The sequence below is a fragment of the Eulemur rufifrons genome, chromosome 14 (genome assembly GCF_041146395.1).
Source record: "Eulemur rufifrons isolate Redbay chromosome 14, OSU_ERuf_1, whole genome shotgun sequence".
NCBI classification, from domain to species: domain Eukaryota; kingdom Metazoa; phylum Chordata; class Mammalia; order Primates; family Lemuridae; genus Eulemur; species Eulemur rufifrons.
This window is the reverse complement of record NC_090996.1, coordinates 1,610,556-1,743,139: the sequence shown is the minus strand read 5'-3', so window position 1 is coordinate 1,743,139 and position 132,584 is coordinate 1,610,556. Positions and strand designations below refer to the sequence as shown.

General features: G+C 48.8%; 9 protein-coding genes and 1 pseudogene across 10 annotated transcripts; 3 read left to right on the top strand and 7 right to left on the bottom strand.

The window, feature by feature from the left end:
• Positions 1 to 2,582: 2,582 nt before the first annotated feature.
• On the bottom strand, positions 2,583 to 3,318 carry LOC138394542 (protein FAM133B pseudogene; annotated as a pseudogene).
• A 9,942-nt stretch (positions 3,319 to 13,260) lies between these two features.
• Positions 13,261 to 13,824, bottom strand: AHSP (alpha hemoglobin stabilizing protein). The gene is made up of 2 exons (XM_069486669.1): positions 13,750 to 13,824; positions 13,261 to 13,494 (listed from the first exon to the last, which is right to left on the bottom strand). The coding sequence occupies exons 1-2, from the start codon at positions 13,822 to 13,824 to the stop codon at positions 13,261 to 13,263; spliced, it is 309 nt and encodes a 102-aa protein (XP_069342770.1).
• A 10,914-nt stretch (positions 13,825 to 24,738) lies between these two features.
• Positions 24,739 to 38,905, top strand: RUSF1 (RUS family member 1). Its single transcript, XM_069486106.1, has 13 exons — positions 24,739 to 25,075; positions 25,290 to 25,404; positions 30,930 to 30,975; positions 32,137 to 32,169; positions 32,255 to 32,360; positions 34,510 to 34,611; positions 36,332 to 36,402; positions 36,481 to 36,665; positions 36,751 to 36,808; positions 37,246 to 37,316; positions 37,972 to 38,115; positions 38,205 to 38,282; positions 38,797 to 38,905. The coding sequence occupies exons 1-13, from the start codon at positions 24,776 to 24,778 to the stop codon at positions 38,892 to 38,894; spliced, it is 1,407 nt and encodes a 468-aa protein (XP_069342207.1). The 5' UTR covers positions 24,739 to 24,775; the 3' UTR covers positions 38,895 to 38,905.
• A 60-nt stretch (positions 38,906 to 38,965) lies between these two features.
• Positions 38,966 to 45,921, bottom strand: SLC5A2 (solute carrier family 5 member 2). Its single transcript, XM_069486105.1, has 14 exons — positions 45,782 to 45,921; positions 44,789 to 44,860; positions 44,611 to 44,715; positions 43,588 to 43,752; positions 43,182 to 43,287; positions 42,533 to 42,613; positions 42,151 to 42,380; positions 41,699 to 41,834; positions 41,372 to 41,479; positions 41,078 to 41,228; positions 40,773 to 40,941; positions 40,480 to 40,695; positions 39,537 to 39,663; positions 38,966 to 39,451 (listed from the first exon to the last, which is right to left on the bottom strand). The coding sequence occupies exons 1-14, from the start codon at positions 45,905 to 45,907 to the stop codon at positions 39,225 to 39,227; spliced, it is 2,019 nt and encodes a 672-aa protein (XP_069342206.1). The 5' UTR covers positions 45,908 to 45,921; the 3' UTR covers positions 38,966 to 39,224.
• A 4,383-nt stretch (positions 45,922 to 50,304) lies between these two features.
• TGFB1I1 (transforming growth factor beta 1 induced transcript 1) lies at positions 50,305 to 55,960 on the bottom strand. Of its 2 annotated transcripts, none has more exons than XM_069485825.1 (11): positions 55,888 to 55,903; positions 54,535 to 54,650; positions 54,357 to 54,409; positions 54,112 to 54,254; positions 53,855 to 53,942; positions 53,631 to 53,736; positions 53,325 to 53,519; positions 52,285 to 52,458; positions 51,917 to 51,998; positions 51,486 to 51,634; positions 50,305 to 50,986 (listed from the first exon to the last, which is right to left on the bottom strand). In XM_069485825.1, exons 2-11 carry the CDS (start codon positions 54,610 to 54,612, stop codon positions 50,720 to 50,722), a joined length of 1,335 nt encoding a protein of 444 aa, XP_069341926.1. In that variant the 5' UTR covers positions 54,613 to 54,650; positions 55,888 to 55,903; the 3' UTR covers positions 50,305 to 50,719. The 2 variants fall into 2 exon arrangements, with proteins under 2 accessions (XP_069341926.1, XP_069341925.1); XM_069485824.1 differs by lacking the exon at positions 55,888 to 55,903 and adding an exon at positions 55,911 to 55,960 and having other exon boundaries at positions 50,308 to 50,986.
• A 1,744-nt stretch (positions 55,961 to 57,704) lies between these two features.
• On the bottom strand, positions 57,705 to 64,929 carry ARMC5 (armadillo repeat containing 5). Its single transcript, XM_069486102.1, has 6 exons — positions 63,722 to 64,929; positions 62,244 to 62,351; positions 61,352 to 62,138; positions 59,888 to 60,372; positions 59,082 to 59,214; positions 57,705 to 58,979 (listed from the first exon to the last, which is right to left on the bottom strand). Exons 1-6 carry the CDS (start codon positions 64,191 to 64,193, stop codon positions 58,169 to 58,171), a joined length of 2,796 nt encoding a protein of 931 aa, XP_069342203.1. The 5' UTR covers positions 64,194 to 64,929; the 3' UTR covers positions 57,705 to 58,168.
• On the top strand, positions 64,929 to 68,184 carry LOC138394288 (zinc finger protein 436-like). Its single transcript, XM_069486103.1, is given in 2 exon segments — positions 64,929 to 65,337; positions 65,340 to 68,184. Coding segments are annotated over 2 exon segments (1,380 nt in total). The 3' UTR covers positions 66,311 to 68,184.
• Positions 68,185 to 97,067: 28,883 nt separating this feature from the next.
• On the bottom strand, positions 97,068 to 97,426 carry LOC138394575 (large ribosomal subunit protein eL43-like). Its single transcript, XM_069486668.1, has one exon. The coding sequence runs from the start codon at positions 97,374 to 97,376 to the stop codon at positions 97,068 to 97,070; it is 309 nt and encodes a 102-aa protein (XP_069342769.1). The 5' UTR covers positions 97,377 to 97,426.
• Positions 97,427 to 101,176: 3,750 nt separating this feature from the next.
• COX6A2 (cytochrome c oxidase subunit 6A2) lies at positions 101,177 to 101,757 on the top strand. Its single transcript, XM_069486623.1, has 3 exons — positions 101,177 to 101,249; positions 101,434 to 101,570; positions 101,674 to 101,757. The coding sequence occupies exons 1-3, from the start codon at positions 101,177 to 101,179 to the stop codon at positions 101,755 to 101,757; spliced, it is 294 nt and encodes a 97-aa protein (XP_069342724.1).
• A 1,071-nt stretch (positions 101,758 to 102,828) lies between these two features.
• On the bottom strand, positions 102,829 to 130,467 carry LOC138394804 (integrin alpha-D-like). The gene is made up of 31 exons (XM_069487241.1): positions 130,434 to 130,467; positions 128,461 to 128,555; positions 126,653 to 126,758; positions 123,888 to 123,991; positions 123,682 to 123,752; positions 123,445 to 123,559; positions 120,467 to 120,597; positions 119,466 to 119,611; positions 116,854 to 117,007; positions 116,606 to 116,756; positions 116,330 to 116,403; positions 115,054 to 115,183; positions 114,815 to 114,957; positions 114,489 to 114,629; positions 114,188 to 114,397; positions 113,358 to 113,488; positions 113,077 to 113,234; positions 111,984 to 112,138; positions 111,592 to 111,723; positions 110,694 to 110,767; positions 110,340 to 110,481; positions 108,360 to 108,476; positions 108,167 to 108,246; positions 107,976 to 108,059; positions 104,937 to 105,015; positions 104,668 to 104,775; positions 104,483 to 104,560; positions 104,170 to 104,283; positions 103,921 to 104,022; positions 103,553 to 103,663; positions 102,829 to 103,080 (listed from the first exon to the last, which is right to left on the bottom strand). Exons 2-31 carry the CDS (start codon positions 128,552 to 128,554, stop codon positions 102,967 to 102,969), a joined length of 3,549 nt encoding a protein of 1,182 aa, XP_069343342.1. The 5' UTR covers position 128,555; positions 130,434 to 130,467; the 3' UTR covers positions 102,829 to 102,966.
• Between the last annotated feature and the right edge of the window lie 2,117 nt (positions 130,468 to 132,584).

Genomic DNA, 132,584 nt, shown 5'->3' with positions numbered 1-132,584 from the left:
GAGTGGCTGATTTTCACCATGACTCATTGTATTGAAATGATAACTTTGAGGGTCTTTATTTCTGTTTACTCCAACTGCATCTGATTAGTACACAGAGCTCTTCTCATGTTTCTAAAAGAGTTCCAACAATTTTTCTGTTGAAATTTATCACTGCATCCATTTCAAATGCAGCATTTTTTTCAAGATACTAGAATGTTGTAACTTAGTCTCAAAATATTTTTTAAAATATTATCCCTTATAAAGTTTTTACTTCATGAAAAAGTTTTATATGAAAAACATGCAGAAAGGGAGGTAAATCAACAATGATTTTTATATTGTTGTTAAGTCATCTTACAGATTTCATAATTTGGGGGAAGAAAGATTCTACTACAAGATCTTTTAATGGAAATGGTACAAGGACCAGGAACTCTCTTTTGTTCTCTTATGTGTCCATTCCTAGACCTAGAACAATGCCAGACACATGGTGGCAATTATTAGTTGAATAACTGGACACAATGATAGTACATCAGCTATACTATATCCATGAACAGTTTAATTTAGATCATTGACTTTTACAAGATAATGTAATTTATTACTGCTTTTTTACATGCTTATGAGTTACACTGCTGAGGGGCTTTTATCTTCTCATTCTTTCATCTTAATCTAATGTTATTAAAATTGAAATCACCAATGTTATCCCATATATAAAAAATAATAACATTTACCCTGTAAAAATTATCACTCTGCTGCATTTGAGAATGAATGGACTTTCTAAGTAATAATGGGAGATCCATAGGTATATTTTTAGAGAAGCATTCATGCTAAAAAGAACTATGTTTTATTTTTTCTTTTTTTCCCAAAGGTATAAAACATGATATTATATAATAATATAAGGCATATTTTGGCTATTTCCATAATTTTTTCTTAATATTAGTGTTTGTTTCACATATCTTTTAACCTTATGAATAAAATTGTTATTTTTCTCTTTCAGCTCAAATGTTATGTGAAATAGAGGTTCCAGATTTATGTAGCACAGGAATTTTTAATAAGTCAGAGTTACCAACTGTTGTCATTTATTTTCTCAATTACTGACTTCTTTTGTGTTTAGTTGCTTTTTACAGTGATATTTTTGTTTCCATTCTCAATTCATTTTGTGTATATTTTCTTTTTGGTTACTATGAGGATTATATATGACATCCTAAAGTTACAACAATCTAATTTGAATTGATTTCAACTTAACTTCAATCACATACCAAAATTCTACTGCTATACAGTTACACTCCTTTTATGTTATTGATGTAACAAATTATATCTTTATTCATTGTGTACCAACCAATAGATTTATAACTACATTTAAGGCATTTGGGTTTTATTTTTATTTATTTGTTTATTTTTTTGTTTAAAACATTATATTTACTAAGATTCTGGCAACAGCCTTATATAACAAGACACAGCATACCAGGCCTGCCACTCAACTTGTTTATGGTAAGTCTCAGCTTCAATAGGAAGCTGTTTAAAAAAAAAAAAAATCAAAACCCTGCCTTTTACATGCTAAATATCTTGGCAAGTATGCTGTTAAACATAGCAATGAACTTAAAACAGTAAAGTAAGGAGTTAACAAAAGCTAAACATTGCAGCCTAAACAAAATTCTTACAAAAAAAAAAATAAACTATCACCGGTTACATAAAATTTTCCTGACTGGTTAAAACTTAACAGTATAAAACATGCATTTTAGAATCTTTAGCTATCAAGTTCAAAAAGTACCAGTGTCTATTTGAAACAATTCCTCTCCAAAGCCAAAGTATAATCAAAATGAATTCAAATGACATAACACATTCTAATGCTGAAAAATATTCAGTATTATTAAAGTGGAGGTAAATCCCAGAGCTTCTGGGGCTTTCTCATGCTGCAAAGGGCTGTTTCTCTGATTCACTCAAAGCAGCATACAACAGACTCCAAGGATGTCACTAAGCCCAGTAAAGGGCAAGACTGCTGGTACCCAACTCTGACCTTCCCATAAAACATGGCTACTGTGTCCACAAACATAAGACGTGTGAGGATCAAAGGCATGCTATTCTGCTAGCTAAAGAGATAGGAAACCACCCCCACCCTCCAAAGCTCTTTCCCCAGGTAAATAAAAAGTATATAAGGGGAAAAAATTAAAATACACTTATCTACAGAGTAAGGATTTTGAAATATCAATGTAATCCCTACTTTAAAAATTTTAGCTAGAGTTATCTGGTCATTTCTGATTACATCTTAAAGATGTACCCAGATTCAATTTCTGTTGATTTCTCATTAGACATTTCTAGTCAAAAATATTAATTTTATTCCCAAATATCTTAACCACTAGTACAACTGCAGTATATTATCTCCCAGAGTTATCAAGCACTAGAAGAGAAAAAAATAGATCTTCAAGCAACAGGCAATAATTATGGCCCTTTCACACAGCAGAATCTGAGTGGCTACTGAATAGCCCAGGAATAATTCTAAAAACAAGAAAACTCATGAATTTTAGTAAATATGTTGTAATTTTCACAGTTGAAATTTCCTTGGACATTGCACTTTCTTTTATAAGGGAATCCTGATTTTTTTCTTAATGTTATGGCGAATCAGGACTTGAACTAGCAGCCTTCTTTTTCTTCTTCTTACTGTTTCTTATGTTTCTTTTTCTTTTTTGTTTTTTCTGTTGCTTTTTCTTGTTCTTCACTGCTTTTCTTCTTTTTTGCTCGTATCTCCTCAATATAATCTGATTCTGATAAGGACTCACGATAAAGGTTTATCTTCAGGATACGTCTTTCTTTTTTTGCTGAGTCCTTTAATGTCCTTTTCTTTCTCAGTTGCATCCTTTGACTTCTTTTTCTTTTTTAAACTATCCTTCTGTCTGATTCAGTTTCTGACATGGAGCTTTCAGAAGATTTATGTGAACAGTTCTTCTTTTTCTTTCTCCATTTCCCTTGTTTCTTATCCTCATCTTCAGAATCTCCAGAACTGCTGGAAGAATCAGAGCTTGATGAAGAAGATGAATACCGACCAGGTTTCTTCTTTTCTTTTTTCTTTCTCTGTCTTTTTTTGGATGAGCTCTCACTTCCACTTAACAATTTCTCTCTGTGTTTTTCTAGTTCTTTCTTCCAGTTCTCATTCATTTTTTCTTCAAATTCAGCCAAAGCCTTGGAACCTTTCTTTTTCTTCTCTAGTTGCTCTTTCACTTCTTCCCAGATAGGCCTTGGTCGATTCAGATAATCCTGCATCGTTGGCCCTGAATACTGGATTGGACCCCTTGATCTGGCCATTGCTATTGGGTTCATACAGGCCACCCGATTGTCCCGCTTCCCCATGGTGCCCCACCAAGCAAACAGACGCTGAGACCAGGCTGGAGAGGCGGCCGAAGCAGGCCTGCCGCAGGTCCGTCTCTGCATTTGGTTTTTAAATCCCATAGAAAATAAAAAGTGAATTTACAAAATAAAAATATAATGATACTGTTTTTATATTTGTCCTTGTATTCACCTTTACCAGAGAGCTTTATATCTTTATATAGCTTGTTTACTTACACAGTTAACTGTCCAGAATTCATTTATTTCAGCCTGAAGGACTTCCTTTAACATGTCTTGTACGGGAGGTTTAGAGATAATGAATTTGCTCAGCTTTTTAAGACATCTGGAAATGTCTTAATTTCTCCATCATTTTTGAAGGACAATTTTGCCAGCTATATATTTCTCGATTAACAGGTTTTTCCTCAGGGCTTTAAATATATGAATATCATCTTCTACCTTCTGGCCTCTGAGGTTTCTGCTGAAAAGTCAACTGACAATGTTATTCAAATGCCTTGTCTTTGATGAGCTGCTCTTCTCTTGCTCTTCTGCGTTTAAGGCTCTCACTTAGACTTTTGCCAGTTTGACCGAAATGTGTCTCAGTGTGGGTCTTTTTTTGTTTATTCTACTAAGAACTTGTTGAGTTTCCTGGACCTGAAAATTTCAAATGTCTTTGAGTTCAGTGATTCTTTCTTCTGTCTGCTCAAATCTGCTGCCAACCTTTGTAGTAGTCAGAGTTCTCCAGAAAAACAGAACTAATAGGATATATAATGTATTATATGTGTATAAAAATATTATATCTATATATTATATGTGTAAAAATATATTCTATCCATCTATCTATCTCACGTGCCCATGTGCTCATGAGGAATGAGAAGTCCCACAATCTGCCATCTGCAAGCTGGGGATCCAGGAATGGCAGTGATATAGTTCAGCCCAAGACTGAAGGGAGCTGATGACGTAATTCGCAGTACAAGTGCAGGAGGAGACTCATGTCCTAGCTCAAGCAGTCAGGCAGAGAGAGTAGATTTTCCCTTCTTCTGCCTTTTTGTTCTATTCAGGCCCTTAACAGATTGGAGATGCCCTCTCTCATTGGGTAGAGCAGTCTGCTTTATTCAGTCTACCAATTCTAATGCCAATCTCATCTAAAAACACCCTAAAAAACACACCCAGAAAGAATGTTTGCTAATTTTCTAACATCCCATGATTCAGTCATGTTGACACATAAAGTTAACCTTCACAAATACACACCTTGTCAACTTGGTACTCATATACATATCCTTAAGCCATATTTCATCTCTAAATAAAGATAATAACAAGATTGTAATTCCAGTGAACATGATACAACCATCTTCCACACAACCAAAAATACACTGACTCCTTTCCTTGAGGAAGACTCCAATTTTCCCTTGGTAGTCATGATCAATCACCCCAACCAACACAGGCACTCCCTTCTTTGATTGTTGGTTTAGAAGCATGAGGAGCCCAATGTGGCCAGGTGGTAATATTAACTTCCCGTTCAATGAGATCATTGTTGTCTCTTCTGGTGGAAATATTCCTTCCTCTGGAACTAAGACCTTTAGGCCAGCAGAACAAAAGTTTGTGAGAAACAGAAGTAAACATTTTGCTAGTGGGTTACTAGGGGCAATAGTAGGTGGTGCCACAGCCATTTCCATCCTTGATTCCTGGACCCATAAATCTTGGCTATGGGAGAAGCTGAACCATCCATTGGATGCTGATTTACAGCACTTAAAGCTTTCTAGAGAATTCTTCCCTAGACCTGCAAAATTTTGCCATTTATATGGCCCTGTAACCGAGTCTTCAAAAGGTCATTTCACCCCTCCATCAAGCTGGCTGCTTCAGGATGGTAGAGAATATTTCAGGCCCAGTAAATTCCATGAGCATGGGCCCAGTGCCACAATTCTTTTGCTGTAATGTAAGTTCCTTGGTCAGAGCAAATGCTGGATGGAGTAGCATGATGATGGATAAAGCATTCTGTAAGTCAATGCATGATAATTTTGGCAGAAGCATTGAGTGCAGGGAAGACAAATCCATATCCAGAATAAGTGTCTATTCCAGTGAGAACAAAATGCTGCCCCTTCCATGATGGAAGCAATCCAGTGTCATCAATCTGCCACCAGGTAGCTGAATTATCACCCCCAGGGATCTAAAGGTGCCATATCTGGAATTTGGTGTTGGTCTGGATTGCTGGCAGATTGGGCACTCAGCAATGGTCATAGCCATGCTTGCCTTGGGGAGTGGAAGTCCATGTTGCTGAGCCTATGCATAACTTCCATTGCTGCCACCATGGCCATCTCATTCATAATCCCCTTGGGCAATAACAGGGGTGTCTGGGGAAAGAGACTTTCTGGTATTCACAGAATAAATTATCCTGTCCATTAGATTATTCAAATTCTCCTCTGTTGAAGTCATGCTTTGTTGAGCATTTGCATGAGACACAAATATTTTTAAGTTATTTGTCCAGTTATAGAGGTTTATTCTTACACCTATTCCTCAAGTTTTCCTGTCACCAATTTTCCAATCTCATGTCCTTTCCAAGACCCTGACCATCCAGCCAAACCTTTGGCCACAGCCCATGAATAATTATGTAATTGCACTTCTGGCCAGTTCTTTTTCCAAGCAAAGTGCACAACTAGGAACCTGCCCAGAGTTGTGCCCAGAGTTGAGAGGGTTTTTTCATTACTGTCCTTCAGGAATGTCCCAGAAAACCCAATTTATTATGGGCAAATCAAGTCACATAGCATTGGTGGTCCATGGGTAAGCATTCAGTCTCTACTAAGGCCCAGTAGCAGGCCAAGAGCTGTTCCTAAAAGGGGATAGTTATCTGTGGAGAATAACAGGGCATTGCTTTAAAATCCTAAAGGCCTGCCCCGAGATTCACCTATAGTGTCCTACCAAGGGTTCCAACAAGCATCCCTATCTATCACTGACACTTCAAGCACCATTGGATTTTCTGGATCCAATGGCTCAAATGGCAGAGAAGTTTTCACAGTATTTCAAAATTGTTACACAGTCTTCTCCCACTCTGGACCTCAGTCAAATCTAACAGATGTTCAGGCCATTATGTAAACGAGCTGGAGTAACACTCCCAAATGAGGACCATGTTGCCTCCAAAATCAAAAGAGGCCCAGAAGGTGTTGTTCCTCTTTTTTGGTTGTAGAAGGAGCCAGATGCAAATACTTATCCTCCCCCTCAGAGGGGATATTGACATGCTTTATACCACTGGACTGCTAGGAATTTCAGTGAGAAAGAAAACCCTTGAACTTTTGTTAAATTTATTTGCTACCCTCTGATGCACAAATTTCTTAACAGTAAGTCTATAGTCATTGCTACTTCTTGCTCACAAGGTCCAGTCAGCATAATGTCATAAATATAATGGACCAGTGTGATATTTTGTGTGAAAAAAGTCAATCAAGATTCCTGCAAATGAAATTATGGCATACGGCTGTAGAGTTGATACACCCTTAAAGTAGGACAATGAAGGTGTATTGCTGGCTTTGTGAGCTGAAAACAGACTGCTTCTGTTGGATGTCATTGACAGGAATGAGGAAAAAGATATTTGCCAGATCAGTAGGTGTATGTCAGGTACCAGAGGATGTGTCAATTTGTTCAAGTAATAAAACAACATCTGGTACAGCAGCTGCAATTGAAGTCATCACCTGGTTAAGCTTACAACGATTCAATGTCATTTTCTAAGATCCATTTGTCATCCGCACAGGGCAGGAAGACAAGTTGAATGGGGATGTGGTGGGAATCCTCACCCTTACATTTTTCAAGTTGTTCATGGTGGTGCTAGTCCGTGCAATTTTTCCAGGAATGCGGTATTGCTTTTAATTTACTATTTTCCTAGGTGGGGGTGGTTCTCATGGCTTTCATTTGGCCTTTACTAGCATAATAGCTCTCGCTCCACAAATCAGGGAATGAATGTAGGGATTCTGACAGCTGATATGTATATATATCCAATTATGCAGTCCAGAACTGGAAAATAATCACAGGATGGGTTTCGGGAATGCACTGGATCCATTGTCAGATAAATATGAGCTGAAACTCCATTTATCACCCAACTTCCATGAGCCCCTACTCTCACTGTTGGGCTACAATGATGTTTTAGGTTTCATGGAATTACAATATGTTTATGTAGTCCCTAAAATGTCTGATCATTTTCTTTTCTCCAATGCACAATTACCCTGGTAAAATGCTGTAAGTCTCTTTAGAGAAGACTGGGAGAAAATTTAAAGTATAAATTTTTGTAATGTATCAGTGTATTTCTGACCCTTCCTCAAGGGTCCCAGCCTCCCCTTCATTCATGGGGTTCTAAGTCTATAAACTGGCTCCTGTCTGGGAATTGATTGAGTGTCCATGACTCTGTTTTTATGATTCAGGTTAGAATTTTGTTCACTTTACCTAGAATGGTTTTGCTTATATAGATCAAGTTTGAGTCTAGTAGGCTTTCTATCTCTTTCACTTCTAGGAACACTATGGTCAACTAGCCAACTCCTTAGGCCTGTGTGAGATTATTCTCCACTACTGCTTCGACTCTGCTGTCCATCATGCTAACCCCACCCACTCTGCCTGTGCTGACTGAGTACCACCACCTGGCCCCTGCCATCCCAGGATCTAATTGCTCTCTTTGCATTTAGGTTTTCCAATTCAGTGACTTCAGTTCCCACTGTGAGGTCTGGCCAACAGAGAATAGCAGTCACAGAGCTCTTCACAGATGCTATGGGCTTGCCTCACAAATTCATCTTTTACAGCATGGGTCAAACATATGTCTTCTCACCACTTCCGGTGTGGATGTGTTGGTCTTAAATGACAAATCCATCCTGACATTCCAATCTCCCTAAGCCTTTGAATTTCTTTTTCTTCATTAAATTAAGGCAAGTCTGGCATGTAAAATTTGCTTTCTATGGGCCACGTTTTGGTCCCTGTTCTGCCAACAAACCAAACTGTGAGCCCTCTCTAACTCCCTGAGTGAGTTTCTGCTGAGCAGACTCATATCAATACATTCAGTTTGATTCAACTTTATGTTTCTTTCACCATTATCACAGACCCTTAGTATCCATTCCCACACATGCTTCTTGGATTTTTCTGTGTAAATTAAAATACTCAAGTTATTCTTTTGGAGTATAATGCACTTGCTTAGGTCACACTTTGTACCTTACCGTTAAGGGTCTGCTGGAACTTGAATCTAGTTATAGCTCTAGAAGCAAAGAGGGGTGATCCTGGGGACAATCAGCAATGTCTTTTATTACAACTGTGTCAGGAGAGGCCACTACAGTTTCCTCAGGCAATGCAAGGTTAAACCCCTTAAACGAGAAGGAGAGAGGCTAATCCACTGTGGTAAGGATGATGCTGCCACTGTGGCTGGTGAATCCACTTCCACTGGGGTTAGGGAGGGCACCTCTTCTGGGGGTGCAGAGGCTCTCCTGCTGGGGGTGGGTCTGCCATTTCCACTGGCAAAGAAGTTCATCAGGATTTAAGGGCTCAATTACACAGAAATCATCAGGGCCTTTCCATATGTTCCCATTCACCTGCAGAATCATGTTGTTTCCCAGTGAATGCCCTCACCTTAACAGTAGACACCCTGTGAGGCTGGGAGTCCAACTTGTATTGGAATACAGCCAGTCGCACAATGAGTTTACGAATTTGATTTTCAGCAATCTCAGCCCAGTTTTTACAGAAGGTAAGAGTCTCTTTCAGGGAACATATAGAAGCTCTGTAGGGTCCCTCCGTTTCCCCCACTTTTTTGTGTGTCCTCACCAAAAATCAGAGTGCCTTGACTGCTCTGTGACCTAGCCAACTGCAAGTTTTCCCCAGCAGGCTTGAACCCAAACTGGAGCCTTGAACATTCCCAGGCACTGACAAAGGTGCCTAGGTTGTTTCCTAAGGCACTGAAAGAAACTAGTCTCATCCTTGAGCCAAATTTCTTAAACTTTCATATAAACTCCATACCTTGACTGCCTTGCTGCAGACATACCTAGGAAGAACATCACTTTTTTCTCACTGTCTGTCATGAGGATGGCTGCAGCACTCTCTAAGTTTCCCTAGTAAATGCTTCAGACTGATCACCCTGGACTTTGGTGCTTCTGTCTTTGGAATTTCAACCAGCCCCATCTCAGGATGGTTTGGGGCATTCCCTTATGGGAATTCCCCTGCTGTCACCTTTGGGGAGACTCTAGCCATGGATTTGATGGGAGGAAACAATTAGTGTAACTGGTAGGATCCCAAAGAAATGAGCTAGGGAAGAGAAGAGCTTACTGGGACATCCCAGGCTGGCTGCCAGGATCTATGTGGGGTTCTGTGACCCACTTGTTTGATGTTTGTGGACTGCCCCGGGAGTACTAAGATGCTCCAAAAGCTCCAGAAGACTTGGCTAGCCTTACAGAAGATTTAAGGAAGCCGATGCTTAGTGAAGGGGATAGACTGACCTCTGTTGTGGGCAGTCTGCCTGGCAACAGAGTCTCAGCTGGCAGCCAAAGCAAGGTGTGCAAATTAGAGGAAGAATTACAACTGGAAAGAGACATGCACTCCACCACTACTCTGTTAGTTACCCACATGATGGGGAAAATGGAAGAGGGGGACTCTGCCAAGAGGCACCCAGGGAGCTCACAACCTCGGTCCTGGCACCTGGAAAGCTTTGGGTGGTGATGGCTGCATCTCTGAGTCCCACCTGCTGGCAGTAGGGAAATAGAAGAAAAAAAAAAAAAAAAGGAAAAGAGCACCCTGCACCCCACGTTGGTCACAAACTTGGTGGTGGCTCTGAGTGGCCGCTGGCAGAAGCAGTAGCTCAGTCAGCCCATGCCAGATTGTGTGTGAGGTAATGCATATGTTAATTAGCCTGATTTAGCCATACCACAATACATACATATTTCAAAACATCCTGTTATACATGAAAAATATATAAAAGTTTTTGGCAGTTATGAAAAATAACTTAATTTTTAAAAAGGAATAATGGTCAATGTCTGGGTCAGTGTGAGGCACAGTTTCAAGATCAGGATGAAGATGAGAATTAAAATCAATGTCAGAAAGAGCTTCGTAGTCAGAGTCAGGGTGATGGTCAGGGTCAGGGTCAGGTTGAGGGTCAGAATATGGATCATAGTGAGATATGGAAGAGTGTGAGAGTCAGAGTGAGTGTCAAGTAAAGCTCAGGGTAAAAAGGAGGGTCAGAACCAAGGTAAGGGTCACAGCCAGGATCAGAATCATGTAGATTGTCTTTGGAAGGGTCAATGTGAAGGTCACATTTAGGTTCACAGGCAGCGTGAGGGACACCCACGTAAATGAGTGAGCATCAAGTTCCAGTCAGGGTGAGTATCAGGGTCAGAGAAATGGTCACTTCAGGGTCAAGGTGAAGGTAAGTGTCAGAATTGGGTGAAAGTGAGGGTCAGGGCAGTATCAGAGTAAAGGGTGAGAGTATACACTTCAGGGTCAAGAATCATGGTTATGATCAGTGTCTAGATCAATTTGAGGATCAAGGTCAGGGTCACGGTGAGGGTCAGGATCAATGTCATGGTTATGGTAGGTAGGGTCATTGAGGGTCAATCTCAGAGTAAGGATCAGGGTAAGATTCAGGTTGAGGATCAAGGTCAGAGTCAGAGTGAAAGAGTCAAGTAAAGTTTAGGGTCCAGTTTAGCATGAGGATCAGTGTAAGGCTGAGAATGAGAGACAATGTCAGTATGAAAGTCAGGGACATTGTGAGGATAAGATGGTCAGAGGTAAGATGAGGTTAAAGGTGAGGCTCAAGTTCAGGATCAGTCCCAGGGTCAGGGTGAGGATCCTGATGGTTCATAACACCTTCTCTGAAAAATAAACTATTCCAAATTTTACTTCTTGTAGATTTCCAACCAGACACTTGGGTGAAAGGAATGTAAGAACAGGAAGTTCGGTTAGGTTTTTCTGTCCTAAAAATATTTTTTTACAACTATTTGATTTCACAAGCTTATGGAATGGTTGGAATGGAGTTTAGATGTTGAACATCCCATGCACGGTAAGAATATTTTCTACTGCGTACCTGATAATTGATCATCTTCCTTTGTCGGAGCACATGAGGAATGATTACCTAAACAGCTCCAAAAGCTGGATAGTTTTAAATTTATGGAAAGTTCGTCTTCATTAGTTGAGCCAAAATGGCTTCTGACCATTCTTTTCAGCTAAGCTACACAACCCAACAGAATAACTCAAATACAATAAGCTCTCCATACTTTTGGGTTCCACCCATATCTTTGGGTCTGTGGACTCCACCATCCACAGATGGAAAACATCTGGTGGAAGAAATGGATGGTTGCTTCTGTACTAAACATGTACAGACTTTTTTTCTTGTCATTGTGTTTATTCCCTAAACAATACAGTATGACAACTATTTACATAGCATTTACACTGTATTAGGTATTACAGGTAATCTAGAGATCATTTAAAGTGTACTGAAGGATGTGTGCAAGTTATATGTAAACACTACACCATTTTATACAAGGGACTTGAACATCCGTGGGTTTGGGTATCCGTAGGAGGGAAGACTGTACTTTTTCATATAGTCCCTCAGTCACTCTCCTCCGCTCATGCACAGGTCTTTTTGTAAAGGTGAGGCTGTTCACTGTCCCACCTGAGCGGGCCCTGGGTCCCCACTAACAGACGGAGATTTCCTGAGGACTGCAGTGGGAAGGCCCGGGCCTCTGCCTGGGCCACCGACCACAGCTCAGAGGCGCTCGCTGCCTGCTTCCCTGGGAGGCCGCCACTCTCAGGCTGGGCCGGAGGCCTCTTCACACCCCAAGGTTGGAAGGATGACTGGGGACACCGACCTGGTTCCCTTTTCACCTTGGTCCAAACTGCAGAGACCCAAAAAACAACAGTCGGAGGTGAAGGTTCACAGATCCAAGGGGAAAGCCTGCTGGAGGCTGGAACGAGGGAACAACCTCTCTCCCCGCAAACTTTTCCCGCTGAAGAAAGAACGCAGAAGGCCGCCGGGAGACCGCCCGCTACCTTCCCGGGCGCGCGCGCGCCCTGCCCCGCGTCTGATTGGTGCGCTCCGCCTCCTGGCCCCGCCCCCGTCCCGCGGCCCCGCCTCCAGCGCGCCGACTCTCTTCCCGGAGGCTGTTTGTGAAGTCAGCCCCGCGGCCTGGCACCCTTCTGAAAAGGGTCCTGAGCCTGGCCCGGCCCTGGTTCCACCCAGAGCCCTGAAATAAAGAGGCTTAGAGTCTGGAGGTCTAACAGAGAGGAAGTCTAGTCCCGGGAAGTGACAGGAGAAGTTTGGGGCAGCGGGGAAGCCAGTGTCTCTGCTTCCCAATCCTGTGCTCTGGGGCCTTTGGTGGAGCCGAAGATAAGGGGTTCCCCCAACCTGAAATATAAGGGACGTGCTAAATGGTTCCCAAGATCCTCTCCAACTCTAAATTACTGAGATGCTCGGGGAGGTCCTCTGTGGTAGTCTTAGAGTCAGAATCAGAAGATCCTAGCTAAAACGTTGGAGCTGGGGCTAAGGGCAGGGGATTGAAAAATCCAGGCAGTGGACCTGGCTCAGGGTGAACAAGACGGGAAGACTTCCAACAGTTTTCTCCTAGACAAGCATGTCACAGGACAATTTCTGCAGGGCTTCTATCCCTCTTTCTTTTTTCTACCACCCCCTTGCCCCAGCACTTTCTCTTTAGTCCCTGCCTGCCTGGCCCCTTGTTCAGCCTATATTAGTACTGCCTGACAGTTACTTAGAGCTGCTAACCTCTGCTGTAAGGAATTAAGTCTCCAAGATCATACCTGAGAAGGAGGGCTGAAGTAAAATGGACCAACTGCCTCTACAACTCAGGACAGACAATGGAAGAAGAGCCAGCAAGTCCAGCAAAACCAGTATTAGTCTTTATTGAGATGCCAAGGCAGAGTAACACCGAAGGAGCACAGCCTGGGGACATGAAGAACACGGAGCCAGAACCTAAGAGTCTTTCAGAGATGAAAAACTGGGTCTCTGGGCTAGAAGGAAGGCAGTGGGTGATTTAGGTGCTCATGGGACTTCAGGAAGGCCCTATATTTGGCCAGGAAAGTGTTGGCCAGAGTGTTCAGCTCTTGCTGAAGTTGCTGCAGAGCCCTGTCTTGCTCTTCCTGCTCCCCTGTCACCTGCCGCCTGTAATAGTTGATGTAGAAGTTCATCCAGTCGTCCACCACTGTCACCATGGCTTCTTCAGAGACAGGAGGATCGTTAAAGACCTGGGGGATCAGGACGGGATGAGTTGGCAAGGGAGAATGTGGTCAGCAACATGATTCCGGAATACCCAGAATAGTCCCACAAACCCTCACATCCTCTTTCGTCTGATTTGTGTTCCCTGTTTCTAATGGTTTCCGTCAACTCCACCATTACCTCCCAGCTCCAAATTATCCTTTCTTCTCTGCCCTCATCCCCCACAACCTCCCCACACTCCCAGTCTCCAGGCCTATCCTTTGAAACAGAATGCCTGGACTTACCTGTTGTTTCAGCAGAACATTAAATTCCTTCATTCCCGTGGAAATGAGATTCTTATTGGTCTGAAGAAAGGCCATCTGCCTGGTTAGAGAAAGAGACAGAACTTAAGTATCCATTTCACTCAACCCTGGGTATTTCCCCCAATCCTCTCATTCCCCTTAAAAATCCCTCATGCCTTGCAAGGCTGCCTCCTTTCCAAAACCTTTCAAATTTTTCTCTGCTCTGAGGTCACATTTCCCCCAATTGGGCTCACCTGCAGGTCCAGCAATGCTGCGTATGTCTCACCCACACACTTAAGGCTGCGGATGTCCCTCTGTGCCAAGCTAGATGTAGGCAAGGAGTCAAGTATCAGCCTAAGAGGGAAACACCCTGTGTCTAGGTCCTGAGGGAGACTGATAGGTCAACCTGGGGAGGAGAAGGAGGGAGGGGCTTCCCTGAAGTTAGAAAGATAGCAAGGCCAAGAAAAACAGATAATTGAGGAAACCCAGAAAACACAAGAGCCAACCCAGGGATATAATTGCCCTTTGCCCCCACATCCCAGTATCCAGGCTCCAAATGCTAAGGAAACTCACATTTACTGAGTCCCTGTTACATAACAGGCACTTTTGTGTAATCACAATAATGTGATGGTAATTATTCTCCCAGTTCATAGAGGATATATAGATAGCAGCTTACATTATATTTATTCATTTGTGCCAGGCACTGTTTCAAGCATGTATTAAATATTTATCCTTATAAAAATTATTTTTTAGACACATTTTGCAGATGAACCATCTGTAAGAGGTGAGGACTGAACTGTACCAGGCTGTGCTCCACAAGAATGGAGGCACATCTGTCTTGTTCGCTACCATATCATAAGGTACTCAATAAAGCAGAAATACTCTTTTTCTTCTTTTTAAATACTTTTGCTGGTGCTTTTCATTTGCAGTAGATGTTTTTCAGATTTCAAACTTACTACATGCTAATTGAAATAATTTAAAAAATGTACAAAAAAGTTGATCATTTTTGCCCCCTCCCAGAAGTAATCAGCATTAAAGACACATATATTTCCTGTCACATTTTTTCCATTCAAAACTCAGCATTCATAGTCATAGGCACCTACCTATACATCCATAGAGGTTTGTTAATTTGCTTTATTGGTTATAGCATTTTCTTTATTAATATACAGCAAAATTGATTTCCTTTTGGTGTACAATTTATTAATTTTAACACATTTATAGATTTATGTAACTACGACCATGTGAACTAAAATAAAATCTTAAGGCTCCCTGCTCCACCGGTTGACTGAATGGACCCCCTGCTGGCCAAGGAGATACCCTAAAACTGAATTGCTGGCCATGAGGAGGTAGGTCAGACATGCCTCATTATGCCCCTCTCCCTTCTTGTAAATATCCTTTATAACTCATTAACAGGTCTGAGGCTGTACAAGACAAACCTGCAAGTCCTCAATTTACACAACAGATACATGGCCGGGAGCTTGTCTCTGATTAACAGACTTCCGTATCTTAACTTAAAAAATTCCAAGCCTTTAGAAAAAACTTCATTTCTTAAACCAATTACACGTTAGAGAATCTTTAAACCTACCTATAACCTGTAAGCCTCCGCTTTGAGATGTCCCAACTTTTCAGGCCAAACCAATGTATGCCTTCCATGTGCTGATTTATGACTTTACCTGTCTCCCTAAAACGGGTAAAACCAAACTGCAACCCAGCCACAGTGAGTCCACTTGCTCAAGGTTTCTTGGGTGTGGCTCCAGGCCATAGGTCCTCAAATTTGGCTCTTTAAATATTTTTAAATATTTAAACCTCTTTATTTTACGGAGTTTGGCTTCTTTTCTGTTGACAACCACAATCAGAATACAGAACATTTCCATCACCCCCAAAAACTCCTTCATGCTACCCTTTTGCAGCTACGTCCACCCACACCCCTAAATTCTGGCAACCACTAATCTGTTCTTCTTCACTACAGTTCAGTCTTTTTGAGGATGTCACATAAATGGAATCATATAGTATATAACCTTTGAGACTGACTTCTTTCAGTCAGCATAATGTGCTTGAGATTCATCCAAGTTGTTGCAAATATCAATAAGTTGTTCCTTTTTCATTGCCGAGTGTGTATTGCATGAATGCACCACAGTTTGTTTATTCATTCAGCCACTGTAGGACATCTGGATTGTTTGTAGTTTGGGGCAAATATATATAGAGCTACTAAAAATATTTGTGTACAAGTTTCTATGTGAACATGTTTTCATTTATATAGGGTAGAAAACATTTGTTACCATGAGAGGAAATCATTGCGCTATAACCTGACAAAGGATGTATGTACAGAATTTATAACAAACTCTTACAGTTCAACAATAAAACAACCCAATTTCTTAAATTGCCAAAAGACTAGAACAGATACTTCACAAAGAAGATATACAAATAACCAATAAGATGTTCAACATCACTAGTCATCATAGAAATGCAAATTAAAACCACAATATGATACCACTACATGCCCATTACAAGGACTAAAATTAAAAAGACTGGTTAAGTGTTGGTAAGGATGTGGAACAACCAGCATTCTCATATGCTGCTGGTGGGAGTATAAAGTGGTACAACCACTTTGAAAAACAGTTTGTCAGTTTCTTATAAAATTCAATATATACTTACTATATGACCCAGTAATTTCACTCCTAGGTACTTTACCCATAAAAAAACAAATGTGCATGTCTACAAAAATACTTACATGCAAATGCAAATGTTCACAGTAACTTTATTTTTAATAGCAAAACTTGAAACTGTTACCAAAAGCTCGGCTTTTGTCCTTTTTTTTTTTTTTGAGACAAAATTTTGCTCCGTTGCCCGGGCTAGAGTGAGTGCCGTGGCGTCAGCCTAGCTCACAGCAACCTCAGACTCCTGGACTTAAGGGATCCTACTGCCTCAGCTTCCTGAGTAGCTGGGACTACAGGCATGCACCACCATGCCCGGCTATTTTTTTCTATATATATATTTTTTTAGTTGGCCAGATAATTTCTTTCTATTTTTAGTAAAGACGGGGGTCTTGCTCTTGCTCAGGCTGGTCTCGAACTCCTGACCTTGAGCGATCCACCCGCCTCGGTCTCCCAGAGTGCAAGGATTACAGGCATGAGCCACTGCGCCCGGCCTGTTCTTGTCCTTGAGGCCACATCAGAAGAATGAGAACAAGTGATTTGAGGAGAAGAAAGAGAAGTTTATTGATTTGCCAGCAAATGAGAAGGATGGAGACTTCTGTCTATAATGCCATTGTCCTAACATATAATAAGCAGAAATACAGAGCTTTTAAAGGGAGGCCATTCAGCTTCAGGCAATTGCTGTTCATCTACAGTTGATGCCCCTGATCCTTTCATCTCCAGAACCTGCTGGGAACTCTGCCACCTGGACTTCCACCAAGACGGTTCTGCTGAGCCATCCCCTGCTGTGCAAAGAACAGAAGACACTCCCATGCCCCACCCAACCGCTGGCCTGAGGCAGGGATGCAGGCTCCAGTTTCTGAAAAGAGTGGGGGAAGCTTCAAAGAGAAAGAAAACATTTTTGATGGTTGTTGTTTTTTTTTTTCAGTACATTCCGTCTGTTATATACTCCCCATTCTCTATTTTACAATTCCATATGTATGGGAGGAGAGGTGACTACTCTGTTACAAAACAATCCAAATGTCCAAAAACCAGTGAATGGATATACAAATGGTAATACATTCATACCTTGGAATGCTACTAGCAATAAAAAGAAACAGAGTAATGGTGCTCCTGATATGGATGGATCTCAGAAACAGTATGCCGAGCAAAAGAAGCCAGACCTAAAGACTAAATACAGTATAATTCCATTTCTGTGAAATTCTAGACTAGATAAAACTAATCTATAGTGAGAGAAAGCAGATGAGTGGTTGCCTGGGATCAGAATACAAGTGTGCCAATTAAAATTCAAAGGTGTCCAAAAGAACTTTTTTGAATACTGCACATATATATCTTGATCATACTACATATTTTCACTATTAGAAAGAATGTAAATTGGTAAAGCTTTTTAGAAGGATAATTTAACAGTATTTCTGCAAATTAAGATACATGTGCCCTTCAAAACAATGGTTCTTCTCGGGTCTCTATTTTAAAGAAATATTCCTATTCTATGCACAGAAAAGCCTGTACAAGGAATTTACCATACCAGTTTGTAATAATGAAAAGGTAGAAACAACATAAAGTTCCTTCAATATGGAGAATCTTTAATGAAACTATAGTATGACATGCAGCTATTAAAATAAATGAGGTGTACACATATGTGCTGGTATGAAGGATATCTATGACAATGTTAAACAAACTGCAGATAGAGCAGGCTACCCCAGCCCGGGAGTATGGGAGTGGGAATTAAGTGAAAAACTGTATATTTGTGTGTGTGTGTGTGTGTGTGTGCGTGTGACCATAGACTATGTTTACTTCTGGGGATGGAGTGATATTGGTTGGAAAAAAGAAAGTGGGATAATTGTTAAGGGAGAATTTGATCTTATCTGTCTATACTGTTTGAATTACTTTACAGCAAGAATGTATCCCTCTATTATTATAAAAGTACAAAATTCTTAAAAGGAGTACAAAGCAAAAAAGAAAGAAGAAGGTATAGTTCTAAAATCATCAACCTCAAATTTGAATCCTGCCTCAGTGCCTAGAAGATTAATAGCAGCTTGCTAAATATATGTTGAATGAATAAATGAATGATGATTTTGCCTCAAGCTCTGGGACCTTGGTCACTATACATACATAAGCTTCATTTTTCTTGTCTGTAAAGGAAGAAGATGATAGGTGGCTCCCACCTATAATCACAGCTACACCAGAGGCTGAGGCAGGAGGATCACTTGAGGCCACGAGTTCGAGGCTGCAGTGAGCTATGTTCAGGCCGCTGCACTCCAGCCTGGGTGACAGAGTGAGACCGTGTCTCTGAAAAAAAAAAAAAAGAAAGGAAGGAAGAAAAAGAAAAAAAGAAATGATACCAAGGTACTTTTTATTAAATTAGATAATAAAAATGTTTTAAAAGAAAACACAGTAGTGGAGGAATGTGAAACCTGCCTATATGCAGGGCTGACTGTAGGACTTGAGTATGTGGGATTTTTGTATATGCTGGGATCCTGTAACCAATCCCCAGAGTATAACAAGGGACGACTGCACTGTCATGCCTGGATTTAGGCGCAGGCTACCAGGAGGCCTCATGAGGTAGAGGAAGGGGAACTATCACTCATCTCTTTGCCAAGCGACTGATCTGCACATTCAAGTGAGGTGAAGTGTATGCTGGGTCCTTGCCCTCAGGCACTTACAATCCACTTGGGAAGACAAGACATAGGTATTTAATAAAAGTAAACACAAACTGGCTCCAGGCAGTTTTATTTATGCTAAAGGCCAAATAAATACTATAATGAGCAAGGGCTGTCATAGTCTCTGAGTGGGGAGAGGTCCAGGTGGGCAATGGTGATCAGTAAAGCTGCAAAGGGTCCATAAATAATGTCTATTCCAGTTTTCCCGGGACAGCTCCTCTTCAGAGCTGTATTCCAACATAATTATTAATAGCACCTTCCTTAATGACACTCTCAAAAGTCCTGGTTTGGACAATATATGGTGACACTAATCATGAGGACCATCTGCCTCACATGGAGCAAAGGGCCTCCCATTTGAACACTTGACATTATCTCCAAATAATGACCAACACTGAAATAGTACGTACCATGTGCCAAACACACTTTAAGAGCTTTGTGCATAGGACTCATTTAGTCCTCATCCCAACCCTATGTGGCAGGTACTAGTATTATTTCCATTTTGCAGATGAAGAAACTGAAGGACAGATAAGTAACTTGCCCAAGACTTCACAGCCACAACCCTAGACAGACCTGCATTCAAAGTAAGGCCCTCTGCAGGGATCATTCTTAGAAGTTTGCCACAGAGTTCAATACACTCATGGAAGCGAACATTTCAAATATAACATGATGTTTGTAACCTTCCATTTTTCACTCTACCAAGATAGTCAAAAATTTTTTTGAAATGAAGATAACTTGTTGATAATGCTATCAATTAAATGGAAAATATGAATTAAAAATTAAATTTCTTCAACTTTGTCTTTAAAGTACTACTCCAAGTGAGATACACCAGTATATTCAAGGCTAACATCATGGCTTAATGTAATTAAGTAATTTATTATCACTTTTAACTGTATGAATTACTATAAACATGACCAAAATAAAGTTGGTATTTGCACTGCAGTGATTTTGTAATTCTACATTGCTTACCAATACATAAAAGGTTTTTTAAAATTTTTATTTTGTAATAACTGCCACAAATATGCTCTGATTCAGAACCGTCAATTTGTGGATGGTATTCCCTCTACTCTCCCTTGGTTTGCTCCAAATATCACACTGTCCTATATCCAAGTGCCAGTTGAGGGTCTTCTCAAGTTGTCCAACTGAATGTGTCCCTTACCATCATTTGTTCTGGTCTCCTGTATCGGCCTGGTTCACTCGAAGTAGGCTTTTTCTTTTTCTTTATTATTCACAGTTTAGTCAATCATACCTAGTACATTCTTTTTTGAATACATATAGACATCATTTTTAATGCCCTTTTCTTCTTTTCCTTTCTAACTTCTACCTGGTTATGTTTAGGACACTGTTATGTTCACTAGTTTCCTATGTTATCTGTTTCAAAGGGTTTTTTATAAGACCTGACACTGTAATCATGAGTTTATGGAAAAAGCATTATGACTTTTAAGCTGAAATAAAAATACACAGATGACTAATTTAATCCTCATCCCAACTCTATATGGTAGGTACTAGTATTATTTCTATTATTTCCATTTTGCAGATGAAGAAACTGAAGGACACAGAAATAAGCATAATAACTTGCCCAAGATCTCACAGATTTAAAGAACTCTTGTAACACAACCCTTTTATAACTAACAGTAAATTTTCCCATTGAACATAAATAATATTAGTTTAAGTTTAAATATTAGCCTTAAGGATAAGAAAAGTTTGGCCTACAATGTCCTGCAGTTTGGCTCCTACCTAACTCCATATCATTACCTTTTCCCATGCACCCTCTTGCTAGACTACTGCCACACTGACCTTTGTTTAATGTTAGGTACTATGCTCCCACCCCTCTCAGGACCTTTGTACATGCTGTTCCTTCTTTCCAGAAAACTCTTTTGCCCATCTTGATCAAGTTAACTCTTACTTGAAATCTCAGCTAAATAAACACTTCCTCAAAAAAAGTTTCCCTTGATCCCACTAATTAGCTAAATTCTCCTTCTTAAAAGCCCTCAGATTATCCAGAGAGGAAAGTCAGATGAGTCAAAAGTCTTAAAAATAATTAAAAAAAAAAAAAACCTTCATTTTAAATATCAGATACCTTTCTCCAGCAATTGAAACAGTTTCAACTTTGCATTTATTTGTATGATTATTTGATTAATATCCTTCTTTAACTGTAGGATATAAATTCCAGAAGACCAAGATCCATGACTATTTTCGCTCATTATCCCAGTGAGTACATAATAGATATCAACACATGTATGTTAAGGAAAGACACTAGAAAACCACTGGCAAAAAAAAGAGACCAAACACTGAGTCAATGGTTTTTAAAAAAAATCATTATGGCTTTTCAGCTGAAAACAAAATACGAAACCATAATTGGTAGCGTTCTTTAGACTTGACAGTTTTCAAAAGAAAAAAAACAGTTCAATTCCTGTGGTAGGGGTAGATGTGATGATAATTTATATCATAGGGCTACCTGAAAATAAATTAGATGCAAACAAAACTTATAATGTAAATAGAGAAAACATAAGTTATATCCTTTTGTTACTTTTAGCATTTATTTATATATAAGATTTATAGTTTTAATTGTGTATTATTGGCCAGGCGCGGTGGCTCACGCCTGTAATCCTAGCACTCTGGGAGGCCGAGGCGGGAGGACTGCTTGAGCTCAGGAGTTTGAGACCAGCCTGAGCAAGAGTGAGACCCTGTCTCTACTAAAAATAGAAAGAAATTATATGGACAGCTAAAAATATATATATAGAAAAAATTAGCCGGGCATGGTGGCACATGCCTATGGCTACTTGGGAGGCTGAGGCAGGAGGATTGCTTGAGCCCAGGAGTTTGAGGTTGCTGTGAGCCAGGCTGACGCCACGGCACTCTAGCCTGGGCAACAGAGCGAGACTCTGTCTCAAAAAAAAAAAAAAAAATTGTGTATTATTTACTACTGTTCCTAGGGACCAAGCTGGGTATGAGTTTTAATTATGAAAGGAAAAAGAACCTCAGTTAGTTATTCTGAATTTTATTTTTTTTTATTTATTTATTTTTTTTTGGTTTATTGTACATGCTTTATTAAAATGGTACTTGTATTTACAGTATCTGCAGAAAGAGTCCCTTCCAAGGCGCTCTCACACACATTCAGACACACCCATACAGGCATCCATACTACGGCCCCATGCACCGCACCAGTGACATGTGAGGGTCAGACACCTAAAATTAGGCAGCTGTTGGGGGATAAGTGTTGTTGATTTTTCAATTTTTTTGGAAAGAGAAAAGCATGGGAGAATGCATTTGGCCATTACAATGCTAATTAAGTTTGTGTACATTAACATATATGGCAGTTAACACTGAATATTCCTTTTACATTCTATATACACAGAATGACATCAAGGTTTTGCAGTCAATAGAATATGCCAACTTCAGTCTCAATGCTGCTTTTAGTGACTTCTGAATTCATATAGGGGCTTTCCCTAAAAATAATTCAAGTCTATGTAAGTGAAATAAGGCACAATTAATATCGATTTGATCTAGGGGAAGGCAAGGGAAGGGAAAAGAAGAGATAAAAACTGGTTTCAAGTGATCTTATTATTGGGGAATTAGCTTTGACTTAAACCCACTTGAAATTCCTTCTTCTAATTTCTAAAGATTTCTTAGAAATAAAGGGTTTTTTTTCTTTTCCCTGACAAAGCCAAAAAGAAAAGTTTGGGAATTCACATTTTAATGTTTCAGTAGCCTAAACTACTCAAATTGATGTGCAAACCCCACCTCCCCTGCCCAGGTCTCCTCTCTCCTCAATGCTAAAATAAAAACACAGCATGGGAAATAGGAGTCCCTTGTTGTTTTCTGAGATTTGTACACTTGAGTAGCAAATACGTATCTGGTTGTCTTTGATATATTGAAAGAAAGAAAGACAGAGAGACAGAGACGAGAGAGAGAGAGAGAGAGAGAGAGAGACACGGAGCAAGGGAGCAAAAGGAAAGAAAAAAGAAAAAGAAGTAACCTTGTGATTTTCTTGCTCTTTAAAAACTCCCTATCTCCTTCTTTTCAGGATGATGAAGCCCCACCAGACATTACAAACAACTGCAACAAATGAGTTTGGCAGCATAAATAATGTCTAGTATTTAAATCTTCATAGTGAGACTCATTTATCTTGTACACAATCTGTTGAATGTTTTTCGCAGCAGGTGACTCATATTCTGAATTTTAATCCTAGCTTTCAAACTAGTAAAAATAAGCTTCCCAATCCCTTCATCCCACTGGAAGCTTTGTCTTTACCTGAATTCCCCTCTTCTGTGACAACCTAGTATCTATCTTCTGCCTGAACCCTGATTAACTCCTGTCCTCCCCAAAAGTACACTGTGATTAACTCTACAGAATTCTAATTGCTTCTTTACTAGGCATATTGACACACTCAATATGTAAAACAACATCAAGCACTCAGTTTGATGTTGTTTTACAAAGGTTCTTAAAGTGTTTTCAAATACATGTTTCGGTCACTCTTAAAAAGTACTTAGTCTTCAAATTTTCTGTTTTATTTTTTTGTCCTCTATTCAAACCAGTACCTGAATATAGAAAACATTACAAGAATGTTAAGTGACTATGCCATCTGTATTTTGAAACTCAAAATTTAAAAAAAAAAAAAAAAAAAAAAAAGAAGGGATTAAGTTTGTCTCAGCCTCAGAGTCATTCTGCATACGTGTCAGGTGAGGTGAGGTAGGGTAGAAGGGCCTTACAGGCTGAAGTCCATGAAGAAGGTGACGGTTTGGGAGAATCAGAAGTCTCAAGTAAGGAGTTGTCAGTTGGAGTCAAACGGTGGGGTTCCAAGAATAACAGGCTAAGAAACCTTCTGATAAAAATAAAAGTGCTTTTGGCAAATTTCTACTTTAGAGTGAATACATTGCACTAGATGGGAAAGAGAAAGGGAACGAGAAAAAGGTGACTTGGAAGGCAGAGAAACATTCTCTTTACACTCTCCACCCAATTTCATGGACCTTCTCCCCCCAAAAACACACACCAACTTCCTATTTTTCTTGTTTTCTGACATTATTGCAATCCCTTGACTTTACCATCCCTCAGATTCTTTAGAATCCTTTCAGAAGTAGTATTCCTCCAATCTCGGAGAAGGCTGAAAGAATTCTAGTCGTTGCCAGGGACGCTCAGAAGAAAAAAAAACCCAAAAAACAAAAAACTGAGGAGCTTAACAGGGCCTCATCTGGTCCAATTTCTTCTCATCATGCATTCATTCATTCATTCATAATTATCTTTTGTGTACCTACTATGTTAGGTAGTACTGGGTTTAAAATAAGGAGTAAAAATATAGTCCCTGGCCTCACAGCAAAAGAGGCAACTGACTTGCCCAAAGACACAGCTAAAAATTCTGTGGCCAAACGGGGTGTTGAACGTAACTGTTTCCCTAGGGTCGCCCTCTTTCCTTCTCCCCATTGCCGGTCACAACGAATTCACTTGCCTCGGGGACTTGGCGGGCCAAAGGGCCCCCACTGCGTTTGCCGCCTAACTACAAAATGCTACAAAGAAAAAGGGCCAGACTAGTGCCGGGGAGGCCGAGAACGGGCCCGGGAGGCCTGAGGGCTGGATCCTGTGAGTTCCGAACACAACAAAGGAGGACGCGTAGACCGGGTGCCCTTTCACAAAGGAAGATTGCCCCTCTGCGGCCACCGTAGCCGAGCCGGACGCGTAGCCTAGCCACGTTTCGTCAGGTTTCTGACGGAGGGATTTGGCATGGCTGAAGGCGCGAGTCGGGAAGCCCCGCTCTGCTCGGAGCAGTTCGGCTCCGGGGCCGCACGGGGCTGCCGCGCGGCCGCCGACGGAACCCTGCAGTGGGAGGCCCGGGGGCGGCGCTGGTGGGGGTTTTCGGGGGCCTTCCCGGTGAGACCCGGAGGACGAGATGAGGGCGGCGTGGGGGCTTCAGGGACCTCGTCACCACCTCTCTCCGGTCTCCAGGCAGTGTTCCTGCCGCAGGGCTTCCCTGATAGCGTCAGCCCAGACTATCTGCCCTACCAGCTATGGGATTCCGTGCAGGTCAGCCGGGCCGTCTGGGATAGGAGGTGGCGTATGTCTGGGGGGACGGGAACACTGCAGGCTACGTTTCTCACCCATTTATAGACGGAAGACTGAGGCCCAGAGCGGGGCTCCGACATGTCCCGGATCAAACACCAAGAAGGAGAGCCGATAATAGAACGTAGACATCCATGCTCCTGTGCCCACTCCTTACCCCACTTCTTTTCTTCTCCAGGCCTTTGCTTCCAGCCTCTCGGGCTCCCTGGCCACACAAGCAGTCTTGCTGGGCATAGGGGTGGGGAACGCAAAAGCCTCTGTTTCAGCTGCCACGGCCACCTGGCTTGTGAAAGGTGAGCTAGACCCCTGGAGCCACATCTGTTGCTGCTCTCAGCCCTGCCCCCTCTGGGCTCTAATCTGTGTTTATTTAAGGACTCCTGCCTGATTAGGTAGAATACAAGCAAGTCTCCCCAGTGCCTAGAGCAGTGTTTTGTATCCCAGTCTTATCGCCCGCAACAGAAATGCCCTCATCCCCACACACCATTCCCCATGCAAACTTCAGGGTCCCTAAATCATCTGGATCCCAAATCCATAAGTTAACCATCCCCTCCCCCTTTATCTTTTATCCCTAGTCTGTGGAAGATAGCATGAGAATGCAATTTATTGAATAAAACTGCCAGCTGCCCAGGGTGGGGGAAATTGCTTAGTTCCAGGAAAAAAAAAAAAAATACGTATTTGGTCCTGAGTAGGAAAGAGGAGATTCTAGAAAGCATGAAAGGTATTCTGTATCCTCTGGGATACTAGATGATGCCATATATAATACACTGACCATCTGCTGAGTGTGTACAGCTTTTTGAAAAATCATTAAGAAAAAAATGTATGATTTGTTACCATGCCACCTAGAGAGTGACACAGAGAAGAAAAGGGAAACGGCTACGTGTTCCACATCAAGAGGGCCCATGGCTCTTGCCACTGTGCTTTGTCTTTCACTACTGTTCCCAGTGGATTTTTAACTCAGACCCAAGGAGAGGTTCATTCCACTCCCAGTATCACTTGGCCACATCTCTAGTGAGTGTTCCTGGATCTTTTGGAGAATGACAAGCCTACTGCTCACATCTTTAGCCTTTACCATTAAGACAGCAAACTGGGCAGATAGGACTCAACTCTGGGAAGTAGCTTTGTCTGACAGTGCATGTTAGTGGAGAGATGGTGATCTGTGGCTTGTCCTGGTTGCCTCTTCTTTTAGTAATAATAATGGTTCACGCAAACTACTTATTACATGGCAGTCTTTATATGTATTGACTCAGTCTTTACCATATCTCTGAGATAGGTATTGCCATTATCCCCATTTTATAGATGAGGAAACTGAGGCATAGTAACTTCCCCAAGGGCACATATCCAGTAGGTGGTAGGGTGTAGATTGGAACCCAGGTGGTTTAGCTCCAGAGTCCATTTTCATACCACTCCACTGTGCTTAGTTTGGATCTTTAGCATTGCTCTCCTGTTGGCTGAGTTTTGGGAATGCATTTGGAACTTGGGTCCTTAGTTGATGGTTTTGTGCCATATGGCCAACAGGTTGCCTGTACAGGTTGAGTATCCTTTATCTGAAATGGTTGGGACCAGAAGTGTTTCAAATTTTGGATTTTTTGGATTTTGGAATATTTGCATATACAATGAGATTTCTTGGGGATGGGACTCAAGTCTAAACCGAGAATTCATTTATGTTTTATATGTACCTTATACACATAGCCTGAAGGTAATTTTATACAATGTTTTTAATAATTTTGTGCATGAAACAAAGTTTGTGTACATTGAACCATCAGTATATAAAGTTTGTGCACATGGAACATTGTGTCACTGTCTCAGCCACCCACGTGGACAGTCTGGTTGTTTGACATCACCATTCCTGACTCTGAACTTACGTTACTGATAATCGTATTCTTACATTTATCCACACATAAGTGTTCAACATTATAAAATGTGACACACCATTAATACGGTGAAAAAATAATGTGTTCAGAGTAAGTAATTAAGCCACACAGTAGCATCACCTGAATACCAGTATTGGCTGTTAAACAACAGCAACAAGAAATGACAGGCTTTCAGTCACCACCTACAGTGTTTTGATTAGAAGATTGTCGCACACTGTCTTTTATTTTTTTAGGTGAGAAAAAACATCAGAAGCAGCTGAGGGACCACAAAGTGGGTCTTCTAGGGATGAGGAGACATTGTGCTGGGTGGCAGAATCATCTGCCTCATCATCAGTGGTTTTTACCCTAGAAGTCTCTCTTGGATTCTATCAGCTGACATGATTTCTTGTTCTCTTATGAATGCACATTGCTGTTGTCCTTTAATATGCCCATCACACATTTTCACCATGTCATATATGGGCACTTTTTCTGCAGTGTTAACGATGTCATCTTCATTGTCACTGTTATCGCAATCACTTTTATTCAGAACCATTTTGGATATTTTGGAACCATCAGCTATTTCCACTTGTGGCATAGTGTCAGCAATCAAAAAGTTTCAAATTTTGCTGCATTTGGAATTTTGGATTTTCAGATTAGGGATGATGAACCTATGTATGTCTTCAGCTCAGGCAGGTTAAGAAAAATTAAAACCATTTTAAGATATGAAAAAAAATCCACTTATTTTAGAGCCTATTATTGGGATTAAAAGAAGACCTCTTTATTAGAAAGGATGTTACAAGCTCATATTTATCAAATGGGAAATTTGTATGCAGAGCTTCATACAAGAAACTCCCTTGGAATTTTTTGATGTGATCATTTTCAGATATAAATGTCTTAATGGAATGTGTTGTCATAACAATAATAATACTACTGGCAACTAATTTGGTAAGCCAGACATTTTGCTCAGTTACATGTAAAATGTATCTTGATCTCTGCAGCAGCCATATTAGTTAGCTGCCATTATTCATTTTTCTCCTGGAGAAACTGAGGCACAGAGAGGTTAAGCAACTTGTTCAAGGTCACTTGGGGCCAGGATTTAGACCCAGACAGACTTATTCCTGTGTCCCACTCTTAACTACCACATTCTTTTGCCAGTTAGGATTTTAAAGTGGAGCCAAGTACAGTTTGTAGACAGCTGATTCCTTACCTAGGACTCAGAAGTTTCTAGATCTTACAGCTCAGCTAATGGTAAGTGAGGTAGGTAGTAAGCAGGTAGGAATTAAGATTCCTATTCTAGGCCAGGCGTGGTGGCTCACGCCTATAATCCTAGCACTATGGGAGGCCAAGGTGGGAGGATCGCTTGAGGTCAGCAGTTCAAGACCAACCTGAGCAGGAGTGAGACCCTGGTCTCTACCTAAAAATAGAAAAAATTAGCTGGGAGTAATGGCATTTGCCTGTGATCCCAGCTACTCGGGAGGCTGAGGCAGTAGGATTGCTTGAGCCCACGAGTTTGAGGTTGCTGTGAGCTAGGCTGACGCCACAGCACTCTAGTCTAGGTGACAGAATGAGACTCTGTCTCAAAAAAAAAAAAAAAACAAAAACAAAAGATTCCTATTCTACTGGACAATGTTGACTTTCAGATGATAGAAAGGGTATGTGTCATTAATGCATCCTAGTGCTAACCTTCAGATTCTAACGAGGGCCCTGCAGACTGCCTCAGATGATCTGTGAAAAGGTAGACTCCCTTTCTGTCAAGTGGCCCAAAGGAGGTACACCTGGTTGGATATGAGTATGCAGTCAAAGGGACGAAAAATAGAGTCTGGCCCAGCGGGCTTCTCAACCAGTAAAAGTAATCTTGCCATGTTCAGAGTCATTAAGTTGATCTAATAGAAGGATATTAAATGGAACAATGAAAATTTTATTTAGAATATAATGTACTTTATCCAGATGTGGTGGCACTTGTCTGTAGTTCCAGCTACTCAAGAGGCTGAGACAGGAGGATTGCTTGAGCCCAGGACTTTGAGTCCAGCCTGAGCAACATAACAAGACCCCATCTCCAAAAAGAGAGAGAGAGAAAAGAAAGAAAGAAACGTGAAGGGATCTAAAGAGGTTTAAAAAAAAAAAAGATAATGTGCTTAAAGGGAAGAGGTTAAGGTGAGTGATAGGAGGGAGGGGCCCTGTAAAGCTACCCTAGCGGGTATTACTTCCAGGGCCAGAGAGGGGACAGAAATGGAGAAGCAAACAGACCAGGTGGGAGTATGTTGTACACATACTTCCTTTGAATGACACTGCTCAGCTCCAGCTGGTTTTGGCAGTGAGAGAAGGTGGGCCCAGTGTTGCCATGTCTTCAGGTTCTTACAGAAAAGCTATAAATCCAAATTTTCTTGTAAAATGTCCCCATTTTGTTCACCTCTCTTCTCTGAGCTTCAGTGAAAGGGAATGATCCCTTCCAAGCTCAGGATTGTTGTGAAGATTGAAAGGCATAGGTATTTCAGGCATCCACCAGAGGGCTTAGCAGACTCCCTGCAGTGTAGGCTTGGGGAAGCATGTCTATGAGAAGACCTCAGTGCCCAAGAATAGAGGCTCTGGAAAGGAGTGTGTGCATCTGTATTCAGCGGAGAATGGGGAAGGTTGGCCTGTGTCACTACTTTTATATATTGTGGGAAGCTCCCAACCCGTCTTCCCACAACCTAGTTTCCCTTCTTACATCCACCACTTCAGGGTCGATGCCCTCAAGTTAAAACAAGTTGGAGTCCTCTGCCCACAGCGTATGTCCTTTCCAGTATCTGCTGTGTGAGTCCCTCCCGGTTGTCTGGTTCTAAAACATTCCTTCTTTGTGGTCCCCCTGCTGAGCTTAATGGGTGCTACTCATTATGAGAGATGGTCTAAATTAGCAAAGCTTTTCTGTGAAAGGCAAGATGATATTTTATGCTTTGCTGATCTCACAGTCTTAGTTTCAGCAACTCAATTTTGCCCATTGTATCTCATAAATAGCCATAGACAATCTGGAAACAAATGGGCATAATGTGTTCCAATAAAACTTTATTTATAAAACCAGGGAGTGGAAGCCTGGAGACTACAGTTTACCAATTGCTGGTTTAAATCTGTTTTTTGTACTGATTGCTCTCTTAGGCTGGATTTTGAGCCTGGAACCATGACTCTGGTTCACTGCAATATCCCCCGTGCCTCATGAAGTTCCTGGCACAGAGTAGGTAGCCAATAAGCATTTGTTGTGCAGATGAAGGTCCAGCTGGTTCTGGAGACTTCTCTTACTCTGCCCAGCTTGAGGGGACCTCTCCCTCTGCCCTGCACCCCCAGCTCTCTGTCACCAACCAGAGTTTAAATCCTTTACTTATTTATTTGTACTATAATGACCACCTGTGATCCCACTGCCCAGCCTAAGAGCTAGAACATCAGCAATAACCTTTGAATTTCTACTTAAGATTCCCTGCTTTTTTGAATATTTTTGCCAAGTAGATATATATTCCTAAATACTATGTTATTTAGTTTTAGTTGTTTTAGAGCTTTATGAAAAGTAAATATATTGTATGTGGTCTTCATAAGTTACTTCTTAATGCAAGATTATAATACTAGTATTCATCTATGTTGATGTGGGAAGTTGTGATTCTTTGAATTTTCACTGTTGTCTAATATGCCTCTTAGTGAATATACTAGAATTTATGTAGTCTGTCAGTGAACATTTGCATTAGTCCCAGTTTTTTGCTGTTATGAACAATGCTACAAAGAACACGTCTTGTTCATGTTTCTCAGAGTACATACTGAGGAACTGCTAAGTCTAGGCACTCTGACCCCATCATAAAACGGGGTCTATCCAGAACTTACCATACAGGACTGAGCTTCCAAGGACAGTGATCCAGGGTGAATCGGCAAATTCAGTGCCAGGATCTGCCCGGCCCTGCAGCTCCCAGGCTTCTTGTTTCTTACTGGTACCTTCTTCTCTTCCCTAGATTCAACCGGCATGCTGGGCCGCATCGTCTTTGCCTGGTGGAAGGGGTGAGTTTGTCTTCCTAGTTAGCAGACTTCTGGCAACTCTCCCGAGTGACAATAGTGAAGATAGCGGTAGTATTAACCATTAACTGTGCTCGTGAGGGTTCAATGAGATACTCTGTGCAAAGTGCTTAGCATGTTGCATGCTACATAAGTGCTCAGTAAACACTAGCAACCATTAACAGCTCTAACTGTGCCACCTGAGCACTCTGTATATTGTCTTTAGTCCTTATAACAACTTTGTAGGATAGGACTGAGTGGGTACATTTGACAGACGTGAAACATACCTAGAAAAGGGAAGTTACTTGCCCAAGCCATACAGCTTGTAACGAGTAAGATGGGCTTTGAACATGAAGCCTGTATTCTTTGCATGGTGTCAGGCTGGTTCGTTGGGCAGAACCCTAGACCAGGCCCATGTGTTCAGGAGCTCCCCATGTGTGTCTGATACGCCACCCAGGAATGTTCTCTTTCCCTCCAGGAGATTTCAAATTAAGGCTCAGGCCTAATGTTGCAAACTCTGAGCTCTGCTGGAGGCTGCAATATCTCCTGCCACTAGGATCTTAGAGAAGTGGTGCCCAGGGGTTTGTATATAGGCCAGGGAGTCACTACCTGACACAGATGGGCAGATGAGGTAGTCACTCAATGTTGTGTAACAGACGTATCCTAGGCCTACGTGTTAGAGCCTCGCCCTTTCTCCTGGCCTGTCCTCCTACTCTCCATGTGCTCCAAGGGAACCATATCCCCTGTCTGGGCTACTTATCTGTAACATGAGAGGTTACACTTAATTTAGTGTTTACCAGTCCAAAATGTATGGACTTCTTGCCAGGTGCCCCCAGTGAAGCAAGAAAAAGAGGGGAGAGGCAGAGAAACCCAGGAATAGTCTCTCCCAAAGGATGGCCAGAGATTGGCCAGCTATAAGACAGTCAGATTTTTTCCCTGGTAAGTCATGGTTAATAAGGGAGAAACACTAGGTGATCACTGAAGGTCCTTCCAGCTAATGGTGGCATTTCAAGTAGCAGTGGCAGGCTATGGGGACAGATGTCTGCATGGGAGGTATGGGTTTTCCTGAGCCCTTCAGACCTTACCACGGCCTAAGACTCCCCACACTGCCCATAGGACATGTTTTCTCCCTAAATCCAAACTGCAACAACCTGTCCTCCCCTACAGGAGCAAACTGGACTGCAACGCCAAGCAGTGGAGGTAAGGCGGGGCTGGGACGGGTAGGAGAGTCTTCTATTATGAAGGTCGCTTAGGTCTGACCTCTAACCTCTGATCCCACCCCCAGGCTTTTTGCTGACATCCTCAATGATGTAGCCATGTTCCTCGAGATTATGGCTCCCATATACCCAGTCTGTTTCACCATGACCGTGTGCACCAGCAACCTGGCCAAGGTACCCACCTCTGGGGCGCCCCTATGCCTGAGCCCTGGTTGTGTTGTGTGTGGGCTCAGTGCTTGGGCTTGGGCTCTGTGCTTCTAGGAGAGTAAGCAAGTTCAGATGTTTCTACTCGGACACAACCATGTTTTCTGATCTTCCTCCAGCCAGACAGCCTCTCATGCTTCAGTCAGTCTAAGGCAGTCTAGAGCCACAGGACTGGTGAGGGAACTCTAAGCGAACAAGTAGAAGGAGTGGTTTAATATCAAGATTTTGGGACCAGCTTCCTGACTGCTCTCTTATTCTTTCAGGAAAATATTTATTGAGTGCCTACCACATGCTCGACATAGAACATGGGCCCTCCCATCTTTGAAAGGAAGCCATGTATAATTACGGAATGATAGGTACAAGTATTCCAGATGAGAACTGTAGGGGGCTGCGAGAGGGCTCAGCGGGGAACCCAGCATGATCAGAAGATGCAGGAAGGCCTCCCCTACAGCTGGGTCCTGAAGATTGAGCTGAAGGTGCAGAGTGGGTGTTCTGGGCAAAAGAAACAGTGTGGGTAAAAGTCCTAAGGCAAAACAGAGCATGGAGCAGGCAGTGAGGCCGGGGTGGGGGGGGTAAGTGGGACGAATGTAGGTTCTCCCTCTGTGCCAGGCTGCCCACCCTTGCACCTCCTGCAGGTTGGCCTCGTTCAGATAAGGAAACTGAGGCCTAGCAAGGATCAGTAAAGAACGTAGCCTGTCCTCACTAGAGTCAAGTACCTGGCATGGAGTAAAGACCCAAGAAGACGTGTAAGGCCCATGTCAAGGGCCCATCTATTTTAAGTCACTTTAGGGTAGCATTGCTCTACAAGGCACTACTGGCATTTTGGGTGGAACAGTTCTTTGTAGTGGAGGACATTTAGCTTCCCTGGCGCAGGCACTAAATGCTGTGAGCACCCCTACTAACCCACCCCCAGGGTAGGAAACCCCAGAGAAAACACTGCTATAGCTGTAGACCAAGGTGTGGGACCTCTGACATGTGCTTTAAATTCTATACTAAACTCCACTTTTGGGGCCTCCGTCTGTTCATCTGTCAAATAAGGGAATAGACGGGGCCATGACCTTCCCCCTTACAACCCCTCTCTAGAGTTCCTGTCTCGGTAACCAGCACTTCATCCCGCAGCCTGGCTGTCATCCGTGCCTTCTCCTCATGCCCCTTCAGCTGTCACCCTCAGCTAAACCGCCACTCAGTTCTATTATTTTTCCCTCCTAAGTCTTTGTAGTTCACTCACTCCTCCGTCTCCCCGTCACCACTGTCTCATTGCTGGAGAAGCACAGTTACTTCCCAGGCAGTCTCCTGCTTCCACTCTCACCCCTGTTCTCAGAGCAGCCCAGTAATCCTTTCAAAGTGGAAATCGGATCAGGTCACTTCCCTGCCCCACAGCTCTTAGGATAAAGACCTTTGCAAGGCTTCATGTGGTCAGGTCCACATTTTGTACCACACTCCTCTTGCCTTTGAACAAACTATCTCCTCTGCCTATATCATAACTTGTCTTTATTATCTATTGAACTATAAGCTTCATGAGAGCAGGGCCCGTGTCCGACTTGTATAATGGCACCTAAATCTATGACTGGCATCTAAAAGAACCTTGATAAATACGGGACGAATGAGGGTGATCAGTGACCCTCATCGAAGGGCTTTATCGCCTGAGATCTCAGAGATAGAGACCCAGGTTCCCTAGGAGGTCAGGGCCACCAATGTCACTTTTTCACTGGCCTGGAAGGCTGGATAGGCCTTCACTGCAGCAGGAAGAGAGCACAGAAACTGCAGGCAGAATGTAAGCATGAAGTGGGAAGGCAGGCTGGGCCCGGAGCTCAGCAAGGCAGAGGTGTAGCCAGAGTAGGAGTACAAGGGTGGGGAAGTTCTGGGCTAAGAATGGTCTTTGGGCCTCCACCTTGGGGAAGGACATTGAGTTTCTGTGGGGCCACATCCCCAGCAGGCAGGACTAGTTTTCTCCTGGAATAAGACGGGGGAGGAGGGCCTAAGGGAAGTGCAAGGTGAGAACTAGGTACCAAGGATAGCATTCAGGGTCTTGCTGTGGGGTCACCAGGCCTGGTCTGAGCGCCTGTGTTTCCACAGCACATGGCTGCTCTGACCTTCGCTCCTCCCTTTCCCCACCCAGTGCATTGTGAGTGTGGCTGGCGGGGCCACTCGAGCCGCCCTGACCATGCACCAGGCCCGGAGAAACAACATGGCCGATGTGTCAGCCAAGGACAGCAGCCAGGTGAGGAGCCAGGGTTACAGGGATAGCATGGGGGAGAGGGAGGGGCCGGGCCAGGCCAGGTCACAGTTTAGGAATATGGAGAGAAGCACCTGAGTGTCCCGGGGGATAGGGGCGCACGGGAAGAAATACAGGTGCTCCCTGCTCTGACTTGCAGGGCACGCAGTCAGGTATGAGGGCACAGGCTCCGGCAACATGTCCGAGCTGATCCTCTCGAGTCCTGCCCGCTGCCTGTGAGGCTGAGAGTCAGCCCTCACCCTCGCCCTCCCTACGCCACAGCCCCACCCTGGGAGCTGGATGTTCTGATCACATGAGGCCCCACACGTGAAGGCGCTTGGCAAGCCAAAAGGTGCTCGGCGTGTGGGTTGCTGGGGTCACTGGCCGGAAGCTCCACTCAGCAGCTTAGCAGCCCTCTGGCTCGGCCCCTCCACTTGCCCAGAGGATCCTGGATTGAGGGCAGGGACACCCCTAAGACTGAACCCTACCTGTATTAAATCCCACAGCCCCTGTGCTTTTGTGCATTGCATCATTTAACTGTCGCAGTAATCCTGTGAGGTAGATACCGTTATTATTCTGTTTTATAGATGAGGAGAGTAAGGCCCAGGGAAGTCCCAGAAGTGTGAGATGGTTTTCTTTGACACTGAAGAAATTTAGAAACCCCTGTTCTGTCCAGTACTGTTTTCTGGCACAGAGAGCACCTGAGACTGGAGAGTTCTTTTTACCCAGCCCTTCTGGCAAGGGGCGGGGCTGTGAGAGTAAGGGCTGTGGGTGTGGCAGTAAACTGAGGATCAGGGACCTTGGGAGTTCAGGAGCAAAGGGTCCTCCACTCTCCCAGGTGGGAACAGTCATTTCCTGCAGCCACATTGAGTGGCAACAAAGCGCCATCAGCAGAAAGCAGGGGCCCGCTGCAGGACGGAGCACATGTCCCAGGCTGTCCCTATGATGTCTTACTCCCTCGTAGACTGAGGAGGCCCTGGGGCCTCGGGAAGAACAGCTTGCGGGTAGGGGAGGGTTGGGGACCAGTGAGAGAGCGGGTGAGAAGGAGCACGCGTAAACCTGGGAGACCCTAAAGTGAAGGGCCTGGGTTGTACTTGTTTTCCCTGGGACCCCAGTAGTCAGGGGCCCCAGTCCAGACTCCTCCTTCCTCGTGATGAGTTAGGGGCAGGCGACCTGGGGTCCTTTCACCTAGAGTGACTTCAGTCTGGCCCTCAGAGGGTTCCAATAACACTGATTCCTAAGGGAAGAGGTTCGGGTCTTGTTCCTTTTCTTTCTGTGTGGTTCCTTGACCCCTTTGAAATTTGTCTGCCAGTTACTGCATACTAAGGAGTTTGGCAGGGGATCAGCCTTTTTAAACCACTAAATAAAAGTAGTTCCCCACGCTGAGGAACTACTCACACAGCAGTGAGTACCTGAGTGTGGGGCTTCCCCATGACTCTTGCAAAACAAAAGCATGTCCCAAGGGTGCTCCAGTGGCCCTGTATGTACCTGGGCAGAGAAGCGGCTGGCTCCTTATAAATGGTAACTCAGTCACCAAAATCATCAAGTATTTAGTTGGCACTCCTGTACCCAGCCATCCATTCTTCCCACATTTAACTGTAAATATCTAAATAGAGAGCCCTGGAAGGTTCTGGAGCAGGGGAGAATGTGGTGAAAAGCACTCAAGGTTAGTCAGTCTGGCCTGGAGGGAAGCCCTCCGACTCTCACCCCCACTGCCGTTTTTCAGGAGACGCTGGTGAACCTGGCAGGGCTCCTGGTCAGCCTCCTGATGCTTCCTCTGGTGTCGGGTTGTCCCAGGTAAGCCGGGAGCAGGGTGGGAAGGAGACCCGCAGCTGGGCCTCTGCCCCCATTGGCTGCCTCATTCTCTCACCCTAGCTTCAGCCTTGGATGTTTCTTCTTCCTCACTGCCCTCCACATCTATGCCAACTACCGGGCAGTCCGAGCCCTTGTCATGGAGACCTTGAACGAAGGCCGGCTCCAGCTGGTCCTGAAGCACTTCCTTCAGAGGGGAGAGGTACTCGACCCCACCTCAGCCAATCAGATGGAGCCGCTGTGGACAGGTGACCCAACGCCTTGGGCTCAAGTCCTGTGTCTCCCTCCCAGCCCCTCCCACTGGCTTGGCATGCTGACTCCAGCTTCCCACAGGTTTCTGGCCATCCCCGTCTCTATCCCTGGGGGTCCCCCTACACCGCCTGATCTCCAGGTAAGTGGCCTAGTGTCTCCCTCTCATCACTACTGCCACCCACACTCCCCGCACATGCTCCTTATTCCGGTTACACACTGGCCTTCCCCGACAAGGTCCCACCTCTCTGTTGTAGGTTCTTCATTTCCACAAACAGACTTGGGGGTCCGTGTGGGTCTGGGAGGGAGGGAGCGGTGCATGGCATAAAGTAGATATAAGGGATATGTTTGTTGGATGAAGGAAGGATGGGTGGGTGGGAGAATGGATGACTGGATACAGGAAGAAAGGAAGGATGGATATGGGGTGCGTGGGTAGTGGCTGAGGGAGAGAGAAGTGAGTGACGTACAGATGAAATATGGACAGTCACGGCTAACAGTTCGGTGGCTGTTCAGTTGACCGGATGAGTACCCCTGCCTTTGCTCTTCCCCTCCCCCACTGCACTCTCCTCTCTCCCCCAGCGTCTCTGAGCTGCAGCGGCTGGTTGAGGGGCACCAAGAACCTTACCTCCTTTGCTGGGACCAGTCACAAAGTGAGTGTGCCTCGTCCTCCCAGCCTGGGATCAGCCCCTCATTCCTCCAATCCAGGGCCCCAAGCCCTGGGCAGTGTGGAGGCTGCCTGTTGTTCTGGAGTTTAGAGTAACACTTTGATGCGTTCAAATTATAACTGCATGTCCCAATGAAATTCACTTTACCCCTCTGTAAAATGAAGCTAACAATACCTGCTTTATTATCTGTAGTGTTTTTATGAGGATCAAATAAGGTGATTATGCAAAGGCACTTTGTACATTGCAGCACAATTCCTCAAATAAGTGACTTTTGGCTGTCCCCGGGGAACCACTCTTATCTCCCATTCTGGGTCACCTCTTGGGTAAACAAGCCGGTGATTTTATTGGTCTCCTGGTCACATGTTAAAAGGTGGTTTTTCTTACTAGCCATTAAGGAAATGCAAAGTAAACCCACCTCAGTGAGCAACTGAGGTGGGTTTATTTTGAAATTGGGCATTTCAGTTTGACCAGAGCACTGGGGAGCAACAGGAGATGAAGTTGAAAGGAAAGGGTGAGGGAGACAGCCTTCCATGCCAGGCTAAGGCCTCTGGGGACAGACAGGTGAAGCAGGGTGATAGGGTTGAGGGTGTCGGGGGAAGTGGCCCTTCCCTGATACCAATGTGTCTCTGGGTCTCTCCAGACCACATACAGGTAGTTCTGAGCCAGATGGCAGGCCCTGAGACCATCCTAAGGGCCGCTACGCATGGGCTAGTGCTTGGAGCCCTGCAGGGAGACGGACCCCTTCCAGGAGAGCTGGAGGAACTGAGGAACCGGGTGCGAGCAGGTAAGGAAAGGCCTCATGATCTAGACTGCTGATGACACAGTGCAGAGGTGGAGAGACGACAGGAAAGCTGGTTCTGCATTCCACCCCAGGTCCTGAGAAAGATAGCTGGGTCATCGTCAAGGAGGTACACCAAGTGCTGGATAAGCTTTTCCCAAAGTTCTTGAAAGGTAACATCCTTCAGCCTCATGGCTCCTTGGTCCCTGAAGCCTTCTCCCTGGGGACCCTTCCTGCTCCTACCCCTACCCTTCCACCTGGAACATAAAAGACTTGGGTTCTCTCTGTGATCTTGATTCTGGGACTCAGTTTCACTGTCTGTAGGATGGGGAGGTTAGGATGGTCTCTGAAGCTGTGTCAGTGTCCACAGGCTGTGTAATCCCAGTTGGCATTTAGGAAACATTTGGGGCAATCAAGGGAGGTGGGGCTCACATTTACTGGTGATGACCTTTTATTTAGCACCTATTCCATTCCAGCCCTTTTTATGTGCTATCTCAGTGAATTCTTGCTGCAAGCAGATGAGATTTTAGCCTCATTTTAGGCCAGACATCACCCAGCAGAGGCAAGGAGAGCCCAAGTAGTTACAAAGCCTGCTCCCGGCCTGTGCCTCTTCTTCCCCGTCTCCCCAGGGTCAGCCCGGACTCTCTTCCCCAGCATTCCTGGCAGCACCCCCTGATCTCTCCCTAGGACTGCAAGATGCTGGCTGGAAGACCGAGAAGCACCAGCTAGAGGTGGATGAATGGAGGGCTACATGGCCCCCGTCTCCAGAAAAGAAGGTCTTGTGAGCAGCCCAGATGGAGGCCCAGGGCTTGGGCCAGGAGCCTGGAGCAAGGACACCTTGACCACAGCAGGCTGTGGGAAAGGCAGCTTTATTTCTGCTTAGGGGAGCTGCTATGGCAGATTGGCCAAGGCCTCATGGGAAGTGACTGCCAGTCAGATAGACTGGGCCCCAGGAGGAGATAAGGCAGAGAAAAAGAGAACCAGGAGCCTCCCACCCCACTGCTGCCCTTTCCCCTTTTCTGGGGACCACTGCAGGCCACCCGTTCCCACTTATTGTGAGGATGAGGGATGAGCCCTGCCCTTGCTGTGGTTTCTGTTATCCAACACAGTTGGCCTTAGGCATAGAAGCCCCAGAGGAACACCGCCACGGTCATCATGAGCAGGGCGTTGAGGTTGACCACACGGGCCCAGCGTGGGTCCTCGCTGATATCCTCCAGCTGCCTGGCTGCTATAGCCGCCTCCTCCTGGGTAGGGGGTGGAGGACCAGCTGCCCCACCCCTGCTCATTCCACAGAACCAGAGCAGACACTGGCGGAATAGGCTTGGTGATGGGGACTGTGACTCTGGGAGAAATTGAAGCTCCACAGTTAGTTCGCAGGAACTTGGCTGCCCCATCTCCCCGGCCCTCGTCCCCAGACAGTGCCTTACCCTCCATCTGCACCGCGTGCTCTGGGCTCCCATTCTGTACAGGGAGCGACGCGCCTTGCAGCTCATCAGCATCCAGGTCCTCTCGTTCCTCCTTGCTGTTCCGGAGACTGAAAACCAGGCGGTGGAGCTGGGGAGTGATGGGAGCAGGGACCAAGTGGGCGTTCTGTCCCCTCACACCAAGCTCTAAAGTGTCCTGTCCACGCTGGCACAGCAGCCCTTTCCCTACCTTCCCTTACCTCACTCTGTCCAGTCTGCACACCTAGCAGGAGGCTCGGCTCTCAAAAACTCCACCTTCCATAGCTGCCCCTTCCCCTCACGCTAAACCCCAAGCTCCTCAGCTTGGAGTTTAAAGCCATTGGCCCTGCTCCCCCTGCCGTTCTCACCTCAAGTCTCCTGTCTACACCCAGAGTGTCGTACTTTAGACTCTGGTCTTACAGTCCTGCCAACACAGTGTCCCTTCCTGTGGGTATTTGCTCACAGTTCCTCCTACTGCCTTGGAATCCTGTCCGTCCTTCGAGGCCCAGGTCTTTTGCAGGCACCCACCCCACCACCATAAGCCCTGCCCCAGAGTAGCACGAAACCAAACCTGTTCAGGGGGCTTTCAAGATGGTACTCTGTCCCTCTCAGCCACTAGTCAGATCCTGTGTTTTGAGTCCCAAAGGCCATGCCAAGGATGGGCTTTGGTGGGCTCTAACTGCCAACTCACCAAAATCTTTAAGCCACCTCTCCCCAGACCACTTCAAATAAATGGTATTTAAATTAAAATGTGCTTGCTCTGCAAATGCAGCTTCCACCTAAACTCCCAGCCTGCTCCCCTCAACCCTCAGTGTAGAGAAATGCCTGTTCTCCTCACTGGGTGTTCCTGGAAGCAGACCGGCATGGCTGCTCTAGCCCACACAGTGCTTGTTTAGGGCACCCAGCCCATCCAGAAGCCGGCACTTACATGCTTTCGAGGGATGGGTGCAGTGCACAGAGAGACTATGAGAATGAGGAGGCTGGAACAGAGGAAGAGCACGATGGCAAAGTAGAGGTAGTGCACGCCACAGAGGAGCGCTGGGCATGCCGAGGGCCGCACACAGCTGCCAGTGCCAAAGGAGAACTCAGGAATAAGGCGTGCCAGGCCCATCAGCAGGCCCCCAGTCAGTCCCCAGAAGGCACCCTGCAGGGGAGACAAGGTCAGCAAGCACAGGATGTCCAAGCCCTGCCCCAAGTTTGCAGCGAGCACACACCACTCACCTTCTCGTTCACGCGGGGCACAAAGAGCGCCAGCAGGAAGACAGCAAACACGGGCGGCGCCAAGTAGCTGGAAACTGACTGGATGTAATCGAAGAGCTGCCCACCCTGTGCTGCCTGCACCACGGGTAGCCAGGCCACTGACACGGCCACGACGAACACCACCCAGAGCCTGCAGCAGGAGGTCATCAAGAAATCTCACCCAGGACCCTCCTGTCCTCTCCCCACAACCCTGCAGCTGCTCCACGCCCACCGTGCGCTGATTCATGGAACAGGAGAGGGGGAGGAGGGGGCAACCCGGCCTGCACCTTCCCACTAGCAGCAGCTCCCGGTCGCCGGCACGGGGCCGCAGGCGTGTGTAGATGTCCATGGTGAAAAGCGTGCTGCTGCTGTTAAAGATCGAGGCCAGCGAGGACATGAGCGCCGCCAGCATGACGGCCAGCATGAGTCCGCGCAGACCTGCAGGCCGACAGGAGCTGTGTGGTTGGAGTCACCAGTGTCCCGCGCGATGTGGGCTTGGCAAGGGGTGGCCCGTCCCGGCAGCAGTGGCCGCAGCGCCCCTGCACCTGTGAGCAAGGGGCAACCCAGGTGCCTGCCCTCACCGTTGGGCATGAGCTTCACGACGAGCCGCGGGTAGGCGATGTTGGAGCAGCCCACCTCAGTGCCACACACACGCTTACACACCTCAGGCACCACACATGCCACTTCGTCTGCGAGAAAGAGGCCACGGTCGGGAACTAGCATCCCTGAAGTGGGGACTGGGAATCCTAGCAGAGGAGAGACGGGACCCCTTGTGGGAGGCAGGAGTAGGCGGCCAGTCAGCAAGTCTTGGGAGGATGATGGAAATGGAAGATGGGCACCTGGGTCTTTGCACAAGAAAGGGGCCGGATGGACATAGGACTCGGGCTGGGCGGGGGTGCAGACGTTACCCGGGTACAGAATGCGGCTGATCATGCCTGGCATGACCATGAGGAACATGGGCATCAGCTTCAGATAGCCGCACAAGATGCAGCCCGCCTTGATGTGGGTCAGGCTCTTCCCGGCCAGGCAGCGCTGCACTATGACCTGCAGGGAGGGCGTTCAGCTACCTGCGTACGGTACTCCGACCCCTCAGGCCGTGCCTCAACCCGCCAAGCCCCCCACCTTCCGCTAACTTGTGCCCGCCTGTGGCTCAGTGGTACCCCAAATTCAGCTGCATTCTCAGACCTTGCCACTGGAGTGCGCCCCATCGAGTGTAGCCCGACCCGGGCCGGGTTCCGCCCCCTCAGACCACACCTTCGACCTAGCCCCGGGGGTGGGTTCGGGCCCCAGCATCCAGCTCCGCCCCAGCGGCTACGGTTCTGCCCCAGCCTCGCTCCGGACTCGAGCCCTGACCCCGCACCTGGTCGCTGCACCAGTACCAGCCCGAGACGATGGTGAGCCCTAGGATCACCGCGGGCCACGGCAGGTCCCCCGTCACAGGGTCCCGAAGCAGGTGGTAGGAGTCGGGCCGGGGTCGATAGCAGGAGCTGGAGATGTTGCCCACGGCCGGATCCTCGGACACCGTCAGCGAAGTCATTGCCCCCAGGTATTTGTGGAAGAGACCCGAATACCCGCCCACCTCGTGGAAGGCTGAGCGGGCAAGGCCGTCAGGGGACCCGGCACCAGGGCCAAGGCCCTCCTTGGGACCCGCATGCCAGAGACGAGGGATGTCCCTGCTCCCGCGCTGCGAGCTCTGCGGCCCGTGACTTCCGCGCCCCTCCCCCATTGGCTGAGCCCCATACCGTAACCCATGAGGATGAAGGACCCCCCGAGAATGACGAAGGTCTGCACGGTATCTGTGTACATCAGCGCTGCCAGCCCTCCTGCAACAGGCCTGGGTCAGTGGGGACAGCCTGGCTCCTGATCTCACAGGCAGGCCAGCCCTAGCGCGTATGGTGTCTTTGTGAGGTCTGTGTAGTAAGAGGGGGTGACTCCCAAGGTTCCATTCTCAGCTCCATCCCTTCTCTGGAAGGGCCCCTGTCGCTGGCCTGGGCACCAGCTCCTGCCTACTGTGGTCCCCATCCAACCTCAGGTCCCGCCCTAGGACCCTCTGAACCGCACTGGAATTGGCCAGAGATCTCAGAAACTGGCTAAGTCCGCTCTCCTGTGTGTTCAAGGGGGACAAGAGCTGCTAAATTATCTTTTTCCCCCAGTCCCCACTCAGGCCCAGCATGGGTTCTCAGCTCTGAACTTGCAGTGCAAATCCAACGGAAAGTAGGGAGAGGAAGAGTTTGCCTTCCAAAGATTTAGTTCCTTCTCCTGCGTGGACCACATCACATGTTCAAACCTCTGCATCCCGCTTTCCTCTGGTGGCTCCTTTAAACCCTGCCCACAGCTCCCAGCACGTATCCCAGGCCCACTCCCTTCCCTAACCTAAGCCCCTGTCAGCACCTGTCACGGTGTAAATCATGGTGATGACCAGCAGCGCGATGACGGAGGCGTATATGTTCCAGCCCAGAGCCTGCTGAATGAATACTGCCCCGGAGAACATGTCCACCTTGGGGGAAGGAGCAAGCACGAAGGTCAGGACCCAGGGGTCAGGGCAGTGACCCAGGCTCACCTCCTGCCCAGGCCATGACCCTACTGGCCACGCCTCAAAAGTTCCCTTATTTTTTGATGGCCTGACCTTCCCAGGTCCCAGGCACTGTGGCTGCGGCCCCAGAGACCTATTGCTTCCAGGCCCTGCCTCCATGTTTCTTACAGCGACTTCTACGTGGTGCCACACCCTCCAGGGCTCTCTATAGCCTTCCACTTGGTGGCTCCGCCCTTCGAGCCCCCCATCCCGCCCACAGCTCACCGAGATCTTGGTGAAGATGTACAGAAAAAGCGAAAGCATAGACAAGTAGAGGCGGATACGATGGCCGCCAAAGCGCTTGCGTAGGTACTGCGGCATTGTAATGACACCTGCCGTCAAGTACACCGGAGCAAAGAGCCAGCCGAGTAGCAGCACCACGAACAGCGCCTGTGGGTACAGCAAGACAGCTGAGGGTGACCCTGTGACTGAGGTTTTGCCGTGAGCCTGCCTTCACCCCTGAAGGATCTGAGAGACCTTCTCTTCATGAATATCCCACTCCAAGGCAAGTGGCCCTGGGAAGGGTTACACTTGGGGCCCAACTGCAGTCGGTGGCCCTGGGCATTAAGGAATGCACCCTCCTGTGCACTTAACTAGAGCCCTCCTTGCCCTCCCAGGCCATCACCCCTGGCCAGTCCCTCCCAAGATGGCCCCTATGTTCCCCCACCCCCTCTCTAGCATATGAACCCAAGCACAGAATCCTCAGACTGACCCCAGCCTCTGCCAGGCAGTGCCAGGCAGTGCCGCCTTTCCTCTCTTCTCCACCCAACCCAAACCTTTTGTCCCTCAAGGCTCAGCTTAGAGGCCTCCTCCTCCAGGAAGCCTGAGCTCAAAGCTCTGATCTCCCCAACGCTCCGAGGTGAGCCTCAGTCCCAGAGCTTTGTCTCCTCTTCTCAACTCCAGGAGATCCTCCTAGACCACAGCATCAGCGAGCAACAGGCGTTTCCCTATCATTGAGGCTCACCCCACTTCAGAGAGGTGTAAATCAAGGCCCACAGAGAGGAATGGCTGGTACAGGCTCACACAGCAAGTCAGGAGCAGGACCTGTGCCTGCTCGGAAAGTGGTTGTCACATGCATACCTCTGCCTCCAAGATGGATGTGTGACTCTCACTCCCAACCCAACCATACCCACAGTTGGGAAGTCCCACCTCCAATCTCGTATCCCCTCTGCCTGGAGCTTCCCCAAGGTGTGACCTTTCCAGGGGTTCCCACTGGGGCTGGGGCTATTGGCAAAAAGGGGGCCTCACATTCCACTCAAATCCAGCCACAGCCAAGCCGCTTGCAGCACCAGTCCCTGCCAGGCCCACAAAGTGGCCGCTGCCGATGTTGCTGGCGAAGAGAGAGGCCCCAACCTGTGGCCAGAGGGGGCTGTCAGCCAGGCTGCTTCTGCAGGCCCGCTCCCGCTCATGGCCCAGCGCCGCTCACCGGCCACCACGCCATGCTTCGTCCCGCCAGGAAGTAGCCGCCGACAGTGCCTCTGTTGGTTCTGCACATAGACTGGGGGACAGCGGCAGGGAGAGACCTGGGTTTGGGGCACATCTTCGGACCTCATTAGCCTTCTCAACACATTCCTCAGCCTTGTTTCAGGCTGAAGATTAACCAGCACTCAGCTCCACTGATTGTTTGCACCCCCACCCCCAACCTCCTCCCAGACACCCAGAGCAACCAGGCCCTAATCCCCTGTCTGGGCACCCAAGTCTTCTATAATTTTTTTTTTTTTTTTTTTTTTTTGAGACAGAGTCTCCCTCTGTTGCCTGGGCTAGAGTGCCGTGGCGTCAGCCTAGCTCACTGCAACCTCAAACTCCTGGGCTCAAGCGATCCTCCTGCCTCAGCCTCTAAGTAGCTGAGACTACAGGCATGCACCACCATGCCCTGCTAATTTTTTCTATATATTTTTTAGTTGTCCAGCTAATTTCTTTCTTTCTTTCTTTTCTTTTCTTTTCTTTTTTTTTAGTAGAAACGGGGTCCCGCTCTTGGTCAGGCTGGTCTTGAACTGCTGAGCTCAAATGATCCGCCCGCCTTGGCCTCCCAGAGTGCTAGGATTATAGGCGTAAGCCACCATGCCCGGCATGACCCAAGTCTTAATGTGGCTGGAGTTGGCTGGACTTTCCTGGGGGCCTTGGATGTGGGCTGCTGGTCAGCCATCATGTGAACATGGGAACCAGGATCTCACTAAGGATGCTGACTCTGACAAAAAACCATTGACCCCCTTACCTAGTACAATCCAAAGGTGGGAAGACAAGGAATTAATGTTGTCTGGGCCTCCCTGAGGCCCTCAAAAGACCTGCTTGCCCCTCAGAGCCCTGGGTTTCTCCCTCAAAGATCCAGGCATCCTTCCCCCATCTAGGCAGTCTCTCTGAGACTTTTCCCCCAGACCCCAAAAGCCCAGCCCCCATTAGGACCCCCTCAATTTCTCACCCACAAGCCAACACCAATGACCAGCAGGAAATAAGCAGCAATGACCAGGATATCAGCAGGATTGTCAATTAGGACCCTCTGGACCTCTGGCTCTGGTGCCAAGCTTGCCTCCGTGTGTTCCTCCATTCTACCCAGGATCTGCCCCTTGCGGGACCGGGCCCTGGGCTCCCCCAGGAGAAGGATTAATGGTTACCTCAGGGGCAGTGAGCCGACAAGTCCCCCAGGTCTCGTCCCCCCTCCCCAGCTTTGTTTAGCTGAATCAGGTCATATCAAGGCCCAAGGCTGGTCCTGGGGAGCTGGGCCCTTTCAAGTTCAGGAGCACTTGTTCCTGGGCCTTAGCTTCCACCCTCTCCCCAGTGCCCCAGACTCAAAATTGCCTCTTTCTTTCCCTAAAAATGCATACCTTCAGCCTCTACCTAGGGAGCCTGGCTGAGCCAGCCCCCTGGTTTTGACTAATACAGAAGAATCATTTTCAAACCCAAATCTGACAGTGTCACTCCCCTCCTCAGAAGCCCTCCATGGCTCCCCATCACACTCAGGAGGAAGCACAAACTCTTCAGCCCGATTTCCAAGGCCTGCCACTCCCTGACTCCTGCTCACCCTTCCCCTTGTTTCTCCACACCAAATCTAGAGCGAAGTCACATTTCCTGTCCCATTCCCTGAACCTATGCAGCCTAGATAGTTTCTTTTTTTTCTTTCCTTCCTTCCTTTCTTTCTCTCTCTTTCCTTCCTTCCTTCCCTCCCTCTCTCTTTCTTTCTGTCTGTCTGTCTCCTTTCCCCTCAATCTTTTGCATAAACTGTGCCTTCTGCTTAGATTGCCCGCCTGCCTCCCAAATGGCCAACTCCTCAGCCCTCAGTGCCCAGCCTGTCACCTCTTTAAGAAAGACTTTTCTGATACAGTTCTGAGCACACTGCGCGGGCCTTGTTGGATCCAGGTCTGTCTCCTCAACAGACTAGAGACTCCTCAGGAGCTGAGACTGATCTGATTCATCTCTGCAGTCCCACTGCACAGCCCAGGGCTGGACAAAAGAAGTGAGGGGATTGGTTATTAATAATATCTGTATGTCTGCCTTTCTAGAAGAATTGACCAGACTTGGATGTTGGGGAACAGTCTGATTATGGCAGTTGCAGTCATCCCTGAGATGGGAAAGACAGAAAAATATTTTAAGGGAAAATGATGAGTTTTGTTTAGAAAGTAACTTAGTTTGGGTTCCTTCAAAAGCAGACCCTGAAACAAGAATTTGGATGCAAGGACATTACCGCGGAAGTGATCCCAGCAAGGACTGGGAGGGAGAGAAGTGGGACAAAAAAGGAGAAAAGCCAGGAAAGAGTATGTTGTTGAACAAGTTATAACTGAACCCCAGGGAGGACCCCCGTGACACTATAGAGGACACACCACAGAAATGACCCTAAGGGGCCAGGAAGTTGGGGTATTCACCAATTCCTATTTCTCACTAGTTGAAAGCTGGGAAAAACTCTCACATTTCAGGCATACCATGTACATGGAGCACACTCCCTCCTCCAGAGACTACCTCAGGCAGCTCTGGAAGCAGCTGGGGAGTCTGGGTGTTTGGGAACTGTCTGTCTGTGACTTTCTAAGTGGGCCAAGTGGATAGGGGCAGGGCACCCACACTGTCTGCTTCAGGCGATGATGAATTTGAAGTGCCGGAGAGAAATCCAGGAACAAAAAACCACAATGAGATATCACTTAACTCCAGTGAGAATGGCTTTTATCAAAAAGTCCCAAAACAACAAATGTTGGTGTGGATGTGGAGAGATGGGAACACTCATACACTGCTGGTGAGACTGCAAACTAGTGCAACCTCTGTGGAAAGTCATATGGAGATATCTCAAAGAGCTAAAAGTAGACCTACCATTTGATCCAGCAATCCCACTACTGGGCATCTACCCAAAGGAAAAAAAGACATCTGCACTCGAATGTTTATAGCGGCACAATTCGCAATTGCAAAGATGTGAAACAACCCAAGTGCCCATCAGTACATGAGTGGATTAATAAAATGTGGTGTATGTATACCGTGGAGTTCTACTCTGTCACAAAAAAACAATGATGATCTAGTACCTCTTGTATTATAGTGGATGGAGCTGGAGCCAATTCTTCTAAGTGAAGTATCACAAGAATGGAAAAACAAGCACCACATGTACTTACCATTAAATTGGTACTAATTGATCGACACTTTTGCACACATATGGAAGTAAAACATTCATCAGGTGTCGGCAGGTGGGAGGGGGAGGAAGGGATGTGTATATTCACACCCAATGGGTGCGGTGTGCACTGTCTGGGGGATGGGCATGCTTGTAGCTCTGACTCAGGCAATGCAAAGGTGATCTATGTAACCTAAACGTTTGTACCCCTGTAATTTTCTGAACTTAAAAAAATAGAAATCCAGGAACAAGTGTCAGAGGACACATTTGGGTTATAGGCACTTAAAATAAAACCCCCTCACCGTGGACTACAAGGCCCATGATGATGTGACATCTATTTCCTCTTTGACCTCATCTCCTACCCTCCCCATTTCTTGCTCTAATCCAGCCACACTGGCCGCCTTTCCTTTCTCCCAATATGTCAAACTCTGTCCTGCCCGCTGGCCTTTGTGCTCGCTGTCTCCTCTGCCTGGACTGCTCTCCTCGGGCTGTTCGCCTGGCTGCCCCTTCTCAGCCTTCAAGCCTCAGCTTAGACACTACATTTCACTGCGCCTTCTCTGACTACCTGGTTGAAGAAATCCTTTCCCCGCCTTCTCTGTCTTAGTTCTCTATTTTTTCCTTCTCACTCCTCCTCCTCCTTTCCTTTCTTCCTTGTTCCTTCTTTCCTTAACAAACATTTGTTGAGCATCTGCTTGGCATTAGACACTATTCTAGACAATGGTCAGCAAAACAAACATGTTACCTGCTCTCGGGAGCTTTTGCTCATTTCAGAATCAGACATAAGCAATCAACAAATAAACACCTACTTACAATAGTGATAAGTGCTATGAAGGAACTTGGGAGGTGCCATGGGGTGGAAATCAGGGGAAGGGTTGGCTTTACCTAGGTGGTCAGGGAAGGCCCCATTCCTTCATCACACTTGTCACTTGTATACTGGTTTGTCATGTCTGCTCTGTTAGACTTCAGCTCCCTGAGGGCAAGAAGCATATCTACCTGGTTCCTCATTGCCTCCCCAGAGCCTGGCACAGCAAGTGCTCAATAAACACTTGGTGAATGAATGGATCAAGACCAGAGGTGGCCAATTTGGGCATCCTCAAGATAGGGAGGTGGTTCCATGCCAGGGCCTGGGCGCACTGCCCAGGAGAATGTGTGAAAAGGGATGAGCAGGAGACCTTGGAAGACCAAGGGAGTGGAGCCTCTAAAAGGAAAAGGTCTAGGGGTCTGCCAGTGCCTAGGGCTGAGACCTCACCTTTGTCTCTTGCCCACACGTGCTCGCCTTGGCTGCTAGCTCTTCCTGATGCCAGCATGGAAAGGCCTCTGAGGATCCATCATTTCCAGCACCAAAAGCCCCTGTTGTCTGGGCCCAGGAGTCTAGGCCCCTTCCCTAGGGAACTGCAGGGTCCAAGGTGAAAGTTCTGGGATGCAAAAAGGCCCTTGAGGCTCGAGGACTTAGATAGAACCTGAACTCCCCCATACCTGAAAACCCTGGCCCCACCCTTCACTGCTAGGACTTAGCTCAGGTGTCACCTCCCCCAGGAAGCCTTCCTTGACTCCCAATCTGGGCTAGAAGCTTCCTTCTGGCCCCTACATTCCCCAGTGCTTCCCTCAGTCACTGCCCTGGCCACACCAAGTGTCATCCTCTGTCTCCTTGGCCAGCCTGGGGCTCTCCGGGGCAGTGACTGCCCAGGCCTGACTCATCTGTGGACCCAGCACCACCCAGCACAGGGCTGAGCCAGGAAAAGTCTCAGGCAGTGACTGGTGAACCAATAGCGAAAGTAAATAATAACTCTGGACATGCTGACTGGCCTACCTTGACGTGGATATTTCAGGGTGGGGGAAGAAAGGGTTAAGCTGGGCCCTGACTACATGAAAGCTACAGGTGATTAGAGATGTTGTGGGTCAATACTAGTCAGAGGGAAACTGTACCTTACTGCCCAGATCAAAGGGTGCGCATAAATAAATTGGCACTTGTGGAAGGAGACCCATCCCTAAAGGTCCTTTAAGGGGAAAAAAAAAAAAAAATCTGAGAACCAAACAAAGGCAGGGCAGGAAGCGGGGACACATTAAGCGCTTATTCCAAGAACACAGGGAGCTGAGGAGGGAATAATGGGGGCGGGAAGCTTCCATGGGGCCCCGGTTTGAGTCCCTGTCCTGGCTGTGCTATCTGCACAATCCTGGCAGGTCGCCGCCCTTTCCAGCCTTGGGTTCACCTGATATCTGAAGTGCGAAAGACAGGAGGGCCACCTGCGAGGGCTGAGGCCCTAGGTCCCGCTCTGTCGACCAGACGGTGGCCTAGAGACCGCCGGGGTCAGAGCCAGCACCAGGGGCGGGGCGTCAGGAGGCAAGAGACACAGCGCCAGTGAGACGTGGAATGTGTGTTTATGTAGGTAGAAAAAAGTGCACAGAACAGTGGGGGCGTGGGGGGCGTGGGGGGCGGGGAGCCCTGGCCTGGGAATCGCAAGGACCCTCCTCCAGTCAGGGGGCTCCCCAAGGGCGGGACTAGAGTGAAGGATTTACGCGGGGTCTCTGTCAGTGGACAATCCGCGTTTGGGGCGTGTGGCTTAAGAACTGGCTGCGCCTTTTCTGAACTTGACCCCTGAGAACAGAGTACCTTAGAGGCGGGTCTCTCCAGGGGCTGGGGCCTCGCAGAGCGGGGTTGGGGTAGCCCCAAGCTCTAAGAGCAAGGCAAGGCCTGGGGTCGGGAGGACTCCGTCTTTTCCGCAAGGGCGGGCTCGGCGGGGCGCGGCCCCCGGGGCGAGCCGGGGGGGGGGGTGGTCAGCCAAAGAGTTTGAGGAAGCACGGCTGGCAGTAGGGCTTGCCGGCGCGCTCCTGGAAGGAGCCCTTGGTGAGCGGGCGCAGGCAGAAGGTGCAGGTGAAGTGGTCTGGGTGGAAGCGGCGGCCCAGGGCCGACACGCAGCGGCCGGTCACCGGGAGGCCACACGTGGCGCAGAGCGAGCCGCGGCGCGCGTGGAAATGGTTCTCGCACAGCGGGCGGCCCTCGTGCTCGAAAAAGCTGCCTCCGGAGAAGGGCGCGAAGCATTCCTGGGGAAGGGAGGCCGCGACGGGACAGGTCAGCGGCCGAGCCGCGCCAGCTAACTCGCGTCACTCGCTCAATGCCGCGCTGTGATCCTCGCGGCCCCGCCCAGACGCGAAGCGTCGCTCCGGAAGGAACCTGCCGGGAAAACTCGCCCCACCCGGGGCCTGTCCCGCCTCCCGTTGACCCGCCCCCCCAGGCCTCGCCCCCCCCAGGCCTCCCGCCCCCCCCAAGGCCCCGCCCCCTCCCCAGGCCTCGCCCCCCCCAGGTCTCGCGCCCCTCAGGCCTCGCCCCCCCCAGACCTCGCCCCACCCCAGGCCTCGCCCCCCTCAGGCCTCGCCCCCCCCAGGCCTCGCCCCCCCCAGACCTCGCCCCCCCACCCCAGGCCTCGCCCCCCCAGGCCTCGCCCCCCCCCAGGCCTCGGCCCCCACCCCCAGACCTCGGCCCCCACCCCCCGGCCTCGCCCCCCCAGGCCTCGCCCCCCAGGCCCCGCCCCCCGCGGCGCACCCTGCAGACGAAGCAGTCCGGGTGCCAGAGCGCGCTGAGCGCCGAGATGTAGTTGTCCAGGATGGGGCCCTGGCAGCCCTGGCAGCGCGGGGCGAACAGCTGCAGGAAGTCTCGACGGCAGTAGGGGCGGCCCTCGCGCTCGTGGAAACCTGGGGGCGGGAGGCGAGTGGGCCGAGAGGAAAGGGTGCGGGCGGGACCGGGACCCACGACATCCGAGACTGGGGCAGAAGGGGCAGTCAGAGGCGGGCAGAGAGGATGGGGTCTGAGGTGGCCAGAGCCGGAGGGGCTGGGACGGGATCCCACGTGTGGGAGAGGGTGGGGCCAGAGGAGACCGAGAGAAAATTCTTGTCCCCAAGGGCTCCGGAGGTCGGAGGGTTGGGGCGAGATGTCCCCGGACCCGCGGCTTTCAAGGCGAAGCCGAGCTCTCTCACCCTCGTCTCCGAACGGCTCTCGGCAACTGACGCAGCAGAAGTGCTCTGGGTGCCAGTGGGTGCCCAAGGCGGTTACCATCTTCTGCGGGGAGTGAAAGGGGACACTCAGTGTGACCGTCCATCCCTTCTTGCCGCTCTCTACCGCTCCGAACCTGACTGACTGGGCTGAGGAAGGAGTCCAGGGGACGGAAGATCTGACAGGAGTTTGGGAACCAAAGAGGAGAGCGGAGTCCAAGGGGCCATGGAGATGCCAAGGGGCCATGGAGATGCCAAGGGGCGAGGGCAGAGGGGACCAGTCCGGATGGGACCCATCCCACAGGCTCTCTGAGTGGGACAGTGACAGATCTGCGGGGCCAGGCGGGGCTCACGTGTCGGATGGGCTGGTTGCAGAAGCCACATCTTGGTGAGAAGCGCTCGAAGTAGCATTCGGGGCAGAAGGGGGCTCCATCCTTCTCAAAGAAGCTGCTGCCTCCCAGGGCCATGGAACAGCCACCGCACACGAAGTGCTCAGGGTGCCAGGCCCGGCCCAGAGCCGTCACCACCTGTGATCCAGGGGGATGAGGCTGACTGCCACAGGCTCGGTGAGCTAAGGTTTACGTGGCATTTTTCACTCTTATCTCGGAGAGACCAGGATGAAGACTCTAATGTTCAAGACCAAGCAGCCTGGAAGTGATGGGGATTCAACCCAGGTTGCTCCAAGGTTGACTGATTTATTCACGAGGCATGGCAGTCACAGTGCTCACAATACTTTTAGGGGCCCATGAAAATGTTTTAATTTCTTTTAAAATTGGAAGAAAACAATAAACTAGAAGAAAATGATTTAATATCTAATACAAATATATTCATCTTTATACCAACACAGACATAAAGTACGATTTTTAATTTTTTTAATGGAAGAAGGAACCCATGAAGATGAAAGTCATAATGCCACCCTGCGTTGCTACGATTGGGGATTCTGGGATGGAAGTCAGGTACTTTATCTAGCAGGAGGCTGTGGGCCAACTACTGGGCACAGCTGTTGTCATTCACATCTGCTTAGTCAATAAGCCAAGACCCAGAAATCCCAGACCAGACTCTGACAGAGGAGAGACAGTCTTTGTGGATGCCTAGAAATGGTAGGTGGAGCCAATGAGTCTTCTGAAGATTAACTGAGATGGGAGTTTGTAAAGGAGCCAGAACAGTGCCTGGCACACAGTAGGGTCATAATAAATGATAACTAGGTTGGAATTCTCACCCTACCCCTTACCTGCTGTGTGACTCAGAGCTTCAGTTTCCTCATCCATAAAATATGAGTATCAGTAATACCCACTTCAGAGACTTATTTATTAAAAGGAACAGCACAAAGCCTGGCTCTCAGTAAATATGGGTCTGTGGGTCTCTGGCTCCCCTCTCACAGGGCTCCACTTACCTGCCCAGCAATAGGTTTATTGCAGGAGCCACAGAGGCCCTTGGCCTGCGTGGGAACACCACGGCGGCTGAGGTCGGACTGCAGCAGGCCCAGCATGGTGTCCAGGCTGCCCTTGCTAGTCGGCTCTGGTGGGGAGGGGGAACCCTCATTCATGGAGCTTGCTGCCGGTGGCTGGGTTGGCCCAGAGGCTGGAAGCTTCAGTGGGGAGGACATGAGAATTGAGTCAGCAAGGCAGCAGGCATGGCAGGGTCTAGAATGAGTTGGGGAGCCACAAATTGACATCAGCCCAAACCCCGCCTGACTCACATGGTTCTGGACACGGAAATCAGAGAGCGAGGCCATCAGTCTATCCAGCTCCAGAGTGGCCGAGGTGGCTGAAGACTTTGGGAGGACAGGAGATGGGCTGGAAGGGCTGTAAAGAACACAGCTTGTGTCATCACAGAGCCTCCCAGAGTAATGCTCCTTCTAGTAACTCAGACATCCAAGGCCCATCACCTGTCTCCCAGCCCTGCCAACTATGCCAAACTCACAGGCTGGGTCTTTTCTTGTCTTCAGATTGGTCCTCCTTCTGGTCCCCTGCAGCCACTTTGCTAGGTGGGAACTGAGACATTATTTCATCTGGAGACAGGAGAGAAAGATATTGGCCATAGGGTCATGCTCAACTCATCCTCCCAGTTGAGGCTTTGTGTTCCTTGAACTGCTACTCTGGGAAGTATATTCCCCTTGGTCTCTGCCCTTCCCTGCCCTGCCCATCTCCCATCAAGGCCTGCCTCAGTAACCCTGGTACCTGTGATGTTGAACTGGGTGGCATTAAGTTCCTGAAGCAACCGGTCTAGCTCACAGAGCCCAGTACCCAAGACACCACTGGAAGAGGAGAATGGAGGGGCCGCAGGGGCTGCAGGCTTTGGGGACCGAGGCTTGCATACCGTACTGGGAAACAGAATGGGAGCCTGGGTTCAGGGATGGGGAATCCAAGCCTTCTCACCTGAGCCTCATTTGGCTTCCCTATCCCCCAGTTCCCAGGCTCCTCACCTGTACAGATGGTCTTTGTCCCCGGAGGCCCCTGGAGACTCCCCAGACCCTGTCTACAGAGAGGAGATGCATATGTGGGATGACTGGCCTGGACTTTGCTCCACTCAGGCCGAGATTCCCCTAGCCTGGGCCAAGCCGGGCCCTAGTAGCTGCTCCAGTCCCCAGCATCTGATCTCACCTGTGTCTGGTGGCCATAGGTCGGGGGAGGTGTGAGTGGCTCTGGGGGGCGCTCTTTTGGAGCACCTGACCTTGGCATATGTGAGGTGGTGGTCTCCAGGTCAGAGAGCAGGGCATCTGCAGGGAGAGGCCATCAGGGTGAGAGATTGAGGGGGTCACTGTTAGGGCAGAGACAGGGCCTTACGAGATCAGAGGATAAGAGCAAATGGGCAATATTTGAGAAGGACAAAAGCCAGTATTAACAGCAGAGGTCAAGAATCAGAAGGAAATACAGGGCCAGACAGAGGCAAAGAAGTGGAAGTGTAGCAAGGAATATTTATGACCAGAACATCCCAATTGGCTCATCCTGGGAGTCAAGCACAAACCCAGCCGCCTGATTCCTGTAACCTCCCCATCTTGCCTGATGCAGTCAAAACTGGCTCTACTCTAGCCAAATCTGGCTCCACTCCAAATTGCTCAACTGGACATATGCCTGGCACCCAGCTTTCTGATTGGGTGCACTCTCTGCCACACTCACCAATTCCCCCCCCTACCTAAATAGGCCGCGCCCAGCCTGGCCCACTTCCAAGCCCCGCTGAGTCCCACCCTATGCTCCTCATTGGCGAGTTTGCTGGGACCTGCTTTCTGATTGGCTTCTTCTCCACGGTACAGTGCCAGTTACTCTTACTGAGGAGCAGCCTCTACTGCAGGATGCTGGAGGCCCTTCCCTCCTATGGTGGGCACAGCCTTGCAGCCCCAGTCTCAGCAGAGAGGACAAGATACCTGGGTCCTCCTTCCAGCTCAAGACACCTCCCAACCCGGTCCCGACACCATCCCCAGATCCGGGTGCTTTGAACCCTTTCCCTTCCAGAACCTAGAAGTTCCTGCCCCTTCCCTCTTCAAACCCTTAATCTCTCTCTGGCATCTTGACACTTCTCATCTATTATTCTCTTCCTTGCCCAAGGACTTGACCCCAGCCATACTTAGGAGTCCTTAACTCTTCTCTTCTGAAAACCCTGGCACAGTCCCGCGTTCTTGTCCAAAACTTGACGTCATACTCTCCCCTCCCGTCTACTTTCCCAGGCCCCGGGCCCACGGTCACTTTAACTCCTCCCTTCCCAGAGCCCCTGAGGCCCGGAGCCCACCGGCGCTAAACCTCCCATTTCATCCCTCGCAGCCAGGGACGAAGGCGCGGAGCTAGGGAAGAAGGGAGGGAGCGGCCGGCCCAGGAAAGGCAGGAAGAGAGGCAGGAAGGGAGACGTGGAGTTGGAAAGGGGGCGCGGGCAGAGACAAGAAGCGGGAGCTAGAGGATGGGGAGATGCCGGGAGTGCGACAGCGGGGAAGCCGATCTAGGCAGCGGTGAGGGGCTGGGGACCCGGGGATCCGGGCCCCACTCACCCAGGTCCTCCATGGCGGGGCGCAGGCGGGTGGCGCGGGGCGAGCAGGGCGGGGGCCTTGTCCGGTGGGGGCGGGGGCGGGGGGACGTCCGGGAGCTGGAAGCCCGGGCGTGACCATGTAAGGAAGCCGGGACCCGCTGGGATGGGGATGGGGGGGGCTGTGAACGGGGGAACCCAGGGTGGGGGCGTGGAAGGGAGGGAGCGCCTCTGCCCACCCGAGCCCAGCCCGCCGGCCTGCCGCGGAGGCGGCCACACCCCAGCCTTGGCCTCAGCGGCACGGAGCCGCAGGCGACCAGAGCCAGAGCCAGAGAAGGGGCTCTTCCAGACCAAGCCCCAGAGGCCCAAGCATACACCCGCCAAAGCCAGCACCCGAGCCCTAGACAGAGCCTCCTCCCACCCGGGCCATTCCTGGGAGACTTGTCCCAGACAGAATTTTTGAGTTGGGGGCAGAGTGGTGTTCTAAGGTTCAATCAGACCCCAGGTTCAAAGACCTTCCATCGGAGACTGGGACAGACAAATAAACAGAGATCCCAAGAGGCATACACACTAGACACAAAGAAATCCCTCAGAGTGGAGGCAGACAGAGCGACCCCACCCACACTCTAAGCTAGGACCTTCCCTCCAAGACTTGGACATAGACACAGGTAAACTGAAACCTGGGCCCAAGCCCCACAGACTCCGGGAAAACACTCCCAGGCAGCCGGACCTCAGCCAGCCTGCAGACCAAAGCCTTTTCCCAACACTGAGGTGACCCAGGCCTGTTCCAAAACAGCCATTTCCCAACATACTGATGAGCACAGAGAAGGCAAGACACAGACTCCACCCACAAAGTACCCAGAGGCCTTCCTTCCCCAGACAGAGGCCCTAGAGACCAGAGTGGAAAGGAGACTCCCTAGAGACGAGTGCAGACACAACTGTGCTGCAGTCACTCTCTTGGACAGATCGGAGCACCGGACTGTGGGTCTCAACCCAGGAGCAAATCAGAACCTGGGGAGCTTTTTAAAAATACTGATGCCCAGGTTATCCCACAGTCCAATTCAATCAGAAAGGGCCCAGGCATCAGTATTTTTCAAAGCTCTCTGCATGGCCCTAACATAGCCCAGGAACCAGAGGCCTGGATGAACACCCATAGAGGCCCTGAACAGCAAGACCAAGCTTAGCTCCCCAGAAGCTCTGGAGACCCTGGCAGGCCCAGTTAGGCACTCTCCTCAAAGGCAGGCTGCCACCCACATGGTCAAAGATCTGGAAGCCAGGTGAACCCTTCCCTCACCTGAATGCCAGCACAGGGTTTTGGCTCTCTCCTGGCATGATTAAGACAGGGCCTCAAAGACCCCAGGAACCCAGCAGGTCTTCCCTCAGGCAGACAGCAGTAAGACACGTGGCCCAAGAGAGGAAAATGAACCCAGAGACAAAGAGCCCAAGATGGGCAAAAGACAGTCAGGAAACAGTAACACTGAGGCCTTCCACAAACATCCACACGCTCACAGCACTCCCGCAGACAACCCTCTCGGCCCTGACCGAGGTCTGTGTGTCCAGCTGGGTGTTATGTCTGAGCAATGAGGCCCTGCGAGCAGGAAGTAGACTCCCCTTGGGGCTCAAAACCACATCCTAGGAAGAAGTCTGGGAACTCTACCCTATCCCGGGGCTCCAGGAACCAATGGTCGATTACTTATGCCTAGGGTAGCCTGTGTCAAGGCACAGAGACCTAGATAAGACTCCGCTTGGTGGGGGAAGGGGTGGGGGTACTACCACAGGAAAGTAAGCAGAGACACCACACAACAGAGGTATCCAACCCCAAAGTTTTTAATCTCAACTCCAGAGGGCTGGGCCCTGGGCTGTTCTTCTCATGGGCCCCAAGCCCAGATCCTGGCCCTGGCTTCTCACTCTTGGGTCTTCAGATCCTCATCCTGCGGTAGCTGAGGCAGCTCACTGGGCAGGGAGCTGCAGGCCTGAGTCCAGCAGGAAGTGCAGGTCAGGGCTGGGACGGGGGCTGGGCCCAGCAGAGGTTCGTAGAGACAAGGGGAGGGTGGGTCTAGGTCCAAGGGGCTTGCAGGTGGCAGAGCTGGGCTCACAGCGGGAGACACCAGGCCTTGCAGGCAGCAAGCGGAGTCCGCAGCAGCATCCTGGGGGTCCAGCTCCCTCTTCTCATCGGTTCTCGATGATGACTCCTTCTGCTCAGCCTCCTCCCTGACCAGTCTGAGGGAGGTCTCCTTCACAGCCAAATTATCCTTGGGTCCCCTCCCAGGGGACATCAACAGTCTAGGCTGGGACCTTTGCCCCCAACTCAATCCCCATCACCACAGCCAGTAAAGCCTCAGTCAGGAGCCCTGCCTCCTCACCCGCTGCCTCCACAAGCCCCACCAGGGCCAGGCCCCGATTCCTTGGGCACTGCCCCGGCCCCAATGTCCAGCGGGCACAGTGGGCAGCCAGCCGGGGCCGGCCCAGGCGGAACACTTCACCCACAGACTCTGGCCCGCCCTGAGGCCCCAGGTGGACACGGCCCACAGCCTCTTCCAGCTCCTCCTCCAGCCCAGGCAGCAGGAAACGGCCAGCAGCCTCCAGCGCCTCCTCAGCCTCTGAGCCCAGCAAGGGCTGGCCCGGCGGGGGCACAGGCCCCAGGGCAGCCCCACAGCCCCGGCAGCCATGCAAATGATGCAGGATAGGCCAGGCCGCACTGGGTGACAGGCCTCGCAGTGGCACTAGGTCCATCTGGGCTTCGGCAAAGCTGCCAGAGAGCAGAGCCCGGAAGAAAGGGGAGGCAGTAGCTGAGGCAGCTCGCTGGGCAGGGAGCTGCAGGCCTGAGTCCAGCAGGAAGTGCAGGTCAGGGGCTGGGACGGGGGCTGGGCCCAGCAGAGGTTCGTAGAGGCAAGGGGAGGGGGGGTCTAGGTCCAAGGGGCTTGCAGGTGGCAGAGCTGGGCTCACAGCAGGAGACACCAGGCCTTGCAGGCAGGAGAGGGAGTCCGCAGCAAAGAAGAGGAAAAGCGGGTGTGGAGCAGGCCGAGTCAGCGCTGCAAGGAGAAGACGGAGGCCACCCTGGTCCAGAAGTAGCCGGCGCCACAGAGAGGGCTTCCTATGGGGCAAAAGGCAGTCTTTTAGGAGGTGGAAAAGAGTGAGACTGGGAAATAGCAACATTATTCCCCTGACCCCTGCAAGGCACCCACATCCCCCTCACCGACAGATGAAGGGCAGGGTCAGCGCGCAGGCCACGCGGTCCTCAGGGCTCCCAGAGAGCAGCAGGTGAGTGAGGGCACCTACTCCGAAGGGTGACTCGGCCTGTACGCTCAGGTTCTGCAGCAGCATCTCACCTGCAGGGGTGGGCAGAGCTGGTCAGGTTGGAGTTGGCGTCCAAGACTGGGGTGGGAGCAGCAAAGCAGGACTCCAGGCCCTTGAAAGGAAGGAGGGTAAGATCTCTGGGCAAGCGATTAGGGCGCGGAAGAGGGGGATGGCTGCAGGCCCTGGAGGGCCGGGGTCAGGAGGCTAGGAACTGGAAGTCAAGGGCGAGAACAGAAAGTGGGATGGTCAGGGTGCAAGTCTGGGCCCTCAAGGACTGAAACAGTCTGCAGTCAGGGCCCGGAAGGCAGTGCTGGAAGTGGTGGTGGGGCCTGGGAGGACGTGGTGCCTGAGCCTGGGTTCACCAGTCAGTGGTGGGGCGAGTAGGCAGAACAGTGCAGAACCAAGAGCAGAGCTGGTGAAGAAACACAGACAGGCAAGATTCTAGGTTGTCAGGGGCCACACCTGGTGTCAGGGTATGTGTGCCCCAGGGCTTGGGCAGAGGACAGAGCAGAACTCCACATGCTAGGCCTGTGGAGCAGAAGGGAGTGTCCCACTCTCCACCCGGTGACTGGGGTTGTTCGATGGTGGGCTGGGGAGGACAGTGAGAGGGCAGGTGAGTGGGGAGCTGAGGTTCTGGGCCCACTGAAAGCACAGGAGGAGGCTGGGGCGTCCAGTGTGGGCAGGAAAGCAGGGGAGGGGACTCACCCAGCTCTCGGTGCTGGCTGCGGCGAGCAGGCCGGGCACGTGGTGTGGGCCAGTCATCTGGTGCAACGCCAAGCACCAGCCAGGCCCGCAGCAGCGCTGCGCCGTAGCTGCGCACGAAGGCCTCGAGGCAGGCAGGGTTGCAGGTGAGACGCGCCAGGATGCGCAGAGCGCGTGGGCTTGGTGGACCGGGTGCCCCGGTCACGTAAGCCAGTAGACCGCATAGTGCAGGGCCGGTCACCAGAGCCCCGCTGGGATCAGGAGCTTGGGAGAAGCGGGACAGCAGCAACAGCGCAGGCCCCTCACGTCCCCAGGGCTCCTCGGTGGAGGCAGCAGGGCTGCGGCTTGGCGTGCGCGGTGTGCGTGGTGTCCGCAGCGAGGTCGGGCTGACCGGCTCCGCTGGTTCTGGTGCGGGACAACGTTCGGGAGACCAGTCCGGAGAGATGTCTCTGGGGCCTGCAGCGTAGCCCTCAGAGATCAGCCATGACCTGCGGAGGGCAAAGAGGACATGGAACCCAGAGCCAAGGTGATGGAGCAGAGTCAAAGGAGGCTTCTTACAAAGGAGGTGAAGTGGGAGAGAGGAGGAAGTTGGATAAGGGGGCGCTGGGGAGAAACAGAAGTTGGGGAGTGGGGACCAAAACCTCTTTCAGAAATTACTGATGCCTATCTTGTGCCAAGCCCTGTTTTAGGTGCTGGGGAAAAGCCCCAAACAAAACAAAGTCCCTGTCCTCTGGGAGCTGATGTTCTATTGAGAGAAAGCAGACAATAGTATCAGTAAACCGTAGGGTAGGTTAGTGTGGTGTAAAATGATAACTGAGAAAAATAAAGGAAGTCAGAGACAGACGCATGTATGAGGAAGGGTGTTCAAGGTAGAAAGAACAGCAATCAAAGAGGCCCTGAGATGGTGCCCACCTACCATGTGCTAAATCTAGCTAGAAGGCGCGCAGTGTGTAGCAGACACCAGGGAGAGTCCTAGGAAATGACGTCAGAGAGTTCACAACGAGGCGACATCTACTGAGCAACACTTAGTGCCAGCTAAGGGGCAAATCTTGACAACAACTCCCTGGGGCACGTATGTTACACACAAGGATTCGGAGTCTCCAAAGAGTTCATTAGCTTGCCCATGCTGTTCCTCCGTATAAGTGATGGTAACAGAGTAAGAACTGGACTCCAGAGCACACCATCCCAACCAGTACACATACTAGCTCCCAATGAACTCATCTAGGGACCAAAGTTCAGAGATGCTGGTGTGGACCCAAAGCCAAAAGGTAGATCCAGGGGACAAGAAGTATGTTTAATGGGGACTGGAAGGTGGTCATGTCAGAAAGAACAAGGAATCGGGAGTCCTAGTCAACAAAAGTCTTACTGAGACAGAATGGGGGATGGGGTAGTGAAAAGGACCAGAAGAGACACAAATCCCACCCCACAGCATCGCGCACCCTCCCAATCCCTGAGGTGGGGACTCACCTGAGGCTTCGGAAGCTTCCAGCCTCTGCCCGCTCAGGGGTCCGCTCCTCAGGGAAGTCCCAGGAAGCAGCTTCTCTTCCCTCTTCTTCCTCATCGCCAACCTCACCACACAGCTGCCCAGCCAGGAGAGGTACAAGTCCCAGAGCCTGTAGCCTGCCCAGGGCCCCAGTATCATAGAGAAAGCCCACAAGGGCGGCCACAACACGAGGGTGCCAGGCACTGGCACGAGGGTCCCGCAGCAGGCCCATCAGCAGCTCCAAACCACCAGCGTCTCGCAGCCGGGCCCGGTTGATGGCCTCCCGGCACAGGAGGCACACAGCCCGCACCAGGGGCTGCTGGGAGGCAGGGCTGGCCCCATTGGGGCCCCGGCGCCGCTGGAGCTCACCTAGTAGCACCTCCACACCACCAGCATTGCCTAGTGCAGGTCGTACCAGGCCTTGGGCACACAAGTTGGCAAGGATCAGAATGGTGGCCTCGCTTACTGCCCGTTTGGGGTGGGAAGCCAGGCTGACAAGTGGGCCCAGTCCCCCACCCAGACTTAGCTGCTCAGCACAGGCCCGGGAGCAACCTCGGCTGAGTTCCAGGAGGGCACGGACTAGGGCTGAGGTCAGTGCAGAGTCCGGGGCAGCAGCCAGGAGCTCAGCCAGTGGGCGCACTGCTCCCTGCTGGGCCAGGGCCAGGCGGTGCTGGGGTGAGTCGGCCAGGTTGCGGAGGGCACGCACCACACTCTGCAGGCACTGTGAGTCCTGGCAGGCTGTCAGGCTCTCAACAAGCAGGGGAACAGCACCTGAAAAGGGGAGCAAAGCGGAGCATAGAAGGTGAGCGAGCACAGACACGCAAGCCCTTCTCCCACCTCGAGCCCCCGCTGCCCCCACCCTCACAGCCTTCTCACCAGAAGAGTGGATGTCCCCACAGCTCTCAGGTTCCATGGCTAAGTTCCCCAGAGCCCGGGCTGTTCGGTTCTGGATGCTGTCTGTCTTCACGCACTGAAGAATGGTTACTGCAGGGAGAATTTGGGCTCGTGAGAGTTCTACCCTTTATTGTCTCTCTCATTAATACCTCAAGAATGTGGCCTGAGAGTTAGGGAAGCCCTTCAAAAGAGGCTAACACTCGATCCGGTCTAGAGGGCTAAATAGGTAGGTATTTGCTAGAAGGATGGTGGATGAGGGTGTTAAAGGACATTTCTGGTTTGGAAGCAGTCTTTGCAAAGGCCCAGAGGTGAGACCCAGTGTCTGTGCTATAACCTTGTGAAGGGCTTTGAATGCTAAGCCAAGGGGTCAGGACCGGAATGTGAAGGCACTGGGACCAATGCAAGGGTTTTCAGAAGGCGAGTGACCCCTGGCATCCATGGGAAGAAAGGAATAGGACTGGGGGAGTGGTGAAGAGGCTGTCACACAGTCCAGGCAAGAAAGGACAATAGCTTCTTAAACCAACTCAGCTATAAGCACCACCCAACCCAGGTGCACCAGTCTCTGGGCACATGACAGAAATAGGGATAGAAAAGTGGATGGATTTAGGAGCTATTCAAAATGCAAATTAGAACCTGAATTATGGGGGTCACTTAATGTACCAGGTATCTTGTCAAACACATTGTGACCCAGATGCATCTTATGTAAATGTTAAATATGTTAATGCTTCATTTATAAGAAAAATTAATATTTTATCAAAACTAGCATAATTTCATGGAGGGCAAGCCATGTTTTGTAAACTGTGTTCACATGATTGCCACTAGGAGGCACCAATTGAGCTGGTAAACAGAAAAGTTTATCTTTTGCTGGGATTTGTTCTTACTGTGCGTTTCTATTATGACGTGAAGTACCGAGCCCATGCTTAGAGTAGTTGGGTGCTATATTTGTATTTCATTTTCTCCCCGCTCCAATTTTGCGAGATAGCTATTATTGTCCTATTTTACAAGGAATCTTAGCCTCGGAGGGATTAGGTGACTTTTGCAAGAGAACTCCCTTTCTGAACCACTACACCTTCTGGCATCCGCTCATCAAGTAGGGCTTCAGACCCTTGCACACGGCCAGAGACATAGTAGGCACGGAGTGTCTTCTTAACTGGAGGATAAGAATCATCTGAAAAAGTCACCAAATAACCCTTTGGGCTCTGCTAGTCCAGACGCGAGGGAAGTGCCCAACAGTCAATACCTAGATCACGGCTGTGTTTATCTGGTCTGGGAGGGCTCTGGTGTGATCTATACCAGAGAACGGTGACGTCGCGCGGCATGACAGCTTGAGAAATGAGAGCGCTGCGTCATCACAAAGCACGTTATTCCAAGCTATGACACAAAGAATTCAAGACTGCCCAAGCCCAGACAGAGGGAGATACAGGAGGAATCTTTCTAGGAAATGGGGGCGGAGCACTTACCCAAAGAGAGTATGCCTCCGAGTCTGCGCACTTCAGCCCGGCACGCCCCTTCCGTACAGCAGTTGGCTAGGATGCTGAGCGCCAAGTCCAGCGTCTTGCGCAGGCGCACTGGCGGCGAAGGCGTCGACGACACAGCGGCGGGGGCGGAGTCCGATGAGGGGGCAGGGCCAGAAGTAGCTGACACGGCCGATGAGGGGGCGGAGCCAGGGCCCGCCGGGGAAGGGGCGGGGTCCGCTGCAGCCGCTCGCCGTAGCAGCGCGAGAAGGGGGCGGAGTCCGCCGCGTGTCCGGAAGCGTTCGATTCCCCCCTCTGCCTTGATGTGGCGCGTGCGGAGGGCTAAGAGCGCACGGCCCAGGGGTGTCTCGTTGGTAGCTGAGTCCTTTTCCCCACCCAGACCCTGCCCGGCCGCCGCCGCGAGCTGCGCGAGGCAGAACGAGAGCGAGTCCGTGAGGACTGGCTTCGCAGCCGCCATCTTGGCTCGGGCCTAAAGCTCCGCCCCACTTCTCGCCGCTTAGCCGAGGGAGCGGAACTGGAAGAGAGGGGCGTGGCCGGGGTCCTCCTCTCTGACGCTTTTTAAATAGCGCCGCCGCAGTTTTCCTGCGAGTCGGAAGTTGCAATTATCGATCCCGGAACTCCGGTTCTTGCACAGTTGCAGAAGGCACGTCGGGAGTGGTGGTTATCTAATCGTTGTGCTAGCCCAGGAGGCGCGTGCGGTGCATGCTGGGATTTGTAGTCCGCACCAAGCTTAACATGCCTCCTTCAGGGCGGATGGGAAACTGTCTTCCAGGAGTCTCCCAGTGGGCCGGCGCCCCTGGAGATCCAGATGTCCAACCATGGAGTCTTCCTATCGTGCTGCTTTGCCCTCGGCGTGTCCTTGGCAGGGACCGCTTTTCTGCCTTTAGGCTTACTTCGGTGCCCCCCAGTGGTGGCCGGGGCCCCGAAGTCCGGGCTGACCGGCTCGGAATACCCAGAGCCAGGCCGAAAGTGTTAAGTCCTGACAGCGCCGCAGATGGGAGCTCTTGCTCGGTCAGGTGAATGAGAGGGTTAAACCTACCGAGAACGTTCGCTGCCACTTCCTAGAGCGGCACTGGCTTGTGGACTTTTCCGTTTCCGTTGCCGGACCCCAGGGTCCCGAGTGTCTCCAGGTCTGGCTGTGTTTATGAGCTGAGTAGCTGGCATCTAGGGAACCGGGCGCTGTTCACCCGCAATGGAGTCGGCGGCACCAGAAGTGGCGAGGGAGAACCCGGACGGGGCGGAGCAGCAGGGGAGCGGAACATTAAGATGCCGGGGAGGCTCCAGGTCGCCCCTGGATTACGAGGTTGTTCTGCCTGAGCGGCCTTTCCTGGTGTGGCAAGGGCAGCCGACCGCCCGGGAAATGCTGCTGGGCCTGCAGTACCTATGTAGGCCGGGCTCTGGCCCTGGAGAGGAAGAAGACTTTGCCAAGACCAACCTTCCTGCACTCTCCAAAGCCTTCGAGTGCCGGAAGTGTGGGCTGACCGCAGCCTGCCTCCCCGACCTCATTCACCACCAAAGCAGCCACGCAGGTGACGAGCTTTACAGTTGTCCGCAGTGTGGCAAAAGCTTCCGACGTGGCTCAGATCTGGTTAAGCACTACCGGTACACACTGGTGAAAAGCCGTACCCCTGCCCCGAGTGTGGCCGTTGCTTCAGCCTTAGCTCCAACCTGATCCAGCACCGTCGTTCCCACGCAGGCCTCCGGCCCCACAAGTGCCTGGAGTGTGGGGAGGCTTTTGGTCGCAGCTCAGACCTGGTAAAACACAAACGGGTGCACACAGGTGAGAAGCCCTACACCTGTGCTGAATGTGGTAAGACTTTTAGCGTTAGCTCCAACCTGATCCAACACCAGCGCACGCACACGGGGGAGAAGCCTTACCGCTGTGGGGACTGCGGTAAGAGCTTCAGCCTTAGCTCCAACCTCTTGCAGCACCAGCGCTCACACACTGGTGAGAAGCCCTACCGCTGTGCCTGGTGCGGCGACAGCTTTGGGCGCAGCTCCTATCTGCTCAAGCACCAGCGTTCACACACTGGTGAGAAGCCCTACAATTGCTGTGAGTGTGGCAAGAATTTTACCAACAGCTCAGACTGCCTTCGGCACCAGCGCACCCACAACGGAGAGAGGCCCTTCAGGTGTCCGGAATGCGGCCGTGGCTTTAGTGAGCTCACTCAGTTCACTGAGCACCAGCGCATCCACCTGGGTGAACGGCCCTATGCCTGTTCAGAATGTGGCAAAAGCTTCTGCCATAGCTCCAAGCTCCTTAAACACCAACGCTTGCACACAGGTGAGAAGCCCTACAAATGCTCTGATTGTAGCAAGAGTTTTGTGGACAGTTCAAATCTGCTGCGGCACCAGCACACTCACACAGGCCAGAAGCCTTATGCTTGCAGTGAGTGTGGCAAGAGCTTCAGCCAGAGCTCCCACCTGCTCGTCCACCAGGTGGCCCACAGTGGTGAGAAGCCCTATATCTGCCTGCAGTGTGGCAAGGCCTTTGCCCGAAGTTCCAACCTGGGCCAGCACCAGCGGACACACCAGGGTGGCAGCCTCTGCAAATATCCCAGGCTTCAGTTTTAGCTCAAATTTCAGCTCTAACTTTGGTCCAGTGTTCAAGGAGCCTGAAGGGACTAGAGTCTCTAAGCAGACCCGCTTTCTGCTTCCCTAGGGCCGTTGACATGAGAGCTGATGATGGGATTTGGAAGGGTCTCCACATCTTTTGCCAGGCCTTCTGGGCTGAGTCAAGGAACCCCAAGCTGGAAGCATCAGAACACTAGAGTTGTGATCACTGTCTTCAGGGAATCCTTCCAGACAAGCGAGTTTAGGCCTTTTCTTTAAGGCTGCAAAGACAAAACTTTGGCCAGCTAGAGGGAGAGTTTTGGGATGGCAGGAGCTGTCTGGCACTGACCTAGCTGCTTGCAGATGTAGGACACCTCTGGCAACTGCTCACCTGCTCTCTTCACACGCCTAGGGAGTGATGGGGTTAATCACACCAACAGCAACAACTACCTCTTCCCAGAGGAATGGGACCAGGAGCCAGGCAAGCCCCTGTGCGGAGTGCAATGGCAGGGGGGTGGGAGGGGATCCCTCACCTAACTTCCAGAGGGGACCCTGAGGAAGACTGTGTTCTGGTAAAGGGACCAGAGAGTTTGAACTTGGGATCATTTTGTGAGCTCTGGGGTGTATGACCCTTCTGAAAGACCTCTCACCACGCGAGAACTATCTTTGCAGGTGGCGCAGGGTGGTAGGGCCCCAGAGCAGACCTGTCTGTTGAGTTCAGGGGATGCTTTGCAGCAGTTCTAGGCAGGGGCAAAAAGCTCAAGGTTTGTCTGTACCTTCCCCTTTGTCAGCGCCTTCCCTCACAAGTTCCCCAGGCTCTTTCTCTGCTCCCCTGTCAATAGGGGAAACAGTGGCGAAGATCACTTGTGCCTGGACATTGGGGACTGAATGTGGCTGTTTTGCCTGGCATTGCCCAAACAAATGTATTTGTACTGGTAAAACTTAGTGTATATGGGAGCTGGGAGAGGCTTCCCGAAGCACTGCATAATCTGTGCTCAGAGCAGAGTCCAAACTGTGAGGCCCTTCACTCCCACAGCTGCCGTGTTCCTGGGAGAGCCACAGACTGAAGCCCTTTTGAGGTTGGAGGAGGGAGCTGCCTGTGGGACAGTCCTACCATTAGCCCAGGCATCTGGTTCTCTGCCCCCAAATTTTGCCTTTTATCAGGCTTGCTGCATCGAGGACTGTGCCCACAGAGAGTAGGGGCTAAAGGGAAGGAATATGGAGTAACCCCACCCTCGGCTTCGAGCTCAGAGTGTTCGGGATTGTCTCTTCCTGGCTGTGTGACCCGGGGCAGGTCTGTCTCGTGTGAGCCTGTTTCTTCGTCAGGGATGGCAGCCTCACCAGGTTGTGGTGAAGACTCCACGGGAACATCTACATGAAGCACCTGGGTCAGAGAAGTGACTAAACCTCAGGTCCCTTCCTTCTCCCTCGAGTCTAGACCCCTGTCAAGCACTGTGCCAGCTCCTGCACTAGCGTCTCCCTAAGACTGCAGAAGTGAGCGAGACAGCGGCGGCCCTGGGGTGGCCTGCCAGCCTCTGAAGGACGGGGACCGCGGACGAGTAACAACACAGAGTGAATGACGCTGGGAGTAAAGAAGGGCCCTGCCTGGAGCAAATCAGGGACGCTTCATGAGGTGACTCTAATGTCAGAAGCAACAAATGCCCCCCACCCAGGGGGTCAGTGATGAGGGAAAGAGTTTTTGACATGTTCCTCATCAAGGACACCTCAAAGAGCACAAGCCAGGGTCTGAGTTGCAGGCCTGAGCCCAGCGTTTACACAGTAGGTACTCAATAAATAACTGTGAATACTGATCAGGTCCTGTTCACACTGCTTACTAGTGGCCTGTGGGCCTCCGTTTCCTCAGAGTTGCATTGAGTGAGTGTCAAGTGTTATAAACTTACCCTGCAAAGTCTACCTTCATACAGATGTTAGGTCTGTGATAGACGTGGGCATGGGAGAAGGATTTGTGTGCAAAATCCCTTTCGGAGATAAGCTAATCTCTCACACTGAGGCAGGTATTCCTGGGCCCCTTCTCTCAAATTGCATAAAACTGGCCTAACCAGAACAGGGAGTCAGGCCAGCCACAGAAGCAGGAGAGATGGGCTTAATCCAACAGGTGTCTATCCTGGGCCTTGCATTCACGGTGCCCTGAGCTGGGTTTAGAAGCAGCCTAACTGTCCAAGCATGTGACCAGTGCTTAGGCCAGAGATAGGAAACACATTTGTTTTGGCCCTCACAGTGTGTGTCTGTGTGTGTGTGTGTGTGTGTGTGTGTGTGTGTTTAAACAATTGAGCCAACAATTAAATCAGGAGATTTCATGTCACAATCTAGATTCTACTATTTTGTTTGTTTTGGTTTTTATTTATTTATTTTTTTTTTTTTGAGACAGAGTCTCACTTTGTTGCCCAGGCTAGAGTGAGTGCTGTGGCGTTAGCCTAGCTCACAGCAACCTCAAACTCCTGAGCTCAAGCGATCCTCCTGTCTCAGCCTCCCGAGTAGCTGGGACTACAGGCATGCGCCACCATGCCCGGCTAATTTTTTCTATATATATTTTTAGCTGTCCATATAATTTCTTTCTATTTTTAGTAGAGGTGGGGTCTTGCTCTTGCTCAGGCTGGTCTGGAACTCCTGAGCTCAAACGATCCGCCCACCTCGGCCTCCCAGAGTGCTAGGATTACAGGCGTGAGCCACCGCGCCCGGCCGTGTTTTGGTTTTTAAATCAGAAGATTTAGCAACATTGAATCTTTATGGCAATGATTGGTTGTGCAGTGGCTGCCCCGAACATGGACAGTCCCCACCACTCCCTTTCGTATCCCTGACTCAGCATGTTTTGTTTGCGTTACTTCCCTGACCCCTACAGAAAGGATTTGAGATTCCAATCCCCAGCCTCCCCTATCCTGAGTGAGAAGGACTTCCATGCAGTGAAGCCAAAATGTACCTTTTCCTTCACCCCTTCCTGCCCCCACCCTGCCATTTTCCTTCCCCTCCCACAAAACTCTTCAGTGACAGATCCACCCTTCTTCCCTGAGCCTGCCTGGCTCCCTGCCACCCTACTTCCACCTCCAACCCTCCCAGATATCACCCCTTGATTTGAATCTTCCTTCCTTATCTGAAAGGATGGGGGCAGAGTGTACAGGCCCAGCTAGGCAAGGCGAACCCTCGCGTGCCTTGGTCAGAGGTCAGGGTGTTAGGCCCTGGCCCCTGTGGGCCTCAAGGAGCTAGTCCCTGGCAGACATTCCTCACAGAGCTATTGTGGGCAGCAAACAAGTATGGAGACGCTCTGTAAATGCTAGACTGAGGAGAGAGTGGCACTTGGTGACATTGCCTCCCCCGGGCTGGCCCTACTCCTGCCTAGTTTTGGGCATGAGATTGTTCCAACACAATCACAGTTCTTTCTGTGATCTCACCTAGTCCTGGGACTCAAGTTCCTCCCTTTGAGCCTGGTGGGCCACACAGAGGGTGGTGCTGGGCCAGGGGGGTGGCCATGGCCTGGCAGCTGGAGTCCCATCCACCCATACAGTCGATTGTGATGTGGCAGGTGATTTTGGAGGGGTACTTGGGGCGCAGGAGCAGTGTCCCCCATCCCAGGCCAAACTCCCTCCCTTGCCTGGACATCCCCATAGGCATACTCCCGGAGGACAAGGACTATATCTGCATTGTGCCTGCCGAATCCCAGCATCCCACATGGCACAGGCATAGAGAGCCCTGAGAAAGGCCTAGATGATTTGCAGCTTCTCTCCCCTGGGATCTGGGTCTGTTTCCCAAAGGTGTGGAGGAGGAGGGGAGACTGTCCCAGGAAGGGCAGAGGAGAATGAGCTGACTCAGGGCAGACCTGTCCCCCTCCTACCACAGCCCACCCACAGGGCTGAAGGTCCCAGGGATATTAACTTCAGGCATGAGGACAGGTAAACCCCTAGGCAAGGGCAGAGAGTAGGGGTCCATTTGGGAACAGAATGGCGGTGGGGAAAGGGATGGCTGGCTAGATCAGAGGCCTGCAAAAAGAGGACGTAGGGATTCCCTGACCTCAGCTATCCATGAAAGGTGGGAGGAGGGGGAGAAGTCCATAGCATGAAGCCCAGGAACATGACATCCTTCTCTAACGTAATAGGGTACTCCCTCTCCACCTTACCTCCTGGCTGATTTTGATCCCAGGGGTGTGAAGATCTCTGAGAATGTCTGAGGTAGGTCCTGGCTTAGTGGGTGGCACTGAAAGCTTATGAGTCTCTGATTCCTGGGAAATGGCCATGGAGCTGTTCTACCTCCTCCTGCCACAGCTTCCGAACACATACCAGTCCAGGTCACGGACATGCTGCCTCTCACCTCCCTTGACCCCAGACCCACTTCAGCCCTTGTGCTGTAGCTGCTCAGAGTTGGAAGGGAGGAGGCAACAGACAGAAGCTCCATCTGGGGCCATGGCTGTGAAGCACTTGGGATAGAGAACTTTCATTAATCATGAATTAGTAACCCCCACTCGAGTCATCAGTTCCTGACCCAAAGGTTCACAGTGTTTCCCCCTAGGATCGGCTGGAGGAAGCTAAGATTGGGATTCCAGCATCCTTGCTCAGGAAATCTGTCACCAGAGAATCCCTTCCCCTCCTGGACCCCGGGGTCTCACCCACAGAACTAATCTGCCTCTCTTCACCGGTATATAAACTAGTCTGGGCTAACCAGACTCTCTGAGATAGATCCTAGGGGATTCTTATGTGATGGGATAAAAAGAGAGAGACTGAAGTCCTGCTTGCCATGTTACCTCTCCCAGGCTCACCAACCTCCCCCATTCAGAATCCAGCTGAGCTCCAGCAGCAAAGGAAACGGGGCTTCTAGGAGTTTAAGAAACGGAGATCTCCAAGTCCATCCACCAAAGCTCATGTGCTCAACTCCCAGGAAAGGCTTCACTCAGCTAAAAACTTTGTATCATGAGAGAGTAAATGGATGAATTGATGAATCTTCTTTCACGGTTTAAGAATGTTTAAGGGTACTTGCACCTAAACACGAAAAATTGCCACTGCATTAAAATATGGCAAGAAAACTGATGCCCTTAATGATGGCCCAGAATTAACAAAAAAGTTATATTATGCTAAGTAACTTCATTCATTCGTTCATAATCCTTTACTGAATGCCTGCCAAGTGCTAGGTTCTGTGCTAGGCTCTGAGAATACAGCAGTGAAAAGATAAATGAGGTCTCCACCCTCGTAGAGATTAAGTTACGATCCTTGCCCTCAGGCTCGGGCTCCTCCATTCCAAGTCAGTGACAAATGCAACCAGTTGGGAAACACAGAGGAGGGATCAGCTCCCAGAAGACATAGGCAGGCTTCCCAGAGGAAGTGGTCTTCACCAGAAAGGCTCTAGATCTTTTTCTTTTCTTTCTCTGTCTTCTTAAATGGAAGACAGAGAAGTCAGTATTCCAAATAATGGCAGTGAAAATAGGTTTAGATCTGAGAAGGGCAAACATTTTCTGTAAGGAAACACAGCTCCCAAAAGCTGCCAGGAACTTGGGGTTTTATTGCATTCTGTGAAAATGAGTTTTCTGCACCCCTCTTTCCACCCACCTCATCTTGGTCTACATGGGCAAGTTTGGAAATGAAAGGCCGGAGCCAGTATAATAGCGGAAAGAGTCTGGAGTGGATCCATCCAGGTGCAAGCTGAGAAATGACCCCATCACATTTCCACTAAGAGACTTAAAACAGCAATCATTTAAGCACGATGGCTCACTCCTGTAATGCCAGCACTATGAGAGGCCAAGGCAGGAAGATTGCTTGAGGCCATGAGTTTGAGACCAGCCTGGGCAACAATACCAAGACCCCAGGATCTATTAAAAAATTGTTTAAATTAAAAAACAAACAAATATTTATGATCTCACAGTTCCTGTGAGTTAGGAATTTGGGCTCAGTTTCACTGGGTGCCTCTGGCTGCGTTCAAGTTACCAGCCAGGGCTACAGTCACATCAAGGCTTCACTGGGGGAGGGTCCGACCCTAAGTGCACTCATACCTGCTGGCAGGCTTCCGGTCCTCCTTGGCTGTTGACCAGAGACATTAGTTCTTTGCTTTCTGGGCCTCTTCTCGGGGAAGCTCACAACATGGCTTCCCCAGACCAAGCAATCAAGAGAGTAGAAGCTACAGTCTTTTTGTAGCCTAATATTAGAAGTGACATCCCCTCACTTCTGCTGCACTGTTTGCTAAAAGGGAATTGCTAAATCCAGTCCACACTTAAGGGGAGGGGATTATGAGGAGGTAACTACTAGGGGGTGGACATCAGTGGGACTATCTTAGAGGCAACCTACCACAGTCCCGGTGAACCGTCATTGACCACACACAAGCCTTGTGAACTGTGTCTGTCACACGCACCCATCCCTCCCCTCGCTCCCACCTTTCAGGGTGGGGCAACATAGGATGACGGTAGCATTTTTCAGGGCTAAAGACCCTAAATGAATTGAGTGGAAAGCCTGGGAGAGGGTGAGGAGGTGGGTGTGGACGAAGTCAGGGAGAGACCAGGGCAGAGCGCAGAATCGCTCCCCAGGCTTTGCCTCACGGCCATTGGTGTGGATGCTCCGGACCTGCACTTACCCAGGTTCTCCAAGCAGCCAAGCAGCGGGATGCAAGTCCCTGGATTCTCACAATAAGCCGATGTGAAAGTGTCCGCGACCTGGAGATTTTGAGCTTTGTCAGCACCCTTGACAGGTTTGTTTGTTTTTTTCCCCCAGTAAGAATATCACTGTATTTATTTTCCTACAAGCACTTTTATTGCTTCACATATTTTCCCCTCAAAAAGAACAACAACAACAACAAAAAAAAAAAAATCCCGAAGCTTAGAAATGGATCACTTGGCCCTTTCTCTTCTTATGTCCTCCCAGTTCTCTTAATGGACAGCAGCCTCTTGGAATTCCTCATCCTATGACCTTATTTAACCTTTATCGCCTCCTGACAGGCCCTATCTCCAAATAGTCACATTGGGGGTTAGGGGTTCGACAAATAAATTTGGGGGGACACAAACAGTCTATAACACCCCAATGCCCCCAGCCAAGGCAACCACTAATCTGCATCTTATCTCTATAGGTTACCTATCCTGGGCATTCATAAAAATGGAATCATACAATGTGTGGTCCTTTGCAACTGGCTTCTTTTACATAGCATAGTGCTTTCAAGGTTCACCTATGGTGTAGCATTTTATTTCTCTTAATTGGGAATAATATTCCATTTTATGGATTGCTATGGTTTGAATGTGTCCCCTAAAGTTCATGTAGTGGAAATTTAATCCCCAATGCAACTGTGTTGAGAGGTGGGGCCTTTAAGAGGTGATTAGGTCATGAAGGCTCTGCCCTCGGGAATGGATTAATGCCAGTATCACATGAGTTGGGTGGTTACTGAGGGAGTGAGCTCCTGATTAAAGGACCTGCTCTGTCCCCCCAGCCCTTCTCTCTCACGCACCGGCTCTCCTGTCCTTCCGCCTACTGCTACGGGATGATGAACCAGAAGGCCCTGGGCTAATGCAGGCTCCTCAACCTTGGACTTTGCAGCTTCCAGAACTGAAAGAAATAAATCCCTGTTCTTTATAAATTACCCAGTGTTCTGTGAAAGGGCTGTGTATGCAAAGTGATTCCCCAATGCCCAAGAAGCCGAGAAACCAAAGGAGGCAGACAAGTCATTTGTTCGTACAGGATGATTTATTAGGGGAATTACAGATGGTAGCATGGTCTTGGGCCACTGCAAGACAAGCAGATCTCCACACCACAACTACCCTGACCCAGGGCTTGTATCTTGGGGAAAAAGAATATGTGCTCTGATGGCCGGGCGCGGTGGCTCACGCCTGTAATCCTAGCACTCTGGGAGGCCGAGGTGGGCGGATCGTTTGAGCTCAGGAGTTCGAGACCAGCCTGAGCAAGAGCGAGACCCCATCTCTACTAAAAATAGAAAGAAATTATACGGACAGCTAAAAATATATATAGAAAAAAAATTAGCCGGGCATGGTGGCGCATGCCTGTAGTCCCAGCTACTGGGGAGGCTGAGACAGGAGGATCGCTTGAGCTCAGGAGTTTGAGGTTGCTGTGAGCTAGGCTAACGCCATGGCACTCACTCTAGCCTGGGCAACAGAGTGAGACTCTGTCTCAAAAAAAAAAAAAAAAAAAAAAAAAAAAAGAATATGTGCTCTGGAAGGAATGTGTAGATGGTTACAGGTGTTACTGTCTATGATGTATGTAACAACATCAAGGGTTGTTTTGGAGGAGAAGTGAAACTTTGCAATGAATAGGCGTTTCAATGTCAAGAATAATACATCGGCCGGGCGCGGTGGCTCACGCCTGTAATCCTAGCACTCTGGGAGGCCGAGGCGGGTGGATCGCTCGAGGTCAGGAGTTCGAGACCAGCCTGAGCAAGAGCGAGACCCCGTCTCTACTAAAAATAGAAAGAAATTATATGGACAACTAAAATATATATATACAAAAAATTAGCCGGGCATGGTGGCGCATGCCTGTAGTCCCAGCTACTCGGGAGGCTGAGGCAGTAGGATTGCTTAAGCCCAGGAGTTTGAGGTTGCTGTGAGCTAGACTGACGCCATGGCACTCACTCTAGCCCGGGCAACAGAGTCAGACTCTGTCTCAAAAAAAAAAAAAAAAAAGAATAATACATCAACTAGACATTTTGGAGGCACTCCCAGACTCGGAGTTAGTCAGGCAAATTAGCATTTTTAAAGTCACTCTTGTCCCCACACCCAGTCTCAGGTATTCTGTTATAGTGGCACAAAATGGACTAATACATGGATATACCATTTTTATTTTTTCATTCATCAGTTGATGGACATTTGGGTTGTTTCCACTTTGGAGCTATTATGAATAATGCTGTTATGAATATTTATGAATGACATTTTTGCGGAATACGTTTTTCTCTTGGTTATATATCTAGGAGTGAAATTGCTGGATCATATAACTCTATGTTTAACCATTTGAGGCACTGCCAGACTATTTTCCAAAGTGGGTGTACCATTTTACATTTCTACTTGCAATGTATGAGGGTTCTAGTCTTTCCACATCCTCTCAAACACTTGTTAATTATCTGTCTTTTTAATTATAGCCATCCTATAGGTACAAAGTGGCATCTCATTGTGGTTTTGATTTGCATTTCCCTGATGGTTAATGATGTTGAGGATCTTTTCATATATTTACTGGCAATTTGTATAACTTCTTTGAAGAACTGTCTATTCAGGTCATTTGCCCATTTTAAAATTGGGTTATTTGTCTTCTTACTATTGAGTTGCAATAGTTCTTTATGTATTCTAGGTACCAGTCCCTTACCAGCTATATGATTAACAAAACTTTTCTCCTACTCTGTGGATTGTCTTTTCACTTTCTTAATGATGTCTTTTGAAGCACAAGAGGTTTTAATTTTGATGGTATCCAGTTTCTATATTTTTTCTTTTATTGCTTGTGCTATTGATGTCATAGCTAAGAAAACACTGCCTAATTCAAAATTGTGAAGAATCTAATAGTTTCAGTTCTTACATTTAGGTCTATGATCTAATTTGAGTCCATTTTTATATATGGTTGTGAGATGGGTCCAAATTCATTCTTTTACATACAGATAGTGAGTATCGACATAATATATTATATAATCTCTACTGAGAGTGCTATAGTTTTAATGTCCCTTTGAAAACTCATGTTGAAATTTAATTGTCATTGTAACACTATTAAGGGGCCTTCAAGGGGTGATTAGGCCATAAGCATTCTTCCTTCATGGATGGATTAATGTCGTTATTGGGGGGGTGGGTTAGTTATCACAGGAGTAGACTCCTAATGAAAGGGTAAGTTCAGCTCCATTTCTCTGTCTCACACGATTGCGTGCCCTTCCACCCCAGCACAATGGGATGACCCTCTGCATGTGCTGGCACTATGCTCTTGGATTTCCAGTCCAGAACTGTCAGCCAAATAAATCCTTCTTTATAAATTACTCAGCCTGGGCCAGGCGCGGTGGCTCATGCTTGTAATCCTAGCACTCTGGGAGGCCGAGGCGGGAGGATCACTTGAGGTCACGAGGTCGAGACCAGCCTGAGCAAGAGCAAGACCCCGTCTCTACTATAAATAAAAATAAATTAGATGGGCAACTAAAAATAGAAAAAAAATTAGCCAGGCATGGTGGTGCATGCCTGTAGTCCCAGCTACTTGGGAGGCTGAGGCAGGAGGATCACTTGAGCCCAGGAGTTTGAGGTTGCTGTGAGCTAGGCTGACACCACGGCACTCTAGCCCAGGCAACAGAGCGAGAGTCTGTCTCAAAAAAAAAAAAATTAACCAGTCTGTGGTATTCTGTTATAGTAGCAGAAAATGGACTAAGAGAGTATAGAATATATCAAAAGCATAGAAATACAACTGATTTTTGTGTGATGTTATATGCTGCAACTTTGCAGAATTCATTTATTAGCTCTAATAAGGTTTTTGTGGATTGTTTAGGGTTTTCTATACATAAAATCATCTCATCTGTGAATGGGCATGGTTTTACTTCTTCCTTTTTGATTTGGATGCCTTTTGTTTCTTTTTCTTGCCTGATTGCTCTGCCTGGAACTTCCAGTACAAGGTTGAATATAAGTGGTAAAAGTGGGCATCCTTTTCTTGTTCCTGATCTTAGAGGAAAAGTTTTTAGTCTTTAAGCATTACTCAGAATACTGGCTGTGGGTTTTTTATAGATGCCTTTTTCCAGGTTCAGTGAGTTTCCTTTTATGCCTAGTTTGTTGAGTATTATAAAAATGAAGGGGGTTGGATTTTGTCAAATGCCTTTTCTACACTAATTGAGATCATAATGTGATGTTTGCCCTTTACTTTATTGATGTGGCATACTGCATTAATTGATTTTCATAAGTTAAACTAACCTTGCATTCCTAGGATAAATCCCACTTGGTCTTGGGGTATAATCTTTGTTATATATTTCTGCATTTGATTTGCTGGCATTTTATTGAGGATTTTTGTGTATATATTTGTAAGAGATATTGGTCTCCAGTTTTCTTTTCTTGTGATGTCTTTGGTTTTGATAGAAGGATAATACTGCCTCATAGAATGAGTTAGGAAGTTTTACTGTAGTGACTTTTATAGCCTAATCTTGGAAATTACAAATAACTACTTCTGTATTATTCTAGAGCTGGCTTAAGAATGGCATATGGGCCGGGCGCGGTGGCTCACGCCTGTAATCCTAGCACTCTGGGAGGCCGAGGCGGGTGGATCGCTCAAGGTCAGGAGTTCGAGACCAGCCTGAGCAAGAGTGAGACCCCGTCTCTACTAAAAAATAGAAAGAAATTATATGGACAACTAAAATACATATAGAAAAAATTAGCCGGGCATGGTGGCGCATGCCTGTAGTCCCAGCTACTCGGGAGGCTGAGGCAGTAGGATCGCTTAAGCCTAGGAGTTTGAGGTTGCTGTGAGCTAGGCTGACGCCACGGCACTCACTCTAGCCAGGGCAACAAAGTGACACTCTGTCTCAAAAAAAAATATTAAAAATAAAAAATAAAAAATAATGGCATATGATGCAATTCTGGCCAATGAAATTTGAGGGAGATGGTGAGAGATTATGGGAAAGTCTTTTTTGTTCTTAAAAAGGACACTAACACTAAAAAGAGACTTCTCTCTGCCAACCCTGGGCATTGTTTTAGGAGGATGTGGTGATTGGAGCTATTGCAGCCATCCTGTGACCATGAGGGGACAATCCTGAGGAGAAAATCCAACATGCTGATGAAACCAGAGCAGATGAATGTAAACAACCTGGGTCTTGATAACATTGTAGAGCCACTTAATTACTTAACTCTGAAACCACTCTGCCTCCAGGTTTCTCGGTATGTGGTACCATAAATCCCCTCATTGTTCAAGCCAATTTGAGTTGAGTGTTTTTATTTTCACCAAAAGCTTCCTGACTGATAGACATTGAAAAGTCATTTCCCCTACTGCCTGTAATAACCTTTTTAAAAAATTAGTTTGAGGCTTCTTTGATCCATGTGTTATTTAGAAGTGTGTTGTTTAATATCCAAGTAGTTTGAGATTTTCCAGCCATCTTTCTGTTATTGATTTCAAGTTTAATTCCGCTGTGGTCTGAGAGCATGCTTTGTATTATTACTATTCTTTTAAATTTATTATGGTGTGTTTTATGCCCCAGAATGTGGTCAGTTTTGGTGACTGTACTGTGTGAGCTTGAGATGAATTTGTATTTTGCTGTTATTGGATGAAGAATTCTATAAGTGTTAATTAGATCCAGTTGATTGATAGTATTTTTCAGTTCGACTGTGTCCTTACTGATATTCTGTCTGCTGGATCTGTCAATTACTGACAGAGGGGTACTGAAGTTTCCAGCTATACTGGTGGATTCATCTATTTCTCCTTGTAGTTCTTGGTTTTTTGCTTCGAGTATTTTGATGTTCTGTTGTTAGATGCGTGCTCATTAAGGATTGTTGTCTTCCTGGGGAATTGACCCCTTTATCATTATGTAATGCTCTTCTTTATCCCTGAAAATTTTCCTTGCTCTGAAGTGTACTTTGTCTGCAGTTAATATAGCTACCTCAGCTTTCTTTTTTAGTGTTAGTATGACATATCTTTCTCCATCCATTTTTTAATTTTTTTTTTTTTTTTAGACAGAGTCTCACTCTGTTGCCCCAAGTAGAGTGCAGTGGTGCCATCATGGCTCACTGTAACCTCAAACTCCTGGGCTCAGGTTATCCTCCTGTCTCAGCCTCCCGAGTAGCTGAGACCACAGGTACGTGCCGCCATGCCCGGCTAATTTTTCTGCATATATGTTTAGCTGTCCATAAAATTTCTTTCTTTTTAGTAGAGACGGGATCTCGCTCTTGCTCAGGCTGGTCTCGAACTTCTGAGCTCAAACAATCTGCCCACCTCAGCCTCCCAGAGTGCTAGGATTACAGGTGTGAGCCACCGCGCCCAGCCTAGTCTCTGTATTTTAACTGGTATATTTAAACCATTGACATTTAAAGTGATTATTGATATAATTGGCTACCATATTTGTTTCTACTTTCTATTTTTCTATCCATTACTATTGTTCTTCTTTTTTTTTTTTTTGATCTTCTACTCTTCTGCCTTCTCTGGTTTTAAGTGGGCATTTTTGTTTTACATTTTCTCTCCTCTCTTGGCTTATAAATTCTACTTTTTGAAAATCTTATTTTAATGGTTGCCCTAGAATTTGCAATGTACGTTTACAACTAATCCAAGTCCACTTTCAAATAACATTGTATCATCTTACAAGTAGCGCAAGTCCCTTACAACAGAATAGTCTGGATTCCTCCCTCCTGTCCCTTACAATATTGCTGTCATTCATTTCATTTGCCCATAAGCTATTAATATAATCACCAAACACATTGTTGCTATTATTATTTTGAACAAACTGCTATCTGTTAAATCAATTAAAAATAAGAAAAATACTTTGTCGTACCTTCCTTTATTCATTCTCTAACATGCTTCTTTTATTTAGATCCAAGTTTCTGATCTAAATAATTTTCCTTTTTCCTAAAGAACTTCTTTTAACATGTCTTGCAGGGCAGGTCTACTGGCAACAAAATTCCTCAATTTTTGTCTGACAAAGTCTTTATTTCTTGTTCACTTTTTTTTTTTTTTTTTTGAGATAAAGTCTCGCTCTGTCACCCAGGCTGGCCTCATCACAGCTCATTGCAGCCTCAAACTCGTGGGCTCAGGTGATCTCCTGGGCCTTTTCTTTCAATACCTTAAACATTTTATTCCACTTGTTTCTTGCTATCATGGTTTCTGAAAAGAAGCCCCATGCATTTCTTATCTCTGCTGCTCTGAGTAAGATGTCCGGGGTGGGGGGGGGGGCGCCCCCCTTGGCTTCTTTCAAGATTTTCTCTTTGTCTTTGATTTTCTGCAGTTTGAATATGACATGCCAAGGTGTCAACTATTTGGTATTTATCCTGCTTGGTGTTCTTTGAGCTCCCAGGATCCATGGTTTGGTTTCTGCCTTTAATTTTGGAAAATTCTCAGCCATTATTACCTTAAATATTTCTTCTGTTTCTTTCTTTCTTCCTCTGATATTATCATTGCCTACATGTTACATCTTTTGTAATTGTCCCACAATTCTTAGATATTCTGTTCTGTCTTTTTTGTTCCTTTTTCTCTCTGCTTTTCAGTTTTGTAAATTTGTATTAGCATTTCTTCAAGCTCACTGGTTCTTCCCTTAACCACATCCTGTCTATCCATGAGCCCATCAAAAGCATTTGTTATGGTCTTTTGTTTTATAGCATTTCCTTTTGATTTTCTTAGAGTTTCAGTCTCTCTGCTTAAATTATCTGTCAGTTTGCTTTTTCCACTAGAGCCTTTAGCATATTAATCATAGTTGTTTTAAATTACCGGACTGATAACTCCATATCTGAGTCTGGTTCTAGTGCTTCTCTTCTCTTCAAAGTGTGGTTGGGGGTTTTTTGTTGATGTTTTTTGTGGGCTTTTTTGTTTGTTTGTTTGCTTGCTTTTTGTTTTTTGTCTTTAGTATGCCTTGTAATCTTTATTGAAAGACATACATCATGTACCTGCTAAAAGGAACCAAGTTAAATAAGCCTTTACTGTGAGGTTTAATGTTTATCTGGCTAGCAGTTAGGCTGTGTTTACTGTGTACTATTTGCTTTAGCTATAGGTGTTGGAGGCTAAAATTTCTTCTGATATCTTTGTTTTTGCCTCACCTTGTTTTCCTTTGGTTCTCCAGAGACTTCTTAAATGAGTTCTGAGACATGCGGTTCTTTGCACTGTATTCTCTTGTTATTACACACAAGATTCCTATTGATGTGGTGGTAGAGTACGGGAGGGAAGAGACGCACTGTATAGTCCTGTGATTGGGTCTCAGCCTTTCCGTGATCCTGTCCTCTGGAAAGTGCTTCTCAGTCTTCCCCACTCCCTCCCCTTAGGTGAGACAGGAAGGTTAGAGAAGGCTGGAGTTGGATATTTCCCTGTCCCCAGGTTGGCAGGCTCTGGTGAAACTCCACTCAGTTAGGCTCTTTTAAAATAGTTTTAGTTGAAGGCAGGACGTTTATGAAGAACAGAATGCTCTAGGTGCATTTTTAAAATGGCTACTTTTCTCCTCTCCCCGCACCAGAAGCAAAAAGGAACTTTTCTTTTGAAGAACAGGAATTGATAGTAGGAAAATGTGTGCTCTCTTTGATTCTAACTGATGCTATTCGCTTCTGTGACTGTGCTTGCTTTTAGTTGTTTAATAAATATAGTTAATCAGAATGAAAAACAGAGATAAGAACAAAGGTAACTCCATGATAGGCTAGGCTCCCTGGATGTGAGAAGCCTAGTTCTGCTTCTGTATATATGGCTTGCTGGCTTGGTGCTTAGCGTAAGTGGAGCCATGCAGGCTTCACTAAAGTAAAGGAAAACAAAGCCCCGGGGAGGTAACTGCAAGTTGCTTTCTGATAAAGGGCTGGAGAATCCAGGTGCCCTCCAACCAACTAAGTAGATAAGAAGAGCCAGACATGATCAGCGCATGAACGGCTTGTGTAGGGCGTGTGTTCCCAGTATCGCTTGTAACCAAAAACTAGAAGGTATGCAACAACAGCCCCCCTCCCCCGTCGGAGACCCTCCTCTTCCCCTGGATGATGTTAATTACAACTGGCGCCAGTGCGAAAAGCCCGAAGCTTAGAGTCAACAAACCTGAAGCCAACGTGATCAGCCACTTCTAAACAAAAGGAACAAATAAACTGAAGGGGGATGAAGTGCAGACCAGTGTGTCGTGTGCAGACTAGTGTGTCGTGTACAGACTAGTATGTCATGTGCAGACTAACGTGTTGTGTGCAGAATAACAGTGTCGTGTGAAAACTAGCATACAGAAAAGTATAAAAGCCTAATCTTTACCCCAGGGCGGGGTCCTAGTTCCTGGAGAGGCCACTGCATTGGTGCTCTGGAATTTGGACCCTGGCCCGGGGCCAGTTAATAAACTCCTTTGCCTTTTTGCAGCCTCAGTGACTCTGCCTCTCTGTTCCTGGGGCCAAAGGGGAACCGGATCTAACACTTTGATCTTTACTATGAGAACCTGGTAGAGCCCCTGGAGGTAAAACTCACAAAGGTTTGGGGGATCCTTAAGACTGAGCCCCGCATGGCGGTTTTAACTCTCAAGCTTGTCCACATTGAGCCTCTAGTAATTTGTTAATTACAATTTATGTTTTTTTCTACCCTTATACCTGCTCCAGCAGTACGCTCAGGTAATATGTGATTTTCTGTATCTGCCTGGCTGCCTCCCCAATATGGGGGCAGTGATTTGCCCTGTGACCTCAATTATCTGAAAGAGCTAAGAAAATTTCTTGATTTTTAGCCCCTTAGCTTTTTACTTGTTGTTAGGATGGAGTGATGACTTCCAAGCTCCTTATATGTGCTGACCTAAGGGAAAAGACTGAGACAAATTTAATATAATGTAAATTAATAATAAAATCCTAAGCACCTCTGCCAACCGAACAGACCCCCTCTTGGCTACAAGGACCCCAGGAAAAAATTTAAAACTGAGTTCCTGGCCATAAAGGGAAGGGAGGTCAGATGCCTCCTTCTACTCCCTCCCTTTTGGAGTTTAGACACCACTAGAACTGAACAGCATTAATGTTAAAACAGAGATCACAAACAGACTGACAAATAAGAGAATGACAAAACAGATTGTTTATGGAAATAAGATACTAAATTACAAACAGGACCTAAGGCCACTCAAGGCAAAGGTTAAGTGATATAGGCCATCAGTTTGCTGAACAGATCACTTTGAGTACACCGTGGCTTGTCTATGATTAGCAGACTTCTTTATCTTAACTTAAAACATTCTTTTCTGCTCATTCCAAGCTTTTAGACAAAGCTTTGATTCTTTAACCAATTACAAATAAAGAATCTCTGAACCTACCTATAACCTGTAAGCCTCTGATTCAAGATGCCCTGCCTTTTTGAGCCAAACCAATGTATACCTTCCATGTATTGATTTTTGATTTTACCAGCAATTACTGTTTCTCTAAAACGTATAAAACCAAACTGTAACCCAGATGCCTGGGGTGTATTTCCTCAGGACCTCTTGAGACTATGTTCTCCAGGCCATGGTCACTCATACTGGCTCAGAATAAACCTCTTTAAATTATGTTACAGAGTTTGGATTTTTCCATTAACAATAAGCAGACAGTTTATTTGGGCCAAGTTCGAGGACTGCAACCAAGGAGCATAGATTCAAGTTGCCCTGTAGATATACTCCAATTAAACAATTGCCACTGAGCATAGGTGTGGGGTAACATGAGGGAAGTTCCATACTCATGCCTCTCTGGGCCTGATGAATTTCACATACCTCACATAGTTCAGACTGCTCTCAGCTACTTTTTTCCTCACATGTCAGGCAGGAAACTTGAAATCCACCTCATTTTTTTTTCTTTGAAACATCCCCCTGCCCCTTATTCTTGGCCATATGATTTGGATGAGATTGATCCCACCCCTGGCTCCAAAGATGGACCCTGATTAAGTTAAGCCCATCAATATATCCCATTCCCCTTGGTAGGTGTTACTGGTACAGAGGTGTTAGGATATGAGGAAATGTGGGCTGGACCTTCTGGGACAAAGAAACTTCCTCTCTCTTCCATTGGGACTTACTAGAAAAGATGTCCCCTTTCCTGAACGTGAGGCAGAGGATTTGAGGTCAGACCTGAGGTGGCCATTTGCTACCTTAAGGGTACAGCCTCAGGGTGAACCAGCATCATGAAGGCAGAGTGGAGATACAAGAACAATCAGGTTCTGGCAACACTGTTTGAGTAGCTGGATCAAGCCTTACCTGACCTATCTTAAGATCTATCGTTTTCATTGTTGAAGCCAGTTTGAGGCTTTCTATTTTATATATAATGTAAATCAAATGTCTACTGTTCATATGCATGCTATGAACTTTGGAAAACATAAATTGTTCTGTTACTACTTGTTCAGTTTGCTTTATGGTTTATGCCCTGCCAAGAATGGAAATTTAGGCCGGGTGCGGTGGCTCATGCCCGTAATCCTAGCACTCTGGGAGCCCGAGGCGGGTGGATCGTTTGAGATCAGGAGTTCGAGACCAGCCTGAGCAAGAGCAAGACCCTGTCTCTACTAAAAATAGAAAGAAATTAGCTGGACAACTAAAAATATTTAGAAAACATTAGCCAGGCATGGTGGCACATGTCTGTAGTCCCAGCTACTCGGGAGGCTGAGGCAATAGGATTGCTTGGGCCCAGGAGTTTGAGGTTGCTGTGAGCTAGGCTTATGCCAGGGCACTCTAGCCCGGGCAACAAAGTGAGACTTTGTCTAAAAAAAAAAAAAAAAAAAGAATAGAAATTTAGTAAAAAGAGGAGACATAATATTACTTTGGAAAGAGCACTAAACTGGACCACAAGTCAGAAGATCGAGCTACTTAATCTTGGACAAGTGTATAGATCCTTTTCCTCATCTGTAAAGAAAGGACAGTCCCTTCCAGCTCTCACTGCCAAGTCTGTGTACCTGTCTGTGAAGGTTGCAGAAAAGCACAACACAGCCCTGCCCTCAGGGAGTTCACAGTGACTTGAGAGACAAGATAAACACAAGTTCCCAGTCATAAAGCAATAATAGAAAAGCCACAACAGGGCAGATGAGATAGGTACCAAAACAGTACTAGGAAGAGGAAAAGTCACCAATGGTCAGAGATGGTCTAATGGAGAAGGTGTGGCTTGAACCATGCCTTGAAAGATTGTGGGTTACAGAATAATTTTAGGTCCCCTGCCCATCTTTTTCACTCCTTTGAAGAAAATTTATGTAATCCTGTTGTTTTAGTTTGAGTTCCCCTGGAAACAAAGCCTGAGGCAAGAATTCGAATGGAACAAACTTATTTAGGAGGTGATTCCAGGAAACTCTGGTAGAAAGTAGGGAAAGGAGACAAGAAAGGGAAGGAGACAACAAAGGGTATATTAACTGTGGGCGACTAGAGCTTAATCCCACTGGGCACTCCAGGAGACTGCACGGAACATGAGCCTCTTAGTTACCTTCCCTTGAGAAGGGAAGAATCTGGGTTATTAATACACCAACTCCTGGCAGCCATGGCTTTCAAGCTGCTCCCAGGAGCATTAATTCTTTGGCATTTCCACTCCGCCAAGCAGCAGAGAACATCCACAGGAGAAAACTGGTGCTAGCAACTAGAAATCAGGTGGTGCTCACAGAAGTGGGTAAGGGTGAGGCTGTGCACAGAAGTAGAGGACCAGTGGCCTTGGCCAACCCATCTAGCCTGATTGTGCTGTTTTCTACTTTTAGGCCTTTTATGGAGCTGTTATTCAAACACCTTCCTCATCTCAGCTCACCAAGTTCCCCTGACAAGGTAAATAACCCCCAGCATATATTTCCTTAAAGAGGTTTACTTGAATCTGTAAAAGAATTCTTCTGGCTGGACTATCATAACTTTGTTTGCACAAAGTGTACCTTACAACACTCATGCCTTCCACACAACGACCAGGATGCTCTGGGACCTGGGGTATACACCAACTCTCATAGAGGGGCTTGCACAGTGTAACAGGGCTACCAAGCATATAGGATGGGGTCTGTTGAAATGTTCCCTTCTCCACCCTAAGGTCTACACACACCTTACCAGCTCTCAGCATCACCTCCCAGGCCTGCTGGTTATCTATTTGCTCAAAGAGAAGATACCATAGCTCAGACTCCTTAGTTTCTCTGTTGTCATTATTATCTGATGACAGCAACTTTCTTAGAAATATGAACCTTCCAAGAAGAGCAAATAGCTGATAACAGATTGTTATTAATTAATTTACTGTAACCTTGCAAGGGAATTTGCATTTTGAAAGAGTTAACTGAAGTGTACATTCTCCAGAGAGGAACCCGATCCTCAAGTATCCTCAGGACCTGGTGCAACTAAGAGGCAGTCAGGAGATATTTCTGAACAAGAGGATTGTAGAACCTAGTGGCCTCATCAGGTGTAGTCTTTCCTTGGCCTTAAACTAATTGCCTGTGTCCACCAATCGGGCATCAGCCCAAGAGGACTAGACAAGGAGAGTGTCTGGTCATTAGTGTGTGGACAAGGTGAAGAAGGGGCTGATGGTGGAGTGAGGAGTTGTACCAAGACCCCAGATGTTAAATTTAGATGATGTGACAGTTTCTATTGGGCTGGAATTTTAGGGTCATGTGGTTGGGGGGTTAAGCAGTTTTGATAATCTCCCTCTTCCCCACTTGTCAAGAGCTCGGCTGGACACCAGCCCTCACGTGTCTCTGGTAAGGACTTGAGAGCACTGTTCTTCATGCTTAGAGCAATAAAGTTTCACCACTATGAGATTTTTGTTTTCACCCAGCTTCCAGCCCAGGCCTCTGAGCAATGTCCTCAGAGCCATCCGGATTCTACCACTTCACTGTGTGACCAAGCGTCTGCAGTGCCACATTGAACAGCTCTTTCCTCTATCCTTTCATTTATTCATCTGGAATATTTATTAATCACCTACCATGTGACAGGCATTGTTCTGAAGACATTCCTATCTTTTCTAGCATTTAAAAAACATCCTACATACAGAAGGAATACATAAAACCTATGTGTGCATTTTAAAGAATAATTAAGAGAGTGGGGGATGGAGAATAATTAAATGGCAATATCCCCGTAACCACTACCCAGAGCAAGAAATGTTGAGCTCCAAAGCCCCCCTCACACTCTTCCTCCCCTCTAGGACTATAAACACTATCTTGACATTTATGATAATAATTTCTTGCTTGTCTTTATAGTTTCTCATCTATATATGGATTTCTAAATAATATATTGTGATTTTGCCTGATTTGGGGACCTTATAGAAATGGAATTGGACTGTATGTATTGTCTTGTTTCTTTTGTGCAACAATGTTTGTAAGGTTTATCCCTGTGGTTCATTATGATCATAGTCATTTGTTATATAGTATTTCACTGCATGAAATATCATTAATTTATATATCCATGTAACTACCGATGATGAACATTTAGATTGTTTTCAATTCTTTTTTTTTTTTTTTTTCTTGAGACAGAGTCTCACTCTGTTGCCCGGGCTAGAGTGCCGTGGCGTCAGCCTAGCTCACAGCAACCTCAAACTCCTGGGCTGAAGCCATCCTCCTGCCTCAACCTCCAGAGTAGCTGGGACTACAGGCATGTGCCACCATGCCCAGCTAAATTTTTCTATATATTTTTAGTTGTCCAGCTAATTTCTTTCTATTTTTCAGTAGAGACGGGGTCTTGCCCTTGCTCAGGCTGGTCTCGGACTCCTGAGCTCAAACAATCCACCCGCCTCGGCCTCCCAGAGTGCTAGGATTACAGGTGTGAGCCACCACGCCTGGCCCTGTTTTTAATTCTTGGATACTGGGAACAATTCTTCTAGGAGCATTTTGTACTCATGTACAGGTAAAATTTCTGAGTTCTTCTGTTTTGCTTTGTTGTTGTTGTTGTTTTTTGAGTCAAAGTCTCTCTCTGTCACCCAGGTTAGAGTGCAGTGGCGTCATCATAGCTCACTGCAAACTCAAACTCCTGGGCTCAAGCAATTCTCCCGCCTCAGCCTCCCAAGTAGCTGGGACTACAGGTGCGCATCATCGTGCCCAGCTAATTTTTCTATTTTTTGTAAAACGGGGTTTCACTCTTGCTCAGGCTGGTCTCAAACTCCTGACCTCAAGCAATCCTCCAGCTTTGGCCTTCCAGAGTACTAGGATTACAGACATGAGCCACCACGCCCGGCCTCTTAGTTCTTCTGTTTAACCCTGTGAGAATCACTACTTTTTAGAACTACCAGGATCCTTCTCCATCATCTAGTTGGACTTCTGGCACTAGGACATAGATGTGGGTCCAAAGGCTGAAAGGACTTGGCAAAGACGAGGGTAGAGTAAAAGGAGTGAGCCACTAGTCTCTAGTGCAAAATTTAAGGGGTGCCAAAATACTCAGTAATCAAGATAAATAATATTTTAATGCAAAAACATCAGCAAACTACAGCCCATGCCAGCCACCTGTTTTTGTAAATGCAGTTTTATTCAAACTAGGGCCAGGATTAGGGTGAGGTAAGTGAGGTGGAGTCATGAAAGTGCAGGGTAGAATCCTGTTTTTAATTAAAATTTGGATATTTTGTTCATCGTGGATATTTTTTGCATTAATTTTGATTTTTTGAACTATTGCATTAAAACGTTGTTTATCTTGGTTACTAAGTTTTTTGGTGCCTCCTTAAATACTGTGCCAAGCGGGTGCAGTGGCTCACACCTGTAATCCTAGCTCTCTGGGAGGCTCAGGTGGGAGAACTGCTTGAGGTCAGAAGTCAGAAACCAACCTGAGCAAAAGTGAGATCCCGTCTCTGCTAAAAATAGAAAAATTAGCCAGGCGTGGTGGCTCGCGCTTATGGTCCCAGCTACTAGGGAGGCTGAGGCAGGATCGCCTGAGACCAGGAGTTTGAGGTTGCAGTGAACTAGGCTGATGCCACTGCACTCTAGCCCCAGCGACAGAGCGAGACCCTGTCTCAAAAAAAAAAAAAAAAAAAAAAAAAAAAAAAATCCTGTGCCGGAGGCCAGTGCCTCACTGGCCTTACCCTAATCCCAGCCCAGCGACCCAATTTCCCCCTGCAAGCTGCGACACCGCCTTCTCGGCTTTCCAGCCCGGGCTCCTCACGCCCCTAGGGGTCGCAGTCGTCCGGCCCTTGGCAGGTCATCCCCTTTCTTTCAATTCCCGGCCTAGGAGCGCGGAGGGGGAGGAGGAGCGCGCTCGGCTCGGGGGGCGGGGCTGGCGCGTGCGCGTGTGCACGCGCTCGTGCGTGCTCGCGCTCGTGCGCACGGCTGACTCCACTCCCAGCGCCCACGCCCTCGCGCATGTCCGGAACTCGCTCGAACCAGCCGGACGGGATCCGTGACCCGCGCGGCCTGACCTAACATGGTGCGCCGTGACCCAAAACCTCCCGCTTAAGGCGAGGTCGCCCCCAGCCGTTTCCTCCCTCATTCTAGTTAGGGACGGGCGGGGAGCGCTTCCTAAGGGGCTCTTTGCGGCGTGCCCACTGCTCTGACCGTTTCCTCGTCTTCCAAGGGCTGGGGGCACACGGCGTCAGTATTTCGGGGGAGTGAGAAGCAAGCAAGGAGATCCGGGAATGGAGCGCCCCCTGACTGAGGTTGGCACCCCAGTCCGGGGCCGTGGGGCCTCCCACGACATGGGCTTCGGCCGCCAGAGCCAAGGCGCCTCGCACTCCCAGGGCCCCTTGCGGGGACTACATTTCCCAGCAGGCCCCGCGGGGGCTGGCGGCCGAGGGCCCTCGGCGTTGTCCACTTGCCGGAGCTGGGCGCCCAGCCGCGTTCTGAGCTGCTGCGGCCCTCGCGGGGCTGGGGCCCTTTCCAGTGCCGCCAATGGCCTTCCCGGAGCTGGGGTCTGGCCCTCTCCGGAGATTGTGGGGTGACTGGTCCCCGCTTGGCTGCACCCGCGGGAGACTTTCGGGCACGGGATCTCACTAGTAAGAGCAGCCCGGGCCTGCTGCTTCCTACCTGCAGGAGGGGGCGCTTCTGAACGCAGGACTCTGCCGAGCCCCCCGACCCCCCGAAAGGTTTGGTGGGGCGTTCCGTGAACCCCACAAATACATTGGTGTCATCAGGAGTGGAGGGGCCTGAACAAACATCTCCACTGCCCTTTTCAGCTTTCCACCCTCCATTCTCTTCCTAGAGCCCATTTTCCCGGCTATTCCCTCAAGCAACGTTTGTTGCACTGCACCCCCTCCCCTCCTTAAAATCCCAGCCTCCAACTACTGTTTCCGAGTCCTCCACTGGATTCTGCCCCTACCCATGCCGCCGCCGCCGCCGCCATCCACGTGCGCACAGGCATAGACACCCACCTTCTCTCAGGCCCAGCTTTCTTTCTCAGAACTTCCCAGTACATCACTGTAACTAAAAGGCTGTGTATCCCCAGCCTAGAGTCACTCGTTTAAGACGGTTTGGTGATGTTAAAATTTATCATGTGACATTGAGACCGGCTGCTGAGAACCTTGTACACCTCAGTTCACGGTCTTGACCTAGTGTGTTAGTTAATACTGTACCCTGTACCCACTCAGAAAGGAGGCACTGAAATAGAAGAAGGATACGCTGAGATAACCTTTTAGTGCAGAGGTCCTCGGCCTTGACTGTATTATTGCTATTACTCCTGGGTGCAGCCCCAGCAAAAGAATTTTTTAAAGCTCCTGTGTAATTCTAACGCCAGGGTTGAGAGCCACTGCTTTGACCCCTAGGCAGGTAGGCGGGGCTTGGGGTGGCCCTAAACACTGAGCCAGTCAGTCACCTCCATCTGGGGCAGCCTTCATCCCAGTTCGCTGCTCAAATTTTCCGTGTTCCATGCTGTGAAAACAGGAGCACTGCCCTACAGAAACGAGCATGTCTGACAGCCTTGTGTAAGATAACTGGAAAGGAGGGGAAACAAACCGAACAAGGCCAACGATTAATATAATAGAAAACATACAATAACCTAGGGATGAGGTAAGGAAAGCCTGGGCAAGACTAGTGACAGGGAATATAGAGGGGGACAGCTATGATAGTTACAGGAAGAATGCTGGGATGTGGTGGCCAACTAGATCGAAGTTTTTTGGCAAGCTGTGGGATTTTTAATGTCACTAGAACTGATTCTGCTAACATGTCCTTCCTGACTCCCAGAGGAGAGTTGCCAGAATTGCTATGGTCTTTCTAGAGACCTCAAGACCACGAATGGCCCAGGGTCTGGACCAGTCTCAGGAACTAGCAGACAGATCAGCAGTGCATTCATCCTGTTACAAGAGCTTCTGCTTTATGGAGGCCAGAGGACTTTTATACAGGGCAGCAGCTGCACTCCTGGAAATGATTCCTACACAAAAAATTCAACAGGGAAAATAATAAGCTCTGTGCATTGCCATGAAGATGCTCATTACAGCATTATCTGTACTAATTACACATTTCAATAATAAAGGAAATGAATAAAATATATTTTAAAGATAATTGTGGTCATTAAAGTATGATCATTATGAATGAATCAGAAATGTTCATAAGTTTGAAAAGAATGCACATCTTTTTGGAAAGCAAAATTAGACTCATCCTTTGCTTGGAATGGCTTTCTCTTGTTCAGTATCTAGACTGTGATTATGGAATAGTTAAAATACATATGCATGTTGGCAAAGCCTGAACAAAACATGCAAACATGAAAATGTTTTTCAAAGAGGAGGTTGAATTATGGAGGACAGGGGGTTTCTTTTTCAAAATTGTCTTAATGAGAAGTATTATAGCATAGTAGTTAGAAGCTCTCTGGAGCCAGACTCTTTGGGTCCTGGTTCTGCCACTTACCGTACGTATAACCTTTGGCAAATTAACTTTTCTGTGCCTCAGTTTCTTCATCTGTTAAATGAGGTAATAGTTGCTATATTAGAGAGTTGTAAGGTTTAATCAATATGTGGAAACTCTTAGAATAGTGCCTGGAACATAGCAAGTACTTTATAAGTGCCAGCTATTTAAACTTATTTTACTTGTAATTTAATCTCTTTTAAAGATAATTGGCCAATCAACACTGACACTCCTGTCCACCCTCATCTCAGAAAAAGCTTAGCGTATCTGTGCTGACAGCCTTATTGAAGTATAAGTTGCAAATACACACCCATTTTAAGTGTACAGTGTGATGATTTTTGATGAATGTACTCAGATACACTGGTGTAACCATCATCATACTCAAGATATAGAACATTTCTATCACCTCAAAGTTCTCTCATGCCCTTTTGCAGTCCGCTGCTCCCTCCCCCACCCACCCAGGGCCAGATAACCACTAATCTGCTTTCTGTTTCTCTAATTCATTTTGCCTTTTGTAGAGTTTATATATATATATATATATTTTTTTTTTTTTTTTTGAGACAGAGTCTCACTTTGTTGCCCAGGCTAGAGTGAGTGCCATGGCGTCAGCCTAGCTCACAGCAACCTCAAACTCCTGAGCTCAAGGGATCCTGCTGTCTCAGCCTCCCGAGTAGTTGGGACTACAGGCATGCACCACCATGCCCGGCTAATTTTTTCTATATATATTTTTAGCTGTCCATATAATTTCTTTCTATTTTTAGTAGAGATGGGGTCTCGCTCTTGCTCAGGCTGGTCTCGAACTCCTGAGCTCAAACGATCCGCCCACCTCGGCCTCCCAGAGTGCTAGGATTACAGGCGTGAGCCACCGCGCCCGGCCCATATATTTTATTTTTATAAGACACAAGGTATTGCTCTGTTGCCTGGGCTAGAGTGCAGTGGTATGACCATAACTCACTGCAGCCTCTAGCTCCTGGGCTCAAACCATCCTCCCACCGAAGCCTCTGGAGTAGCTGGGATGACAGGCGCATGCCACCATACCCGGCTACTAATGTTTTTAAATTTTCTGTAGAAACAGGGTCTCACTATTTTGCTTAGGCTGGTCTCGAACTCCTGACCTCAAGTGATCCTCCTGCCTCAGCCTCCCAAAGTCCTGAGATTACAAGCATGAGCCACTGTGCCCGGCCCTGTTGTAGAATTTTGTATAAATGGAACTATATAGTATGTACACTTTTGTGTCTGGCTTCTCTGGTTTAACATAATTTTGAGATTCATCCATTTGTTGCATGTAACAATAGTTACTCCTCTTTGTTCCTGAGTAGTGTTTTATTATATGGGTATCCCACAATTTGTCCTTTCATCCATGGATGGACATTTGGATTGTTTCCAGCTTATGCCTTTATGAATAAAGCTGATAGCACATCTGTAAAAAAGTCTTTGTGTGGACTTTCATTTTTCTTGGGTAAATACCTAAGACTAGAATTGTTGAGTCATGCGGTAAGCGTACATTTAATTTACTGTTAACAAACTGAAACTTTTCCAAAATAGCCAGACCACTTGACCTTTTACCAGCAATATGTGAGAGTTCCAGTTATTCCACATCCTCAGCAACACTTGGTATTGTCACTTTATTTAATTTTAGCCACTCAAATGGGTGCACAGTGATATTCATTGTGGTTTTAATTTGTATTTCTCTGGTGACTGATGATAGCACGTCACTTTTAAATGGTAGGTCACTCGTCGGGAAGGAAGGAGAGGGTCAAAAGAAGTTCCATCACTTCAAGCTTAGAAGTCCAAGAGAATGAAAACTGGTACCAGTGACAAAGAGAAGTAAAATTAGGAATCAGTGATTCTCTGGCACAGGGATATCAAATTTGAAGTGATGGCAGGTCATCAAGGGGGAAATATCTGGGTGGCAGCATGAGTTGCAGGTTTGGTGCTCAGGTGGGAGGTCAGGGCCTGAGATAAGAGCCAGACATCAGGGCTGTGAAGCACAAATGGGAACCCCAGAGAGCAAGGTGAGGGCCAAGGATTGAGTCTTGGGGTTCAGAGTGGCCACAATATCTGTCCCCAGTCCCCACTTCCAGGCAATGGAGAATCCAGACTGACAGGCTTAATGGGCCTAAAATTAGATAGAATTAACATGAGCCATTGGAATATTTGCTAGTCCTATTGCAAACTCTACTCTTAGATAATTTAATTCTTGAGATTTTAAATTACAAATTAATCTATATCCTCTCCTTAAAAGAGTTTTCAGGCTGGGCAAGGTGGCTCCTGCCTGTAATCCTAGCACTCTGGGAGGCTGAGGCGGGAGGATCGCTTGAGGTCAGGAGTTTGAGACCAGCCTGAGCAAGAGCGAGACCCTGTGTCTACAAAAAATAGAAAAATTAGCCAAAGGTGTTTGCATGTGCCTATAGTCCCAGCTACTTGGGGGCCTGAGGCAGGAGGATAGCTTGAGCCCAGGAGTTTGAGGTTTCAGTGAGCTATGATGATGCCACTGCACTCTACCCAGGGCAACAATGTGAGACTCTGTCTCAAAAAAATTAAAAATATTAATAAATAAATAAAACAAAGTTTTCAATTTGGTTTGTGACAAAACGTTTCATTATTTTATTGGGTCTTGTTCTGTCGTGCCCAAGATTGCTCACTGCAGCCTCAAATTCCTGAGCTCATGTGATCCCTAACTCAGCCTCTCAAGTAGCTAGGACTCCAGGCAGGCACCACCACACTCCGCTAACTTTTCTAATTTTTTTGCAGAGACATGGTCTTACTATGTTGCCCAGGCTCGTCTCGAACTTCTGGCCTCAAGTGATCCTCCCGCCTCGGCCTCCCAAAATGATGAGATTACAGGCGTGAGCCACCAGAGACACACTTCTATTAATTACCTTAACCAATAAAGCAATTACGTCTTTCTGAAGTTCATTCTTTTTGGTGGTTTGTGTTCAGACTTTGAAGGCTAAGGCAATGATCCTCCCATGCTACGCTTTCATTCAGGAAAAAGTAGGCAATGTCCAAGACTACTAAAAATCTTATAACCCCAGTGGATATTTTAAAATAAATTTTTAAATAAAACTATCTTCTGTGGTTTACTCTGCCTCTCTGGAGAGAATTATGGTACAGGAATCTGAAATGTCCATTTTTTTCCACAGGAACTGGGAACGAGGACAAGCTTATTCAAGAGGAAGGACTCAGTGATGGCGCAAATCAAGGGATGTGGCCGAGAACAGTGTCATCTCTTCCTGGACTCAAAGAGTCTCAAGAAACATCTTCAGATGATATTGCCCAGAATCTTAAATTAGAGAAATCGCAAGACAATCCCTTAATGTTTGGGGGCTGGGTACCACTCCGAGACTGTGAGCCCACTGGCCACAGGAAACCTGTGCCCGGCGAGAGGCCCTACAGCTGCAATGGTTGTGGCAAGAGCTTCAGGCACAGTTACTCTCTGACCCGTCGTCTTTAAAGTCCTGCCCTCTACTCATACCAGCTTAGGAAGATTTTTCTATACTGTGGATCTTCTGTACTGTGAGGTTTTTGTTTTCCCCCCCAATCCTTCTCTCTCCTTTCCCTTAAACCCCACAGTTTACAGAGTAAAGAATTCAGGCAGTGGTAAACAAAAATACATTACTGAAATATGGGTATATTCTTGGCATGGACAAGAATAACAAGTGATGTCTTAATATGATTGACTAATATTAAATTATTTCTCTTGTGCTTTTTTAAAAAGTATTCTTAAAGGTATTTGTTGGTTGTGCTAATGATGTGCTATTAGAGTAAAAACAAAAGTAGCAACCCTGTGAGAATTCACACTGCATAGAAGTGCTCGATAGCATTACCTGTCCAGTTTCCAAGCTTGCCGCCCCAGTCCTTGATGCCTCTTTTTCCCACAGTGCAGCACCTCCAAACCAAGTCCCACCGGGCACCACTTCCCATTTGTTCTACTTCAGAAAGGTAGAACATCCTCTTTTCTCTGTTGCTAGTGCTACTGCCTTAAGTGCGCTTGTCATCATCACCTGGATTATTGCAAAAGACCTAATCAGTCTTACCTGCTTCCAACCTCTGCACTCTGGTTCATCATCCATACAACCCACCCGTTAGATGCCGCCTCAAACCCCAGACTCCAGCACTAAATCTGATGCTGATCCCCTGCTTCTCCCCCACCCAGCATGGCCTACAGAATAGCGGTTCAAATGCTTCAACATGGCACACATGGCTTCTCAGTTTGGCTTTGCCTCTGTAGCTTTACTGGCCCTGGCCGTTCACATCCCTGTGCCTTTGCACTTGCTTTATTTCCCTCAACTGCCCAGAATGTCCTTTCCCCTTTTCTGTCTTCCCAACTTGTCCTGCTTGTTATGGGAGCCCCACCTCCATTGAAAGCTTCCCCAGACTCTCATATCACACTGGATGTGGAACCTGCTCACGTGGAATTGTGAAGGTCATCATTAACGTCTGGTGACATGACTGTTTCCCCAGCAGACTGCAAGTTCCATAGGAGCAGAGACTCTGGCACAGCGCCTGACTCACAGTAAGCGCTCAATAAATATTACTTAAGTGAAGGAACCACTTCCAGCTGCTCAAGTTTTTTATAGTAAAACTCATGTGTCTTTTATCCTTGTAGTCCTCGAAAGATACAACATGGATGTACTTGGAAACTTAACCAAGGCACTACGAAAGTGACCCCACCTAACCTATGCCTTGCTGCTGATTACTCTGCGGGTCATTCAGTGATTCCATGGTTATTTCTATAGTGATAACAGAGAAGCGCAACTGAAAACAATGTTGTTCACTTGGGCCTGGTGTATTTCATCCACACATTTGTAGTAATGAGATTAACACAAATTGCCAGGGTGGTCACATAAAATTTTCAATAGTATCAGTGATAGTACAGGAAGGCCTTCAAGTGTATTTCCGATGATTGGCATTTACTGATGGCAAAATACTATTAGGCTTTAAGTATGGAATGTCTGATTTCCTTAAGTACTAAGTTTGACAGTTGATATCTCTGACATTTCACTTTGACACTTCTTGTTTGTGGTTTGTTTGTTTGTTTGTTTGTTTGTGAAGCTACATCCTCATTCTTTCAAACACACATTTTGGCTTGTGATTATCTTCAAATTTTTTTAGAGCAATTTTTGTGAAGCCATGGATAAGTCAAAAATTCGTGTTATTTTTGAATATCAGTTCTGTTGTGGAACCAATGTAGCACAGACAGCTCAAAATATCAACCAAGTACTTGGGAAGGACGTAGCTAATGAACACACAGCACATCGATGGTTTGAGAAGTTCCATTCTTGTGATTTCAATCTTGAAAATGAGCCATGTGGGTGACTAACCAATTCTCAACAAGCCGTGGAAAACGCTTCTTGTGATTTCATCACCACCCACTCTCCAGGCTTCTTTGCTGCTGGCATAAGCAAGCTACCGTTAAGATGGCAAAACTGTGTCGATAGTTCAGGCGCATACTTTGATTAATTGTACTGACTAAACTGTTGATTCGATTTTTTTTGTTGTTACATAAATTAACCCATTTATTATAGGCTAGTCACGTCTGAAAAGGTGAGCTTCCATTGGTCTTTGGGTTCCTTCAGGCTCCTGATGGCGGACTTTGCGGGGACAGCGGAAGTGGTGCCGTAGGTCCAGGAGCCACCAGCTGCTGTGTTCTTGCAGGAACCGCAGTGCCAGACCCCCACAGCTCGTGTCTTCATCCTGGTTTTGCCACAGAAGGAGCAAGTGTGCTTGGCGTGCTGGCTGATGTCAATTTTCTTCACCATTTGCCAGAGGGAGGCACCATAGAGGGTCCTGTATTTACCGACAATTCCGACCTTGGTGTGTTTAGCCATGTATCCGTGAACCAGGTCCGAGCCCGGAGAGGAAGGGATGCCTAAACTGTCGATTCAAAATCGGACATTTCACATTTAGTGACCTAATAGTTTAGAAAATATCTGCGATTCATAGGTTATCATTTTAGGTGCTCTTTCTAAGCCAGCTGGCCCGGTGGACACAGCACAGAGGATGTGAGATGAAGGTGTCACATGAGGGCGGGGGCTTCGCACTCTGACCCGCGTTGATGGCAGTCCTGGCTTGAGTCACACCAGTCATGAGGCAGACTGAACTCGGGCCTGCAAGTGTGGTGGCCTCAGCCAAACCCCTCCCCAGCCGCTGTTCCCAGCATTAGATACAGATTCGGGAGAAACCCGAGGTCATGGTGTGTAGATCTGTTTTAATGTCACACTACGCTAATATACAATGGAAAAAGAAAATAAAAGTACAAATGCTCAACCATTACTCCTTTAGCAACTTGGACTGTATCTCAATTTGTAATTTATTTGACTCACTTCATTTAAACAAATATTAAATCCCTTCACTTCAAGTGACCATTAGGTTTAATTGATTAAAGCTGTACTTACTCCAGAATTAAAGACACTTATACCTATCATATGTACAAAAGAAGGCCAAAAAGCTTCAATAAAACATGGATCACAATACAGGAGAACAGAAATCAGAAATTTGCTGGTAAAAGTTTGGAGATACACTCTAGTTTCACAGAAAATGTTTAGCAATAAATTAAGACTTAGAACCCCCTCTCAAACGGGCTTTTACAAATTGGAGGATTTGTTTATCATGTAACTGAAAAGTCTAAGGGTACAGGCCTTTGTAAATTCTGGCACATCTTGATCTAGGGGGTTCGAATAATATTAACAAGTCTAGATCTCTCCCTATCTTTCAGGTCTGCTCTGAAAAATGGCTGCAATATTAGCTTCAATCTAAGGTCCCAGCCTGAGGCTCCAGCAGCTCCAAGTATAGTTGAAGTACTGGTGTGTTTCAATAGTCCAAGAAAGAAGTCCTAAAATTGAGACTTATGGACTTGTGCCCCTCCCTAAAACAAACACAGGGCCCAGAGAACGGAATGTTCTGATTGGCCAGACCTGGATCACGTGGCCCCTCTTGGCGCTAGACGAGGGAGTCAACTCCATGAACAGAAAATAAGGAGAGTGGGGGTGATTTCACAAAGAAAACCCTGAATGCTACTATCAGAAGAAGGCATGGATGTATTGGGCAGACAAGACAAAACAATACACCTCCACTGTAACAACCTTCTAGTCCTCCCCAAGGGCAAAGGGAGCTAAGAGCCCCTCTTTAGACCCTATCGTCCTGTTGCCATCAGCCCACTGGTGAGCTCCACCCTCATTCTGTCTTATCTCCACTCCGTTTACCATTGGTTCTAGCTAACCTGTCCTGTATCGCCATATACAATGGCCCAGAACAATTTCAATTTCAAATATTCTGTCCCTCATAAACAAAATTTTATATTTAGGAGATCACATATTGTCATTGAAATTTGCTTTGGAAAATATGGTCATGGTATGTAGTGTCCCAGGAAAGAGGCACAAGAGAAACTGTCCCTCCACACCCTTCACCACTAAAAGCTGAGGTATGTCAGAAAAGGGGCTGGGATGCCGCCCACTGGGGGTTATTTAACAGCTGGTGAGTTTGTTCTTCCCTCTACCTAAAGCAAAGAAAACAACTAAACCTCTGGACACTGGAAGCTTTGGCGGCAGCCCAGTAAATTATGTGAGAGAGAACTTCCGAAACGATGGTGAGTACCCAGCCTGCAGGCGATGGCTCTGACTGGCCTCTACTGAGCAGCAGTTAAGACAAAACCGTGATGGGCCTTGGGCAAATGCACCACATGATGGCGACAGCAGCAGAGGATAGTCGCAGGCCCTTGGGGCACTCACCAAGTCCCAGCAAGACAAGTGCATGGGAGTGTCCAAGCTGAGAACAAAGGGATGGGAATTCCCAGGGAATTGTCAGGCAATGACTAGCAAAACTCTGAGGGGCTCCTTAGAGGAGAAATAGAGCCTAGAACCTTTTCAAGGGAAAATACTTGTTTTCTCCAGGAGTAATTGTCTTATAAAAGGAGGGAGGGGACTATGTGTGGGAGATGCCAGGTAACTTTGACTGGAATAGAGCCCCATCTTCTGGGCAGCAAATCCAAAGTCCACCTGGAAAAACGCAACTGTAGGAGGAAGGCCATTATAGCTCAGAGAAGGCTCAAGAATAATTGAGCAATGTTGTATGACATTTGTTCAATAGAGTTTTTTTTTTTTTAAAAAAGCAGCAGCTTAAGAAAGTTAGGTGGAAGTTAGTGTTCAGTTTATTATTAATACCAACAGGAAAAATAGGCATAGGGACCCTTCTTGAAAATGTACCTTCCTCATTTTTCTTTTATATATTAAATTCAGATTATATATATACACAATTCATTTTTATTTTGCATAATAAATTCATATTAGGTACATCAGCCCTGGATGAAAGCTGGAGACATCCTGTTGGATTGTAGTTCTGAGAAAGCATTTCTATAGGGTTAACCAAAGTAATATGGTTCAAGCATTCATTAAATACAAATTCTTATTTTTTTAAATTTATTTTTTAAAGCCACTCATCGAGGAGGGGGTCTGGCAGAAGCGCGGCCCCTCCACGTGCGGGGCAAAATACATATTTTTAGAACATCGACTTCGTGCCAAGGTCCCTGCTGGGTGCTGAGGATAGAACAGTGAGCAAGGCAGACGTCATCTCTGCCAGGGCTTGAAGTTTTCTAGCACCCTGCTTTGATGCAGGGTTCATACAGACCTGCCTGGGCTTTCTTCTTTCCCCTCCCAGTAGTCATATTTTTCAGCCTGAAATAATGTTCTTTGCAGTAGACACTTGTCAGGTTTGTGGCTGCTCAGCATCTTTTGAATACTTTTTGGATACTTGGGAATTTTCCCCACAATACAATTCCCGCCTCCCAAGGCAGAAGACAGCACTCAATTTCCCAGCCTTCTTGCAGCCAGAGCACCTTGTTGCCAATTGGTGCACCCATGTGATTCTTTGATACAGAAGAAACAACCCAGGATTCAAGCCTCATGAACAATCCATTTTCAGGAGGGGCGGAGGGCGAAGAACCTGGCTTTCCAGAACAGCATTAATGAAGTTTTCGGCATCCAGTGTCCTGCAGCGTGAGTGTGGTGTGTCTCGCTGCAGCTGGCTCACAGGATGGTTTGTTCCTGGCTGTGCGGGCTGTAGGCCCCTCTGGCTGGACCAGAGATACTGTGAGCTACCTAAGATTCTCAGTTGCTCACCTTTTGAAACTCGTGAGATTGAATTCTGCTCTTTGCAAAGAACTATGACTAATACATACACTGAAATACTGTTACATGCCAGATTCTAAGCTGGCACATTCCTATGTTACTAAAACTTCGTAAAATTAGTTTAAGGTACAAATTACTATACATTTTACAGATGAGAAAACTGAGACTCAACAAGATACTTCATTCATTCTTTTATTAAAGGCCTACGGTATGCCAGCCACCGGGAATAGAGTATTGAACAAAATAGTTCCCTATGACTATAAAAAAAAAAAAGAATGGCATATTGTGCTTTAAATGTCCCCTTGCCAAAATAAGAGAAACGGTACAGCAGCTGTTTGGAGACAGCCATGCCAGTCAGGCCCCATTTAAATATAGAAAACCCCTAAAAATAGCCACTCACGTTCCCGACTCAACAGGTGATTGGCCCAAAAAGAGGGGAGGAGAACCTAGGCCTCAGTGAAGGAGAGTGGAAGGACAGCGCCATTGTCGCAGCCTCCCTCACCGCAATGGCTCTGCCTCTGAGGTCCTTGAGTCGGGGCTTGGCGAGCGCAGCCAAGGGAGAACACGGAGGGGCAGGAGGTGAGTGGGGCGGCGCCCGACCCAGTGGCTACCTGACCTTGCCCACCTGTCCCACCCCCCACCCCCCGCCCCCCGCACCCCGCCGCCTCCGGGGTCCTGGCGACACCCACCACCTGCCCACTGTCCCCCAGCCCTCCCTGCCCGGTGGCCTCCCGCTTCGCTCACCCCGCCCTGCCCCGCCCAGCCAAAACCTGGCGCCTGCTGACCTTCGCGCTGGCGCTCCCGAGCGTGGCCCTCTGCACCCTCAACTGCTGGCTCCACGGGGGCCACCACGAGCGCCCCGAGTTCATCCCCTACCACCACCTCCGCATCCGCACCAAGGTACGCGCCTCGGCACCGGGCGGCCCCTAGCGGGCGGGAGCGGGTGCGGGGACCCCGGGCCGGGACGCTGCTGACTCTCGCTCTCCCTCCCCTCTCTCCGCAGCCCTACTCCTGGGGGGACGGCAACCACACTCTTTTCCACAATCCCCGCGTCAACCCTCTGCCCACGGGCTACGAACGCCCCTGAGGCGCTGGCGGACGCCGGGCGAGCAATAAAGTGAGGAAGCCACGTGTTTGCAGGCTCCGTGGGGCGGGGCGGGCCGCGGGGGCGTCTCCGCGCATGCGCACAGTGGGCCGGCGCGCCACGTGCTTCCCCGGGTCGCCGGTGTGGGAGGTGCGCGGGGCAACGTCCTTCCCGAACAGGTAGGAGATCCCAGCCCCCTCTTTCTCACTTATCAAATTAGGTCTCGCACACAGACACCTGTTACTAATTAGGACGCCAGGCTGTAAAGGACTTTCACACACACCGAATCCTCACAGTGACTCTGGGAGCAAGATGTCATTTTGGTTCCCTTTCTCCAGAGGAGGAACCTGAGATCCTCAGCGATTGAATGACCGGGGCAGGCGCTTCATCAGAGGCGCCGTGGGGACCCGGGGCTGCAGACTCTGAAGTATCAGTTCTTGTCTGACACGCGCTGCCCGAACAGCTAGCGGGAGAGAACCTGATTCCAAACGTGGGCTCTGCAGTCCTGTATGTGAGGCCTCATGACCTAATTCTAGATCTGGAGCATTTTGGTCATTCTGTATGACCATCTGTAATGGATCTTCTGTATTAGTTTGGGAAATCAAAAGCTCCTTTCTGGAATGGAGAGCCCATTCAAGGAGAACATTGGTTCGGATGAGTTGCAGACATTTCATTCACCTCCTAGGACAGTCTAGTCGCTGGCCGTTACTGAGGAAACCCAAGCCGGTGCTGGAGCCCATGCCCGACACATGCACACACACACTTCCTTTGACCCTCTACGCTCATGCCACTCACAGCACCATCAAGAAAACATAACCTCATGCCCCAGTCACCTGAGGAAGTGAGAGGACTTTTTCTGTACCCACAAATGGTTTCTCCCAACTATTACTAGAACAATACTCAGGTCCCTGGGTTAGAGCTCTTCCACACAAGGGAAATGTGTTGTAAACATCCTCCTTTAATGTGACAATTCTTATACATATGAAAATTTATGCTGGCATCATGCCCTGCTTCTGTAAAAAGTGGGTCATCCCTGAAGAAATTGGATTCGTAAAAATATAAAAATCTCTACCTCTTTGGGAAGGTGGCTTTGCACCTGATAGGTTGTTCAGGCCAGTTCGGATCTATGCAGAGGTTGTTTCCACAGAAGTAGATTTACAGGTGGAGGCAAGGCCAGCCCATGGGGACAGAGATGAACAGGACAGTGGATTATTAGGACAAAGGCAAATTTGAAGCCTCATGGCTGAAATCATCCCCACTGAATGTAGCAGCATCTTCAGGCTTGTCACCCAGCATTTCTTTGTACTGACGTTTGAAGAAGCCAAGCTATGAGGGAAAGTAAATCAGAAAAGCTGAGTAAGATGGCAGGTAAGAAAGTTGGGAGTAGGAAGAAGCTGAGAAAGAAGGGGAGAAGAGAACTGAGCTAACAGATCCGTGTGCCAGATGTTTTTGTGAATAACAGCTATCATGTATTGAGAATCTACTGTGTGCAAACACAGTAGTTAGACACATCATCTGTAGCAGAAAAACATAGATTCCGTAGTCAGGCAGGTCTGTGCACATATCCTGGCCTCATTTCTGTGTCACTTCAGCCTCTCTATGATGTGAGAATTATTATCATTTCAAAAATGAGAAACAGGCTCAGAGAGGTTGAGCAACTTGCCTAACATTAAATGGTGAGTAAGTGATGGAGACAAAATGTGTGTCCAGGCCTGTCTGAGTTCTCACTACACCATCCCATCTGTGGGAGGACTGGCTTGGACGCTGGGCATGTCAAGAGTGGGATGAAAATACTCACTTTGTACAGTGCGGCTGTGATGAGAGCCAGAAGCAGCAGACCCCCCACAGAGCTGCCCACCATGAGGGGGATGGGGTTGTAGACCTCATACTCCTCCAGCACCGTCTCCATCTGATTTAGGGATCAGAATGTGTCAAGCCTCTTGCTGCCATAGTCTCCTCCCAGGTTCCCCAACCTTTAACTCCCTCCTGCCCTTCCCCAGGCCCTGCTCCCAGGGGTGAAATGCAGAAGCACTTATGTGCTTAGGGACAACTGTCCTGCCCGGAGACCTTCATCCCTCCTCCCTCCAGGCTTGCAGGCCCCCACCCAGCATTGCAGACTCAGCAGCCCCTCACCAGCCTGGCCACTGCCCACCACACAGTCACTACCTGGGCTCTCATAAACGCCTCCTGTCCTGGAAGCTGGGAATACGTGGACCTGTCGAACGTGATTTCGGCCACACTCACGACCAACACCTTCTTCTGCAATGTCTCCAAAAGAAAAGGGCAGGGGAAGACCTGTGGAATTGGCTCTGGGGGGTGCTCAGAGTTCCAGGGATGCCCTGGCCTGAGGACGGGCACAGACACATCAGGTACCACTGAGTCTGGGGCAGGGGCTGTGCCGTGGGGCCTACACACCTGGCTGACCCAGCCGAAGCTGAGATTGCCCTTCAGGATGAAGTCAAGTTCCTCCTGGATGCCGAAGGAGGGGACGTCACAGCGGAACCTCAGGCAGTCGGCAATGGAGCAGTCCTAGGGACAGGAGAGGAATGAGGTTGAGGAGGGTCCTCACTTAGGAGAGAATCATAAGGGAAATCGGGTCTGTCAGATTTGGGGTAGGGCACAGGTGAACAATTGCAGGACGTGTACCTAACTCGCAATCTAGCAGTACTTGTCCCCGTATCCCCCAGTGCGGGCTGGTCTTGCAGCAGGGGTTCGGGGCCTTTCTCACCAGCACAGAACTCCTTAGAATGTGGGTCAGGAAGTCAGGATGCTGGGGCGGTTCTCTCTCTGACACACAGGGGAGGCTCTAGGGAGAGAGAGAAGTAGCCACAGAACAATCCGTGTATCCCCGGGAAGAGGGTGTGCGGCGCGGGGGGATCAGACTTTGGAGAAGGAGGAAAGGCAGGCAGGCACCTGTGCAGGGGCCTCCAGGGCCACGTCCCACACAGCCACACTGTTCAGCAGGACGGGGACCCAGAAATGAACACTGACCGCCAGATCTCGCTGACCCAGGTTAGTCACCTGCAGAAAATCAAGACAGAACATTATTGTGGTCTCTGGAGCACCGCAAATCCCACTTCTTGCCTGGCCCTAGCCCGAGGTTTCTCTCCATCTTTCCCCGCCAACGTCCAACTTCATCTGCACCGAGGGAGGGCAGACGTGGGTAGTCCCTAGCCTCTCACACGATATCGATGCTCGGCCTCTTTCCTGCTCTTCGCATCAGAAGTCGAAAAGTTGAAGTACTTGGTGGATTCCTCCTGCCTGGAGAGAGAGGGCCTGTTGGTGAAAAACAGTGCTGAGACCGTCCCCAGTTGTGCCCTAGCCTGCTGCAGAGAGTTCGGTCTGGCCGACAGATGACTCAGGGAAACAACGATGGTCTCATGTAGCTCTGCAGCCTCGGCTTCAGCCCCTCTGCCCCCACCGCCCTATGCCCCAGTCACCCAGAACCCCTAGCTCTGCCCTTGACACCCCTGGCTCCCTCATACCCCCACGACTTTGCTCCAGCTCTTTCTTCTGCTTGGAATGTCCTTACCCACACCCCTTCTGGAAATTTACACTCAAAGGCTCAACTTAAACATCTCCTCTCCTAACTTTTTAAACATTTTCCCATGAGAAAAAGGCATCCACATTGCTGCTTCTAGTAGATACATGGTTAGTATCAGGTAATACTTGCAGAGACTGTAGCCGGAACAATAAGCTCAAGGGGACTCCAGGGAATGATGGCTGGATCACTCCGGAAAAAATGCAGTGAGAGCCCCTCCAAGGTAGGAAGGAAGAAAATAGATGTGGCCACCCTGAAGCGGGTAAGTAAATGTGAAGAAAGGTGGTGCATGAACACAAGCCCATGGAGGGGACGTGAGGGCCTGGGCTGCAGGTGGGTTTCCATGCATCCCTGGCGCCCTTCAGCAAACGCAGGCTGTGTGACTGGCCCTGGAGAGTCAAGAGTTAAGCCATAACCCCTGCCCTCTCAGAGCTTCGTGTCTAAGGTCTCAGTAGAATCAAGCGGACAAGCAGAGGGACCTGTCCTCTTCACCCTCAGCCCGCACACAGCGGCCAGGCCAGCCGCACAGAAATTCCGTGGGCCCAGCGGTACCCCCACTGTCAGCCTCCCAGCATGGTGATTAGGAACACACAGGCTCTGCTGCCAGACTCCCTGGGTTCACATCTCAGATCTACCACTTTTTACCTGAGCGACTTCAGGCAAGCTGCTTAACCTCTCTGGAGCCCTGTAGTTTGTCCTCTTTAAAATATGGACGATAATAGTGCCTACCTATGGTAGGGTTGTGATGAGGGCTGCAGCAGTGCCTAGCACATAGTGAGTACTCCATAAATGTTAGAGATTCTTTTCCCTTACTGTGCTAGCCTTCCTCTCTGCTCTCCATCCCAGCCCCTTCTCTCTGTGCTTCCATTTTCTCACCTTAAAACCTTATAGTTCTAAACCTCTTTTCAAATCTAAGCAAGTCACCCAGCTTTCCCGAGTCCTCAGAGAGGCCCGTGGGATGTGGCCGTGGACTCTGCACCTGAACCATCCGGGTGTGATTCCTGGTTGGGTCACTTGGTGAATGATACGGGCAAGTTATTTAATCTGTTGATTTCTTCGTTGGTAAAAATGGGGATAATAATACAGTTGTAGAATTACAGGATTAAATGAATGTAAATGCAGGTAAAGTGCTTAAAATAATGCACAAAAAGCCAAAACAACAACATAAAACAATGCCTGACATAAGTATATGTAACTGCAAGTTCTTCGTGTTTTCCTGTGAATAGAAAGGGAAACTTACACATGTGGTTTGAAAGGGCAATGACACTGCTTGATCCCCTCCCCCAAGTTCCCCTAAAAATTCATACATCAGCAGCTGCAGCAGCAGCAGCACACTCGGTCCCATGGCAGTGTTACAAGCTTCTGAACAACTCTGTAAACCCCTGAAGCTTAACCCAGCGTGTGTGTGGGATCCTTGCTTTGTTTCCAGCCTGGCCTGCCTCTGCCTCATCAACCCGCATTCATAACCCAGAGCAGCAGCCCTGCCCTTGCCTTTCTGGTGGCCTGCCTCAATCTTGGGCTCTCAGAGACCTTCCCAACAGTTTCTCACACCTCTGCCCTCCTCTGAGTTTTGTAGAAACTTGACCTTTCCTTTCCTCTGAGTGGTGACAGACCATATCCTGTTGGGTACAAGTTCTCCAATTCAGAGTGCTCAGAAAACCTTTTTTATTCTTTTTTTTTTTTTTTTTGAGACAGGGTCTCACTCTGTTGCCCAGGCTAGAGTGCAGTGAATCATAGCTCACTGCAACTTTAAACTCTTGGGCTCAAGTGATCCTCCTGCCTCAGTCTACCAGGTAGCTCTGACTACAGGCACCTGCCACCACAACACAGCTAATTTTTCTATTTTTTGTAGAGACGGGGTCTCACTATGTTGCCAGGCTGGTCTCAAACTCCTGGGCTCAAGTGATCCTCCCACCTTGGCCTCCCAAATTGCTGGAATTACCGGCATGAGCCAGCGCACCTGGCCTCAGAAAAGCCTTGATCTCAATCTAGTACCTTTGCTTGGGCATATTCATGCTTAGCACAAATGACAGGATTGGCTTCATTTTTAAAAAAACCTGCATTTTTTAGGGAGAGGAGGAAATGCACAGTGGTGGCAAGATGTATGTTCCACTGGAAGGCCAATTGATCAGAGAAGAAACAAGAATTATGGTATATAATATTGTGGTGTAAATACAGTCATGCATCACTTAACACCAGGGATACATTCTGAGAAATGCATCATTAAGTGATTTCATCGTGCGAACATCATAGGGTGCACTTACACAAACCTAGACGGGATAGCTTACCATACACCTAGGCAATATGGTGTAGCCTGTTGCTCCCAGGCTACACATCTGTACAGCACGTTACTGTACTGAATACTGTAGGCGATTGTAACACAACAATAAGTATTTCTGTACCTAAACATAGAAAACGTATTGCATTGCACTGCAATGTTATGACAGCTACAACATCACTAGGCAATAGGAATTTTTCAGCTCTATGATAATCTTATGAGACCACCATAGTATATGTGGTCCGTCACAGACAGTAAACGGCACATGACTATGTATGGCTGGTTACCCACACAAGCATTCCCATGTGAGGAATCAAAAGGCCATGTCATCAAAAGAGTAGGCTGGGGCTCAGAAGGTGGTCAGAGGTCAGAGGTCCAAGGGGAAGGCCAGGGAGTTAGCACCTGCTGATTACTGTGTAGACGGAATATTTCACTGGCAGCTCCAGCTGGAAGGTTGTCTTGCTGGTTGCAGGCTTATTATTCTCACTGGAGGAAGAAAGGGGGCCCAACTAGGAAGGAATCCAGGAGAGGAGTCTCCAACTGGGGCGTGAGACAGGAGGGTGAAGGACACACCATACCTGGCCTGGACTTACCTGCTTGCATTGGCCCTCATAAGCATTCTGTCTCCTAGGTTTGCCTTGTAGGAGACCTCAAATGTGACTATGAAGGTTCCCTGAGGGAAGGAGCAAGAAGGAATGGGGATAGGGAAGGTCATGGGGGATTGAGGGAAGGGAACAGGTCAGGATGAGGGAGAAGAACTATGAGGATCTGGGGGGAGGCCCTGACCTTAGAACCCTCTTGGAAGATGGGGTGGTTGATGCTACACCTGCTGCTCCTCAGGCCTTCATTTCTGGAGGGCACTGCCTCACATGCCAGGCGCAGTGGGCGCTGATGAGGTTGCTTCTAGGAGATGAGAACAAATTCAAAAAAGTTACCTACAAGCACATATGGGCTTGAGATATAACAGCAGTAGCACTGCAGAGCAGTAGGGGAAAGGGTAGACTCTTCAATACATGGTGCTGGGAAATTGGCCCATACCAAAAAAAAAAAAAAATAGAAGAAGAAGGAGAAAGAAAAAGAAAGAAATTGGATCCCTACCTCACTCCATATGTTAAAATAAATTCCAATTGGATTAAAGATTTAAGTGTGAAAAAGCAAAGCTAGCCAAGCATGGTGGTGCACACCTGTAGTCCCAGCTATGTGGGAGGCTAGGGTGGGAAGATCACTTGAGCCCAGGAGTTCAAGACTGCAGTGAGCCATGATCGTGTCACTGCACTCCATCCTGGGTGACAGAGCAAGACCCCATCTCAAAAAATATTTAAAAGAAAAAAAGGGAAAAAAGAAAAAGCATAAAGCCTTTAGAAGATAATATAGGGAATTATTTTCACAACCTTGGGGTAGAGAAGTATTTCACAAACAAGACCCACACACAAGAACACTAAACACAGAGATATGATTGATAAAATGAGCCATGAACAAATTAAGACATTCTGTTTATTAAAAGGCACTATAAAAAGACTGAAAAGACAAGCAATAGGATTGGAAATGATATTTGAACACAGATAACTGGAACAGGACTAGTAACCAGAACATGTAAAGAACTCTGACAAATCAATACAAAAAAATGGGCAACCCAATTGAAGAATAGATAAAAGACATGGACCGGGCGCCGTGGCTCATGCCTGTAATCCTAGCACTCCGGGAGGCTGAGGCAGGAGAATCACGTGACCCCAGGAGTTTGAGGTTCCTGTGAGCTAGGCTGATGCCACAGCACTCTAGCCCGGGCAACAGAGTGAGACTTTGTCTCAAGAAAAAGAAAAGAAAAACGACATGGACAGGCACTTCCCAAAAGAAAACATCTGAACTACCAGGAACTATATGAAAAGTTGATCAACCTAATTAGAGAAGTGCAAGTTAAAATTCTAAGGAAATTCTGTTACTAACCCACTAGATTTACAAAAATTAAAAAGTCTGAGAATGCCAAGTATTGGAGTGGATAGAAAGCCATGGGGACTCTCATACGCTGCTGATGGAAGTGTAAATAGGCAAAAATACATTTGAAAATGGTTTGACTTCACTTATTAGGATTGGAGATACACATACACGATGACTCAGCAATTCCACACACGTTATATGCCTTCCAAAATATTTCTCGTAAGTGCACCAGGATACATGCTCAAGAATGGTCATGGCCAAAATCAGAAATCCACTCAAACAGTCATCAATTATAAAATGGGTAAATAGACGGTGGTATAGTCATACAAAGAGATTCTACGTAAAAATGAAAATTTCTACAGCCATTTGCAACAACATGAGTGAATCTCAGAAACATAATATTGAGGGAAAGAAGTTAGACACAAAAAAGTACACACGTTTCCATTCACATAAAATTCAAATATTGGCAAAACTGAACAGTATCATTTGGGGAGGCGCTCATGAGTGGTAAATCTATAAAGAAATGCAAGGAAACGATTCTCACAAAGTCGGAATAGTGATTACCTTTGGGGAGAGGGTGGGGGTGTGAAGGGGAAAGACTCGTGGCGAGAGGGCTTCTGGGGGTGCTAGCAGTGTGTTATTTCTTGACCTGGATGCTAATTGTGTGGAGGTTTGCTTAGTATTACTCATTAAACTATACATATGCTTTTTGTACTTTGTGTGTGTTTGTAAATCATCACAGAAGAAGAATTTAAAAGAAACTACCATAACTCTGGGAGATTTGGGCAGGGGAGAGGCCCCAGCCAAGTGGAGCCCAAGGGGGTTGCTTACCTGGCTTGCTGACACCCGTCGAAAGGACAGCCCTGCCGGGTAGTAGAAGTTGATCACAGTTCCGTAGGAATCCTCGCCCTCATTCCACACAGTCACTGTCACATTGAGTTCCGGGGAGCTCCCCACCATCAGAGTCTGCAGGCTGAAGTGGGAAGGACAGGACTGAGAGTGCGACTCTGCTGGAAATAGGCTGGAATTGGACCGGGGCAGGGGAGGGATTATGGGAACTCATGAGCTATGGGTGAATAACACTCCAATCAAAATCATTTTTGTCAGAGAGCCAAGAGGGAGCACAAACACACCTCATCCTGTGAGAGTGGGAGACCTAGAAGCTTGAAAGGAGACAGATCTCACCCTGAGAAGCTGAGGCTGACACTCAGGTCCCCTTCGCAGAGGCCGTCTTGCCCACAGTTCTTCTCAAAGGGAAGCTGCAGTGAAACAGTATATTCCCTTCCCGTCTCACGTCTTAACCTTTCCCCAGCCCCCTCGTTAGGAATGCTCAGCGATGTTGAGTATTACCGAGCCGCTGCTCCCAGCACTCTGCTAGACATTGGAGTGCAGGTGGGGTTTGGGGGTTGGAATATAAAAGAAAGATAAGACACGATTCTTGGATTCAAGGAGCATAAAGTTCAGTTGAGTCAAATCCAACTCATCCTGGAACAATATTCAACAAACATTATTAAGTGCCAATAATTTGACAGGGTCTGGGTTGGCTGGGGGCTTGGTGAAGGTGAAAACGACGGGTGAATTAGACATGGTCCTTAGGCTCAAGGACCCTACAATCCCAGGAGAGCCACAAACGTAGATGCAGGCTGTTATGATTCCAGTCATGTGACATTTGGTCTGGCATCACCATGCACCATGGCACAATGGGAGGCCGGAAAAGAAGTGGCAGCTGCTGAGTGTGGTTTTCAAAAGAGATTGGAGCTTTGGGGACTGGAGAAGATCCTTGAGGCGGAGAGAAGGAAGTGGTTTCCAAATGAGAGCTACAGCACAGACAAAGGCACAGAGGTGGGAATTGGAAAAGCTGGGAGGATCTGCAGAATGTGAACCAGAGAGTGTATATTGGGGCAAAGCGGGGAGCCGGCCGGGGTGTGTGCAGGGGGCCAAGCTAGGCAGGGCCTTGGTGCCTGGGTGGAGGCGTTCTGGACTTGATGAGGTTGGTGGGCTATTGGGCGCTACTGTGGGCTCCTAAGCACATGGAGACCCAGTGAAAGTCAGCACATCCCTGAGACTTCATTGAAAGACTCACAGAAGCCGTGAAGAGGTCCTGTGTGCCCACAGCCAGCACAGGGCGAAGGTTCCTGAGCGAGGGGATGGGCTCTCCCACCAGGGAGAAGTTGAGGCGCAGGATGATGGGGCTCATTATGTCCTCCACGCAGTTCTGAGGGAGGATGGACTTTCAGGAACCCACTCTCGTTCCCCTCACTTCCCACCACTGGGGCTTCTCCACTGTGTCCATTCCCCACTGTCCAGACAGCTCCCCATCCAAGCGGTCTTGCAGCCAGGGTCTCCGGCCCCAACTTTCCTTTCTCCAACCCTGGTATCTTCACCCTCCCCACCTCGCACAGCAGAAAACAGGGGTGCCAGAGGCTGACTTTGGCTCCTCCTCCCTCTCCCCTGCCCAGAACCCAAAGTCCTCACTGGCAAAAGCAGCTTCATGTTTTCACAGTGATCCCCCAGCCCCAAGGTGATTCTTCGAGTCAAAGTCCAGTTTTTGGTCTCATCAAAAATGGCTCGAGAAATCAGACGTCCTGGGTCCAGTGCCAGGTCATACCTGACAGAGCTCTGGACATCACCTGAAGAGGAAGAGGGAGTGGAAAATGGGAAGGCTGAGAGAACCTAGAGTGTTCTGCTTTCATTTATTTGTTCGTGTAATAAATATTTGCTGGGCACTTTTTCTGGGCCATGAACTGTGCCCAGTGCTTGGGATACACATGGAGAAGAAGGGGAGATGTGGCTCCTGCCCTCAGGAAGCTCACAGTCTAGGAAAGGAGCCAAGTGCATGGGCCTTAATGTCGCAGCGTGATCAGAGCAAGGGAGGATCTTCTGGTGGCACTAAGGAGGGTGTGCTGACTCGTGCCTGGCAGGGCTGCCGTCTTAGACGGGCTATGTCTGTGCTGCGGCCCGGAGGATGAGCAGGAGTCTGGCAAAGAGTGGGGAGGAGAACGTCGGACGGTGGGCACAGAGGCTAAGACCAGGAGGGACAGGGAGGCTGGCACGTTTATAAAAAGCGTATCTAGTAAGGGGGACGCTATGAGACCAGAGAGGCAGGGAGGCCAAATCAGAGAGGGCGTTTCAGGGAGGATTGGGGTCTTTGTGAAAGGGAGGGGAGCATTGAGGGGTATTAAGCAGCGGAGTGAGGAGCCTGGGTTTGGATTTTAGGACCAATCAGTCTAGTTCTTCTGTGCAGAATGGGTGCGAGGGTGCAGGAATAGACACAAGAACCGCTCAGTGTCGTTACTTTGGTGTCGGGAGGAAAGAGACTTGGGGGCCCAGAGGAAGGCAGGGGCTGGGGCTGGGGGACAGAAGCGGGCAGACTCTAGATCCATCCTGGAAACAGAACCTATAGGCCTGGGTGTGGCAGGAAGGGGGAGAGAAGGTGCCCAGGTTTCTGACACGGGCAGCTGAGGGGATGTGGAGGTGAGCTTTGGACTCTGGCCCATTCTGTCCTGAGGATGGTACTGGCGGCCTCTAATGGGGTGGGGGCTGAGTACACTTTTGGGAGGAAACTCACCTAACTGGTCAAGTGAGCTTTTGTGAACAGTGAGACAGACCGTGGCCTCCCCAGCTTCCAGGGTGGTGGGCACGTCTTCCCAGCACTGGTACGCGGCCTTCGCCACCTCCCCGGGGGTGAATCTCACGGCTACACCGACTGTCAGCACCGGCAGGCTCCTGAAGGGCATAGGCAGGGACAGAGGACAGGACACTGGTCTTCGGGAGAAGGACAAGGTGGGGAGGGCAGAATTGGTGGATCAGACACACAGTGGCAAGGCTGGTATTGGGGGGAATTGTCACCTGAGCAGCAGCACGTGCCCCTGGGCCCCCACAGCGAGGTCCACCAGTCCGTCCTGTGTGAGGTCCTGGCCTCCGCTCAGCGACTGCCCAAAATACTGGAGCCTGGGGGACAGCTGGGAGCCTGCGATCCGCTGGCCAGAGAGGGGCAGGAGAAGTGAAAGTGAAAGGGAGGGGGTGGGACGGGTTTGAGAAGAGAGCTTTGGAAAGGAGACTGGAGTGGAAGCAGATCTGGACAGAAACATCGGAAAGGAGGGACGAGGGGCAGGGGGCGAAAGCAAGCAGAGGTGAGGACCTCGGGGACCCCAGACAGAGAGAAGGGAGCTCTTTTTGTCCAGCTCACCACGAGGGTGCAGGTTAACGATGAAATAAGAGCATAGCAATGGAAATATCGTAGATGCACTTATTTGCTAGAGTCCTTCATAAATATTTGATGAACAGAATGCTTGGTGCTGTCCTGCTATCTGTACAAGAAGCTGCTGGAGTTGGTTTTATCATTTCCATGTTTTGTAGAAAGAAACTGAGGCTCACAGAGGCTGCCCGTCCCTGCCTAAGGCCCCACAGCTAGTGGTGGCCAGGCCAGGCTGGGGGTGACCTGGGGTCTGGCCTCAAAGCCTGATCTGTCAGCCATTGAGCTGCCCACGGCAGCGTGAAGGCTGCCTGGGACCCAAGAGGAGAAGAGAGATGATCTGTGCTTCGCTGGGGTTTGCTGGGGAGCCACGAAAAGGAAGGGACAGGTAACTGCCAAGGCGAGTGACAGGAGACTGCCGCTGGTGAGCCCCAGGCATGCAAAGGGAGCTGGGACCAGAAGAGGCTGGAGACAGGGGCCTCACCTGGCTGTGGGAGGAGCTGATGCCGAGTCCTGGGGCGCCATGAAACAGGTAGACAGCACCCCGCTTCTCCTGCTCTCCTGGGGCCCCGATGGCCACGTCCGTCAGCTTGTCCCCATTCACATCCCCCAGCACTGTCAGAGCCGCCCCAAAGCGGCCCCAGGGGTGGCCCTGCTCCCCACGGAGAATGACGTCACACTGCCACCTGCTCAGCTGCACGACAAAACCAGTGCCAGGCCCCTACCTGGGCAACCCCTCTCCCCACACCCAGACCCCACCCAGCCCAGGGCCATCAGCCACTCACCCCCTGGGGCAGGGGGCACACAGACACCTGGCCCCCCCGGGTCTGCTCGTAGTAGTGGGGGGCCCCGATGAGGACCAGGTCGGTGCTGCCGTCTCTGTCCACGTCCACGGAGCAGAGGGAGGCCCCGAAGTAGGAGCCGATCTGGAGGGCAGAGCCTCAGGTCATGCTGCCCGCCCCGCCAGGGGCACCGCCTTCTGGGCCAGGTCCTGCCTCTCCCCAGGCACCAGGACCTCCCCCAGGGGCCCCATCCCCTCCATTCCTTTCTTCTCTGCCCCTGGCCACCGCGCCCACCCTCGGGCTCCCCTCTGGCTGCCTCCATGCCCAACCTGGGCCCCTGCGACTTCAGCCTTCGGCCTCCACTGCCCGGACTCCTGGGTGAAGATGACAACCTTCCCGGTGTGCTGATGGCGGGGGGCCCCCAGGACCAGGCTCTGCTCCCCCTTCCACAGGGCCAGCTCGCTGGAGTACCCTGAGGGGGCCAGGCCTCAGCACAAAGCCCCCCAGGCTCCTGCCTTGCCCAGGCAGCTCCCCTCCGGCCTGCCCCCCACCCCTGGCCTGTTCTCACCCAGGTAAGAGTCCATCATGTTCACATTCTCCTGAGACATGTTGATGAAGATGGGATTCATGTTTGGGGGGTACAGGAAGGCACCTCCGGACCAGCTGAAGCTCCCCACAGCCCCCAGAACCGGTCCATCCTGGGAGGGAAGGGTTCCAGGGCTGAGCAGCCGGAGCAGAGAGACAGCCTGCTGCAGAGGAATGCCTGCGCTCCCAACCCCTAATATCTCTCCACCTATCATCCCTGTCACTGTCCCCGTCAGCCCCGTCCCATTTCACCCGCCACCCTTTCTGACTCCCAGCGCTTCTACCACCCGGCATTAGATTTCCTCAAACCCAGATGTGCGGCCACTGCCCCTCTGGAAAACCATGGAAACCATCACGACGCCCCTCAGGATGGCTCCGAGGACCCTTCCCAACCTAACCCGTGGAGTCTCGCTTTGTTCCAGAACACATCAAGCATTTGGCCTGGGCACCTCTCTCGCCTTCTCACTTTTGGAGACTCAGCTCTTCCCTCCGGAAGAGTCAACTTCAAAGTCACCTCCTCTTTGAGGTCTTCCTCGGTTCCCTTCGGAAGCCAGAGGCATTTCCTCTGTGTACTTTGTTTTTGCCTTCTTAAACTTTTGATACAGATAATTTAGAACACACAGAGAAGTAGAAAGAAATCTATAATGAACTTCCAAGTACCCGTGACCTACCAGCTTGTTTCATTTCTACCACCTCTCATGGATCCCCAAATTATTTTGAAGCAAACCCTCTGGATCCTTTGCACACACATGGACTTCCCAACATGTCTCTTTGGTCTACACAGTCTGGTCCTTCTCACCTCTCCACCCCTTTCCTCCCATGCTGCCCCTTGCTTACTACACTACAGCTGTGCCAGGCCTTCCATCTCTCTAGCATGGTGACCTTGTTCCTGCCTCAGGACCTTTGCACTTGCCTTTCCTCTATCTGGAGCAATCTTTCCCCAGATCTTCCCAGGGCTGGCCCGTTTTCACCACTGGGCCTTCTCTGACTAGCTGTTTTTCTCTATCCCAATGCTTGGCCCCCTCTGAAAGTCTGTTTGCTTCTTGACTCCTTGCACTTGAATATGCATTCTGTGAAAGCAGGAACCTTGCTGACCCTCTTCTCCGCTGTGCTCCCAGCTCCCGACACACTGCTTGGATGTCTCTCCCCCACCAGACGTGAACTTGGGGACAGGCTTTGCTTCTTGTTTACTTCTGGGTCCCAACTCCCAGCCCAGGGCCGGCCTGGAGACCTGTTTATCAAGTGCGTGCTCCACCTACCATTGCGAGCACTGAACTGAAGCCTTCCTGGGACATCTCATGCTGAAAGGAGCTACTTGTCCTTGATTGGGTTCCTGTGGGAAACAGGTCACTTAAGTTCCCAGAAACAATGAGACCATGAGGACTCAGCAGAGGGAGGAGACCATGGTCTGGGGCTTGGGTTCTGCAGAGCAATTTTGGATGAGTTGTGTAAAGGGATGCAACAAATCAGGACTGTGGGGGACAATTGGGTCAGGATCCCTTTAACTGGAAGGCCCAGCCTGGTTACCCATTTACCCTCCACTGTAAAGATCTTATCCTGCAGCTTCTTCTGGATGCTGCCAAGTGCTGCGAAGTTGTCCACCTTGAACACGTGGTCCTGCGGAGGCACTGAACCAATGGTGTTCAGCTCCTCCCTGGCAGCGGGCTCCTGGAAAGCATCGCCCACCTGCAGCAGAGAGGCAGCTGAGGAGGAGCAGCCCACCAGCCCTTTGCCTGGTGAGGTGCAGGCTGAGTCTGGGGCAGCGGAGAAGAGGAGGCCGCACCCCGATGGCATAGCGGATGATGCCGGCCTTCTCTGCCTGGGGGATGACAGCGCTGTATTCCAGGGGGTCTTTGTACTTCTGCCCGTCTGTGATGACAATGAGGATCTTCTTGGCACTTTCACGGGCTCCATTCTTACTATGAAATAGCTCTGTCCTGTCAGGTAAGAAGGGGAGATGACTCTACTGAGGCTGGCTGATTCTGGAAAGACATCATTTGCAGCTCTAGAAGATCATCTGGAGAGGCTGGGAGTCTTGGTAACTCCAGACTCTATCAGACATGTTAAGAAATCAATTCAGCCCTTTTTGAAGCCATCCTGGCAATAATAATAAAGGTACTCATATTCTTTGTTTCTAAAATTCTATCCACTACTGAACTTCATTCCCAGGAGGCAGTAGCTTTGGAGTCAGCTTTGGGCAAGTTACATAACCTCCCTGAGCCTCTGTTTCTCTCCATGCAAGTTGAGCATAGTAATCGTGCTGGAGCTGGTCTCTAAAGATGGCCCTCGATGAAACATACCTAGTTTCCCTCCAACACTGAACCTGGCCTGGCCTATGACTTACTTTCACCAGTAGCATGCGATGGAAGTGACATCGTGCCACTCAGGGGCCTAAGATGCCTTGATATCTTTTGCTTTTGCATGGGAGCCCTGAGCCACAGTGAAAGAAGTCTAGCCACCCTACCGGAGGCACTCAATGGACTGGCCTCCCCAAGAGAGAGGCTCAGCCACCCCAGCGGAGCCCAGCCTTCCAGCTGATCCTGCCTAGGCACCAGACATATGAGCGAAGTTCTCAGGGTTCCAGCCTCACACGTGGGACCCTGTGCAAGATCAACAGAAGAACCATCCAGCTGAGCCCCAGGATCATAAAAAATAATGAAAGAGCTGAAAGCCACTAAATTTGGGGATGGTTTGTTAGGCAGTGATGGCTAACTGACACAATAATACCAGGTTATTCCGAAGATTAAATGAGTTCAAGCTTTTACAACAGTGAACGGCCCACAGCAAGCACTAGTAGACAATAGCTGTAATGAATGATTACGAATGTAACCACATGCTCATGCGAGTCTATGAACTCAGAACGAACACACACATACCAAACAACACACATATGCCACATACAATACTGGAAACAACCTAAGTGTCCAACATTAGGGAAAGGGATTAGTGAATCATGGCTTAGCTGGGCGGGAAAGTACATAGCCCTTTCAAAGGAAAACAATAAAAACTGTGGAGAAACATGGAACAACAGGTTTGTCTGAACTAGATGGAAAAAAAGGAGGATGAAAATACTTTCTGCCCTGACTGTGACCATGTAAAATAAGCCTGAAAAAGACAAGGATGGGAATGGCACTGTCCCGTGCTGGTGGGATTTACTGATTCATGTGTACATATCACTTCTTGCTAAAATACTGTAAGGTGGTAGACTAGAGAGCCTGTGGACAATACTCCTTTTTTTAAAATTTCCCTGGTGTAATTTTTGGGTTTTTTTTAAATGAACTTCTTTTTAGAAAAAAGAAAGAAAGAAAGCTGGCCAGTGGCAGGGAGGTCCAAGCAGCGGCCGATCTAGCCCTGAGCCAGGCGTGGCTCCGGAGCAAGGAGCAGGAGCAGGAGCTGGTGAGAACCACACGGGCACCCCGGCCTCACCTGCCTTTCCTCCCAGGCCCCACCACTGGGAGAACCTTGGGAGGTGAGGGACTGCGGGGGGCGGGGGTACTCCTGTGTGACTCTGAACTTACAGACAGAGTCCCAGTCCCAAGGGGTCAGTGTTCAAGGCAGAAGAGCCACCCAGAAATATGGAAACATCTCTTGTTCTGTATGCTCCCACCAAATCCTAGCACTGCCCCCAGGGCAGCATCCAGGAGGTGTGCGGGAAGCCGAGGATCCCAGACACTCAGCCAGCTCCTTCCCACAAGAACCACGTCCTCTTCTTTCTAGCCCAGGACAGAAACCATTTTCTGCATGGACCGCCTGGCCCCCAGTGCCGGGCAGGCACGTGGTAAGCACCCGGTTAACACAGAGGGTGTGCGTGGGCAAGGACTGAGGGTGGAGGGGGCGAGTGGGGAGAAAGCACAGACACTTGGCAGCAACTCCTGAGTCCCTGCCAGGGAAGTAAAGAGGGGCCGCACTGTTCCTGTCCGTGTGCCCGGCACCCGCTGCGCGGCCTGGCTGAGCACCTCCCACACGTGATCTCATTGAACCCTGGCGACCTGGCGGTGAGCTCATCCCCATTTGCCAGTTCACTGAGGCTTAGAGTCAGTAACTCCCAGGGTTACCCCAGCAGAAAGTGGGGGGCCAGGATGGGAACCCAGATGTGTGTGAACCAAAGCTCATGCCTTGGGCCACCCCAGGTTGGCTCCCAGGGTCCGGACCCTCCAGCACCAGGCAGAGGGGAGTCTAGTCCTATATCGGGGAGACCTAGCAGGGAGGGGGCCAGGAGCACTCCAGGGAAGGTTCTGCCCGCAGACCCTACACTCCCCTTTTAGCACCTTTCGCTAGAGCCTGCCTGGGCCTCTGAGGGGGGCTGTGCTGACTCAGCAGGCGGGAGGGAGGCCGGTGGCCTGAGGGGGAGGCCGGTGGCAGCCACATCCGCAGGCAGCAGGAGGGGAAGCTTACACCACTTTCAGGATGCCGGTGGCCGTGTAGGTCAGGCCCTTCAGCTGGACGATGGGATCCACCAGGCTCCGAGGGCTTGAGCTGCGGCGGAATTCGGCGAAGGTGAAATGGATCTTCAGGAGGTTTGAGTACTGCAGCAGCGAGAACTGCAAAGGCCAAGGAGGGCCCTGTAGCTCAGAGGTTGTTATTGTTGTTGTTATTTTTAATAAATCTTTTATTTTGGAATGCATTTGAATTTACAAACCGTTTCCCATGTGTTTTGGTGCTCCCACAGGTAATATACTGAAACCCAGAAAAAAAATCACCCAAAAATACAAAAAGAAAACTGGAAAATCAAAACCAAATAATGCTGCCTCATAGTTTACAAAGAATGAGGATTTGGGGGAGGGGCAGGATGGCGGACTGGGAGCCGCCCGAGGGCACCGCTCTCAAGGGAGAGAACAGAAGTCGCAGGTGGATGCCACCTACGGACGGATGGACCTTCTTAGAAAGAGCGTTGTAAATCACTGGAGAAGTGATCGGGGACATTCAGAGTGAAGGAGAAGGTGACAGGGCCATAGTTTGCAAAGAATAAACCTGCCAACCACAATATTCGTTATGCTTAGATTTTTTAAAAATTTTATAACACATGAACTCAATTCATATCCTCACTTTTCAGGAGTTTGTGCACACATACACACTAGTGGCTGGGAAATAAAAAGATAAAGGATTCAGGAGTGACCAAGAAAACATAATAAAGACATCATCCATCATTTGGTTGAGTTACCTTCAGTCAAATTTCATAGAGAAATTATTTTTAAATACTTTTCAATGTTTTTAAATAGCAAAATCATTGTGTTTCCTGTGGCTTTGGATACATATATTACACACCATGGGGGAACCTTCTAGGTCAGAGCTCAGATTGGCCCTGCAATGGGACCTTCCTTTGACCCTGGACCAGCAAAGCCCCCCTAAGCCAGGTCTGCCCCCGCCCACCCCAGGCCCCGGTGCCCAGTCCCCACCGAGGAGTTGGTGCCTTCGAACCAGCCCATCACAGCTTTGACAAAGGCCTTCATCTGGTGAAATTCGCTTGGGTCAATGCTGCCAGAGCCGTCGATCAGGAAGACAATGTCCATCTCTGGAGTGGGACACTCTGCAGGGAGGGAGGGAGACATCAGAAACGCATTGTGGGTTCCAGCCACCTCCTGGGGCCCAGAAACCCTCCTGCTCAACAGGGTCGGGGCAGACTTGGGATTCCCACCTGGTTTCCCACCCCTCACGGACGAGGCTGTCTTCTGCCCCAGTCCTGTTCCCTTAGCGGAGTCCCTGTTGCTCCCCTCCCCTCCCCCATGGCCTGGGAAGCAGGGGAGGAGCAGAGGACAGGGACCAGGTGGGCTCCTCGTTCACTTGGTCAACAAATATTTATGAAACACATACTCCAGGGATGTCACAGAGCACGAGGAAGGCAGTTTAGCAACGTGGTTCAGAGTGTGCATTCTGGAACCCAAGTGCCTAAGCTCAAATCCTAGCTCCGCCACTCGCTAATTGGGGAACTCAGGCAAGCTGCTTAACTTCTCTGGGCCTCAGTTTCCCCATCTGTGAAATGAGGATAGGAACAGTGCCTTCCACATGGGATTAGTGCAAGCATAAAACAAATTAATATGCATATAGGTGCTTCAGACAGGGCCTGTCTCTCCAAGTGTTAGCTATTATGCGCGTCCTAGGCATTTTCTAGGCCTGTAAGATACACCACTAGGGGATGCTGGGGGGCCACCCAGACCCACCCCTTCCAGGTCTGAGGCACTCGTTTCCAGCTAAATGGAGTCGGCTGCTGGCGGCTGTCAGCCGAGTCCCTTCCCGGAAATCACACTGGGCAGAGGGGAGCTGTCTCACCCAAGGGTGCCTCCTGCACCTGGAGGCCCCCCGTGTGCCGCGCCTGTTTCGTGTCTGAAGGACCAGCCGGGCTCCAAGCTCCCCGCGGCCAGCTGAGGCCTCTGTAAGATTTCGTCACAACCATCCTGTCCCCCTTCCGGCCCCGTTTCCCTCGTGCTATCATGGATATTGCTCCCAAGAACATTCCCTAACCAGCTTGGAGTCCGTTTCTGGGGAAATCTGACCTGAGACCATAGCTTCAAAAACGATACCATTGCTGCCCTTGTGGAGTTCACACTGCAGTGGGAAAGACACACCATTCGCGCATAAACAAATGAGACTTTCAGATTGTCCCCAGGCTTGGTGGGGGGTGGCCGGCCTGTGTGCAGGACCCATCGGGCCTCCGCCAGCACCCACATCCTGTGTTCTCTCAGGGTGGCGGGAGATCAGGCCACCACAGCGCGGAGGTGCGATGCCCGCACCCCACAGCCGGCTCGCCGGCGCCTGTCCACCACTGAAGAAAACTGCCTTTTCCTCCCGCCCCCATCCCCCAGCTCAACCAGCTGGGGCTTCACGGGTGCTGAGAAGAAATAGAAGATCACTTCCCTTCCTGCTTCTGCAGTGCCCAGAGAACGCAGCTGTCCCCAGGGCAGGCTGAGGACCCCACAGGTGCCCCTTTCTGCCCAAGCGCCCGCCACACCGGGGCAGCCAACACCTTGCCCTGTCCCCCCTCGTCCAGCCTAATCAGGAAACCACCCCCACCCTGTACCTGCCCGGGGCTGCGGCAGCCGCTCCCATCACGGCCCTTCGGTTTCTTGCTCCTTTTATTGCAGCCACTGGGCTTCCGACAGCAGGTGCCTTGGATGTGTCCTCTTGAAAAGGGACCACACCTATCAGGCAAGGTTGGCTCAAGCTCTGGGCTCAGCCTCTTTCTCTCTGTGGGAACTCGTATCTCTAAACTTCGGTTGTCTCATCTGACAAGTGACAGTCGTCCTGCAGCACCACCCAGGGTATCGTGAAGACGCAACGAGGTGACTCCTACCGGCCGCCCAGTTCCCTCCACTCTGACCCAAGCTTGCCTTGCCTGCCCTAGGCTTACGCTGTCGTGTCCCGTTTTCACCTTGTGAGTTCCGGAGACATCTATGAGAAGACATTTACCTACTTGCAGTTAAGTGCCACATCACCTAGCCTGGCCTCGTGGACATCTCAGGCTGGGCGTGGGACCCCCAGGGGCTTCTCCACTCCCTCTGCCCCTCCATGAACTCTGTCCTCACAGTCTGGTCTGGGGGTGTTTCTGCTGCTGTCCCACCTCTGGCTGAAAGCCCGATGCCTGGCCCATGGCCTCTCCAGTCTAAAGCCTTGTTCTCAGTCGCACCCTGAGTGGCCCTAGTGTTCCCTCTCACGCCACAGATGAGGCAGTTTATCTGTGTCTTCCTCCTCAGCCAAATGCACGGTCCGCAGCTGGAAGACCAGTCAGGATGTCTACCACGTACCATGTCCAGGCAGGGCCCTAAGCATTTCGTACACACTGAATCCTTTAATCTTCATAACCACCCCCGTTATTAAGCCCCTTTTACCAGTGAGAAAACTGAGGCTCAGGGAATGAAGCCGAGTGCCCATGGACACGGAAAACAAACTTGGGCCCTGCCATCATGCAGACTGACTCTCGGAGAGATGCCACTGCAGTGTCCCCGGGCCCTGTTCTCTGCGGAAGACGATGGCCCTGACAAAACTGTGCATCACACTTTCCGCAGCCCTGTTGCTTGCTCCCCTCAGAGGAGAAGAGTGAGCCTGGGGGTCCTGGCAGCTCCGCGGTGACCACACAGAACCGCCCCCCTCACGGATTCTCATCCTCGCCATGAGTTTTCGACACCCCAAGGCCCTTCTTCTGGCCGTGGCCTCGAGAAGTGTCCGTGCACCTGCTGGCAACTGTAAGACCCTCAAGTCCACCCCCAGCCGGCACCCTGGTGCTCACATCCCCTCTTGGGCTCACGGAGGCTCTTGGCCACACTCTGTCCTCCAGGAAGGGAACCTGGGCACAGGGGGCCGAGACACAGGCCTCCCGCTCTGCCCGAACCTCAGTGCCAGCGTGTGCCCCACAGAGAACCGCTGTCTACAAGGGACCTACCTGGCAGGGCAGCTGGGACCGTCCGGATGATCTGCAAGTGGGAGCCCAGCAGGAGGCAGGAGCCTTTGGCATACATGTTCTCCCCACAGGCTCTGTGCATGGTCGGGCCACAGGCCTGGAGGCAGAGGCTGTGAGCAAGGGGGTCCCCAGAGCACCCCTCCTCCTGGAGCCCAGCCCCAGCCACCTCCAGCCCCTGCCCCTCCCCGCACAGCCCTCCTGTGACCCAGGACTACTCACCAGCAGCCAGGAGTGGTTGGTGGAGGCTGCCAGGGACAGGCCCAGGGATATGTTTACGGCCTCTGGGGGGACTGAGCGGGCAGACACACATGGTCACACTCATGGGCACAACTTCATTTGTGGGGAGAGTCCAGGCTGGAAGCTGAAGGGGGCGCGCTTGGGTCCAGGAGGGTCAGGGGTCCCGATTCCTGGGCCGGGTCACTCACTGTGCAGGGAGACAGGCTGGCACGTGCCGGTGGGAGATGCACAGTCGTACAGCTGTCCTGTCTGGTTGGCCGCCACCACCTCCAGGGGGGCTCCCACCACGAGCCTGGAGGCACAACCATGGCACACAGTCTCAGGACGGGTGGGAACAGGGGTACTGTGGGGATACGGAAGCTTCTTGTGATGGGGAACTGAGACTTTTACCACCTGGAGGCTGTTCAAAACCCAGGCCCCGAGTTTAACCCACATAAGCCTGAGGACCATGCTGTGGCTTCATTTACTTGTTTCTGAGTGTGCATACCTAAGAATATGTGTATTTATGCATATAAATGGTTTGTACTTTTTTTAACATTCACCAAAAATAAAACTCTTTAAAAACAAAAATGGCATTTCCCAATCATGGGTAAGCGCATCGTGCTTCTGAAATGCCACAATTGTGAGCCACCTAAGAAATAGGTCATCCCACGTTAAAGGGAACAATTTCCTGAAGGCAGAAGCTTTCAAAATAAACAGTTGATTGTGTAATTAGTCGGACAAATTTAAATATGATGTAAACAGTCAAATTGCACAATTGAAAGCTGGTTCAGAATCCATGTTTATATCCATAGTTATATAAATGCAGCAGTTTATTTGCAAAACTCCCTGAGTGGGAAAAAAAAAAAATCTTTTTTTTTTTTTTTTTTTTGAGACAGAGTCTCACTCTGTTGCCCAGGCTAGAGTGAGTGCCGTGGCGTTAGCCTAGCTCACAGCAACCTCAAACTCCTGAGCTCAAGCGATCCTCCTGTCTCAGCCTCCCGAGTAGCTGGGACTACAGGCATGCACCACCATGCCCGGCTAATTTTTTTTCTATATATATTTTTAGCTGTCCATATAATTTCTTTCTATTTTTAGTAGAGATGGGGTCTCGCTCTTGCTCAGGCTGGTCTCGAACTCCTGAGCTCAAACGATCCGCCCACCTCGGCCTCCCAGAGTGCTAGGATTACAGGCGTGAGCCACCGCGCCCGGCCAAAAAAAAAAAAAAAATCTTTTAACTTTGGAAACATTTTATCACTACCAACAATCTCCCCACCCAGATGAGAAAAGTAGACAAATCCTGGTGTACTTTAATTAGCCAAGCAAGGCTTAGTTAAGTGGGTATTTGAGGGTTCCTTCTAGAGAGCCATTGCTTTACAGAAAGATGTTATCCCTGTGTGTCATGATTCATGGAAAAAATCAAGACTTCTAAGAAAAATCTAAAACAAAGTCTAAGACTTTGCTGATGAAAACCTGAACAGATGGCTAGAGAGTAGCAGTCTGGGACCTGCCAGCCAAACGGTGGACAGACTGAGTCTCAACTATCGACCTGCGTGTTTTCTCTTTACCCCAACCCATTCCTTCCACATGGGCTCAATCTTTTCCATATTGGGCTAGGATTCAACAGAATCCAGGCAAAACAATAACTTTGTAGAAATCAGAATGATATCAACTATATATACTAGTTTATCATAGAGACTGGGTGAATGGTGATCAATAAATAGTGTCGTATTCTTTTTGTTTTTTAATGGAGCCTGAAAACAAATTGATGGTGACAGAAGTCAGAAGAGAGATTATCTTTGGATTTGTTGGGTGATGAGGAGGGACCCAGCAAGGGAGGCCGGTGCCCGTGAGTTTTGCATAGGGTGAGTCTGCTGTAGGTGGGGCTCCCTGGGTGTACACAGTGTCATAACTCATGGAGTTGGACCCTTCAGATTTGTGCGCTTCGGTCTGCTACATCTCAAAACAAAGAAAAAACAAAACCCTGGTGCCTGGCAACTGCCTCTATCACCCCGGGCTGCCAGCTGGGTGAGGAAGGGGAATGACAGGCACTCAGAGCTCTGCGACCTCTGCAGCTCCTCGTAGGCCAGCTGAACCTGTCTGTCCTCTGGGGCTCACTGCCAACACCACCTCCCTGGGGAGCCTCCGGGAATTACCCCTCCCCCGTTTGATCTCTCCCTTCCTGTGCCTCCCAGAGTTTGGTTTCGCCCGCATCACACCGTGACTCGAACTCTCTGGGACATGAGAATGTGAGCTCCTAGAGTCAGGGCCAGGTACATAATTTGTGGGCCCCAATGCAAAAATGAAAATGTGGGGTCTCTTGAGGTTAAAGGGAGCTTGCTCTTTTCTTCTGCGTTCCCTCTCTCTCTTTCTCCCTATCTTGGTGTTTTCTATTTGCGGTTTAGTGCCACACTCCTGTTAGGCTCAGGGATACTCCCAGGGTGGATGCACCCGACCCTGACCAGCTGGGGCTGGGGCAGAGGGCGGCAGCAGACACGGCGCATTGGTAGGGAACGGACAGCTGAGACCCCTGCCCAGGGAGGCGGGGGGAGGCAGGGCTGCCTGTGAGCTGAGCCTCCAAGCCCCCGGCGTATCTCCATCCTCCCATCAGTCTTTACTTACAAAACAGATGCAAAGATAACATCATCCAGACTTTGAAGAGACCAAGTGCAGAACATTAAACTCCAAGTTTAATGAGTTTGGACCCTCTGTGACTGCACAGGTCACTTGCCAGGAAGAGGCCCACCTGGAGGGCAGGTTCAAGGCCTCCTCCAGAGGTGGTATCTTGCCTAGAGTTTTATGGCCGTTCCTGGAATCACGAGTAAGAGTAACACGTAGCAGTGTCAGAGGCCTCAGAGGAGCCAGGGAAAGCCTTCTCACCCAAGCTGCCCCTCCCAGGACGCCTCCCTGGGGTGCTACAGGTGGCCGTCTGCCTGCAGGACCTGGGGTGGGGGAGGGAGGGAGTGGGGCCTACCGAGATCCGCCAAACTGCACCACGCTCTGTCCGAAGCTGGCTGCATCCTCTTGGAAGACGATGGGCTCCTCCACATCCAGGTTGAATCCATGGCAAGAAGCCAGCACTGAGGAATTTGGGGGCAGGGGTCAGAGGAGCCCACCCCTCTGTGCCCCTGGCCTCTTGAGACCCCACCCTTCTCCAGCCTTTGTTCCCATCTGCCCAGAAGGACAAGCCCGCTCCCTTGCCTTGCTGACGGAGTTGCCATCTGTGTGGTTCCCATCCCTCTCCCTCCCTCAGAAGTAACCAAACCACAATACAGAGGGCAGCAATCCAGGCAAATGCCCCCTCAAAGACACTGCAAAGGACATCCAGGATATGAAATTAGGCCAGTCATCTCCTGTATGTTAGATCAGGAATGTCGCTTAAAGACAAGGTGACCATACCATTTATTGTCTAAACTGAGACCTTCTGAGAGTGAAAGGGGCACCGTTAGCAATGGCAGCGGGGACTGCCCCAGGCAAACCGGCGCACCTGGGCGCCCTGCTAGAGCCGCCCTCCTCCAGCTTCCCGTACACAGAGACACACAGTCCAGTCGGGGAACAGACAGACAAGTTACGATTATGGGCCACTGTGTGTTCCTCGTGTCCCCTCTCAGTACGAGGCTCTAAGAGGGAAAGGCTCTAAGCGGCAGGGCCTGGCTCAGCAGGTGTCTGATTGCTGTTTGTTGGCGGACCCAGAACTGCACAGCAAGTCACCGGCACAGCCAGGACTCCACCTCACAGTCCTGATCCTTGACAAGTCACACTCCCCTCACTGGTGGCTAAGCTCCAAAGCCTCAAGGGGGACCCCTTACATTTCATGGGCTTTTCCTGACTCCTCCACTCCCAGGCAGCCATCTCTCCTCCCCATTTCGCTAGAATCCCCACCTGTCCCTGGGCTGAGGAGTCACCTCCCCCCCAGAGTGGGGAAGCCCTAAGGGGGTCAAGTGTCTGGCCAGGTAGTGACAAGGGAGGTCCAGACACCTGTACGCTGGGGTCCTGGAAAGAGGCCAGACGTGCAGGGAACTGGGACCCTACTACAGCCACATGCAAGGGGGCCTTAGGTCTTCTACTGTCCTTCCTCAAGTAATCACGTTTCTGAGTCTGAAAGCAGCCCCTGTGGTCTGACGAGGGGCAGGATACCGAGGGGCTCAGACTCAAGTGCCCCCTGGCCCAGGCGGGTGATGCCCATGAGTGCAGCAGGGGAGCGAGCGCCAGGGAGTGGGGGACCCACGGAGCTCCTGCACCTTCTAAGGGGGCAGCCACTGCCAGGCACCAGTATCCAGAGCTGCCAGACCACCTTGTTTCCCAAAATAAGCTAGAAAGCTGGGGTTTTGTGTGAAATCTGATTTTTAAATGGCACATGAATGTGGTCCTATACAGTTTTCAACCTGTGGGCTATTCTCTTGGCAGCAGTGGACAGCCTACCTGTAATCAGGACTGGAGGTAAAGCCAGGTGGCATGCACCTTTCTCCACCCCCCATGGCTTCTGGGCCTTCTGTTCCAGGGGGTGCTGGGGCAGACTCCTCTGACTCACACAGCACGCTTACCAGGGCTCCCATGAATACGCGTGGGAGGGGGAGGCCTGGGTCCATGTGGCCATCTGGATAGGCAGCTCGCTCTCCACCTGAGTGAGCCCATCTTCCCTTCCATTCCAGGCTGTTTGGACATGAGTCCACTCCTCTGCCTTCAGCTCCTCCTGACCACCAGCCCCCAGCCTGCTCTACCAGACAGAGACCCCCCACACCCCCACAAAGCTTCTCCCCAGTCCTGCGGGTCCCCACGTACCAGCCAGGAGGAGCACCATGCCAAAGGCCATCGCTGAGCAGCACGTCGCGGGGGAAGCAGAAGGCTGGGCAACAGCACTGAGGGTGCTCAGCATCCTGGGGGGTAGTTAAAACAATGACTCAGGGCCTCCACGTGGCAGGAGGAGGGGCACAGTGGGGAAGAGGGCCTTGTTTAATCATAGAACGGGGGGGGGGCGGGCAGAGGCCTCATGCTCTCCCCCCACCACCTTCAAAGATCTGGCTTCCTTCTCCCAGAAGACCACCCTCCCCCAGGCCTTTGAGCCAGGTGCTACCCAGGGGGTCTCTCTGGGGCTGCTCACAGGTGGAAAGGGAGGGAGCAGAACAGACAGCTCTAGAGGACCTGGCAGGTGGGTGTGAGAGAGGCAGAGCCCCCTCAGAGCATTGGAGATGGAGAAGGGGGAAGAGAGGGCTAGGTCAGGGTGTTTAAAAAAGCAGACCCGCTAGATAGGAGAATGGATAACCAAAAGGGTAAATTCATACAATGGACTACTGCTCAGAAATAAATAAGAACAGGCTACAAGGCCGGGTGCAGTAGCACATGTCTGTAATCCTAGCACTCTGGGAGGACGAGGCAGGAGATTCACTTAAAGTCAGGAGTTCGAGACCAGCCTGAGAAAGAGGTAGACCCCATCTCTACAAAAAATAGAAAAATTGGCCAGGTGTGGTGGCGCATGCCTGTAGTCCCAGCTATTGGGAGGCTGAGGCAGGAGGATCGCTTGAGCCCAGGAATTTGAGATTGCAGTGAGCTACAATGAGGCCACTGCACTCTAGCCCAGGGACAGAGTGAAAACCTGTCTCAAAAAAAAAAAAAAAAAACACAAAAGAAAAGAAAGGAACAGGCTACAGATGTTTTATCTCAAGTGAAAGAAGCCAGACATCAGAATGTATAGTGTCTGACTCCTTTCATATGAAGTTAAAGAACAGGCAAAATTAATCTATAAAGGTAGAAATCAGAAGAGTGATTGCCTCCGGTGAGGTGGGGGGGGAAACTTTTAACATTAGTTAAATTTACCATTGAAGGCCAGGCACGGTAGCTCGTGCCTGCAATCCCCGTGCTTTGGGAGGCTGAAGGTAGAGGATCACTTGAGGCCAGGAGTTTGAGACCAGTCTGGGCAACATAGCGAGACCCTCCCACCATTTCTACAAAAATATTAGCCAGGCCTGGTGGCTCACGCCTGTAGACCCAGCTACTTGGGAGGCCGAGGTGGGAAGGTCGGGGTTCCAGTGAGCTATGACCTGCTGCTGCACTTCAGCCGGGGTGACAGAGCAAGATCCCATCTCTCACAACAAAACAAAACACTCAGTATTTTACCATTTGTTAAATTGGGGTGGGTGGTTGTCATTTATCTTCTGTAAATTTCCATGTATTTGAAACATTTCACAGTTAAACATAAAAACATGAAAAAAGGGTCGTCTGTGTTAATGGAAAAGCCCAAGAACAGACTTTGAAGATTAAAATATATGAAAAAATCCCTTCCTATAGCATAAATTATTTTGTGTATATATGTGAGAGTTATTTAAAACATATAAAATATAGATTAAATGTCAACTGCAAACAATATATTAATGAAAGTTTTCTTTTTTTTTTTTTTTGAGACAGAGTCTCATTCTGTTGCCCAGGCTAGAGTGAGTGCCGTGGCGTCAGCCTAGCTCACAGCAACCTCAAACTCCTGAGCTCAAGCGATCCTCCTGTCTCAGCCTCCTGAGTAGCTGGGACTACAGGCATGCACCACCATGCCCGGCTAATTTTTTCTATATATATTTTTTAGCTGTCCATATAATTTCTTTCTATTTTTAGTAGAGATGGGGTCTCGCTCTTGCTCAGGCTGGTCTCGAACTCCTGAGCTCAAACGATCCGCCCACCTCGGCCTCCCAGAGTGCTAGGATTACAGGCGTGAGCCACCGTGCCCGGCCAATGAAAGTTTTCTATACAAAAATTTTACGTCTACTTACTTTGAGCTGGACAGAAGAAATTAAATGCGAAGCACTGACGATGCCCGTGCAGAACACTGGGCTGAGGGCTGGGATTGCCAACCCTGAAGCCGAGTTACCTACTTCCCTGCAAAGACTGTCAAGGCCAAGTCGGGCGACGGCCTTCTCCCCCTTGTGCCGAGGGCTGCGTAGCAGGCAGAAGGTCATCATTAGTTCATGGATCTGTGAGCGTCTCTCTGCATTTGGAACCACAAAGTAATTTTTAAATGAATCTCCTTAATCCAAAAATTGAAAGATCTCCTCATGTCCTCCGTGCTCACCATACCTCATCTTTTAGACATGATCTTGAATGGCATCAAATTTCATGCACAATCTTTGCTTTTGGACTTCCTTCCATGCTTGAGGCTAGTATTTTGCTGATTTTAGCAACTATAAAACTCTCCAACTTTGTCTCACTTATATTACGCCTTATCTCAGCAAAAGTTTGTTTTGCACTCATTTTTAGAGAACAACAAGGGCAAAAGGCAATAAGATATTCAAATACGTGCAAGCAGCACTCACTGCCACCAAAGGGTCTTCTTCCCAGGCCCTTCCCAGCCACCAAGGCTCTGAGTCCTGCACCGGTGGTAGAAGACGCTCCTCGGGTGCCGGCACCCTCGGGGGACTCACCGGGGGCTCCACGCTTACAAGAACCACCATCCTTCAATAATTTTTTAAAAATGTCCACTTAAAAGATAATAAAACAGCATACTTTAATAATCTTTTCTAATGAGCGCGAGGGAGGATACTTTTGCAACCTCTCTGCAGAATGATCTGGGCCTGCCTCAGGGCTGGGGAGCACAACACACAGGTCCCCACAGCTTAAGGGCCACATCCAGGGTTTTGTTTTGTTTTATTTCTCCTAGTCTTTATTTTGACTAAACAAGAAAATAAAACAAGAAAATCAAGAAAATCCTCATTCACAAGCATAGGTCACCGGGAACGTGTTGATGTCACCAGCATGTGTTGATGGCTGAGTATGACAGGTCTGGATTTTCAGATAAAACACGAACCCGTAAGTTGTGCAGAAGCCTCTCAGATTACTTTCAGAGTTTCATCAGGTGCCAAGTCAGTGAGCGTCCCGCAGCGGGAGTTAAATACTAACATTCAGGGACAGTGGCAAACGGATTCCTAATCCTGTTTTTGGTAGCATTTGATTATGCCCAACAGCACATCAGTTATTTGTTTTTCTCTGATGAGTAAAGAACACCTTCAAGTAAAGAGTAGAACAAAGATTACTAGAGGCTGAGAAGGGTAGGGAGAAGGGGCCTATAGGGAGAGATTTGTTAAAGGTTACAAAATTCCAGCCAGTTAGGAGGAATAAGTTCTATTGTTCTATAGCACTGTAGGATGACTATAGTTAGCAGTAACATATATTTTCAAATAGCTAGAAGAGACGATATTGAATGTTACAAACACAAAGAAATGATAAATGTTTAAGGTGATGTGTGTGCTAATTACCCTGATCTGATCACTATACAATGTATATATTGAAACATCACTATGTACCCCATAAATATGTGCCATTATCATGTGTCAATTTTAAAAACTGAAAAAAAATTTTTAATGTATCACACAGATATATTAATATTTGCACATTAAAAAGACAACCTCAAGTCAGGAAAAAGTTCATAACATCATTTTTTAGTTTCTAATTTTTATGTACTTTTTACTAATTTTTTTTAGAGACAGGGTCTTGCTTTGTCACCCAGGCTGGACTGCAGTGATGCGATCACAGCTCACAGCAACCTCCAACTCCTGGGCTCAAGCAATGTAGCTAGGACTACAGGCATGTGCCACCACATGTGACTATTTTTTTTCCATTTTTTTGTAGAAATGGGGTCCCGCTATGTTACCAGGCCATGGCCAGGCGTGGTGGCTCACGCCTGTAATCCTAGCACTCCGGGAGGCCGAGGAGGGCAGATTGTTTGAGCTCAGGAGTTCGAGACCAGCCTGAGCAAGAGCAAGACCCCGTCTCTACTAAAAATAGAAAGAAATTATATGGACAGCTAAAAATATATATACAGAAAAATTAGCCGGGCATGGTGGCACATGCCTGTAGTCCCAGCTACTCGGGAGGCTGAGGCGGTAGGATCGCTTAAGCCCAGGAGTTTGAGGTTGCTGTGAGCGGCA

What these genes read in the sequence shown, in the direction of transcription:
- AHSP (XM_069486669.1), bottom strand. Translation starts at nt 13,824, where the DNA reads ATGGCCTTTCTTCAGACCAATAAGAATCTCATTTCCACGGGAATGAAG. An exon ending in ATGTTCTGCTGAAACAACAG is followed by an intron (nt 13,495 to 13,749) that starts GTAAGTCCAGGC and finishes CTGATCCCCCAG; the next exon opens with GTCTTTAACGATCCTCCTGT.
- RUSF1 (XM_069486106.1), top strand. Translation starts at nt 24,776, where the DNA reads ATGGCTGAAGGCGCGAGTCGGGAAGCCCCGCTCTGCTCGGAGCAGTTC. An exon ending in CTGGTGTCGGGTTGTCCCAG is followed by an intron (nt 36,403 to 36,480) that starts GTAAGCCGGGAG and finishes CTCTCACCCTAG; the next exon opens with CTTCAGCCTTGGATGTTTCT. An exon ending in TTTCCCAAAGTTCTTGAAAG is followed by an intron (nt 38,283 to 38,796) that starts GTAACATCCTTC and finishes ATCTCTCCCTAG; the next exon opens with GACTGCAAGATGCTGGCTGG.
- SLC5A2 (XM_069486105.1), bottom strand. Translation starts at nt 45,907, where the DNA reads ATGGAGGAACACACGGAGGCAAGCTTGGCACCAGAGCCAGAGGTCCAG. An exon ending in GGTACTGGTGCAGCGACCAG is followed by an intron (nt 41,835 to 42,150) that starts GTGCGGGGTCAG and finishes CCCTCCCTGCAG; the next exon opens with GTCATAGTGCAGCGCTGCCT. An exon ending in TGCCCCGCGTGAACGAGAAG is followed by an intron (nt 40,696 to 40,772) that starts GTGAGTGGTGTG and finishes TCTCCCCTGCAG; the next exon opens with GGTGCCTTCTGGGGACTGAC.
- TGFB1I1 (XM_069485824.1), bottom strand. An exon ending in CCTATGGCCACCAGACACAG is followed by an intron (nt 54,410 to 54,534) that starts GTGAGATCAGAT and finishes TCCTCTCTGTAG; the next exon opens with ACAGGGTCTGGGGAGTCTCC. An exon ending in ATAAACCTATTGCTGGGCAG is followed by an intron (nt 52,459 to 53,324) that starts GTAAGTGGAGCC and finishes CCTGGATCACAG; the next exon opens with GTGGTGACGGCTCTGGGCCG.
- ARMC5 (XM_069486102.1), bottom strand. Translation starts at nt 64,193, where the DNA reads ATGGCGGCTGCGAAGCCAGTCCTCACGGACTCGCTCTCGTTCTGCCTC. An exon ending in CGGAGGCATACTCTCTTTGG is followed by an intron (nt 62,352 to 63,721) that starts GTAAGTGCTCCG and finishes TTCTCCCTGCAG; the next exon opens with TAACCATTCTTCAGTGCGTG. An exon ending in ACCCTGCCCTTCATCTGTCG is followed by an intron (nt 58,980 to 59,081) that starts GTGAGGGGGATG and finishes TTTGCCCCATAG; the next exon opens with GAAGCCCTCTCTGTGGCGCC.
- LOC138394575 (XM_069486668.1), bottom strand. Translation starts at nt 97,376, where the DNA reads ATGGCTAAACACACCAAGGTCGGAATTGTCGGTAAATACAGGACCCTC.
- COX6A2 (XM_069486623.1), top strand. Translation starts at nt 101,177, where the DNA reads ATGGCTCTGCCTCTGAGGTCCTTGAGTCGGGGCTTGGCGAGCGCAGCC. An exon ending in AGAACACGGAGGGGCAGGAG is followed by an intron (nt 101,250 to 101,433) that starts GTGAGTGGGGCG and finishes TGCCCCGCCCAG; the next exon opens with CCAAAACCTGGCGCCTGCTG. An exon ending in ACCTCCGCATCCGCACCAAG is followed by an intron (nt 101,571 to 101,673) that starts GTACGCGCCTCG and finishes CTCTCTCCGCAG; the next exon opens with CCCTACTCCTGGGGGGACGG.
- LOC138394804 (XM_069487241.1), bottom strand. Translation starts at nt 128,554, where the DNA reads ATGCTGAGCACCCTCAGTGCTGTTGCCCAGCCTTCTGCTTCCCCCGCG. An exon ending in AAGCTCACTTGACCAGTTAG is followed by an intron (nt 112,139 to 113,076) that starts GTGAGTTTCCTC and finishes CTTCCTCTTCAG; the next exon opens with GTGATGTCCAGAGCTCTGTC. An exon ending in AGGCGTTTATGAGAGCCCAG is followed by an intron (nt 103,664 to 103,920) that starts GTAGTGACTGTG and finishes TCCCTAAATCAG; the next exon opens with ATGGAGACGGTGCTGGAGGA.